Source organism: Trichomycterus rosablanca, chromosome 9 (genome assembly GCF_030014385.1).
Source record: "Trichomycterus rosablanca isolate fTriRos1 chromosome 9, fTriRos1.hap1, whole genome shotgun sequence".
In the NCBI taxonomy this organism is placed as follows: domain Eukaryota; kingdom Metazoa; phylum Chordata; class Actinopteri; order Siluriformes; family Trichomycteridae; genus Trichomycterus; species Trichomycterus rosablanca.
This window is the reverse complement of record NC_085996.1, coordinates 6,447,632-6,578,587: the sequence shown is the minus strand read 5'-3', so window position 1 is coordinate 6,578,587 and position 130,956 is coordinate 6,447,632. Positions and strand designations below refer to the sequence as shown.

At 39.5% G+C, this 130,956-nt stretch overlaps 7 protein-coding genes and 1 long non-coding RNA gene across 11 annotated transcripts; 5 read left to right on the top strand and 3 right to left on the bottom strand.

Moving 5' to 3' along the window:
• The first annotated feature begins 14,705 nt into the window (after positions 1-14,705).
• Positions 14,706-19,920, top strand: si:ch211-241j12.3 (uncharacterized protein LOC566552 homolog). The gene is made up of 8 exons (XM_063001905.1): positions 14,706-15,071; positions 15,585-15,707; positions 16,145-16,273; positions 16,368-16,560; positions 17,630-17,754; positions 17,880-18,070; positions 18,215-18,348; positions 19,293-19,920. Exons 1-8 carry the CDS (start codon positions 14,706-14,708, stop codon positions 19,523-19,525), a joined length of 1,494 nt encoding a protein of 497 aa, XP_062857975.1. The 3' UTR covers positions 19,526-19,920.
• Positions 19,921-22,648: 2,728 nt separating this feature from the next.
• Positions 22,649-37,150, top strand: akirin2 (akirin 2). Its single transcript, XM_063001037.1, has 5 exons — positions 22,649-23,114; positions 27,982-28,095; positions 28,350-28,499; positions 36,248-36,319; positions 36,423-37,150. The coding sequence occupies exons 1-5, from the start codon at positions 22,943-22,945 to the stop codon at positions 36,431-36,433; spliced, it is 519 nt and encodes a 172-aa protein (XP_062857107.1). The 5' UTR covers positions 22,649-22,942; the 3' UTR covers positions 36,434-37,150.
• Positions 37,151-38,347: 1,197 nt separating this feature from the next.
• Positions 38,348-48,316, top strand: rars2 (arginyl-tRNA synthetase 2, mitochondrial). Its single transcript, XM_063001036.1, has 20 exons — positions 38,348-38,500; positions 39,228-39,301; positions 39,655-39,757; positions 40,239-40,325; positions 40,511-40,608; positions 40,902-40,957; positions 41,286-41,369; positions 42,044-42,120; positions 42,666-42,824; positions 43,749-43,855; positions 43,948-44,043; positions 44,179-44,239; positions 44,378-44,454; positions 45,417-45,541; positions 45,688-45,755; positions 46,415-46,524; positions 46,777-46,872; positions 47,479-47,553; positions 47,974-48,037; positions 48,137-48,316. Exons 1-20 carry the CDS (start codon positions 38,465-38,467, stop codon positions 48,221-48,223), a joined length of 1,740 nt encoding a protein of 579 aa, XP_062857106.1. The 5' UTR covers positions 38,348-38,464; the 3' UTR covers positions 48,224-48,316.
• A 1,302-nt stretch (positions 48,317-49,618) lies between these two features.
• On the bottom strand, positions 49,619-55,268 carry slc35a1 (solute carrier family 35 member A1). Its single transcript, XM_063001035.1, has 8 exons — positions 55,186-55,268; positions 54,117-54,294; positions 53,794-53,953; positions 53,323-53,475; positions 52,509-52,575; positions 51,555-51,731; positions 51,314-51,448; positions 49,619-50,942 (listed from the first exon to the last, which is right to left on the bottom strand). Exons 1-8 carry the CDS (start codon positions 55,193-55,195, stop codon positions 50,809-50,811), a joined length of 1,014 nt encoding a protein of 337 aa, XP_062857105.1. The 5' UTR covers positions 55,196-55,268; the 3' UTR covers positions 49,619-50,808.
• A 6,685-nt stretch (positions 55,269-61,953) lies between these two features.
• On the top strand, positions 61,954-64,419 carry ccn6 (cellular communication network factor 6). Its single transcript, XM_063001904.1, has 5 exons — positions 61,954-61,965; positions 62,077-62,380; positions 62,534-62,764; positions 63,861-64,054; positions 64,138-64,419. The coding sequence occupies exons 1-5, from the start codon at positions 61,954-61,956 to the stop codon at positions 64,417-64,419; spliced, it is 1,023 nt and encodes a 340-aa protein (XP_062857974.1).
• Positions 64,420-65,560: 1,141 nt separating this feature from the next.
• On the bottom strand, positions 65,561-72,147 carry tube1 (tubulin, epsilon 1). 3 transcript variants are annotated; one of them, XM_063001032.1, is made up of 12 exons: positions 71,985-72,147; positions 71,586-71,659; positions 71,426-71,478; positions 71,268-71,325; positions 70,456-70,571; positions 69,637-69,758; positions 69,193-69,380; positions 68,941-69,113; positions 68,071-68,211; positions 67,062-67,202; positions 66,531-66,705; positions 65,561-65,837 (listed from the first exon to the last, which is right to left on the bottom strand). In XM_063001032.1, exons 1-12 carry the CDS (start codon positions 72,007-72,009, stop codon positions 65,679-65,681), a joined length of 1,425 nt encoding a protein of 474 aa, XP_062857102.1. In that variant the 5' UTR covers positions 72,010-72,147; the 3' UTR covers positions 65,561-65,678. The 3 variants fall into 3 exon arrangements, with proteins under 3 accessions (XP_062857102.1, XP_062857103.1, XP_062857104.1); XM_063001034.1 differs by lacking the exon at positions 66,531-66,705 and having other exon boundaries at positions 65,684-65,837; XM_063001033.1 differs by lacking the exons at positions 71,426-71,478; positions 71,586-71,659; positions 71,985-72,147 and having other exon boundaries at positions 71,264-71,319.
• A 2,214-nt stretch (positions 72,148-74,361) lies between these two features.
• Positions 74,362-102,614, bottom strand: lama4 (laminin, alpha 4). Of its 2 annotated transcripts, none has more exons than XM_063001751.1 (38): positions 102,494-102,614; positions 98,538-98,639; positions 97,709-97,836; positions 96,343-96,423; positions 96,022-96,236; positions 95,483-95,583; positions 94,788-94,968; positions 94,309-94,392; positions 93,684-93,835; positions 93,251-93,361; positions 93,055-93,166; positions 92,688-92,852; positions 92,106-92,299; positions 91,329-91,445; positions 91,079-91,227; positions 90,573-90,714; positions 90,385-90,478; positions 90,016-90,132; positions 88,911-89,087; positions 88,560-88,696; positions 88,142-88,306; positions 87,473-87,618; positions 86,985-87,147; positions 86,762-86,895; positions 86,359-86,536; positions 86,126-86,257; positions 85,820-85,962; positions 85,575-85,704; positions 84,653-84,790; positions 84,034-84,167; positions 83,724-83,882; positions 82,717-82,867; positions 82,459-82,589; positions 76,207-76,378; positions 75,985-76,116; positions 75,666-75,808; positions 75,412-75,541; positions 74,362-74,476 (listed from the first exon to the last, which is right to left on the bottom strand). In XM_063001751.1, the coding sequence occupies exons 1-37, from the start codon at positions 102,590-102,592 to the stop codon at positions 75,424-75,426; spliced, it is 5,127 nt and encodes a 1,708-aa protein (XP_062857821.1). In that variant the 5' UTR covers positions 102,593-102,614; the 3' UTR covers positions 74,362-74,476; positions 75,412-75,423. The 2 variants fall into 2 exon arrangements, with proteins under 2 accessions (XP_062857821.1, XP_062857822.1); XM_063001752.1 differs by having other exon boundaries at positions 82,459-82,571.
• On the top strand, positions 77,183-82,206 carry LOC134320388 (uncharacterized). The gene is made up of 2 exons (XR_010013693.1): positions 77,183-77,218; positions 81,499-82,206. It is a non-coding gene; the product is annotated as an uncharacterized LOC134320388 (long non-coding RNA).
• Positions 102,615-130,956: the final 28,342 nt, after the last annotated feature.

Below are 130,956 nucleotides of genomic sequence, written 5' to 3'. Positions count from 1 at the left end.
CCCCAGGTGGGGCGGTCCGGGTCCTTTCTGTGTGGAGTTTGCATGTTCTCCCCGTGTCTGCGTGGGTTTACTCCGGGTGCTCCGGTTTCCTCCCACAGTCCAAAGACGTGCAAGTGAGGTGAATTGGAGATACAAAATTGTCCATGACTGTGTTCGATATAAACTTGTGTAATGAGTAACTACCGTTCCTGTCATGAATGTAACCAAAGTGTAAAACATGACGTTAAAATCCTAATAAACAATCAAACAATATTATGATATCGCATTTAAATTATATATTCATAGTTTCTCACTCAATATTGCAAACAACAACCAATCAGAGACCGATATGCAAATGAGATGCTAATTAGATCACGCTTTTGCCATTAATGTGAAGGCCAGCCCCTTTCTCTTTAACTCCGCCCACTTTGGGGTAAAGTTATAAAAGCGGTCGTCTGTCTCCTCTACCCCAGGACTCTCACAGCTCTGATCCTCTCAGCACTGCCAATATGGCGGAACCACCGAGCATCACTTTACTTTATCCAACTTTACGTCCACAAAGTCCTCCAAATTAACCGGTCTTATATTGGGAATAACTCTAACCAACCGTTAAATCTGTGTACCGCCGATATTGAGCAGCTTAATTGCTAATGAACCGATGAGTCTCACGCCAACATGAGCAACAATACAGGTAACAAGTGCATGTGAAACTTCATCTCATACAGACTAAAGTTCTCTATAGTTACACACACATTCGCTTTGTGTTTATTTTTATATCATTATGTTTTTCCTATCAGCATATTCAGTACTTCATATGCAGATAATTCTTTGTTTATTATAATGTTTGGTTCATTGAACTCTTAATATGTCAAAGTGCACGAACTCACATGCTGGAATACAAAATAATAATAATAAAACATCATATTCTGTAATGATTTTTAAATTTTCAAGCTGCACTTCATGACTTGTAGGGTTTAAATGTGTCTGACACCTCTGGCAGGAATTATCCCTCTCAAGCAAACTGAATTATGGTTATTTTACATAAATTGTGCAGGAATGCATGAACTGAAACATACAGAGAAGCAAACAAAAGTGCAAGACAGTTTGTATTTAGAAGTTTGTATCATTTAATGCACAAATACTCTATGATACAAAGTAAAAAACTGTGAAAAACAGTTCATAAAACTTTCATAAGTTAAAGCTGCAGTACATAACTTTTTTAAATGTTTGGATTTGGAGACCTCTCTGGCAGGAACATGTTACTGCACGCAAATTTGCGAAGGACTATTTTTTGTTTTAAGTTCATTTGATGAAATGCATCAACTAATATGAGAATGCAGAATCGAATTGTATCACAATGTGCTGTTTATTTCTGCACTGAGTGTTTCATTAGATTCCATGTAAATGCTTTGTGTCTAGCTCAGTGGGTAGCACTGTCGCCTCACAGCAAGAAGGTCCTGGGTTCGATCCCCAGATGGGGTGGTCCGGGTCCTTTCTGTGTTGAGTTTGCGTGCTCTCCCCGTGTCTGCGTGAGTTTCCTCCGGGAGCTCCGGTTTCCCACAGTCCAAAGACGTGCAAGTGAGGTGAACTGGAGACACTAAATTGTCCAAGACTGTGTTTGACAATAAACTTGTGAACTGAAGAATCTGTGTCTTGAGTAACTACCATTTCTGTCATGAATGTAACCAAAGTGTGTAAAACACGATGTTAAAATCCTAATAAATAATAATAATTGTTCTCTTTCTTTCTTTCAGAGGTGAAGTTTTGTCCGTCTCTCCCCGCAGATCATGTGCTGAGCTCTGGAGCTGTCATTTTTCCCGGTAATTTTGCTGGGTTTTATTAACATAGTTCCAGTTCAATAAGCCAGAGTTTATTTCTGTATAATAATAAAGAACCAAAACCTGAACCACACTGTATAAGACATTCGGTCTGATTCTGAGACCTGTGGATTTAAATAATTGCATATTATAATTTCTTTTAGGGGTGTTCGATCAGCTCGGCTCTCCGCTGGTGATTTTTCCGGCTGAAACTCAGAATAAATTGGTTTCTGATGTTACTAAAGAGGAAGTAGCAGAGTTTATCTACTACAATCTTCGTCTGCACAAGTATGTACAATAGATAACTTTTTTACTTGCTATTCTATGCTTTATATTTTACTGCTTGTGTGCATGTTCTCCTGTCTGACCTGGAACAAGAGGTTGTTTTGTTTGATAAAATCCTTGCATGATTGTGACTTTTTTACATGAAACTAAAATCAACATGTCTTATAAATATTAATAAATGAAATATTTATAGACCATAAATAAATCTACAGTGTCTACACATCTCTCAGATCTGCTCTGGACCAAATGCATCTACTCTCAAACGCAACCCAAACACTTCCTTGCATTCTCATTGCAAACATGTCTAACACAAGGGCTTCAGCTTCTAGAGAAACTTGTTTGTTCGCATTTCTCCCTCGCCCCTTTTCAGTGTCAAATCCACATGATTGGTGTATAGATTTATTTTATGTATTTGTTGAGGAATCCGATCCCAAGCAAGTTGGTTATTTTGGTTTCATTGTGAAACTATTAGTAAAACGAGATGCATTTGTGTTTTAAATGTAATGTTTGACAGATCTGGAGGAGTGTGTCTGCATTTCTTTCTTTATGCTTTGTTGGCATTCTCAAAACAGAAAACTTAACTTAGAAAAACCTCTAAGTTAAGAAAGTAAAGGAATGTTTCTGAAGTTAAATGAAAGATTAGACAAATTAATGCTGTGTCTTTTAGAGCCAAGAGTTGTAAAATGTGAACCTTCTCTAAGTAGGACTGGTCCTCAAGGTGATTAATAACTGTTCACTGGCCGGACTAGGCAAACAGGAATTTTTTGCCTCTGTAGTAATGCTGGTCTGATGAGCGCTTTTACCCATGCGCCCATCCAGTCTGCTCCTCTAGTTATTTGGGCACTGAGAACTGTTGTATGGCCTCTTCAGAATGTGTGGATAACTAGTGGTATAATGATCATTTAGTGCTGGTGAGATGGTTCTTTTCCACCAGTGAAAACTAATCAGCCTTAACTGCGATCAACCGTGATCTTTGAATGAAGGCAAAACTAATCAAAACTAAATCATTAAAGCACCAATTGAGGAAGATTGTTTCATAATGGTTATATTTTTCCTCATTGTAAACGTTTCTGTGAGTCCTTGTTGCGCAACATTTTTGTTAGATGGTTGTGTGTGAGCCTCGTACCAGAAGGAAGTTTCTGATGAAGTAAATCTCAGGCCGTGGTATTACATGATCACAATACTTGTTTTTTTCCCCTCTCAGTAAAAGTCGAGCGGAGTGTTTGGTGTCGGTGGTTGCTGATCTAAGAGAAGCCTCAGCTGGAGTTACGAGGCGTGTAGTCGAGCTTCTCCTGCTGCTGGAGGTAAAGAAAGTGCAAAAACAGTTGAGGTCAAAGGTTTATGTACACTAAAACATTTACATCAACCGCTTTATCCCATTAAGGGTTGTGACAGTTCAGAATCCACCAGGAAACGGGGGTTTTGCCAGCCACCACTCGCCTTTAGACATAGCCAATCATGTCTATGTAGACGCGTGGCTGGCACCGCTGAGATTTTAACTCTGACCTTAGTGGTGGTGGGTTAATGTAATGGCCACTGCCCCACCCAAGTGCTTCAATGGTTTCTGCAACCATTTGAAACCAATGAAACCCTTTCCAGCACCACAACAAATCTACAAAACTGTAACCAAAAAAATCAAAAGAAGATAAACAGTAAAGTAATGGATCTACATCAGCCTAAAAAGCCAATTTTAAGGCTCTTGGACACTTGTGAACCACAGTGAGAGTCATTATATCCAAATGGGCAACACTTGGATAAAAGTTTCTTTACATCCAGAAAGTCGACCTGAAATAACATAACAGAACATCACTTTTTATGCTAAAATAGTTTGATTTGCATTTAAATGAAAGTATTGAATAAAAGTATTGTTTTTCAGCTCCATAAGAGGAGTGTGCACTCGTTCTACGTGGTTCAGCCAAAAAAACGAGATGTTCAGAAGCTGCTTCACAAGCTGTTAAGTCCATCCAAGCGCTCCTCACCCACACCATTTAAGGTAACATCTTGTCAGTGTTGGACTTGTATTATTATTTAAATAAATAAGTTTAAATTGGTTTAATCAGTGGTACAAAGCATTAAAACACCACCTGAATGTAAATGTGTGTGTGTGTTTCAGTGTGTTTTCCTGAAGGAAGTGTTTGAACTGTGTAACTATGTGGACCGTAGCCAGCTACCCACTGATCTGGGAGGATATTTCATCTACAGCCACGAGAACTGGGTCACGTTTGTCAAGGTAAACTCAACAGTTAACGTTTCAGGTTGTAGTTAAGTCCTGAGGTGTGGTGGTGTCACCATATCTTCATCTCTCCCTTGTGTATGGGAAATCAGGGGGAAAATCATGTGGAACCTTTCTTAGGACCATGTGATTTTTAAGTTTGTGTGTGTGTTTGTGTGAGGTGGTCAGATGATGGATCAGCTCGCCAAGTCTTAGTCAGTTCATGTCCTTGTTTTAAAGGAGCAGTTCACTTTTGAATACAGTGGGTGTCTGTATAAAAAGGGATAGGTTAATTGCACCTGTCACTTAGTCATTTTTTTAGCAGCTTCAGGTTTTAAGATCATCTGTACAAACAACTGTGTATGTATAAAGTACATGGAACAGTGGTCTCAGTGCCAAGGTGAGATAAACTTTATCTGTCACCTTATGCTGAGAGGAGATTTGTCTGGATGATCATCTGTAATCCAGGAACAACCAAAGAACAGGTTCATCATGAGTTAGAAGCAATTGGCATGTTAAAAGCAGTTGACCACTGTCCTCAGTCACACAAGCTTCACATTGCGATTCCTGGTGTTAATGGTTCTGGTCCTGTTGCAGTATAGTTTAATGGTGAAGGTCATTGCATTGTAGCAGACCTTGAATCATGACTTGATCACATGGTCCTGGTTCTACTGTAGTCACATTGCTGCTGGTCGTTCTGTATGATAATGAATCGGGATGAATGTGCGTCATCTGCACCTTTCATCTCCTCTTCACCCTCCAGGATAATAAATCTGATCAATGCAGCTTTGTGTTTGTGCCACACACCCACACACACACACTCACACACACTTGTAGAACATTGTGATCATCCTCATTACCAACTGAAAGGCTCTGTGCTGCTGTTCTTTCTCTTCTGCATAGTGTTCTGTACATCCACATTCACAGAACTCCACCAGGAATTCAACATGCTCTGCACCCTTTGATTCATTCACTTTAGGTATATCTAAGTCCCCTGTATGCTTTCTGTGGTAGGCCAAAGACTTATTTATCAGAGATGTATTAGCTTTTTCTGAAATTCATGAACTTGCTTTTTCACCCTTAACATGTATTGAACACCCTGCACTTTATGTATTCTTCCACCACTCCTGTTAAGACCTTAACCAGACAGTGGGAAGCACTTTTGTAGCTGTAAGGAGGAGATTCACCACCGGACTAATTGCCTGTAGAGCACCTGAACTTGAATCAATTTTTTAATTGAAGATAGTGTTAATGGATTAGATTTCAGTAGCACCTATAAACATATAATGATGTGACACATGGAATCTGGTTTTACTGCTGCATTGTTGCATTGATTCTAATCATGTTCAGAAATCACACATTAATGTAACTGCTATCAGTTTGGGGTGGGAAAACCGGAATCTGTGTGATGTTTTAATCATCTTGGCTGAAGAAAGTGCTAATAAGTGTGTGTGTGTATCTGTATGAATGTGGTGTTTGGGTGTGTGGGTCTTCGTGGGTTATGTGTTGTGTGTGTATGCATGGTGTGCATGTGTTTGGTTGTGTGTTTGGGGTGTTGGTGTGTGTGTGTGTGTAGGAGATGGACAGTTTTGTACAGGACTTTGTTGGGGTGGTGAGGAAATTACCGAAGTGTATCGGAGCTCTGCAGGATTTCTCCAAACTCTCTATTCCTGCTGATTATGAATCTCTGGCTGAATTCTGCTCATTCCATCAGCTCCGACTGCAGCAGTTACGCAGGTAACCAGCCTCCCCGACACACGTCCTCCCACTGCTCTTTACTTTTGATTGTTTATTCTGTGTGTGTGTCTTTGTGCATAACATTGTGTATGTGTGTGCAGAGAGCTAGGACTAGATGTGTTGTTGATAAGGTGTGAGAATATGCTGGAAAAGTTTCGTCATCCTGAAAAGGATCAGTGTTACCAGGCCATGGTGGGAACAGTTCTCTTCAACCACACTGCACTGGAGATGCTGCACAACTACAACAGGTACACACAGCTTATTTCCTGCCCACACACTATGTATTGAAATGCTAATTCTGTTTATTGTATCTAGTCCACACACTCTCTCTCTCTCTCTCACACACACACACAGACACAGACACACACACACACACACACAGACACACACACAGACACACACACAGACACACACACAGACACACACACAGACACACACACAGACACACACACAGACACACACACAGACACACACACAGAGCGGGAGGACCAGCTTTAGAGATGTGCATATCTGCTGGGTATTTGATGATAGTTTGACAGTAGAAGCTGTGATGAATCACATTGTGTGTGGTCATGTGATTAATGAGATTCATCTCTCTCTCTGTGTAGGATCAGGTCGGCCGTGGAGAAGGTAGAGCTGCTGTGGAGACAAGTTTTCTCCAGTGCTCATCACCAACTGAACATCCTCCAGCTACAGAGAGATGCACAACAGGTGACACCTGTGTTATATACTGGTTCACCTGCTGGTGGTGATATGGCTTTGTGCATTACACACCCGACACCCAACTAAAAACACGGGGGGAAAAACAGTGTATGTTTGAAAGATTCACTTTTTCACACTTGAATACAGATGTGTGTGTGTGTGTGTGCGTGTGTTTGTGTGTATGTAAGTGAGCATGTTGGTTAGTGATGTTGGGTGCAGTTCTAGGAAATGATCAGGTAGAAACTGTACATTTAGACGATTGAACTGGGTGGGTGGCTGACTTGGGGCAAATTGTTGCCGTCTGTAACCCATAGAAACATGCACAGGTGAGGAACAGAGAACATGCTCAATACTGTCTGGCACTATGTACAGATAGTTGTGTTTTTCTGCTCTTTATCTCTCCAATCTAGTCTTTTCCGATTACTTGTTGCATATTGCCATCCTTTGCCACTTGTACCAGACTGTCTGACACGTGCAGTAATAGCCGGCTGCTTCTTATTCACCGGTCAATTGGAAATGTTTATAAATAAATGCCTTTCCAAATATCTTCACATTCTTCTAAAACAAATGGCAGAACGAATGGGACAGTAAACTACAAAACGAACTGTACGAAATAGAGCCAAAAGTTGGACACTAGAATGGACAGTCCAGTAAACCAAACCATCCTTACAAGATGCCGAATCGGACATTCTATGTTAACGCACAAGCATCTCCTCACTAGGGAAGGTGCTCCAACCTGCCATCAATGTAAAGAAAGACTAAAAATCAAACACATACTCATAGACTGCAAAACACTACACTCAGAAAGACTGAGGTTTTTTAACGAAATCGAGATACGAGATGTGCTTAAATCTGCAGCACCAGGGAAAATAATGAATTTTTTAACGTATTTAAATATAAAACATCTTTTATAATTTGTTTTAAATGACACAAAATGAAGAAACAACTTGAGTACCGCCGTATAAATGACCCCAGTGTGTTGGCACGGCGTTAAAAACTAATCAATCATTTATAAATAAATTTTTTTTTTTTTTTTATATTTGTAGATGCCGTTTTTGTTGTTCTGTGTTTGATCTTGAAAATGCTGCAGGAATCAGAAGCTCTACGTTGTTAATCATTAAAAGAAAATGTTACAGTGAGGTGTGTTACTAACCGAGGAACTAAGATAACAAAGGTACCTGTTTAGAATTTTAGTGTTGTTACCAGTAGTTCTATACAGTTTCATAGCTACAGACCAAACACCACGGAGGTAAAACATGGAAAGAAGATAAAGGCTGTGTTTTAATTCTCCCATCCACTTTAGGATTGCACACTTTGCTTTTCAGCTTCTCCACCTTGTACATTGTTTCATCAGTGTTTTCCAGATTTTTTGTTATCAACACCTGTCTTGAAGCAATCCAGTATTACCACACATCATTACACATCTAATACAGTTACTGACATTTCTCCTTCTCACATCTGCTCTAGCAGTTTATCATATATTGAAAGTATAGATTGCAATGCTATTTATACTGGATAATTAAGTTGTGCGTGTGTATGTGTGTGTCAGGTGGTATATCAGATGGAAGATGTGTTACAGAAAATACAGTGGTACAGACCTGAAGCACTGAGAGACGGCAGCAGGACTGAAACACTAAGACATGAATTCAACACCTCCATTCAACCACACGCTATGGTAATGATCTGAAGAGCTGAAACGGTTCCACGAGAACATGCTTTTATGTGTGTTGGGATAGTGAAAATTAAAGAAACATCACCGGGTGATTAGAACAGCAATTATTTGCCATTAATTACAAAAACTCATTTACTAATAAGATGATTCAAATATAATCAGCACCACCTTTCTGGTATAGCAGTATTTAGTGTGGCTGTATTTTATATGGTAGTGTTTAGTATGGTATTCAGAATGGTATGGTGGTATTTAATATGAGTAATATGGCTGTTTTCACACAGCTAGAAAGAAGCAAAGTTTATAAACTATTATTTGCCATCACCATCCTACATTCGCATAAAATAAAATTTTTCTCTGTTCTGGGTTCTCCAACATCGAAGTCGGCTTCAATCAAAGCCTAATCAACATGTTCTGTAACATGGTGCTGTTGTTTCTGCTCCTTGTGATAGTTTGCTGTGTGTGTTTGTGTGTGTGTGCGCCTGTTAGATGTTGAGTCGTCGTGCTGAAGCTGTTTTACAGACCGTTTCGGAGACGGCAGCACTGCCGCACAGACCAGAGTGGATAAAAGATCTGGACGATTGGATAGAGAGGTTCAGATCAGCTGTGGAGTTTCAATACAGAAACATAAACAACGTCTGGAAGTTCCATCAGTGCTACCGTCTGGTAGGCTGACTTTATTCACTCACTCATTTATCACTTGATTACAACCTGCTGGCTCAAATATGGAAACCTGGTGGACTGATGCAAACTGCTGGATCAAAAATATCTAGACGGCTGTTCAGTGTCTCTTAATTGCTATCAACAGTTGTCTGGTTGGTTCTTTGACCTGCTGTACTTGGCAGAACTAAATTTGTTTCTTATGCAGGCTCTATATTTTTAGAGCCCACCCTTTTCCCCACTGGACTCTACCTTTCATTATACGCACATGTATTTATCATACTGATAATAGTATAAATTAGTATAACAGTAATTGCATTGCATATATCTTTTGTTTTTTATAATTTCCTTATTTTTTTATTTTATTCTACTGTACTTACGCTATTTACTGAAGCTGCTGTTACACTTGAATTTCCCCCATGTGGATCAATAAAAGTATCTTATCTTATCTGTGTGTATATATATATATATATATATATATATATATATATATATATATATATATATAAAGCTTAATTTCAGTAGGTACAGTGTTGTTGGGTTTGAGTGGCTCTTGTTTTCTCCTCTGAACATACTACTGATGAGAAACAAACTGCAGTTGAGCTTTAAGGTGCTGATTTTGGAGCAGGAGTTTTTAATCCCATGGTGACCCTCATTCATGACCTGTTTTTTGGTGTTTTTGGATTATATCTGAACGTCCAGACATTTCCCATCAGCAAAGGTTGGCAGTTTGGGGTTTCCGTCACTGGCATTTTAGCAAGAGACCACTGTTACATGTACTTCTGGATTTTTTTTTTTTTCTATTTACAGTAATGACTTTGTACCAGCAGATGTTCATCACTCACCTTTCCCTGTTCCTGCTCTATCGTGTGTATGTATACAGATCCAAAGCTGGTTCGATATGGCGGTGGGTGAGAGGTTCCTACAGGACCTGCTGTGGAGTTCCTGCTCTAACAGGCTTGACGAGAGCCATCTTTCGGATCAGCACGGTGATGTTCTCGCTGCTGTAGAAGAGTTCCTCACGGTTCATCGTCCTCCTGATACTGAGCAGCTAATGCAGTTAGCACACCTTTCTAACATCATATCCGATACACATCTGGAGAACGCAGGAAAGCAGCTCACACACAGGTATTTATATCAAATACCATGTCTGCTTTAACATAAATAGATGACTGCTGTGTGAAAAGGTATTTTACAGGAGTAAATACGGCACACTTCAAATTATTTAGAGGTTATCAAACACCTGTATCACGCTTTTGAAAAAATGCCACAGAATTTAATTGATATCTCACCTAGCTAAAACCTAACAGTAAAACTCCAGCAGCGCCGTAAAGTAGTTTAACAGCAAACATGTTAAAATATATCAGTCTTAAAAGGCCCACAAAGCCACTTCTACTAATTTGGACTCTACTGAACCATTATAAGAGCAATTCACTTTGATAAAGGAGTAGGGAAGGGCTCAGCCATCGTCCAGAAAGATCCCATAGAGATCCAGTGTGGGGAAGTCGGATGTCAGTGGTCATGACTCCACATTGCAAAAGAGATTTTGCGGAATGGTTTTCATGGAAGGTGGCATAGAGGAAACCACTGCACACAGAGGAACATCAGTGCTCATCTGGTATTTGGAGAAGTGCACGTGGTTGATCCTCAGACCTTTTCAGATTATGTTCAATAGATGGATCAATCAAAACATTTTTAATAATTTGAAGAACAACATTTAATCTTTACTTTTATCTTCTTGTAAGGTGTACCAGTTTACAGAGGTTGTTGGCGTCTCCAGGTTCTGCATCTTTCCGTGACCTTCAGCTGGCACTTCAGTGGCAGTATGAACATCTAAAAAGCAAAAATTCCAGCCTTCTGTTCCACACCGAGCAGAATCTGGTTACTGCAGACGTCCTGAGAAGTTCAGGCTCGTTTCCACACCGTGTGAACGAAAACAGTTTAACTAAACGAGCCGGTACGAAAAATCCTCCGTTACTCCAGTTAGAAAAACCTCCGTCCTTGAGCTCCTTCGATTCTGGATTTGATGGAGCGGCGAATGGAAATCCTGAAACAGGAAATGAAAAGCGGGGCAGACATGAATCCAGGTCGAGATCACCCCGCTTGCAGGCCAGCGAGGAGAACGTCTCTAGTGTATCAGAGGATTACGCGGATGGCAGATCTCCTAGAGCGAGTATTCGCATCATCCCAAACGTTAGCGCGGACTCTCTGAACCTGGAGATCACTGTGAAGCGCTCCGACACGCTGCCCAAAAACCCCTGGCTGAGTCTTCCTGTGGATGATCTGGAGAACTGCTACACTGTGATCATCTCTCCAAGCTCACCTGCCCAGCAGGGGGCGACACCGGGCTGCGACCGGCTCACACAGACCGACAGGCGCTCTGCTGAAACCAGTACCAGTGTGGGTGAATATCAGGATCAGTGTGCAGACTGGAGTCCCATCAGGAACGTTCTCTCGAGCACCATTACTGATGCAGGGGGTGGAGCTGAGCAGACAGAGGCCACGCCCACTCTGCTGTGGGACTCGTATGACCTGCGTGATTTAAACACGTCGTCAGACAGGTGAGTTTATCTAAAAAGCTTCCAGAACTCTCTGATACTAAACCCTGTGGTCTCAAATCTCTTCACCAGTGCTTTGATGTCAGTCTTGGTTTTTCTTTGCTAGCCTGGTGAGCTATTTTAAGGTCACATGTTCCGTATGATCTCTTCATGATATTCTCCTGATCTGGTGTGTCTCCTCATGCTCTGTTCTTCATGTTCTGGGTTTTAACCTCAACTGCAGGCCAACACACAATGCATCATGATGTAACATGGTTATTTTGAGGTGGCATGATTTTCTGATGGATCTCTTGCTACTCTGATGACTCTTTGTTTTATCTGATCAATGTTGCTGTGGACGATTTCCTGTGTTCAGTGTACTGGTTGGTGTAGAACGGTGTGAGTGGGATTTGAAGGAGGAACAAGAGCTCCGGGCTGTGGAGGAAACGCTCAGCCGAGCAGCAGGAATCCTACAGGTGAGACTAAACCAGTACCACCCCGAATCACTCCCATTACAGAGATTAGACTGAAAATGCTTATTGCTTTTCTCTTTTTATAGAAAATTTATACAGTCTCATGAAAAAGTTTGCACACCCCTTGATATGTTACATGTTTTGTTGGGGCGGCACGGTGGCTAAGTGGGTAGCACTGTCGCCTCACAGCAAGAGGGTCCTGGGTTCGATCCCCAGGTGGGGGCGGTCTGCGTCCTTTCTGTGATTTCGGAGATTGCATGTTCCGTGTGGGTTTCCTCCGGGTGCTCCGATTTCCTCCCACAGTCCAAAGACATGCAATGAGGTACATTAGAGATACTAAATTGTCCATGACTGTGTTTAATATAACCTTGTGAACTGATAAATCTTGTGTAATGAATCATGAATGTAACCAAAGTGTAAAACATGACACAAAAATCCTAATAAACAAACTACATGCAGGTGCTAAAACTGACAGAACAAATTAAACATTAGAATCATTTAGGGGTTTAGGACAATGGCAGGAGTTGTGATCTTTGGAACTGTGGCCTGTGATCCGTACAGGAGGAGGAGAGTGTTCTGGCTCAGGAGGAGATTTTGGACGTGCTGCTGAAATCGGATCATCCAGACAGGGTGTGGCCTTTATGGAACCATGGTCAACTAACCCAGGTGAATTTCTATCTTTCTTTATTTTTTTAAATGGGGGTTTTAATTAAATCACTTGTGAGGGCGAGACTAGATTTTGAAGCTGAGACACCTTCTTTAATTCCAAAATGTGAATTCATCTGTTTCTGAAAGTGATTTTGTACAGGTTAAGCTCTTTTGTCTGTTAAGGTAGCAGTGAGGAACCTCATGAATGAGAATTCGGTGGGACTGCTGGCTTTCATCCATACTAGACAGGAGCTACACATTATTCTATTAGCACCTGCTTATCTGAAGCCAAAACTTCAATTTCCAATACGTATCCTAACCAGGCTAATATACAGATTTGAACTATTTATTTATGCAAAAGGAGTTAAAATTGTCCAAATATCAGGTGCTCTGATGGTGCAGCAGGCTATTATGCTCGGGGCATGTGTGAGCAAAGGGAAGGTCGAATGGTATTTCTCCTCATTGCTGCTGCAATAGCAACTCCTGCTGTATGATTGAGGTATTGACACCAGCAGAAGAATATGGAGCATAGCTTTACTCTCTGAGAGCAGTGAATTCTCTCAAAGAACTGAAGCACGTACATCCGTATTCTTCAGCTGCTCTTTTCCAACCAGACAGCTGCTGCATCTCAACCAGACAGTAGGAGTCGCGGTTGCAACAGCAAGAAAGTTACACCGTCAACAGACATGACCAGACATCTGTGCATCTTCATTCAGCTCCGATTTTCTTTTCCAGATGTCGTACAGTGAGCTCTCTGAAGCAGGTGTGTTTGGGTTAGAGGATCTCGTTTCATCCCTCGATTTTACCTGCGACCGTGATAACACCGCATCACCTGGACTGATTTTGGAAAGTCCACCTTCCTCAGAACACCAAGTCCTTGTTGAACCTGGAACTGTAGGTCCCGACAGAATAGAGCTTCTAAAGGAACTAAACGATCTGCATGCTCTGGAGGAGAAGATCATTAAGGAGAACCTAAAGCTCCATGAAGTGCGTCATTGTGAATCTGAAGAGAAATCATCGTCCCAGGGCCTGAGTGAGGACAGGAAGAAGTTCCTTGTTGAATTGGAACGTGAGAAGCAGGAAGTGGAGGACATGGAAAGAAACTTCAGATTGGAGACAAAGAAGAGCAAGCAGAAGAATCCGAACAGAAATCCTAAAGTTGTGAAGTGCTCAGTCATGGGGAGAACATCAGCCTTAAGGAGGTTTGATGACGATGAAGCTCTTGTGATGAACTGCAGACGCTCAACACCACCACTTTTAGAAGAACCTTCCAACCAGGAATCTTCAAATTTAACAGATGGATCATTTAACAGTGAACATTCAAATTCGGAAGCTTTAGACATTGTGGAATCCACCAATAACACCATAAATGATAATTTATCAACTCAGGATCAGCAAATTGTGGAATGTATTGTATCACCATCATCCAAAGCTACTTCTGCAATAAAGAACGAGTATGGCCCTGATCTTAAGAAGAACAAAATGGACTGCAGTGTGTCTGCAGTGGTAGATCTTTCTGAAGATTTGACTTTTGCTATTGAAGAACCTACAAAGCCATCAGGGAACTCATCAGATCTTGAAATGAAACAGGAAGCTTGCGATGTACAAGAAGGTCCTTCAGAAAGCATGGACACAATTGATCATGTTCAGTCTGAGAATTCTGATGAAGCATCAGCACCAGCATTTGATCCTGGTGGTCCAAAACCACTTCCCAGACTTTCCAAAGTGTCTCAACAGATCACAGGCACACTCTCTGAAGAAACTGCACAAGAACCCCTAAGCGAAGAACCTCCTGAAGATTCAGTACATCCATTAGCTACCTTTACAGTCCTAAAACCAAAAGAACGTAAAACTCCACCATCTAGCAGATCAAACGAACAAAAACATCAAAATAATAACAATAACAACCTTCACAGTGAAGCTGTTGGTTCTGAAAGCATCTATGGAGCTGCAGATCAGATAAACCTTGATTTTACAAAACCAGACATGACGCTCGAGAGTCCCAGTTCTGCAAGTCTGTCACATCTGCTTCAAATGTCAAAGAACAAAGCGGCGGACTTGCAGGAGGAATCTGAGTTAGGTGGAGCAGTAGATCAACACCCAAAAACCAAGATGGACAATAAGAATCTGATCTGTAGAATTCAATCACATCAACTTACAACTGCAAATATCAAAGCTGAGGGCCTGTTAGAAAAAGATGTAAAGGCTGAACCCATTTGTGGACATGAAGATCAGATTCTGGAGCAGAAAATTGGGGCTGAGGTTCCTCCACTTCGTTACGATGACTGTGCCATGAGGATAAGTGCCTGCAGATCACCGGTCTATCAAGAGCTCCAGATCTGCACCAGAGAGGTTTGGTTCTTATGTATTATTAGTGAACCCATAAACATTTTAGACTGCATATAAGCACACAGATGTTTTGCAATATGGATTAAATGTCAAGTTGTAGAACATACTGAAGCTTTTAGAGATGGACTTAAATTGACCAGTCATTTTTGTGGAAGCTCTAGAATTATAACCTCAGTCCTGTGCTAAAGTTTGTACACCCCCTGTTCAAATTCTTCTGTAAAGAAGTGCATCTGTGGTGGAGCTTGGGTGGCACAACAGTCTAATGCGCTAGCCCCTACCACCGAGAGGCTCGGGCTTGATCAGGGGCTCTGCAGACACAGCTGGGCATGTCTGAGGAAAAGCTGAATGGTATGTCACCTCCTTGGAGGTGTGGTTGAGTTTTAGTAGGACTGGTGGAAGGATACAGATGTTGAGAATGAAATAAAGATTCAGATCTCTGATGTTATGCATTGATTAATTTTCTGACCTTTATTTGCTTTTTCCAGTCTGATTGTGCTGGTTTTTGTGTACCTGTAGATGAGTGATTTTCAGACGCCTCTGGTCTTGGATACTGGTTCTGGTTTGGTAAAGGCCGGATTTGCTAATCAGGATCTTCCCACCACAATCTTCCCCACGGCCATCGGCCTTCCCAAATACGAGGTATAATAAAGATCATTTATAGAAGCTGTGATGCCTCAAAACCATCAGCTTTAAATGAAATTTATACTCAATATGCTTACCATTACTTACTATTGTTTAAACAACGTTATGCAAAAATCAGGCCCAACATTATTGGGACGGGGTTAAAGCAATAAAAAGGTTAGGTGCCATGTTACGAGGATGAGGTAAAGTGGTATAAAGGTGAGGTGCCACGTTATGAGGATGAGTTAAAGCATTGTGAGGGTCAGGTTAAGTATGTAGGGTGAGATGCAGCGATAAGAGAAAGCATTTCAGCTCAAAAGAAGTTGTTCCTGACCCGTTTCTGGGATGTTCCGGTGAGGGTGAACGTTTTTGATGTTTCTGTAGATCTATTATGGGAGTGCAGTAAACCGATCTGTAGATGAGGTGATCACAATAATGTTGGTGTTTCTGTGCAGGAAGTGATGAGCAGTAGTTTGGATCGCAGTGTGTATATGGGACATGATGCTCAGCACATGAGAGGTGTGTTAACGCTTCATTGGCCCATGAAGAACGGAGCGGTGAGGAACTGGGAGCAGATGGAGATGGTGAGTCTTTTGTCTGAGCAGTATTTTGACCTGCTTATTCTGTGAGATCTTTATAATAGTGTGCTGTAACATTTGTGTGTGATTGTGTGTATAGATCTGGCAGCATGTGTTTGATCAGTTGCGAGTGTGTTCTGAAGATCACCCAGTTCTGCTAACGGAAGGAGTGATGAGTGTTAAAGAGAACCAACAACGTTCTGTCCAGATCATGTTTGAGTCCTTCAATGTTCCACTAACCTACACCGCTCTACAACCTGTACTAGCACTGTACACAACCGGCAGAACCACAGGTACACATACATACAAAAATGTACACACAGGAACATACACACAAATGTAGACAGTCTCAGAACCACATGTAATCTCTAACAGGATTCAATATCTAGAAAAATATGTAAGGGATTTTGGAGTTTTATTACAGCAATACCAAACTGATTGATCCTCATCCAAGATAATACAGAAACAATCCTCAAGTTCCTCAATAATAAAAGACTGAAAACATATTTAAAATACAAGACCAATAAAACTAGCATAAAACTCTAATTCCTGCCGTGAATATCTCAAATGTGAGAACATGCCATTACAAAAACAAACACAACTGATTTTCATAATCTGAGTTTGGTGTTATTCACCTCATTTTTTTTATATAGTATATATTTTTTTCTCGTATTTTCTTCCAATTTAGTGTATCCAATTTGTCTTCCACTGCTGGGGATCCCAGATATTTTGCAGTTGAGGAGGTTATATTGCTTCTCACACCTCCTCCGACCCACGTGCAGTCCTTAGCGGAACCCTTTTCCACCCATGCACTCTGCACAGGCGCCTCTATCACAGCGTTTGAGGACCCCACCCACATATTCCGGTCATTCCTCCCTGCAGGCACTGCCAATTATATCCGCTGGTGCCCAGCCGACCGGTGGCAAGACCAAGTTTCGAACCGAGGAGTTCAGAATCTCGGTACTGGTGTGCTAGCTGAATATCCCACTGCGCCACCTGGGCGCCGTCATTTACCTCATTCGGATGAGTGTTTTCCTCTGAAATTGTATTTTATCACATTGTAGAGTTCAGAGCAGTAAACAAGTAGTATCTTTTAATAAAACCACCACACATTTTTATAGAACCTCATTTATTTAAACAAAAAAATTTGATTCTTTTCCATTTTTTAAATGTCAGTCGAGTATATCAGTTCCCTCTCATTCTGTTTCCTGTTGTGAAGTCTTTCTGTCACTAAGCCCTTGTAGAAATTTTAGCCACTCATGGGTAGATTGTCCCATGTTTCCTCTATTTATAGATAATAGTTCCTACTGTGGTTCAGTAGCATCCTAATCAGCCAGTCTCTCTTTCTCCCTCACTGTGCAGGTGTGGTTTTTGACTCTGGTGATGGGGTGAGTCACAGTGTACCGGTGTATGATGGGTACAGTTTACCTCATGCTGTTCAGCGCTTTAACCTGGCAGGATCTGATGTTACCCTGCACCTTAAACAGGTACCCCGTCCTACCCCACTGAAAATGAAACTGCTGTACATGATCACATGACCTATCTAATACACACATCTGATTAGCCTCCAGTTCACTGTTGATTCACATTAAGCTTGCTTGACTGTTTGCAGCTGCTGCAGGAGCAGGGCGTGTGCATGAGGACGTCGGCCGAGATGGAGATCGTACGGGACGTTAAAGAAAGGTGCTGCGTTGTAGCTCTGGATTATGAGGCGGAGCTCAAGGGAGGGGGAGGAGCCAGCACACAGGTACACTACACTCTACCTGATGGACAGGTCGTCTCCCTGACAACTGAGAGATTCAGGTAAACTATCAGGTTATTGTGTACACATGTTGGACAAAATAATAGAATTTCTGATATTTTCATCAACTGTAACTACTGGTATTTTAGACTGATTAGTAGAAACTCATCTGCTCCTGCTGGACTGTTTCTCGATGTTTTTTGCAGGGCTCCTGAGATCCTGTTTAAACCAGAGCTGATTGGTCAAGATTTTTATGGGATGCATGAAAGCATTTTTAAGTCAGTTCTTCAGTCGGACATCGACCTGCGCAGAGATTTAGTGGGAAACATTGTTCTTTCTGGTACGTGACTATTATTAATGTTGTAATTTAGACATATAGGTGCTTTTAAAGATCTTCAGCCAGTCAGCAGAGGCCACAACTGCAGCAACGATGAGGAACCATTGACCTCCCCATGGCCAGTTGTGCCTGTTGTACACTTGGCAACTTGACCAGAGGTCAACAGTGGTGGTGGCCTTGCACGTTGTGCCACCTGAGCACCCCATGGTCACATTGGACTATTTTGAAAGTAAAATGTGCTGTGTAAATCACCACTGTTTACTCTCAAACAATTTTTACATTGTCCCAATTTTGATATACTCAATTCCCCTGTTGCCACCTCTCAGCCATGATGATTAACTTCTTGTAGACATGGCGTTAAACTCCCCAATCAACCAAGCATTCCCGAATAGAAAACTGAGGACTCACATATGAAGATAAATAAAACAAAAACGAAACAAGAAAGACTGACTTTGAAAAATAAATAAATAAATAATAAACTTCAATGATCCTGCCATGAATGTAACCAATGTGTTAACATGGTGTTAAACCATAAAATAAACAATAAACAAACAATTCCCCTGTTGCACAGTTAAATCAGCCAGTGGCAAATTCTTCTAAAGGGGGTTAACATGTACAGAGGTCCACACTCTCCATATTATTCCAGAGCTACACCCCAAAAATACACCCCCATCCAGCCTTCCCTTCCTAAAACGCCATCAGTAATGTCTATTGAACACTTGCCCAGGCTGGTGGCAAAGCCCATACCTGAATCCTATACTCTGGATTTGGCAAAGGTGAGCTGTTGTATCAGTGATTTATCTCTAGACTAGATTCATGTAAGAGCTGTTGATTTAACCTGTCAGCCAATCAGAAACCAGAGATCTGGTGCTCAGTGATGTAATATTAAACATTCTGTATTTTCTGAACTATTAAACTATTCCCTCCCTAAATGTGTTTGGTTGAAGGTGGTAACACGTTGCTGGCGGGACTTCCTGAACGTCTGCGCCGTGAGATCAGCCGATTGGCTCCTGCAGACTTGGGTCAGAGGGTGAAGGTTGTAAGCCATGATGATCGTGATTTCTCCGTGTGGCGAGGGGGTGCTGCACTCGCCAGCATGCCAGCTTTCTCCTCCGCCTGGATCAGCCGGGACGAGTATGAAGAGTTCGGACCCCAGATCGTCTTCAGGAAGTGTTTCTAAGCACATCAGGAGTGTTCATGATGGCCTCAGGTGTGCGTCTGGTCTGGATGCAGCGTTTTTGCAGCGAAACCTACACCTGCACATACTGCCTGTTAGAAAGTACATCTGAAGCTTTTAGATCTTGAATTGCTCCTAACTGGATTGCAGATGTGGCATTGTGGTCAGGTCCCTCAGGTTGCACCGTTTTAGAAAAGAAAAAAGAAAAAAAAGAAAAATAGGACCTCCAGGGTGCAGCCTTCCCCAGGTGCTATCTTTTAACTTGGGTTTCTTTCTGGTTGATGCCTGTTTGAATAAAATCCTCCTTGGTGCAGCACCATCAACAATGAGTTTGTGTGCCCTCTTGGTGAAGGTTGCTTTTCTTTATGCAAACTTTTGGAAAGAGAGTCTTTAAGGTTTAGGAGAAACATGAGGAGAAATACTAAGCACCGTTTATTAAGTGTCTCAGATAGGTGTTTATGCCCCAGATTGAATTCATGTATCTTCTAATGGTGGTCTCTAAAAGATTCGTGGAATTAAATGAAATGCTCTTGTCTGTTATAGATCTGACAGGTCATGTTTGGCTGAAAGCACTTAATAGTTTCTGCTTCTGTTTTTATTTACATTTTAGCAAAATTTCACATAATGGTGCCAAATTTTATAAATAATTATAATTATGGTAAATATGATGTGTATTTTATTGTGTAGATTGTCTGGACTGGTCTTTATGTTGGTCATGTCAGGTCTGTGTGAAACAGGATGAATTATGGTGTGGATGAGCTGTTCCATCAGTCAGTTTCTTTAATTTTTTTTTCTGACAATATAAACAGTTTGTTGAAGGATAAATATGTATTTATGTGTAAAGGTGCTAAGCGTTTGTATTTTTTATGTTGTGGTGCTCTGATTGTCAGCTTCAGGTGGTGAAGATGCAGATGTTGGATTAAAATGAGACTCCAGCTTTACCTGTAACCTGCAGTGTTGGGTGAAGTGTGGGCGAGCTAAGCTTGTAGGCGGACGAGCCCTGTGTATGTCGTCTCAGACGCTTTATTGATCGTTTTTGACTAGCGTAGCTTGTGTAGACGTGTGAGGGTTTGGTTTAGATTTTCTTGATTCACGTTGGAGTGTTATCTGTTTAATGCTCAGCTGGAACTTGATGGTAAGGCTGTTTGATTTGTTCGTACTTGTTTATGGGGCTCTATGCCAGGCCTTCGTCCAGATTTAATCCCATCAAAGTGGGTCAATCAGAACTTGGATTATTAAAAAAGCATTTTGCACTTATGATAAGATTAGTATCTACAGCATGCTAACTGGATCGGAATCGTGTGTGATACCAGTATGATCCATTCTACCTCCTGCACCCTCCAAAGGAGTCTGGTGGAACCCTGTCTAATTTGCTGTGATGTTTGCACTCTTTGTTTTTGGTGTTTTGATATTTTTATATGCATTTTCACTGTTTAGGTGCACTGGGTTCGAATGGATGTGATGTTAATATTACAGTAAGCTAAAAATTAGGGTTTTTTTTGGGGGGGGGGGGGATAAAGTGGAGGTCTCATTCTCCTGAAATCTTCATATTGGTCCTGAAGTCTTGCACCGCTGTGTCTGATGTTGCTACACTCACGTTTTAATAATAAATATTTTAATCTGTAATGTGTCGTGGTGTTTTTTTTCCTTTTTATTTTTATAGACACTTTGAACTGCATGACATCCCTCCTAGATATTGTTTCAGCCGCACCTATGAATAAATGATATGCTTCTAATTTTGTGGCAACCATTTTGGGAAGGTACTTTACTGTAGTGGCATTACTGTGCCCCTGTGCACATAGGGAGCTCCATAAATATCTGTTTGACTAGTTTGATATGTTGAAACTCCAGAGACCTGCACAGAGCCCTGACCTCAGCTGTACTGAATTCCTTTGGAAGGAATTGTAACACTCGTAGTGCCTAGGCTCTCAAATCACGGGCATGCTCCAAAATCTTGTAGAAAGACTTTCTAGAAGATTAAAGGCTGTTAAAGGTGGGGAGACGGTCAAGCAGTGTGAATTTCCATGGTTTGGAAAGGAATACCCAAAGAGTTCATGGTCAGATGTGTACATGTTTTTGGCCATAAAGCGTATTTAGTTCATTAAACCGAGAAAGGTAAAAAAGGTTACACTATAAATATATAATGAGTGCAGATGCATGTAAACTATGGCCGTTCTTCAGTCATCTGTAGCAAGGTTAGAAATTCTATGAACCACTTCACCTTGGATTTAAAATGGCCCTTCCTGACCGGATTATATTTTGGTCAGATCAGGTTTAATCAAGAGGTCCACAAGAGGTGCACAAAACAAATCTAATATGATGGCATTCTTTCATTCAGTTTAACAGTTTGTGTTTGTAGGGCAGTGGAACTCCGGTGTGAAGGTAATGCACCTCAACCAAAATTCATCAAAATGCCCCTGTTTCAAGCCCCACTACTGCCAAGTTGCCACTGCTGTTGCCCGGTTGGGCATCTACATACAGACATGATTGGCTATAATGGGGGTGGTAAAAATGAATGAGTTGTGAGTTATCTGATCTTTTTACTAACTGCTTTATCCTGGTCAGGATTGCAGTGGATTCTGCACTAGGCAAAAAAAAACAGCTGACAATCTATTATAGGCCCTAGGAATGTGTGAAACCCTGTAAATACAGATACAGGTTGTATTCATTATCTGCACCCAGGGTTTGTGTGTGGTACCACCAGGCCCCACTTTGACCCAGACCAGGATAAAATGCTTAGTGAAAATGAATTCGTGAATAAGATAAAGTTTTAACACAAGCAAAAACAACATTGAGCCTTTTAATTCAATGAATATAATGTGTAATAACATCATTGTCCATACCGCACCTAATAGAATTAATAAATGAAAGGAAATTAGTGTAAAGGAGAAACTGTTATGGGTTTTAGATTTTAATTTGTGAAGCGTTAGCGTTTTTTAAATATCATAAACAAACCAAAACAACCAATGAAGGCATTTAAACCCGAGCTGGGCGCAATGCTGCACGGGTAATGTAGTTTTTACACGCACGCTACACGAAGAACGAAAGCCGCGTTTAACTACATATCCCAGAGTGCATTGCTAGAGCTGGGCATGCGCTGATATTCACTAACCCGGTCTAGAGAAGAAGTGAGGAGAACCCAGGAGTCGTCGTGACGGTACGGAAAAACAATCCGTATTCATCTGATTTATTTAATCAGTTTAGAAGTCAATTGATGCAGATTAGGAGTGGTTATAAGGGTCTAGTCTGTTTCGGATCGAACATTGAGGAGAAAAATTGAAGAGAAAAGCGTAAAACTGACTTTATTGTTCGGCCGGTCTGTATAGAGGAAGAGAAGCGGCAGGGCGGAAGCTGATCTTTCATCTTTCTAATCGGTTTCGGTGGTTTTATTTGGAACTAAAGCGGTAAATTCGGTCCGTAATGGCGTGTGGAGCTACACTGAAGAGGAGTATGGATTTTGATCCTTTGATGAATCAAAATTCACCCAAAAGGAGGCGCTGCGCTCCCATCACCCCCTCAGCGTCCCCCCAGAAATACCTCCGCCTGGAGCCCTCACCATTCAGCCAGGTGAACCCCGCCCCCCTCAGTACAGGTGAGTTATACACCATTATAAGTACATATTTCACACAGGTAAACCCTTACCCCTCAGTACAGGTGAGGTATACACCATTATAAGTACATATTTCAGGCAGGTAAACCCTTACCTCTCAGTACAGGTGAGGTATACACCATTATAAGTACATATTTCAGGCAGGTAAACCCTTACCTCTCAGTACAGGTGAGGTATACACCATTATAAGTACACCTTTCACACAGGTAAACCCTTACCTCTCAGTACAGGTGAGGTATACACCATTATAAGTACATATTTCACACAGGTAAACCCTTACCCCTCAGTACAGGTGAGGTATACACCATTATAAGTACACCTTTCACACAGGTAAACCCTTACCTCTCAGTACAGGTGAGTTATACACCATTATAAGTACATATTTCACACAGGTAAACCCTTACCTCTCAGTACAGGTGAGTTATACACCATTATAAGTACATATTTCACACAGGTAAACCCTTACCTCTCAGTACAGGTGAGGTATACACCATTATAAGTACATATTTCACACAGGTAAACCCTTACCTCTCAGTACAGGTGAGGTATACACCATTATAAGTACATATTTCAGGCAGGTAAACCCTTACCTCTCAGTACAGGTGAGGTATACACCATTATAAGTACATATTTCACACAGGTAAACCCTTACCTCTCAGTACAGGTGAGTTATACACCATTATAAGTACATATTTCACACAGGTAAACCCTTACCTCTCAGTACAGGTGAGGTATACACCATTATAAGTACATATTTCAGGCAGGTAAACCCTTACCTCTCAGTACAGGTGAGGTATACACCATTATAAGTACATATTTCACACAGGTAAACCCTTACCTCTCAGTACAGGTGAGTTATACACCATTAAAAGTACATATTTCACACAGGTAAACCCTTACCTCTCAGTACAGGTGAGGTATACACCATTATAAGTACATATTTCACACAGGTAAACCCTTACCTCTCAGTACAGGTGAGGTATACACCATTATAAGTACATATTTCACACAGGTAAACCCTTACCTCTCAGTACAGGTGAGGTATACACCATTATAAGTACATATTTCACACAGGTAAACCCTTACCTCTCAGTACAGGTGAGTTATACACCATTATAAGTATATATTTCACACAGGTAAACCCTTACCCCTCAGTACTGGTGAGGTATACACCATTATAAGTATATATTTCACACAGGTAAACCCTTACCTCTCAGTACAGGTGAGTTATACACCATTATAAGTATATATTTCACACAGGTAAACCCTTACCTCTCAGTACAGGTGAGGTATACACCATTATAAGTATATATTTCACACAGGTAAACCCTTACCTCTCAGTACAGGTGAGTTATACACCATTATAAGTATATATTTCACACAGGTAAACCCTTACCTCTCAGTACAGGTGAGGTATACACCATTATAAGTATATATTTCACACAGGTAAACCCTTACCTCTCAGTACAGGTGAGTTATACACCATTATAAGTACATATTTCAGGCAGGTAAACCCTTACCTCTCAGTACAGGTGAGGTATACACCATTATAAGTACATATTTCACACAGGTAAACCCTTACCTCTCAGTACAGGTGAGTTATACACCATTATAAGTACATATTTCAGGCAGGTAAACCCTTACCTCTCAGTACAGGTGAGGTATACACCATTATAAGTACATATTTCACACAGGTAAACCCTTACCCCTCAGTACTGGTGAGGTATACACCATTATAAGTATATATTTCACACAGGTAAACCCTTACCTCTCAGTACAGGTGAGTTATACACCATTATAAGTATATATTTCACACAGGTAAACCCTTACCTCTCAGTACAGGTGAGTTATACACCATTATAAGTACATATTTCAGGCAGGTAAACCCTTACCTCTCAGTACAGGTGAGGTATACACCATTATAAGTACATATTTCACACAGGTAAACCCTTACCCCTCAGTACTGGTGAGGTATACACCATTATAAGTATATATATTCACACAGGTAAACCCTTACCTCTCAGTACAGGTGAGGTATACACCATTATAAGTACATATTTCACACAGGTAAACCCTTACCTCTCAGTACAGGTGAGTTATACACCATTATAAGTACACCTTTCACACAGGTAAACCCTTACCTCTCAGTACAGGTGAGTTATACACCATTATAAGTACATATTTCACACAGGTAAACCCTTACCTCTCAGTACAGGTGAGGTATACACCATTATAAGTACATATTTCACACAGGTAAACCCTTACCTCTCAGTACAGGTGAGGTATACACCATTATAAGTACATATTTCACACAGGTAAACCCTTACCTCTCAGTACAGGTGAGGTATACACCATTATAAGTACATCTTTCACACAGGTAAACCCTTACCTCTCAGTACAGGTGAGGTATACACCATTATAAGTACACCTTTCACACAGGTAAACCCTTACCTCTCAGTACAGGTGAGGTATACACCATTATAAGTACATATTTCACACAGGTAAACCCTTACCTCTCAGTACAGGTGAGTTATACACCATTATAAGTACACCTTTCACACAGGTAAACCCTTACCTCTCAGTACAGGTGAGGTATACACCATTATAAGTACATATTTCACACAGGTAAACCCTTACCTCTCAGTACAGGTGAGTTATACACCATTATAAGTACATATTTCACACAGGTAAACCCTTACCTCTCAGTACAGGTGAGGTATACACCATTATAAGTACATATTTCACACAGGTAAACCCTTACCTCTCAGTACAGGTGAGGTATACACCATTATAAGTACATATTTCACACAGGTAAACCCTTACCTCTCAGTACAGGTGAGGTATACACCATTATAAGTACATATTTCACACAGGTAAACCCTTACCTCTCAGTACAGGTGAGTTATACACCATTATAAGTACACCTTTCACACAGGTAAACCCTTACCTCTCAGTACAGGTGAGGTATACACCATTATAAGTACATATTTCACACAGGTAAACCCTTACCTCTCAGTACAGGTGAGGTATACACCATTATAAGTACATATTTCAGGCAGGTAAACCCTTACCTCTCAGTACAGGTGAGGTATACACCATTATAAGTACACCTTTCACACAGGTAAACCCTTACCTCTCAGTACAGGTGAGTTATACACCATTATAAGTACATATTTCACACAGGTAAACCCTTACCTCTCAGTACAGGTGAGGTATACACCATTATAAGTACATATTTCACACAGGTAAACCCTTACCTCTCAGTACAGGTGAGGTATACACCATTATAAGTACATATTTCACACAGGTAAACCCTTACCTCTCAGTACAGGTGAGGTATACACCATTATAAGTACATATTTCAGGCAGGTAAACCCTTACCTCTCAGTACAGGTGAGTTATACACCATTATAAGTACATATTTCACACAGGTAAACCCTTACCTCTCAGTACAGGTGAGGTATACACCATTATAAGTACATATTTCACACAGGTAAACCCTTACCTCTCAGTACAGGTGAGGTATACACCATTATAAGTATATATTTCACACAGGTAAACCCTTACCCCTCAGTACTGGTGAGGTATACACCATTATAAGTATATATTTCACACAGGTAAACCCTTACCTCTCAGTACAGGTGAGTTATACACCATTATAAGTATATATTTCACACAGGTAAACCCTTACCTCTCAGTACAGGTGAGGTATACACCATTATAAGTACATATTTCACACAGGTAAACCCTTACCCCTCAGTACTGGTGAGGTATACACCATTATAAGTATATATTTCACACAGGTAAACCCTTACCTCTCAGTACAGGTGAGTTATACACCATTATAAGTATATATTTCACACAGGTAAACCCTTACCTCTCAGTACAGGTGAGTTATACACCATTATAAGTATATATTTCAGGCAGGTAAACCCTTAACTCTCAGTACAGGTGAGGTATACACCATTATAAGTACATATTTCAGGCAGGTAAACCCTTACCTCTCAGTACAGGTGAGGTATACACCATTATAAGTATATATTTCACACAGGTAAACCCTTACCTCTCAGTACAGGTGAGGTATACACCATTATAAGTACATATTTCAGGCAGGTAAACCCTTACCTCTCAGTACAGGTGAGGTATACACCATTATAAGTATATATTTCACACAGGTAAACCCTTACCTCTCAGTACAGGTGAGGTATACACCATTATAAGTACATATTTCAGGCAGGTAAACCCTTACTTCTCAGTGCAGGTGAGTTATACACCATTATAAGTATATATTTCACACAGGTAAACCCTTACCTCTCAGTACAGGTGAGTTATACACCATTATAAGTAAACCTTTCAGGCAGGTAAACATACCCCCCTATTGTGGACTTAATGCCCCCATCCAGTGCACCCTCCCCCAATGCAGCCAGGTTCAGCATGATTAGTTAGACATAGTGAACCTCAGTAGAATCCATTAGATTGTTTGATGAATAAAATTTAAATTATACAATTTAAGATTTTACTAGGCAGCCCAGTTGCCAAACTTGGTGATCAGTAACTTGTGTAAATAAAATGGAGAGTAGATATAAGACTAAACCGTCCTACTAACATTCCTGTATTAACTGATTACAGTTTATCATCTGTGGAAACTCCATATAATTAGATATATTAGATTTATATTGACATATTTATTATGTTTAATATCTAAATGACTTTCAAATACAAACAAACTAAGACTGTCAGGTTCTGAAATGTGGAATTAATGGTACTTACTGTGATGTATCATCTACCTGATCATTAGCTCATTCCTCCAACTAAATCATTAACTGAATGTGATGTTCCATTTCCGCAGAGCAAATTGTGTACAACATAAAGCAGGAGTATAAACGCATGCAGAAGAGGAGACACCTGGAGAACAGCTTCACCGAATCATGTATTGACTCTCAACCCAGCACCTCCATCAGCGGTACGACTTCTACACCATCAATTTACAACTATTATTATTATTATCATCATAACTTCTATTGTTATTGTTTAGAACTGTAACTCATGGTTTCTGTTTACATTTTTATGCCCTATTGAAGATTAAACTTTAGGATTAATATTTTCCTCATTCTGCCAGTCAGCAGTGGGTTGTGTGCTCTGTGTGCTCTGGGTCTTTCATGCCCGAGCGTCTTGTGCTGATTTATGTCTAGCAGATGAAAATTTTGTGTTTTGCAGGAGTGTGTGTTGGCTCCTCGTCCCCCACTAAAAAAGATCAGCCGTTATTCACCCTCAAACAGGTGGGTTTGATCTGTGAACGTCTGCTGAAAGAACGAGAGGATAAAGTACGAGAGGAGTATGAAGAAATCCTCACCACCAAACTCGCAGGTAACCTTGATTTATCTGAGCTTCAGATCCTCCTGTTCCATCCACACTATAACATCAACCCATACCCACACCATCACATCCACACTATAACATCAACCCATACCCACACCATCACATCCACACTATAACATCAACCCATACCCACACCATCACATCCACACTATAACATCAACCCATACCCACACCATCACATCCACACTATAACATCAACCCATACCCACACCATCACATCCACACTATAACATCAACCCATACCCACACCATCACATCCACACTATAACATCAACCCATACCCACACCATCACATCTACACTATAACATCAACCCATACCCACACCATCACATCCACACTATAACATCAACCCATACCCACACCATCACATCCACACTATAACATCAACCCATACCCACACCATCACATCCACACTATAACATCAACCCATACCCACACCATCACATCCACACTATAACATCAACCCATACCCACACCATCACATCCACACTATAACATCAACCCATACCCACACCATCACATCCACACTATAACATCAACCCATACCCACACCATCACATCTACCCTATAACATCAACCCATACCCACACCATCACATCCACACTATAACATCAACCCATACCCACACCATCACATCCACGCTATAACATCAACCCATACCCACACCATCACATCCACGCTATAACATCAACCCATACCCACACCATCACATCCACGCTATAACATCAACCCATACCCACACCATCACATCCACACTATAACATCAACCCATACCCACACCATCTCATCCACGCTATAACATCAACCCATACCCACACCATCACATCTACCCTATAACATCAACCCATACCCACACCATCACATCCACGCTATAACATCAACCCATACCCACACCATCACATCCACGCTATAACATCAACCCATACCCACACCATCACATCCACACTATAACATCAACCCATACCCACACCATCACATCCACGCTATAACATCAACCCATACCCACACCATCACATCCACGCTATAACATCAACCCATACCCACACCATCACATCCACACTATAACATCAACCCATACCCACACCATCACATCCACACTATAACATCAACCCATACCCACACCATCTCATCCACGCTATAACATCAACCCATACCCACACCATCACATCTACCCTATAACATCAACCCATACCCACACCATCACATCCACGCTATAACATCAACCCATACCCACACCATCACATCCACGCTATAACATCAACCCATACCCACACCATCACATCCACGCTATAACATCAACCCATACCCACACCATCACATCCACACTATAACATCAACCCATACCCACACCATCACATCCACACTATAACATCAACCCATACCCACACCATCACATCCACACTATAACATCAACCCATACCCACACCATCACATCTACCCTATAACATCAACCCATACCCACACCATCACATCCACGCTATAACATCAACCCATACCCACACCATCACATCCACACTATAACATCAACCCATACCCACACCATCACATCCACGCTATAACATCAACCCATACCCACACCATCACATCCACACTATAACATCAACCCATACCCACACCATCTCATCCACGCTATAACATCAACCCATACCCACACCATCACATCCACACTATAACATCAACCCATACCCACACCATCACATCCACGCTATAACATCAACCCATACCCACACCATCACATCCACACTATAACATCAACCCATACCCACACCATCACATCCACACTATAACATCAACCCATACCCACACCATCACATCCACACTATAACATCAACCCATACCCACACCATCTCATCCACACTATAACATCAACCCATACCCACACCATCACATCTACCCTATAACATCAACCCATACCCACACCATCACATCCACACTATAACATCAACCCATACCCACACCATCACATCCACACTATAACATCAACCCATACCCACACCATCACATCCACACTATAACATCAACCCATACCCACACCATCACATCTACCCTATAACATCAACCCATACCCACACCATCACATCCACACTATAACATCAACCCATACCCACACCATCACATCTACCCTATAACATCAACCCATACCCACACCATCACATCCACACTATAACATCAACCCATACCCACACCATCACATCCACACTATAACATCAACCCATACCCACACCATCACATCCACACTATAACATCAACCCATACCCACACCATCACATCCACACTATAACATCAACCCATACCCACACCATCACATCCACACTATAACATCAACCCATACCCACACCATCACATCTACCCTATAACATCAACCCATACCCACACCATCACATCCACACTATAACATCAACCCATACCCACACCATCACATCTACCCTATAACATCAACCCATACCCACACCATCACATCCACACTATAACATCAACCCATACCCACACCATCACATCTACACTATAACATCAACCCATACCCACACCATCACATCCACACTATAACATCAACCCATACCCACACCATCACATCTACCCTATAACATCAACCCATACCCACACCATCACATCTACCCTATAACATCAACCCATACCCACACCATCACATCCACACTATAACATCAACCCATACCCACACCATCACATCCACACTATAACATCAACCCATACCCACACCATCACATCCACACTATAACATCAACCCATACCCACACCATCACATCCACACTATAACATCAACCCATACCCACACCATCACATCCACACTATAACATCAACCCATACCCACACCATCACATCCACACTATAACATCAACCCATACCCACACCATCACATCCACACTATAACATCAACCCATACCCACACCATCACATCCACACTATAACATCAACCCATACCCACACCATCACATCCACACTATAACATCAACCCATACCCACACCATCACATCTACACTATAACATCAACCCATACCCACACCATCACATCCACACTATAACATCAACCCATACCCACACCATCACATCCACACTATAACATCAACCCATACCCACACCATCACATCCACACTATAACATCAACCCATACCCACACCATCACATCCACACTATAACATCAACCCATACCCACACCATCACATCTACCCTATAACATCAACCCATACCCACACCATCACATCCACACTATAACATCAACCCATACCCACACCATCACATCCACGCTATAACATCAACCCATACCCACACCATCACATCCACGCTATAACATCAACCCATACCCACACCATCACATCCACACTATAACATCAACCCATACCCACACCATCTCATCCACGCTATAACATCAACCCATACCCACACCATCACATCTACCCTATAACATCAACCCATACCCACACCATCACATCCACGCTATAACATCAACCCATACCCACACCATCACATCCACGCTATAACATCAACCCATACCCACACCATCACATCCACACTATAACATCAACCCATACCCACACCATCACATCCACGCTATAACATCAACCCATACCCACACCATCACATCCACACTATAACATCAACCCATACCCACACCATCACATCCACACTATAACATCAACCCATACCCACACCATCACATCCACACTATAACATCAACCCATACCCACACCATCACATCTACCCTATAACATCAACCCATACCCACACCATCACATCCACACTATAACATCAACCCATACCCACACCATCACATCCACACTATAACATCAACCCATACCCACACCATCACATCCACACTATAACATCAACCCATACCCACACCATCACATCTACCCTATAACATCAACCCATACCCACACCATCACATCCACACTATAACATCAACCCATACCCACACCATCACATCCACGCTATAACATCAACCCATACCCACACCATCACATCCACGCTATAACATCAACCCATACCCACACCATCACATCCACACTATAACATCAACCCATACCCACACCATCTCATCCACGCTATAACATCAACCCATACCCACACCATCACATCTACCCTATAACATCAACCCATACCCACACCATCACATCCACGCTATAACATCAACCCATACCCACACCATCACATCCACGCTATAACATCAACCCATACCCACACCATCACATCCACGCTATAACATCAACCCATACCCACACCATCACATCCACGCTATAACATCAACCCATACCCACACCATCACATCCACACTATAACATCAACCCATACCCACACCATCACATCCACACTATAACATCAACCCATACCCACACCATCTCATCCACGCTATAACATCAACCCATACCCACACCATCACATCTACCCTATAACATCAACCCATACCCACACCATCACATCCACGCTATAACATCAACCCATACCCACACCATCACATCCACGCTATAACATCAACCCATACCCACACCATCACATCCACGCTATAACATCAACCCATACCCACACCATCACATCCACACTATAACATCAACCCATACCCACACCATCACATCCACACTATAACATCAACCCATACCCACACCATCACATCCACACTATAACATCAACCCATACCCACACCATCACATCTACCCTATAACATCAACCCATACCCACACCATCACATCCACACTATAACATCAACCCATACCCACACCATCACATCCACACTATAACATCAACCCATACCCACACCATCACATCCACGCTATAACATCAACCCATACCCACACCATCACATCCACACTATAACATCAACCCATACCCACACCATCTCATCCACGCTATAACATCAACCCATACCCACACCATCACATCTACCCTATAACATCAACCCATACCCACACCATCACATCCACGCTATAACATCAACCCATACCCACACCATCACATCCACACTATAACATCAACCCATACCCACACCATCACATCCACGCTATAACATCAACCCATACCCACACCATCACATCCACACTATAACATCAACCCATACCCACACCATCACATCCACACTATAACATCAACCCATACCCACACCATCACATCCACACTATAACATCAACCCATACCCACACCATCACATCTACCCTATAACATCAACCCATACCCACACCATCACATCCACACTATAACATCAACCCATACCCACACCATCACATCCACGCTATAACATCAACCCATACCCACACCATCACATCCACGCTATAACATCAACCCATACCCACACCATCACATCCACACTATAACATCAACCCATACCCACACCATCACATCTACCCTATAACATCAACCCATACCCACACCATCACATCCACACTATAACATCAACCCATACCCACACCATCACATCTACCCTATAACATCAACCCATACCCACACCATCACATCCACACTATAACATCAACCCATACCCACACCATCACATCCACACTATAACATCAACCCATACCCACACCATCACATCCACACTATAACATCAACCCATACCCACACCATCACATCCACACTATAACATCAACCCATACCCACACCATCACATCCACACTATAACATCAACCCATACCCACACCATCACATCTACCCTATAACATCAACCCATACCCACACCATCACATCCACACTATAACATCAACCCATACCCACACCATCACATCTACCCTATAACATCAACCCATACCCACACCATCACATCCACACTATAACATCAACCCATACCCACACCATCACATCTACACTATAACATCAACCCATACCCACACCATCACATCCACACTATAACATCAACCCATACCCACACCATCACATCTACCCTATAACATCAACCCATACCCACACCATCACATCTACCCTATAACATCAACCCATACCCACACCATCACATCCACACTATAACATCAACCCATACCCACACCATCACATCCACACTATAACATCAACCCATACCCACACCATCACATCTACACTATAACATCAACCCATACCCACACCATCACATCCACACTATAACATCAACCCATACCCACACCATCACATCTACCCTATAACATCAACCCATACCCACACCATCACATCTACCCTATAACATCAACCCATACCCACACCATCACATCCACACTATAACATCAACCCATACCCACACCATCACATCCACACTATAACATCAACCCATACCCACACCATCACATCCACACTATAACATCAACCCATACCCACACCATCACATCCACACTATAACATCAACCCATACCCACACCATCTCATCCACACTATAACATCAACCCATACCCACACCATCTCATCTACCCTATAACATCAACCCATACCCACACCATCACATCCACACTATAACATCAACCCATACCCACACCATCACATCCACACTATAACATCAACCCATACCCACACCATCACATCCACACTATAACATCAACCCATACCCACACCATCACATCCACACTATAACATCAACCCATACCCACACCATCACATCCACGCTATAACATCAACCCATACCCACACCATCTCATCTACCCTATAACATCAACCCATACCCACACCATCACATCCACACTATAACATCAACCCATACCCACACCATCACATCCACACTATAACATCAACCCATACCCACACCATCACATCCACACTATAACATCAACCCATACCCACACCATCACATCCACACTATAACATCAACCCATACCCACACCATCACATCCACACTATAACATCAACCCATACCCACACCATCACATCTACCCTATAACATCAACCCATACCCACACCATCACATCCACACTATAACATCAACCCATACCCACACCATCACATCCACACTATAACATCAACCCATACCCACACCATCACATCCACACTATAACATCAACCCATACCCACACCATCACATCCACACTATAACATCAACCCATACCCACACCATCACATCCACACTATAACATCAACCCATACCCACACCATCACATCCACACTATAACATCAACCCATACCCACACCATCTCATCCACACTATAACATCAACCCATACCCACACCATCTCATCTACCCTATAACATCAACCCATACCCACACCATCACATCCACACTATAACATCAACCCATACCCACACCATCACATCCACACTATAACATCAACCCATACCCACACCATCACATCCACACTATAACATCAACCCATACCCACACCATCACATCCACACTATAACATCAACCCATACCCACACCATCACATCCACGCTATAACATCAACCCATACCCACACCATCTCATCTACCCTATAACATCAACCCATACCCACACCATCACATCCACACTATAACATCAACCCATACCCACACCATCACATCCACACTATAACATCAACCCATACCCACACCATCACATCCACACTATAACATCAACCCATACCCACACCATCACATCCACACTATAACATCAACCCATACCCACACCATCACATCCACACTATAACATCAACCCATACCCACACCATCACATCTACCCTATAACATCAATTCACATCTGCTCCATTACATCCACACCATCACCACATCATTGAGGGCGTGTCTCAAATGACACCCTGTTCACTCTACATGATCTTTGTCCTCAGTTTCTCACTGTGCTTCCTGTTGTTCCTCTACAGAACAGTATGATACGTTTGTGAAGTTCACTCACGACCAGCTGATGCGCAGATTTGGGGAGCAACCAGCTAGCTGTAAGTTCCACCTTCCACTGACCCGACTTTTTGTGGGGGTTGTGTATGTTACGGTAACGCCGGTAGTTCACGTTACTAACACGACTCTTTGTTTCCCACGCAGACGTATCGTGAGTTTGAAAGTTGAACCGTTGCTGCCTGGCGGGGTTTGATCACTGGGACTGAGACATCCACGCGCCCATCTGATCAGCTCTGTCTGATCTGAGCTGATACTGTGGTGCACACCTCATCTCTACACCAAGTGTGCATCAGATTCTATCTTATACTACACCTCTCTACACCCCCCGAACCCCCTCAGTGCAGTATATAGGGGAAGTGCTTCCTGTTTGGACTCTTTATATCATTCACATGTTGCTGCTTTTATAACTTCACTGTTTAACCTTTTATTTTCTGTTGAATTTAGTTCTTTGATGTGCTTGTGGTGTGTGTGTGTGACTGTTTAAACGGCATTAGGATTATTCTCATTCACATGCGGCTGAACGGTTGAGTTTAAGCTAGTCTAGTTTGCTTTGTGTGAGGCAGCCATCAGATTTTAATCAGACTAACTAGTGATGGATCTGAATTCAGTGTAAAAGCATGTGTTTCAAATCAGGATTACTATCCAGATACCGATGTGTTATTCTCCAAGTGTGTACAGAGTGTAGCAAAACATTTATAATACTCTTTGCCTTGTAAAAAAGCATCATGTAAAATCACTGGTATATTTTTATTGATTTCTTTTTGTAATTGTTTTGATTTGTAATTTCTTTGCTCAGTTGCAATATAGATTTACAGTCGTTCTACTTTCACTTTATTAAACTTGTACAAATAAACAGTTTACATGACAAAAAATGTGTGTGCGCTTTAGGGATTATTCAGTTTTAGGGTATTTTTTTTCTTTTTCTTGGCTTTGTTCTAATTTAGATCTACTCAATAATCTGTGCAGTCTGGTGACCGCTCAGTTGTATGACACCCTCATTATAAAGAGGAGAGCTGCAGGTTAGTTCACACCATCTACAACAGGTGTGAAGCCATCTGTTTATTATTTACACCAGACCGTGATGGATTTTTACAGTGAGCTTTAGGATGTATTGAGAAACACTACAGTAGGAGTCAATCTTGCAACAGCAAGGAGAAGATACACCATCACTGCACCATCAGAGCGCCTGGGATTTACTAAATGATGTATTTAACAATACATCATTTAAATGATGCTAAATAAAAAATAATTTATTTTTTTGCTTACAATAGAACTTTAAACTGTAGTAGAACTTAAGGTGGTGGTATAGCAAGCAGTAGGTGAAGCTCAACTGATAACTAATAGATTAGAAGGCCTTTATTTGTCATATGTACATATACGGACGTACAGTACAATGAAATTCTTCCTTCACGTATCCTGGAGCAGAGAGGGTTAAGGGCCTTGCTCAAGGGCCCAACAGTGGCTGCATGCCAGAGCTGGGATTCAAACTTTTAACCTTTTAGTTGATAGGAAAGCTCTACCCACTAGGCTACGACTGTCCACATAATGTTAAATAAATGAGCCATATCAACTTCAGATTCATGTCCGCACTGTACTTACCCCTAATAAGCCAACAGATTATATTTATCAACACTAATGAAGTCTATTCCTTCATTTTGGCCTAACTACCACTTATTCTAAATTAAGGGTTCATTTTACTGAAGTTGCCAAACAATTGAGTTTCTGATTGTAGTGCACAGATTTGAACATCAGGTGGCGGTAACGTCAAATTAAAAACTTTATTTTCTTTGTCCCGATAAGATTGGTTTAATTTACTGCGTTAAATTTTTTTCTAAATTTGTGTTTGTTTGCGCGTTAGTGCACATCAGTACACACAGAACGCTAAAATTCCCACAGAAAAACATTGAAAATGAACTGGCTATTAAGAGGGGGTGTTACGATGAAAGTAAACACACGATAAATCGTGTCGTCGCGGTTTGATGGCGTCAGAGCATTGCGTCGTGTTTGTAACTAGCAGCGGTGAAGAACTGAGTTTAGTCCTAAATGACTTTCTTACAGAATAAATTGTAAACATAATATAATATAAATATAAATACAATATAATATAAATATAAAATAATAAAAAGAACATTTTAATGATGTTTTTGTGAAGTGTACAGTAGATAGATGTGAAGGTTAGCGTGTTGATGGCGTGCTTCATCAGGAGAGCTGTGTCCTCTCAGGTAATAAATATAATAATACAGAAGTATAATGAATATAATCAGCATTTTCCTCAGTTTTAATATTGAATATACTTAAACACATCAGCAAATCAGTTCAAACAACTTTCTAACAGTAAAATTCAAATTTTGTAATTAGTATAGAATACAAATCTGCTTTTAATAAACACTGTTCATAACAGAAGAATCGTTTACGTTTGTTTTTTTTAGATGGGGTTATTAAACTGTATGTATTATTCATATTTAGTTGTTATAAAAACACGTACCATTAGTATCTTGTTGTAAAGCTGTTGTTTACAATAGAAAATAATCCCCTCTGCAGCTTTGGGGTTCAGTTCCTCTCAGCAAACTGTCCTTTAATTACCCAGGTTTACGACAGTCCCTCTACAGACACACAGTTGGAATAGAAAATTGACCGGCCTACGTGAGCACCTGTAATTATACAAAGCTGTCATGATGCTTCCACCACCGTACTTCACTGTGTGTTTGGTGTTAGTGGAATCGTCTTTCTCCAAACATGAGCAGCTGATTTATTACCAGAGATTCTGTTTTTGTTTCATCTTAACTATTCTGATCGGTCCAAATGGTCCTATGCTAATTTTAGGCATGTTAACATCTCTGATTTTGTTTTAGCAGACATGGGCTGTAGGAATGGAGATGTATAAACACCACATAATAATCAAAGCAGCTCCCAAACTGCACATATTAAACTCTATATCTTGTTTCTCAGCTTTCAAGGATCTGTGGAGTAAAGGAAGAGGTTTTCATCCCCCACCTGTCTGCTGTACCTGTGTCTAAAAAACAGTAAGAATTATAATGACTTTTAAAGGTGTTTGGGGTAAAATTATGGTTGCAGTGGCCACACAGGCAGAACCTGTTTTTACTCATAATTATGGCATTGTAAGATGTTAACCCTTTACAAAGTGGTTTTGCCATGTTTACGTTTGTGAAGTGAAGGGTTCTTTGCGGGGGTGGGTAACATTATCAAACAAAGGAATGTAAAACGAGTCTGCCTAATAATGAACTTACTTTAAATGAACAGTTTCAAATTTGCTGTTCAATTGTGTCTCCAGATATGTTTACAACAAGACCAGTGCAATATTATACATCACACCTTTATTGCACCTTTAATGCCTATTGTACCTTTAATGTTTCAGGTTTGGTCCTGATCTGAGGATATCGCTGAGCTCTCTGATACAGAATGGAGTTCTACCAGCTGATCAGGATCTTCAATCTCAGACAGATCTGCTTATCAGACAGGTTTCAAATGATGATGCTTATAGTTCTTGATATTTGACAGACGTTCTTACAGCAGCTCTTCAGGATTAGAATAGTCTTACTAAACAACAGTCTTACTAAATAAAGTCCAGAAATATTGGAACAGGATCATGTTTCCCATTGTCTTCCATCATGTAGTAATGCTTTGTGAACTAAAAATGCCAACTATATTGCAGACTGGTCCATCTAGCACCTGCTGGCATTTTCTGATTACACAGTCATGCTGTTGTCATACCTGCAGAAGGTGGCTTTATGTGAAAATAAACATGGATGTTCATGTACTGGATGTTATGGATTGCTCCATGCAATGATATCATGTATTAGAAATGAGTTTGGCTAAAACACCTGAACTTAAAATTTAGGAGAGGTGTCTGCATACTTTTGGCTGTAGTGTATGCATTAATATTTGGACATTTGTACTTTTACAGATTGGATGATTGTTTCTCTCTTTGTTCTTCACTAGTTAAAAGGCAGCAGCACTGTGATTGAGGACGTGTCCTCTGGACGTGGCGTTATCAACTTTAGAATCAACAAGCTGCTGCTGGCTGAGGTAAGAAGGGTCACTCGGTTTGGGCATTCAATTGAGTTACACCCTGCAAGATACACTGTAGAATTGTGATCAGAAGAACCCTTGACCAGAATGAGGACTGGAACACAGTTATATAGCTTCAGGTTTTGGTTTAGGCTGATCTTTTAAAACCTGGATCGGTAAGGTTGATTTGATCTATTTTGTAGGAATTATTAGGAGACATCTGCAGAGAACCTGAGGGGTTTGGAGTGAAGAGTGAAATCCTCCAGAACCTTCCGAGAGGGAGAACCTTGGTGGAATACAGGTATATCATCACCCTCACCTCCATTGTATTGGGGTTTTAGTTTTAATCGCAGAAGATTTAAGGGCTGAAGAGAGCTGAGACTCTCAAGCACCCCGTCCAGCATGTGCGCAGTCACTTGGTTGTAAAAAGTCATTCTTTAAGTTACTGTTGTGTCCTGTTAGCTCGAAACAGTCGGGTCATTTACTGCGCGAATCTGCCACTCACTGGATGTTTTTGTTATTCGGATTCACATGATCAGATTTATCTTTAATGACAGAAAACTGAACATGTGATCTTTATTCTGTTTCCTGCAGCTCACCAAACATCGCAAAGAAGTTTCATGCTGGACATCTGAGATCCACCATCATCGGTCAGACTGCTGATCACATCTTCACCAATAATTCTCATTGACCAAACATATACAGTTCATGCAGAGAGAAACTGATGTAGGATTCACTAATGCAAATTAATTGTGGTGATGCAGGTGATGGTGGCCCACAATTATAGTTATGAATAATATACTAATGGAAGGACACCACATTTAAGGGCTTTTTTTTTTTTACTCACCAGTTATTTTTTAAATGTTTTCTTTAAGCCTCTCTCCTTTTTTATAATTTTATTAAATATAGTGTTTGTCTTGGTGGTCTCACTCTCTCGAACCCTCTGTCTCACTCTTCCACCCTCTCCCTGCTCTGTAGGTAATTTCATTGCTAATCTGAAGGCGGCGTTGGGAAATGAGGTGATACGTGTGAATTATTTAGGAGACTGGGGAATGCAGTTTGGTGAGTGTGTTTTCTCTATCCCAGTTAAAGATGAATTCTAGTTCCAGCTTCAGCTTCTTGTTTTAATTATTTCGGAAAAACTGGTGAATGTTGAAGCTCAGTATAACATTCACCTGATACAGTGTGAAGGCAACAGAGCCTCCACTAACTCAGTGTAGAACGTGAACATAAAGAATTGTGCTTTCTGATTGGCTGGTAGGCGTGTATTAATACTTTTTAACTGAACAGGTGTAAAGTAGATCCAGTTGTAAGATGAGTTGAAAGGTTGAGAACATTTAGTAGGAATGGATGGAAGCTTTGGATCAGAATCATATCAGTACAATTCTAGATTTAGATTTGATTTAATTATTTATTGTTTTTATTTCTAGAATAAAGGGGTAGAATTAAAAAGATGTGTCATTAAAGCACCACAATGTAAAAGCTAGTTGATGTATAGTTATTAAACCAGCGCTCTCGTACAACACCTGCTTTCTCTACATGGTGCTGATGTGTAATTATCTGTAAACAGAAATAAAAAGTATTTGTTTATTCAGCATGAACCACTCCCTCTTTAACATAGATCAACAATTATCACTATAGGTTCTCCCAGTGTAACCACCAGTGTCATCCTACTGAAACGTTTGTCTGATAGTTCCATTTGTAAATGGTAATATCTGGGCTGTTGTGTGTTTCAGGTTTACTGGGAGCAGCGTTTCAGCGTCTCGGTTCTCAGGAGAAGCTGAAGGAGAACCCACTGCAGCACTTATTCCAAGTGTGTGTATAATGTGAATGTGTTTTCAATCAGTCAGAGCTGAATGGTTGGTGTAAAGGTGGTGGACATGGTGGGTGTGGTGGAATATGCAGAAATCTTCAGTGAAAATAATGTCCTACAGGGAACAGTGATGCCATGGGCACCAATACCACCATCACCCCCAAGTGCAGGTTCTTTTGTATAATAAAGTCTTTACTGAACGCAGTGATGACAGTTTCTGAAACCATGTGGTGATAATCATCACAGAAACGTGCTGGTTTTTAATGCAGTGCCACCCTGGATAAAACGTCACTGCCATTTAGTCATTGTTCTCAGGCTTGTCATTTACACACTTTCTCAGCATTCTTTGAATCTTTTGATGATGATATGCACTGTAGACTGTGAAATATCTCAAGTCCTAGCAGTGACTTGATGAGGAACATGGTTGGTATACTCCATCCATCCTTGCTCATATGACTTGAGCATAAATGCATTCCTTGTGGAATTTCTTGAACATTTTAGAACGTTATTAGATTTAGTTCTCATTCTGACTTTGTGTTGAAAAGGTGTACGTGCAGGTGAGTCGGGAGGCGGAGCATGACGAAGGCGTTCGATTGGCTGCTGCAGAGTTCTTCAGGCGACTGGAGCACCACGATGAACAGGCTCTGTTACTATGGAAACAGTTTCGGGAGATCTCAGTTCAGGAGTACAAGAAGATCTATCAGGTAACACGATGCTAACCAGTGAATACTTGCTAATGAATTTGTGCATATTAATTAGCTTTAGTGTGTTAATATATGCTATATACAAAAGTATTTGGACACCTGATGTTGAGCTTGTGGAATGTCCCATTTTAAAATCCATTGTCATCAGCGGCTATAACAGCCTCCACTCATCTAGAAAGCATTCCACTCCAAGTTTATGGAGGATGACTGTGGAAATGTGTGCCCATACTGACATTGGATTAAAATTCCAATTAATCTTAAAGGAGTTCAATAGGGTTACAATCAGGGTTCTGTGTAGGCCACTAGACATGGACCTTGCAGTTCATGCTGGAAAAGAAATGGGCCTTCCCCAAACTTTATGATTATATTTTACAATATTTATTGTTATACACCTTTTTATTTGGCTCACATAATTAGAAGACGGCCTCTACATCTCAAGTTACATACTGCAGCTTTAAAATAAATGATGCCTAATGAGCTCCATAAAAGAACATTAGCACATCAAAGGTACCCAGTGTACATTTATGGCAACTGGGTGTCACTCTGACGCATGGTATGATGAACTGCGTCCTTGTCAGTTGTGTGTCATTAAGAGTACATAGTGGTGATGGACCATCACTCTATTATTTTGGCTTTTTGATCTAGAGTCACTTTTGTACCGTGAGGTGAATGAATGGGCGACAAAAGCAGAAAATCTGGTTCCAGTTTTGTCAGATGTGAAATCTGAGCTACAGTGGGCACAGGTTCACCCAAACATCTTCTTTGCTTTAAAGGATCTGGATTTCCGCTGCCGCATATAGACAGTAGGGTCAGAATTTGGCAAAAACAGCAGGAATTCATTATCCGGTTAAATGGGTAACACTGTTGCATTAATTAATACTCACTGATTAATTACATGTGTATATGTGTGTGTGTGTGTATCAGAGGTTAGGTGTTTCCTTTGACCATTACTCAGGTGAATCATTCCATCAGAACAAAGCTCAGCAGGTGCTGAATGAACTAAAAACACGAGGCCTTCTGAAGATCACTCAGTGAGTAGCACACACACACAATGACTTGATAATGGCTCGTGAGTAGTAGTGATGTATTGATGTTTGAATGATTGTGATTGGTTGATAAACAGGAAAGGAACAGGAGTGGTGGATCTGAGTACAGAAGGTGACATGTCGTCCTATTCATCTGTAGTGCGCAGTGATGGAACCTCACTTTACATCACCAGGTCTGTACTTTAGCCCAGTGCTTTTCAGCCTTTAAATAAACTCACTCCAAAGGGTTTATTTACTTATGTGCAGCAGGAGTGGTATTAATATGGGATGGCGAATGGCTGCTGTTATTCTTGTTTGTTTTATTTTAGAGACGTGGCTGCGGCGCTTGATCGTAAAGAGGAATTTGACTTTGATGAGATGATTTACGTGGTAAGATACACACACACCCACACACACACACTTTCTCACTTTAAATCCTGTGTGTTGTGTGTGTGTGTGTGTGTGTGTGTTAGGTTTTGTGTTGGTGTTTTCTGTGTGGGAGTAAAAGCCGTTGTGTTTCTGTATTAGACAGATAAGAGTCAGTGTCTGCACTTCCAGCAGCTCTTCCACATCCTCAGACTGATGGATCGCCAGTGGGCCGACAGGTAATAACAACAACAGAAATAATAATAACAATAATAAAAAATCAACAATACAGCAACAATAATAACAATAGTAATATCACAACAATAAAACTAAAAATAATAAAACAGTACAAATAAAAGTAACAACAATAACAACAAAAACAATAATAACAGTGATATCAAGAACAACAGTAATTACAACAACAATAAAAACAGTAATAATAACGATTACAATTATAACCACAATAAAAAGGGCAGGAGTAGCTTAGTGGTTAAAGTACTGGACTAGTAATCAGAAGGTTGCCAGTTCAAGCCCCACCACTGCCAGGTTGCAACTGTTGGGCTCTTGAGCAAGGCCCTTAACCCTCAATTGCTTAGGTTGCATACTGTCACAACTTTAAGTCGCTTTGAATAAAAAGCATCTGCTAAATGCCAAAAATGTAATGGAAGCTGGGCGGCTGCATGAACAACGATTGGCTGTTGTTCAGGGTTAGGGGTAAGAAAGTCAGATCATAGGTCCTCATAACTGGTGCGACTGCAGCCCCTGCTGGCTGACTGATGGCGCCTGCACAGGGCTGAAGAATGGTGCTGATGGGGGTGTGGCCCTCCGTACACAGTGCCCGTCGGTGTATGAACTCGACTCGTGCAGGTGAAAAATGCAGTCTGTACTGACTGTACAGGGGGCGGCGTATTTCAGTAGAGAGGCGTCCTCAGTCAGCGGTGAAGGGTCGAATCAGTATAGAGGACGCATTTAGGGTAATTGGACACGACTAGACTGGGGGATAAAAATTGGGGGGGAAAAGAGGAGAAAAAAATATAAATAAAAAAAAAATTTAATGGAAATTACACTTATCAATAATAATAATAACAGTAATTATAAAAAATAACCACTAACAAGAGTAATAATAACAATGGCAGTAATAATAACAATAACAGTGATAACAACAGTAATAATTGTATGTGCCTCTCTGTCTGTGTTTCAGGTGTATACATGTACCGTTTGGGTTAGTGAAGGGAATGAGTACACGCAGAGGTGAGGTGGTGTTTCTGGAGGATGTGATAGATGAAGCTCGCAACCGAATGATTCACAACATGAACCAGTCCAAAAGTAAGAGCATACACAAACGCACTTACACACACACACGATACTTCAAATGTGATTGTGCTTTACACCTAGTACACCATGTACCCCTCCAAACTACACACAACATTATCATTTATGGTTAAAAATAATAAATCTGTGTGTGTGTGCAGCCTCTAAAGAACTGAGTGATCAGGAGCTTACAGCAGAGCAGATAGGAATCAGCGCTCTCATCGTTCAGGTGAACTTCATCCTCTTCCTCACACACACACACACACACACACACACACACAAACACCCAGCCTTTCAGCTCCATCAGTGTAAATGGAAAAATCTATGATTTGTAAGTTTATCTTTACAAAATGCAATTAAGTTAATCAGTGAAGACATTGGAAACCTTTTTTTCTACTTTAAAGATAAAAGATAAATAAAGATTTAAGAGAATTAACAAATCAAGGATTCTTTTACGAAATAGCTTTTCTAGAAATACTTATTTAGCTTTGATTTGAATGTAATTATTATCTTTATTATTTGATTACCTGAGTTCCCGTCTAAATACGACACTGTGTTTGCTCAGTAACAAGTTCAGTGCTGATAAACTCTGTGTGTGTGTGTGTGGGATCTGTATGAGTGTGTGTAATCTGTACGTGTTTGTGTACAAAGTAGATTATGGAGATGAGTCAGATCCGGGTTTTGTGTTAGTTTTTTAAACTTATCCTGAAGGATTCAAACAACGACTGACAATCATCCTGATGTAATGTTTAATGTTTTGATGCTATTAAACTTTATGACAGTTTTTGTATATTGGTGTCATAGCCACGCCCTACAGTGTGACATTAAATCTACATCAGTTGGACGTTTGTACCACAGACTATTATTGTATGTGTGTGTGTGTTTCAGGACTTTAAAGGACGGTTGATATCTGATTATAAGTTTGACTGGGAGCGGGTGCTGCAGGCTCAGGGTGATACTGGTGTTTTCCTGCAGTATACACACGCACGTCTGCGCAGGTACATTCATTCATCACACTGTATTCATGCTAACCTGAGTGCTGAAGTCATATCACCCCAGTTGTGTAGCCTAACTAGCAACTATCTGGTGTACTAACATGCGCACAGTGCAGGAAGTTCAGATGTTTAAAGATTGTAACGCAACCTTGTCCTTGTGGCTGTTGTTTAAGTACATGAATGTGTTTTGATTTATGTTTATTTTACTAGCACACTAACTGTGTACATGTATTATGGGATGTTTGTTTTGTGCAGTTTGTTAAGGATGCATGGAGATGCAAATCAAACAGACTTTGATCCTTCACACCTACAAGAAGATCAAAGTATTTTAATTCTGCAGCACCTGCTCAGGTAACGTTCACCTGGTACCATTAGTTACTGCTTTACCGAATCACAACCCACCATCAGTAACAAATTAGCATAACTGTTTATACTACAGCATCATTAAATTGATTCTGATTGGTCAGGAGGTGGTTAATTATATGGACCATCAGAGATCTAATGTTAGCGGGACACTCGTGGCGTCATTACAAACAAAACAAAATTAAAAACACGAACAACATGCATGCAGCTAAGATACTGGTGATTTCGGCTGATTCTCTCTTCAAAAGATCCAAGTTTGAGCAGTGAATTCTTGTACTTTTTATAGTCAACATGGTGAAGTGGTGTATCTGTACATCCCTACAGTGATGAGTATTTTATTAATGATTTAGTTTAATAATCTCACAGGTTGAAAATAACAATGTAAAGGCTAGTTTGTACACCAGCGCTGCTCCCTGTTACAGTCCCAGCCATCAAAGGCACTCGTACCAGTAAAACTATTTCAGTATTGATCCGTTTCATTAAATGTATCAACGATGTTCGAAATCACAGTGTTGTTTAATAATGTATTTACTATTTGGTTCGGGTGTTTGAACCGACAGTGTTTCTGATCCTCACCTGGGTTCTTATTCTCAGGTACGATGAGGTTCTGCTCCAATCAGCACTTGAGCTACAGCCTCGCTACCTTGTCAACTTCCTTCTCACGCTCTGGTACGAAGCGATCACATCACATTTCATCTCAAAACCTCATTAGTATGAATTTAAACACAGCATATACAACATGTGCTGTGTAAACAATGTCCACCTGAAATAATGATCAATGTATACTGTATAGATTTAGATGGGGAATGATTTTACTTGTGTTATGGTAACCCTCAATCGATTGGATTAAATTAGTTTGAATAATTGTGTTTGTCACTTGGTCAAGTGGTTGCAAAATAAGTAATTGCAAAAAAGAATTTAACTGCAAGAATAATTTGGACATGAGGTTCTTTTACAGGTTCGTTTATGTAAACATTCTGGAATGGATTAGGGAACTGTACTGTACCAGATATACCAGTGATTAGGAATTATAATGTAATATAAATGATTATGAATGTATCTGATCTGGTTATTTCTTGTTGTTTTCAGTCACTTGGCATCGTCGGCACATAAAGCTCTGCAAGTGAAGGGAAGCTCTACACACGTGGCTCAGGTAATTATAGTATCATATGATATAATTATAGTAGAATAAACTCGTATGTGATGATTTTTATTCAGTTTTTGTTTCCCCGTTTTTTCTTTTGATTGACAGGCCAGGCTCTGCCTCTTCTCCTGCACATGCTCAGTGCTGGCTAATGGGATGAAGATTTTGGGTATTACACCAGTGGAGAGAATGTGAATGATTCTAGAGTTAATAAAAGTATTAAAATAATAAAGGTTTTAAATTTTTCATTTTGTGGATGATTAAAAGGAAAATGAAATGGTGTAAACATTTAGTAGTGTGATCGATTTTCAGTAAAGCAACGTGATCCATTCTAGCAACTGTAATCTATTTATCCATCCATTAATTGTTTATCCTTCACAGATAGCAGCTCCCATTGATAGTATTCAGGTCCCCACTGCATTTGATACTCACCGTTTGCCATGACTGCAGTTCTGCATCAAAGCTAACATCGTCAACTGACAAAGGAATAATCTACTCTTCAGATATCATGAAGCTAACCAAAACCAGTAAACACTCGACTACTCCAGAGGGCAGGGTTTAATAGTTCAGTCACTTTCATAACCAACAATTCAAGATAATCTGGATTCTTTTACTCCAAATATAAACCAACCCAGGTTTAGTTACCATGACGACCAATGTTTTGACATTCTTACGCAAAAAGAAAAGGTTTAAGTCCAACAACGCCTGCAATGTTTAAACAGAAAAGTACCTGATTACCAACTCTAATTCACTAAAATCCAAAACATGAGATGGGGTTCTGGTGGTTGGATATGGGTGCAGTGATGTCTAATCAGATCAGTTCCTTTCATTCCCTTAAAAACTAATATTACTTACATTTTAGCTTCACGTTTACTTAGATTTCATGGTTATGATTAGTAGAAATAACTGGCTGCATGAAATTACATTTGAGCTCCACTCGCGTTTATCAGAGCTACTTTATCAGACATGAACAGCTGCTTTCAGGTCTCACCAGGTCACAGCATCTACATCGGGTTCCAGTCAGGACTTGGACCAAGCTGCTCCAAAGGTTTCGTTCCATTTATTTTTTTAGCCATTTCAGATGTTGAACTTGCTTTTGTATTTTAGATCTTTATTCTGCTGCAAATCCAATGTACACATTAGCTTATGGACAGGTAATATTACATTTTCCTGTTTCCTCATAAGAGTGTAATTTATTGTTCCCTCAATACCAATTCATTTAGATAAATATTGAACTCGCATCAATAAGCTGTGAAGCAGGTGAGGATCTGAACACTGCTGTAGGGTTAAAGACTAACCAGTACTGTGTGTATTACTGTTAATACCACCAGTGTTTCACGGGCGGCACGGTGGCTAAGTGGGTAGCACTGTCGCCTCACAGCAAGGTCCTGGGTTCGATCCCCAGGTGGGGCGGTCCAGGTCTTTTCTGTGTGGAGTTTGCATGTTCTCCCCATGTCTGTGTGGGTTTACTCTGGGTGCTCCGGTTTCCTAAAAACTAAAAATGAACAAAGAAATTATATAAACTGTTTTTGTAATTATTAAAAGTTTAAAATATTTAAATCTAAATAAAAATGTGAACAAAATGTAACATTTATAATCAAATAATGTCCCATTTATTGTTGTCCAGGCTACAACAGAATGTGTAATAAAAATACACCGACATTTGTAATAGTTTTAAATACAATATTGTGGAGAATACTAAAATGAATACAGTCATAATAATTATTTCTACCCAAACTCCATTTCTAAGACACAATGTTATTAAGGGGTTTTCATTCAAGATTGTTGAAGAACATACAAATTAAGTTTTCACTACACTATACATACACTAAATATGCAAATAAATTTTGCATAAAATCTTGAATAGTAAATATGTAAATGAGTGAAGTTTAGCCGGTGAAGGTCCACAACGGTAACTTAGTTAACAATTTCGTCATAAGTTGTCAGTTACCAACTTGTAATCTGGAAATTCTTGTTTTGCATCTTCATAAGTAGAATTTAATGTTTTAATTTTGAGAACCAATTTAGAATTGGGAGATAGTTCTCACACTCACTCAACTGTCCAAGTCATTTTTGGCAGCTTTAAAATACATTTATACAGTCTCAATTCAGACATTTATAATAAATCAGTGTGTAATACTGCATTAAATCTCAGTTGCTACACTGATAGCACTTCAGCTACTTTGGATCAGAGATCAGCAAAGCAGATCTGTTGTGTTTTTAGTAGCCGACAAAATTTGTGGGCCAACACATTTAAAAAACCAGTTTGCCTGCTTTCTCCGGTCAATTTACTTCGCATTGTTAGTGACATGGTTTATTAAATTTCATTCAAATCAATGTATTCACGTCCAAAGAGACTAGTGAGACCAGGGCTTCATAACATGTAATAAATTAGGCTTCTTTAACAGTTTATATCAGAGTTGAAAGCAAAAATGATTATATGATAAAAAATAAACCTCGTGATAAATACTTTCATTTGTTTTGCCTTATGAGACAACGAGAACTTGGGATTTGTAAAATAGTTTAACAGAAGAGAACGTACAAAAACACAGAAATTACACACACAGACATGATAGAAATTAATGGTTAAGAATGATCTTGATTTCAGTTTTAACCCAGTCAGTCTCTCCTTGGCTCAGCCTCTTTTTTCTGATACACAGGCCAGGCGCCGGCTCTCATTTTCAGGATCAGTACTGTACAAAAATTATTTTAGCAGTTGAACAATGTGAACGCAAAAGAGAAAAGTGCAGATCTTTCTGTCATCTTCTACTAACAGTTCCTTAGATGTTGCTGAGCTCTTTGCTAGCTTTGTTAGCTTCTTTAGCTCTGGTTAGCATGCTGGTGTCCTGTTTGGGTAATCCGTACAGGTAAATGGAGACACACACCAGCAGAGCTCCGGAGGCAAACGTCAACGCTGCAGGGCAAAAAACAAGTTTTTTTTAAGGCTTAATTTAATCATATGTAATCTTACACTGAGGAGAAGTTTGGTCATGTGTAACCATCAGCAAAACTGTGTTTAATATTACTAGCTAAGAAGCATACCATATTTATAATATTGTAATATCCTGTTCACCCTTTTCTTTCAGACATAACAGAACAAAAGTGTTTATATACAGTAGCTGCAGTATGTAAAATCTGGAGATAAATACACATGTAATACATTTTCAGATTAAGCTGTGAATGCCACACATACTCAGATTTATAATCATGACAAAATATTTACTTTATAATTTCATGACGCTTTTTATTGTTTATCTTGTCGGAACAATCACACCAGATACTTACTGATCTGCAGACCGAACAGCGTCACTGAGGCGACAGTAGACAGAACGATGGCGGCTGCAGCTGAAAACCCTTTCATGATGTTATCAGTGTATTTCACCACCACTGACGTGTAAAGACCACCTACACTCGATAAAACTACACACAACACACACACACACAGTCGTTGGTCAAATTCAGCATTAAACAACTATAAACTATTAATATTGGCAATAAAATTACTGAATAAACTGCAATAACTCACAGATGACGAAGCAGACCCACGATGTGTAACCATAGAAGAAACCTTTCTCCATCACCTGCTGTCCATCAGTCATGTAAACACCAATCAGTGTGATAACAATCCCCGACAAGTACATCTGAATATTCCTCACCCACAGAGATGTCTCGGAACTCTTCAACACCTTCTCAAAGTACACCCCTGTAACACACAGCAGAACTTCATCACAACCTTTAATTAACCTTTATCATACAGGAGGGTGCAAACGTCTAAAACCACCAGGATCCTCTGTAGTGACGTGCAGGGAAATGTATCAAGAATACTGATATTTGATAAAGAAGACTGTTAATATCAGGACGTTGTAACCATTCACACATTTTATAAATCCATATATAACTTCATATCTAGCCCACAACAAGATTGTTTTTCATACAAAAATGTGCTGCTTAGCTTAGCACTGTAGAAAGTAATCCGTGTGGGCAGGAAAGCTACACTGAAGTCTAAACTATTACTAAGTGAGATGGGATAATAAAAGTAGTGATTGTTTGTTACATAACACCCATGCTGAATGAGGAGGGTCAGGGGTTAATACGTGCCTTCTGCGTGCCCACTGGTCACTTCTTTACACCGGACAACGGTGGATTCTTCCACAGAGCTATAAGATGTATGGAGGAACACACTAAACCCTCTGTATACTTCCACCACTCCTACTGATACCTCATCCAGACAGAAGAAGGCGGTGGTGAAGTAGGAAGAAAGAGATTCACCATCAAGCCAAACCAGTTGGGTCTGTAGAGTGCAGCTTTACAGGGAGCTACAGACCAAACACCACACAGGTACATCATCATGAAAGGAGGATAAAGTCTGTGTTTCAGTTCAATCCATCCTCCCATCCTCATCAGGGGTGTGTGGTTTCACATTCTCCACATTTGTACAAATCACTAACATCTTACAGTTTATAAAAATCTGAATTCTGACCTGCAAATCCAGAACAGAGAACCGCTATAGCGATAGCCATGAAGCCGACGACCGGGTTCTGCTCCATCTGAGGAAACATTCACACTTACAGTCAGTGTTTCAGATCAACTGTTCTTTACACCAATTCTGCTTACTTTAGAACTGATGGACACACGTTTAATTGTTTTTCCTATTTCAATTATTTTAATGATCTAAAACCATTTCACCACATAGAAAGCGTTCCCTGTAAAAACTAAGCTCAGCTCCTCCTGTCTGCAGGCTCAGGAACACTAATCTTTGTTGATTTGGGCGCTGCATCTAATAGTCTGACATGGCATAATTTTTCAAACCCCTCAGTCAGCGATTACTTCTGTCTGGTTTCTTAACCATGACCTATATACAGTGCTCATTCGAAGCAGCACACAGTGAAATGCAAAACAGCTGCAAGCTGATTGCATTTCAAGCTGATTTGTATTTAATTCTGACACAAATTCAGCCTTTTGTTTTTTTAAATGCAAATCCATGTGGACTGTTTTTCAGTAGAAAAATCAAGTGACGTGAAAACAATGTAACCTGGGTTTTGCTTTTCATTTCGTCATCTTCACTGCATGTCACCTGTATTGCATTTCACAATTATCCACTGTAGTGATTTTATTTTAATTTATCGCTTATTCCTCTTTATATTTGTTAGTCCATGAATTAGAAAAGTTCTGTACCAAAGCCAGAGGACATTTTGAGCTCCTACATACTTAATTATGCTTTATACTGACAGGATGGCAGCACAAAGCTTTTAAAAACTCTGAATCTGAATCTACTGGGAGTTGCTCATTCTCACCTGAACTTTGGTTAACTCAGCAGGTTTCCACTGAACGAGGATAACACCCATACACAGCATGAAGACAGAGAACCACTGCACTCGACTGAGAGAGCGGTTCAGCATCAGTACCGTACAGAGCGCCGTACACGGGATCTTTAGCTGGTAGGTTACCTACAAACATTAAGGAAACAGTAAAGCAACATTAGATGTACAATGCTAGCACTAGTTTGCAAACTGTGAAAGGAAACCAGAGCTCCTGGAGGAAATCCACACAGACACTAAGAAAACATGCAAACCCCACACAGAAAGGACCTGGACTGCTCCACCTAGTAATCTAACCCAGGACCTTCTGCTCTGCTGTGAGGTGACAGTGCTTACCATCACGTCCAACACCGTAACTAACCGAGTTACTGTTACATCCTACACTGTAACTAACAATCACTTTATACACCCTAATCATGTGTGTATGGTATGTGTTTGTGTGTGTACCTGATAGACGGCTGCATCCAGATTACTAAGGGCGATGAAGGCCATGTTGTTCTGAATGGCGTAAACTACAGATGGAACACTCAGCTTCAACAACTCTACAGGACTCCGAAATATGTGCTCCTCTACTGTAGCCATAAATCTGCTCACCCCTCCTGATTCACTGCAAAAGACGAGTGCATTGACTGATAGGAATGCAGCCTTTTTTCTTCAGGTGCCCTGAAGTTACAACCCAATACAATAGTTTAGCTCAGAGATTCTATACTGTTTTTTTAAGTGTGTGTGTGTGTGTGTGAGAAAGAGAGATAGAGATAGAGAGAGATTACCGAGTGAGCATTCCTATACTCAGGAACAGTTTGATGACCTCGGTGAGACAGACAGCCGTGGTGGAGAAGTAAAGTTCAGTCTGAACTGTCCGGGTGTACCGTAACACTATGGTGTACGTCGCTGCCACCAGAGTCATCACCGTCAAACAGTACAGTTTGAACCCCACACTCACCCCCTCTAAAACACACACACACACACACACACACACACACACACACACACACACACACACACACACACAACAACAACAACATACAGACACAATGAATTGTCTTTTTTTGTTTGTTTCAGCGATAATAAAAGTGGAATGTTTTGTTTTGTACTCTCACAACACATCATGTCTAGAATCACTACACATCCAAACACTCTCAAATCCTGTATTTCTACCCCCCTCCCCCCTTCCCGCCGGTAGCTCTGTAAACATACACACCCATTGTTAAATTAATATAATTACCATGCAGAGATGGCTGCCAAAACCAGCAAGTTCCCGCATCTCGCATTACACAAGATTCATCAGTTCACAAGGTTATAGCAATCACAGTCCTGGACAATTTAGTATCTTCAATTCACCTCACTTGCATGTCTTTGGACTGTGGGAGGAAACCGGAGCTCCTGGATAAAAGCACCTGCTAAATGCTGTAAATGTAAATAGAAGAAAGATTCTGATATTCGACATAAACATGTCAGTTTTTTGTTGCTTTTTGATGGGATGGTCTGTCTTACCAACAGAGGATCATCTAGAAAAACTTTACTGTATTTATCTTTACATGAAAACATACAATTAATGAATTTAAACTAGAGTATAGTAAATAATTCATATTTAATCAGTTTAATTTACATTTATTTATTTATTTAACTTAACTCATATAAACAAAAACTACATCATAATACAATCAGTGAAACTGCAACCAAACACATTAATTATTAATAAATGTAAATTTCTGTATTATATTGTCATTTTAGTTTAATTATAACAATAAATGTAAATTTGATTAAATGTAAATCTAAGCAACAGAAAAAAATAACAATGTTAATAATTAAATTAATATAAATGTTATTAACACTCACCGTTCCCCATGATTCACTTATATGCACTAATAAAGCTTCACACTGTAATATAATACTGTAATATAATAATTAATGATTATTTATTCTTATTAAAGCCTCAGTGATCATGTCTGATACTCTCCAGTGTCTGAACCGCACTGTGAATCTCACTAAATCATCCACTTCCGCATTAGAAATAAAAGTCATTAGAATAAAAGTCCGCCCTATTTCTTTGACGTGCACAATTTGTCATGTAGCTACAGAGTTCTGTTCCAGACAGATATAATCCTCAGATCATATAACTCATCAGGTGTCTATATATTATGCACCACACCTCATCAAGCTATAAATATAATAATAATGACATGATTCTCAGTTTAGCATGAAGCTTGAATCATAACTAAAGTTTACACGAATTCCAGAGAACCGGATTAACCAGATAATCTGATCACACACTTCATAATTCATGAAAATCCGGTTTCTTTTTTGTTTAGGAGAAGCTGAATAATTGTGATTCTGTCACCACAGCAGCCCAGTTAATACAGTAAAACCAGACCACACCTGTTAGAATATACAGTAAGAAAACCAGAACCAAACAAACCAGTTTTTCTATATGTACACACACACACACACACACACACACACACACATATATATATATATATACACACACACACACACACACATGTATACACACACATACACACACACACACACACACACACACACATATATATATATATATATACACACACACACACACACACACACACACATATATATATATATATATATAATTATTATTTAATTTACTTGCAGCACACCTGTCCACTTTAAACTTACACATATTGCAAAAAAATGTTTGTTTAGAAAATTTATTTGAAGTAAAGCTTTCAGTCACTGTTTTAAAGTGTATAAATGTCTTAAGGTTTAATATTTAGAACTTGCTGAATAAATGAATCAAAATAAATGATGGCCTTAACGAGTTTGTTTGTTTATTGGGATTTTAACGTCATGTTTTACACTTTGTTTACATTCATGACAGGAACGGTAGTTACTCATTACACAAGATTCTTCAGTTCACAAGGTTATATCGATCACCTCACTTGCATGTCTTTGAACTGTGGGGGGAAACCGGAGCTCCCAGAGGAAACCCACGTAGACACAGGGAGAACATGCAAACTCCACACAGAAAGGACCCGGACCACCCCACCTTGGGATCGAACCCAGGACCTTCTTGCTGTGAGGTGACAGTGCTACCCATTGAGCCACCATGCCACCTCCACCTTAACGAGTAGCAATCATGGTGAAGCTGAAGGACCTTCATAAAATTTTCAGGAACAAAATAATGAATCAACACTTGAAAAGAAAAAGCTACAAAGCGCCAGCAAACACTTCCAACATCATCGTCACTGCAACTTCTTCCATCATCCACAAGTGTTGCCCAGTGTAGTGTAAAGCCAGTCTGACAGATGACTGAATTTTGAGGATACCAGGACAACACTCCCTGTCTCAATGTAAAGTGCCAATTGTGTTGTAATGTAATTATTTTATTGTGCCAGTAATGGTTTCACTGTTTTTGATGGTTTGGGTCTTTTAGCTCCAGTGATGGGCATTTTACTGTCTCAGATTCAGATTTACATAATACAGTGACAATACCAGTCAGGTATAAAGATAAAATGACCAAGCACTCAGACTAACAGTCCAATAAACTATCAGTAACTGAAAAATCCTGCACCAGATCTGAATTTAATCTCCAGATTTAAAAGCCACTGTTCTATATAACTGTGTACACTGTAGTTATGTGATACTTAAAACACACTAGCTCACCACCATGCAGACCTGATTTAGAGTCATAGTGGTGCTACTGGCCTGGATCAGTGGTCTTGTCTAAGTGAGGAAAGGTCAGATGGTAAATCACCTCCTTGCTGCTACATCAGTTCCTCCCACTGTCTGGTTAAGGTTTCAGTAGGACTGGTGGAGGAATACAGCTGGTATAATGTGTCACTCCATACATGTTAAGGTGGGTAGTATTGAAGGGTTGAAATGTGTAACATGAATAAGTATTTGGGCATCATTAATACTGATCTCTGCACCTACAATACAGATATACAGATTAATACATCTTCTGCAGGTGTTGCGACAGCATTGGTACATATTTAAAGAGTGCAGGTGCTAGACTGATCTACTTGCTGTACTGACCTCTCTCCTATTGAAAACGTGTGGTTCACTATGAAGTACAAAATAGGAAAACAAAGCTCCTACATACAGTTGCTTAACTGAAGACTTCTTTAAAATATCAGTTTTGGATCAATTGGTTCAGTGCACAAACAATTATAAGTGTTGGTACATGCAGCTGGTAGAGTGGGTGCCACTGAGCAAACTGGGTCATGGGGACCTGTTCCTTACATTTACACTTATGCCATTAACCAGACTGTTTTAGCAAGCAATTAAGGATAAAGGGACCTTCTCAAGGGCCCAACAACGTCACTTTAAAAAAAAAAAGTTTTTATTTTATTTGCACATACAGTCAGGTTCACAAGTACAGTTATCTTTGGACATATAGGCTAATCATTACCAATATACATGACACAGCAAAAAAACCAAAACCAAACTACTAAATAATAGAATGGATGAATAAGATTAGTAGATTAAGACATAGGTAGGGCATAGGTAAGAGATAGGACATCAACAGTTGCCATATCTGCCAGAATCTATGTGTTTTTTGATGCAAGTTATATGTCAGTTGCTCCAGTGGAAGCACTGTTGTAACTTGATGGAACTTGAGGAGTTGACCATAACAGTAAAATACATTTCTTAGCAAGAGATACTAAAATGAAAAATAAATGTCTTGTTTTACAGTCAAGCACAGAGTCTGTATCATAGTTCAACAGAAAAAGAGCAGGACAAAAGGTTAACTGGACCTTCAATATTTTCTCAAGTTCACGGTGCCTCAAGTTCACCCCCTTCCAAAAAGACTGTATCTTGTCACATGACCAAAAACCAACAATGTCACTTTGATGCTGTTGGGGTCAAGTTAAATACTGAATTAATTATGTCATTGAAATTCAGTCACTGAATGTGAGGATTTTCAAACGTTCTCATTGAGTCCAAATAAATGAATGGACAGACGTATGGACAGGTAGTAGATGGGTTATTTATGGCCGTCTATGGCAGTCTATGTAGTACCACTATGCTGAAGGAGGTGTGTTCATAGAGTAGACAGAAGAGTGCTTTGTACCCTGTCTCACTCCCTCTCTTGATCACTCTGTAGTGTTAGTGCTGTACATGACGGAGGTGTTGAACAGTGTGTGTAGGACGAAGCGTGTGGGACGGAGTGTATGATGGTGTTGCTGCTGTATTGCTGTTTGCTGCTCTCCATAACCCAGGTAAGATGTCTCTCCATTTCTCCATCCTCATATCTCAGCTGGTTTTAGTTTAACCAATCCTAAGCGCTTTGGTGAGGTCAAAAGTTTACGTACATTTGTTGTTGGCTGTGACTGAATGACTGGCACACAAACCAAACCTTTATCTAAATGAATTTAGGTTCCATCATAAGTTCATTTAGGGTTTTCTGAAAACATGGCAACCCTCTGTAAAACATGGTAAGACCTTTGTCATTGAACTGTGTCTGGCTCGGTATAATTGGTCCAAATCTGTCCCATTTATATGACCACAGAGAAGCCACAAGTCATCACTAATGATACATTAGGAGGCCATGCTACATAGTTGACTGGCACTTTCATATTTTCAGAGAAAAACACAACAGCAGCATCCAGATTAGTTCTAGTCATTTTGAGACAGGATGAGTCAAGATTCACAACCTTGCAAAATCCATGAACAAAAAATCCTGCAGTTTAAGAATCACATTTATCAATAAGTAATTGCAAGTATTTCAAGTTATTTACCATTAACAGTGCATAATGTCATTAAAATAATCAAAACTTCCTATTCCAAAATAATGGGCATTAAAACTGGCCTCCCAATACCCAAACATTTTTGTGACTTTAACAGCCTTCACTGATCTGTAAAGCCTTTTCATGATATTTTGGGCTGTATTTGTGGAATTGTGTAACCATTTAGTCTAAAGAACATTTGTTATGTTAAGGCACTGATGTTGGACAAAGAGGCCTGGTTCACAATTAACATTCCTATTCATCCCAAAGGTGTGCACTGGGCTCTGTGTTCCTTCACATCAAACATCCCAATCCATGTCTGTGTGGACCTCACTGTGTGCACAAGGGCTCAGGCATGCTGAGCCATCCACAAACTGTTGCCACAAAGTATATTTTTATAATATAATTTTAATTTATATGTTTGATAGGAACTCAATAACTAGGAGAAGTGTCCACATGCTTTTGGCCACATGGTGTAAACAGTCTAATTAATTTTTGGAACATTCCAGCAATTAACTGAGAAAAATCCTGCACTTGTACTTCATAACGAATCCAATAAGTGTGTGTGTGTGTGTGTGTGTGTGTGTGGGTGTGGGTGCGGGTGTGGGTGTGTTCTATATAAGTCGCTACACATACTGAGTTTTTTTTAATCTCGCTCTGCAAAAATCTAACAGAGGAGCTTTGAATGTTTTGCCGTGACCCTCACGACCCTGCGAGTGCTGCAGACGTTATTACACACACAAACACTCAGAGACAGACACACACACATCAACTAAAGCCTAAATGCTAATGTTGCTAATGCTCATTATATTTATACAATAGCCAGATGCTAATTAACAATCATCTGCGTTCAGAAATAACGTTGCCAGTTTGGCAGAACTCAGGATTTGATCTTCTGACTGGTTGTCCAGAGCTTTAACCTGCAGATACACCTCCGCCCTTCTCATTTATATATAATGTAGCTAGTATAATTGAGCATAATTTCATTTGCTTTTATTTCCATTTATGGCATTCAGCAGGTTTGAAGTGACGGTTAAGGGGACCAAGTAGTGGCAACTTTGCAGAGGTCATCCAGTACCATTATCACCGAGCCACCACTGTTTTTGTCCTCCCAATTTAGTCATATCAAATTACCCGATCACATTTTGCTTTCTACGGGTGCTAACCTCCACTCCTGACTGAGGAGGGCTGTGACTAACCCACGCCACCTCTGACACATGCGCAGTAGCCAGCTGTTTCTTTTCACCTGCATATGGAGATCTGTATTGAGCACAGAGAGTCACACACCAATTTTAATTATTCTCTGTCTCTGTGCAGGCACCACCGAAAAGCCAGCAGTAATGTTTTATTAATACATTTGCTTTTCTAAATAAAATTAATAGCAAGAATGTTGGGAGTGTACATCATCTGGAGCCTACAGTGTACGTCAGTTCATCATCTCCAGACAAACAGCTGCAAAAGAACCTTGAAGTTTTTAGCATTTTTCTGCACTAATAAAATAATGTTTAATCCCATATTACATACACACTATAATATACAGTATGACTGTGATTCATTAGTTTGCTAGTTAGTAAAGATTGCTGTCAATGCAACACTCTGACATTTACATGATGGTGTTGTTTCATATGAAGGGATTAAACCAACTGAAGTTTCCCTTAGCTGATATGATGTGATTATTGCATAAGGAATACAAGGGCACTGCATACAGACCCTGTTAAATAAAATCCATCTTAAGCCTCAACCCTTTACATATATACTGTGCCCCACCCCTCTATACTCATTAAACAATGAGCCCAAGTTCATACCACCATATTTCTTACACTCTCATCAGACAGATGGGATTGTGATTACTGAGATCTGTACTGACTTTGTATGATAAATATTGGAATTTAAATCTAATATAATTATAAATCTGATTATTAGCATGTCTTTCCAGCAGTGCATCATGGGCTTTTACGTTTGAGTTCTGAACATCCTAAAGGATCAAGTGTGTTTTAACTCAATAAAACTGGAATTTAAAACACAAACATAAATCTAAGCAGAATCCAAAAGAAAGTGATTTTTTTTATGTTTAACAGAGAGAAGCTTTATACCCACCTGCACCTCCAACACAGAGCACCTCTGTACACCATCACCACAAGGGTTGGACGGGGTGTGTTTACTTTTCCAACAGACGCTGGATGAAGGAGTTGCTTATGTACAGATTCCTTTATTATATCAACACACCCACATTAACACACTACTCTACTACAGAAATACACTAAACGTGGTGAAGCAGGGTTTAGCTACAATGCTGCTTTTAAATGGAACAAGTGGCTCAAGTGGAACAAGTTGACAGAACATTAGAAAAACCTCGACTTTAAATACTTTTAAATTCAGACTAAAACATTCCTGTTTGAACAGACTTACAGCTCAGTTTAAAACACGGCTAACTTTTTATTCTGTAATGGCACCTCCCTTAAATAATTTTTGTTTGATTTATTCTCTTATAAATCTATTGTTTTAATCATGTTTTAAACATGTTTTTATTTCATATTCCCCTTTCATCTCTGTTTTAATCATGTTTTTTTTATTTTATATTCTTTTTCATCTTTTACACTTTTGTATTTGTGAATTTGTGAAGCTCTTTAAATAAATGTGTAACTGGTAGAAATATAAATAAACCCGTCTTGCCTTATTATAACAACATGCTCTGTTTACACAGGAGGATTTTATGTCTCATACCTGGAATGGATTTTGATACTCACCTAAATTCACATTTTATTGAAATGTATCAGGACAAAAGTTGGCGATGATAAATTGGTTAGCTAGCAGTTTTAATTCTAACGTTGCTAATCAGGTTATGTGATATTACTCTGATATTACTCAGTCTCTTCTGAATGGTCTGGACTTCATGGAATATTTTGTAAGTGCTGTTTAGAATTTTGTACTGATCCTTTAGGGCAAAATTAGCCAACCAATCATGGAAGCTAACAGCAGTTTATAATATTAGCACATATTATTTTTTGTGCAGCAGGTGAGCAGCGTGCAGGTAAAGAAGGCCCAGAGTGGGAAGGTGCAGGTTGGAAATGCTCAGGTGGTGGTACGTGGTGGTGGAGGCTCTGAGAAACAGCAGTTCTGTACCTGGCCGTGTAAATGTGGGCCAAGGCCGCAGTGTGCACCTGGAGTGAGCGCCGTACTGGACGGATGTGGCTGCTGTAAGAGCTGTGCTCGCCAGATCGGAGAATCCTGCAATGAGCGTGATGTGTGTGACCCTCACAAAGGCATGTACTGTGACTACTCCCGGGATAAACCACGCTACCAGATGGGAGTGTGTGCATGTGAGTTATTTATTTTTGTTCATATTATAGTGAACTGTTATTATTAGTCATACTTTACAACAATACTTTTACTGTTTGAGTGCCAATCATAAAGACTAGATCATTTACACCATGTGTATGTGCATGAGCGATGTGTTCCCTGTTTCTGTACAGATATGGTAGCGATTGGCTGTGATCTGAATGGAATTCATTATGAGAACGGTGAGGTGTTTCAACACAATCCTCTGTATAAGTGCACCTGTATTGGTGGAGCCATTGGGTGCACACCGGTGTTCATCCAAAAACCAGCAGCCATGTTGGCACCAGCAGGATTACAGAGCAACATCGCTCCTGCTGGAATAAGAGCCAAAACCCAGCAGGATACTGCCCAGAGGAGCAAGTCAGGTGAGAAAAATTAGCTCAATTAATTTAGTCAAATGGGATGCTGTGAGCTACTGTTCTACTGAATAAAAAAAAAACATCAGTCAAATGGAAATGGATTGAAATGGACCCCCTCTGCTGTAGTAAATAGTATTTAGCAATAATTCTAAGTTTGTGTGAGTGTAATGTAATGGTAATGAGTCGATGTGTGTGAGTGTGATGTGACATTGGTGAATGATGATTGGATGTGAGTGTAATGTGATGGTAATGAATGAATGATGATTCAATGTGTGTGAGTGTAGTGTGACAGTAATGAATGAATTATGATTCGATGTGTGTGAGTGTAGTGTGACAGTAATGAATGAATTATGATTCGATGTGTGTGAGTGTAGTGTGACAGTAATGAATGAATTATGATTCGATGTGTGTGAGTGTAGTGTGACAGTAATGAATGAATTATGATTCGATGTGTGAGTGTAGTGTGACAGTAATGAATGAATGATGATTCGATGTGTGAGTGTAGTGTGACAGTAATGAATGAATTATGATTCGATGTGTGTGAGTGTAGTGTGACAGTAATGAATGAATGATGATTCAATGTGTGTCAGTGTAGTGTGACAGTAATGAATGAATGATGATTCGATGTGTGAGTGTAGTGTGACAGTAATGAATGAATGATGATTCGATGTGTGTGAGTGTAGTGTGACAGTAATGAATGAATGATGATTCAATGTGTGTCAGTGTAGTGTGACAGTAATGAATGAATGATGATTCAATGTGTGTCAGTGTAGTGTGACAGTAATGAATGAATGATGATTCGATGTGTGAGTGTAGTGTGACAGTAATGAATGAATGATGATTCGATGTGTGTGAGTGTAGTGTGACAGTAATGAATGAATGATGATTCAATGTGTGTCAGTGTAGTGTGACAGTAATGAATGAATTATGATTCGATGTGTGTGAGTGTAGTGTGACAGTAATGAATGAATTATGATTCGATGTGTGAGTGTAGTGTGACAGTAATGAATGAATTATGATTCGATGTGTGAGTGTAGTGTGACAGTAATGAATGAATGATGATAAGATGTGTGTGAGTGTAATGTGAGGGTAACGTGGGAAGCTTACAGGGATCCTCCCTTAGTGTGGAAGAAGAGTTGCCTGGTGCAGACGACACCCTGGTCCCCTTGCTCACGCTCTTGTGGTTTTGGGATCTCCGTCCGAATCTCCAACGATAACGGCAAGTGTAAGATGAGGAAAGAGCGCCGACTGTGCCTACTCCGCCCCTGTAACAAGAAAACCCTGAAAAGCCTGAAGGTACAGCTGAATGATTACATTGTTAATATAAATGTGGTTTGGGACACACCCACAATAAACTATTATATAATAATTGTTTACAGATGCCTGCAGGAAAGTCATGCAGGCCGAAGTTTCAGGCTCGAACGGCGGAGAAGTTTAAGCTGTCAGGCTGTACGAGCAGTAAGAAGTACAAACCGAATTACTGTGGAGTCTGCACTGATAAACGCTGCTGCGTCCCAAATAAGTCCAAAGTGGTGAAAGTGGAGTTCAAGTGTACAGGTGGAACAAGTGTCCAGTGGAAGATGCAGTGGATCACTTCCTGTGTGTGTCAGAAGAAGTGCAACGACCCAGGGGACATGTTCTCCCAACTGCATTTACTGTAACACACACTCTTGTATGTACACTCTTGTACCAATACATTCGTCAAGAAAAGGAAACTTGCATTGTTATTAAAATACAACTTTAATTTATAAATCATTTAACGTAAAAAATTGATAATGAAAATATGGATGAGAGGGGGAATATGTCAGTATAGCGTGTTCCACCCCAAGTGCGGATGACGGGTGAAATGAAGAACATGATGGCTTCACATGTGTCGGAGGGTGCGCATGCTAGTCTTCCTGGTCCTTCTTGACAGGTTGTTCGTGAAGCTGAGTTCTCAAAAAAATGGAGGGAACTGAATATATATATATATATATATATATATATATATATATATATATATATATTATGGCAAGCCAAACAGGAAATATATAGCAAACACTGATATATATGGAATGAAACTACATATATATGGAATGAAAACCGATATATATAAAATGAAACTGATATATATATATATATATATATATATATTGAATAAAAACAGATATATATGGAATAGAACAGGGAGCAACAGGTTACATCAAGCAGATGGATTTACTGGTAAATCCCCCAAAGAAATACCCATTCATCCCATTTTTCCAATAACCGACACACTCTAGATTTTCTATGTAAAGACATCTTGATTTATTGGACAGCTGCGTTTTTTTTTTACTTAAATTCACTTTACTTTTACGTGTGTCTCAGGTAAGACTGAGTGAAGACTTGGGTCGACTTACTGCCTGCAATCAGCAGCAGCCAATTAACGGTGGCACTGAGAACTACAGTCTGTATTTCAGATTTCAGTACTAAACGTACCATCTCTCTTTAAGTGAAAGTCTGTAAATCAATCACATGGGATGTTTGTGACTGGTTTGTGAACCGGTTCTGGCACCGGGCTCGTATGAATGATATCTCTGGCTTATCTGTATTAATCCTACATTGTTCTCTGCTGATAATATCATTCTTCTGTTTGGAATTGTTATCTTACAAATGATCTCGTTTACATTTTTAGATCTGATTAGTAGCTGATTATCATGATTCAGAGTGATGGACTGTAATAAAACACTCACGTTTCTGTCCAAGCATCAGAATCTGAGAGAATTATATGTAATAACCATAAAAATACACATATATAACATAAACATCAGTGTTACAAATCCACATTGTTTTGCTGTTTTATTGAAATCGTCTCTTTATTTTTTACTACAGATTTATAAATAAATAAATAAATACATTTAATGATGAGTAAAAAAAACACATTTCCGGTTCCAGTTTCCAGCTAGGTGGCGATATTGATGCGAGGTGCATCATGGGTAAGAGCTGAACTGGTAGAGTTGAGTGTGTTGTACTGCTCTATCAGATCAGACAGAGAATTCAGAGCTTCACTGAACCCAGATGTCTCCATTCCATCCACACCAACATAGTGATGCAGGTGAGCCTACACACACACACACACACACACACACACACACACACACACACACACACACACACACACACACACACACACACACACACACAGAGACAGACAGACAGACAGACAGACAGACAGACAGACACAATGTATGAACACCGAGAGCATTCAAATATACAGAATACAGAAGTTTACAGGATTAATAATCAGACTGGTCACCAAAATGAACAGTTTATTGACTTATTTTTCTTGTATCATCTCAATTACAGATATACTCAATTCCCCTGACCAGACTGGTGACCATTGCCTGCTGCATTACACCCACGCTGGCTGAGGAGCACCGTAGGTTAACACAAGCCTCCTGCGACACATGTGAAACCCTTGGCTGCATATTTACACCGACCATTAGTGGTTTCTTACAAACAGCCTTATCACATACAGAGACTTACACTACACTCTCTGTATTCCTCCACCGCTCAATACAGTGCTTTAACCAGTCAGTAGTAACCTTCCCAGCCGGCCTTCCCTCTTTCTGCCACTGCCAATCGTGTTTGTTAAGCATTGCGCCAGGCATCAAAACCTGAGTGTGATCAGTTATAATCTCCAGGTTTACCTGCATTCACTACATTTTTTAGAAAGGTCGTATAAGGGGTCTAACAGGACTTACATTCACGACTGATGCTTGACTGAAATTTCCTGTAAGGTGTGTGTCGATACCTTTTTTCGGTAGAGTTTGAGGAAGCGATCTCGGAGCTCAGTGAAGGATGCAGTTACACAAGTGTTGTTAGCTAAAGCTAGCAGAGAGTGGGTGTGTCCCACCGGAGGAACTGCACACACCCCCGTCTTCCATCCCTCCTGATTCCACCCAACAAAGGACAGAGACGGTCTCAGTCTGAAAAAGTGTAATGAAGCAGATTAAGACCTGAAGACCTGCTTCTTTTGGTCTGTTAAACCTCTAGTGAGTGATGGATGACGTTCGGGGGCATGAGGATAATCAGCTTTAATGTTCTGTACCCAAATTTAGACCTAATGCATCTTTAATATTCAATGACTTGAATTCCCTCTAACAAAACCAACATACTATCAGTACACTATATGGCCAAAAGTATAAGAACTCTTGACCATAAACTTGTAGCTCATCCCATTCCAAAACCATGGGAGTCTATAATGATTAATTAGGTGAAACAGTTGACCCCTCTCTTACTTGAATGTCAGTCAGAGGTCAATTAGAAGAGAATTGAGGCGAACCTTTCAATGTTTCGCCGCAGATCAGACACCTGAACGTTCCCCCTCACCATCAGAGCACATGCTAGGTACATCGAGTGTCGGGGGTCCGCATTCATCAGCTGGTGGTCCTTACTGAACGCATCACTGAACATCTGATCCAACCTGAGTGAACACACATGTAGATGGAACACATAAAGATCATGCTACACATCTAACCAAGGCTGCTTCTCACTGCATGCAGTAGGAGCAATGGCAAAACATTAATATGAACATGAATATCAAAACATTTGGCTAGATGAACAACTCAAGGAGGGAACGATAGTGTGCCAAGCATCTTCCATTTCAAAATGGTTGATGCCAATGTCGTCCTGGGAACATTATTATGTCATTATTAGACATTATTTTCTTCTCGCGCTGATCAATGAATTGCAACAATGTGATGGTGAAGACCTACAGACAGTTCTTTGGACTTCATAGTTTGGGTTTTTGTTGTGATAGAGGCTCATATAGCCTCAGGTGTGCCTTTCCAAACTACTATGTCCCATCAGTAGAGACTGCAGCAGGTGGATTCAGTTTAGTTTAGTGGGCAAACTAGGCCCACCGGCCACATAGGCTGTTTAATTCGGCCTAGTATTTACAAAATTGTCCTAAAGACCGCATCCATGTCGCCCTTTTCTTTAACAGCCTGTTTTTCAGTTGATTCCATTAGATGGCGCATTTCAAACACTACCGACCTTTGCTATCGTCTCTACTTTATACTTAATCATTTATATTAGTTTATTCCCTATCTGCTTCTGGCCTGGCCTGTATGTCAAATTTTAAAACCCAGTGTGTCCCTTGAGCCAAAAAGTTTGCCCACCCCTGTTCCAGACACATTTCAAGGATTAATAAAGCGCACAAGATGCACCTGAGCACAATTTGGTGCCACATGAAAGTGTGTGGATACTTCTGTGTATCCACTGTATGTGTCATATTCTAAAGTAATGTATCTTTAAAATCAGCTTCTATTCCTTACAGTATGTGTTTATACCTGCGTGTAGGAACGTTAACATCAGCGAGGGTGTATAGAGGGGTGAGGCTGGACACCAGGTAGTGTAACCTTGGAAACGGGACCAGGTTCATGGCAATCTCATTCAGATCCACGTTGAGGGATCCTTCAAAACGAGAAGAGCTGCAGAGACAGAGGAGATCAATTCTGAAAGTTCAGATACCTGCTGCACCACAAACATCATGGACCAGGAGGAGGAGGAGATGAACAAATGCACTGCTCTTATAATGTTCTCAGAAGTTCTCCAAATGTTTTCACACGTCCCTTAGTTTATAAAAGAACATTATCAGATTAGTAGATCAGTTAATAATTAATAGATCAACAGGAAAGCTTTTGAGATCCATGAACCACCACAAAATAGGTCTGCCATAAATAAATAGCTGCTGGAACATGGGTGTCACTGTCCAGAGTCAAGCAAGCTTTCTATTATTACACGCTTAGAAGTTGTCATGTAAAGAAAGAAACCTGCACCTGTTTTGTCCATGTGACCAGCATCAAACTTTTACAGCATGAGATTCTGTCTTGGGAGGGAGGCTTTAAGCTTATGGAGACATAAAGCTTGCTTGACTATGAACAGTTTTGCATGAATATGGATATGACCACAACATTCCACAAGCTTTTGAAGTGCATCTGCAGGAACTCAGATAGTTGCTCATTTAGTCTAAGGAGCATTTGTAAGACCAATCACTGTTGATATGGGGCCTGGCTTACAAGCAGCGTTCTAATTATTTCCGAAGGTGTTAAATGGGGTTAAGGTTGGGGTTCTGCGCAGGCCTCTGAAGTTTCCTCACACTCCACAAGTACAAGGGGTGTCCACATACTTTTGGCCCATTAGTGTGCATGAAAGTGTACCTGGTGATGCTGAGCAGCAGATTAGCCACAATGTTGTTCATTGCATCGAAGGGTTTCTCAGTCTTTGAAACTCCTCCCTTCCCAGAAATAATGGTACAGTCCTTCTTTATGGCAGCACCTGATCTGCTGGTGTTGCTCATTAACTGGATCTTACTAACGATGTCCATCAGTGACTAGAAGATAATTGACGACATGATGAACATCATACAGGTGACCAGAAATCACAGCGTTGGTCTGTACACACATACACACCTGGTTCTCAACGGGCAGGACACACTGAGCATGCTCAGTAAGCTCCCTCATAGCCAGAACACTGTTATATGGGGAGGTGATGACATCATCTTCGGCCGACGGATACACCGCCGTTACGATTCGGCACACCTCCGGAAACTCGTCCTCCAGAAGCTTCAATACAGATGTGCCTAATCCTGATCCGGTTCCTACACACATGAACATGGAGAAACATCAAAGGAGAATTTATACAAAGAGCACATAATCCTCTCCTCACACTGCATCTGCACATCCTCACATCTGGATCTAGAACCACAAACCTCCAGCAGTGAACAGCCACAACACATACATAGAGAATTCTCCCCCTTATTTACACTAAGAACAATTCCTACATCCACACTGAGGATTCCCAAGGTGCAACACTCCCTAGAACCCGTGTGTATGTGTGTGTGTGTATAAACTCACCACCTCCCATAGAGTGAATGAGGAAGAAACACTGCAGACAGTCACATTGTTCCGCTGCTCTCCGAATCTGGTCCACAATCTGATCTCGATACACTGAACCGTAGGTGTGATGACCAACAGCCCTGATACAAATACAAACACACACGTGTGGTTATTTGATGTTGGTTATTAGATTTAGTGACTGTAATTAACATCACAATAAATGAAACAGGAATTAATGATTAATATTTAATGTTAAAGCTGACAGTTTTTAGTATATATACTTTAGATTAAACGGCATCAACACATTCCAGAAATATTGGGACAGGATCCCACAGGGACAGGTTTCCCCACTGTGTTTCATCACATTCCCTGGAACAACACTTGACGATAATGTGTACTCTGAATGTGACAACCAATCCAATTTTGATTTCTCTCTTCTGCTGAACAACAGTACATTGCTTCTGTTCATTTTTTTTAAAAAAGCACCAGATGCCTTCAAAAGGACACGAGTCTGTACTGCAGGCAAGTCAGTCTAGCACCCAATAGCACTTTCTGATAGAATATGAATCATTTCTTTCAATGTTTAAATAACATTGTGTAAAATACTAATTATTTTAGTAACTGTCCCAATTTTGGATGTACAGGAGACTTTGCTACACTCTCCGTATTCCTCCACCACTCGTGCTGGCTTCTGCAGGTTATACTGCCTCCATCTGGCCTTCCCTCCCTCAGGCAAGCATATAAATAAGTAAGTAATCGGTAGTAGAACCAGGAGAACCTTCAACTAAGTTTTAGTTCTGTACTGAGTACCCAGGACAAAGGAACTGTGTTCATTACCAGTTGTTTCCAGAACCATACGAGTTACTGATGAGCTGAGTGGAACTGAAGAGCTGCTGCAGGGGGCCGCACAGGACCTGAGAGAGAACGCCCTCCTCCATATCTATCAGCACTGCCTACAGACAGACACAGGAATGTTACTTTCTTTCATTCCCTTACTCACACTTAAAGAGTATTTAGAGCTGCCAACGTACCTCCTGCATGGGAGGAATTCCATACATACAGTAACTAACGGTAAGAACTGAACACAAGGTGTGCAGGGTTCCCAGTACCCATGAAGCTGTGAAACACCCACTTAACCAGCAGGGCCACTGTGCTGGTCAGGGTCACAGTGGATATTTTGTAGCTTTTGTTCTGCAAGCATGTTTTGTGAGCATGTCAAATCAAATTAGTATCAGATCCAGATCAGTATTAGATCAGATCCAGATCAGTATTAGATCGGAACACTATCAAATCAGTTTGTTTCTTAATTCATTTATTAGGATTTTAACGTCATGTTTTACACTTTGGTTACATTCTTGACAGAAACGGTAGTTATTTGTTACACAAGATTCATCAGTTCAAGTTTAATGTCCAACACAGTCATGGACGACTTTGTAGCTCCAATTCACCTCACTCGCACGTCTTTGTGCTGTGGGAGGAAACCAGACCTCCCGGATGCATGGAGTCCATTTCAACTTCACACAGAAAGGACCCGGGCCGCCCAACCTGGGGATCGAACCCAGGACCTTCTTACTGTGAGGCGACAGTGCTACCCACCGAGCCACCGTGCCATCCGACAAATCAGTTTGAGATCCAGAATACTCACTCACTCTGGCTTTCAGTGCTGAAATTCTGCTTCCTGGGGGCCCACCTACATCATTACCACTCCTGCACACACACATGAATTCCATAATGAAGTTCAATGATACAAAATGTTGAACTTTTAATGAAATGGTAGAAAAACAGTTTGCTAAAGAGAAGCTGGTACCTTGGGTCGACGTTCCTGAAGAAGCTGCTCAGTGCTTCATCGTAGATTCCTCTCTGAGAAGCATAACAATGATCTTCAGGTGTGATCAGAGTTTTGTGTGTGTGTGTGTGTGTGTGTGTGTGTGTGTGTGTGTGTGTGTGTATGTGTGTGTGTGTGTTACCTTGTTTATGTGCGCATGCTCTCTGAGTGCCAGATCCCAGAACCTGCAGCCCACCTGATTACCACACTGACCAACTAAGAGCAGCAGAACATTAATAATAAAGTGCAGTAGTAACAGCTGTAATATAAATATACTGTAATTATTATTATTATTATTCATTATTTCCGGTGTACCACAATGTTACCATGGTAACCAAACCAAACACACATTTCACCGAAACAGAAATGTTAAATTAAATCTATAATAATAGCAGATAATTATCATTATTATTATTATTACAACATGAATAATGTAAGTAAAACTCAAAACCAAAACATTCTATTAAACTTAATAGTGTTTAACCATGCCCATCTCACTAATTCCTACAGAGCTGTTAGCATGCTGCTAACCTCTACTCACCTTGTATAAGAACAGACTGAGTCATTGTGAGAGCAGAAGGATTAATAATCCCATATATTCACTTTTATACTTTAATACAACCAGTTATTATCATTAAAATATTGTTTTATAATAGTTCTACAGTAACTTTTACCCGCCGCTACATTTCAATTCAGATCCTGACGCATCGGTGACGCGTCAGAAACAACAAGGTCACGTGATCTAAAGTAAAAGCACAAACACACATCAATAATACACACACAAACCTTAAACCTTCCAGTGGTCATCAAAGTAAAAACAGCAACTCAATTTGGACTCTCCCCTACAAATATGTTCCTAAAAACAAAATAAAAGAGCTACTTGATAAAATTTTACACAAATGCGGCCCTGTTAATGCAATTTTGAGTAGATTTTATGATGCGAGTGATAGATAGATAGATAGATAGATAGATAGACAGACAGACAGACAGACAGACAGACAGACAGACAGATAGACAGATAGATAGATAGATAGATAGATAGATAGATAGATAGATAGACAGACAGACAGACAGACAGACAGACATATAGATAGATAGATAGATAGATAGACAGACAGACAGATAGAAATGTAAATAGATAGATAGATAGATAGATCGACAGACAGACAGACAGACAGACAGACAGACAGATAGATAGATAGATAGATAGATAGATAGATAGATAGATAGATAGATAGATAGATAGATAGATAGATAGATTTTTTTGACTGTGTATTTTCCTATTCTTTCTGGGTTGATCTCTTCTTAGACTTAAAAGATGTGGTAAGGAAATTCCTTTCAAATGTCAATATGTTTTATTTATTTTGAATGACCCTTTATTTAATCCCGAATAACACTGTAATTAACCTGATCATAATATTGGCTAAATTTTATATACATAAAATGAAATTTGCCAGAAAAACACCTTCATACATGAGCTTTGTTAGTACGGATCTATAGATACATTGGTGAATTTCCGACAGAAGCAGAATAAGTGCTGTAGATCTATTACATTGTTAAAGCTTTTCAGTTTTATCTGAATCACAAATTGTATTATTTTTTTTGTTGCCTTTTGTTTTTTTCCTTTTCTTTATTTTCTCTAGCTGTTTTCTCTCATGTTCTATGTTTGCTTGTTATTTGCATTTAATAAAAAAATACACAAACTTTATATTATTATTATCATTATTATTGGATTTATTGGAAGTATTATACTTTTTTATTATAATTATAATAATATAATTTCATTTCTAATTCTCTGTTTTAACGACCTCGTTTAAATGATGACATTTTATTAGTGTTTGATTAACATAAACATAAAATTACATATAAAATTAACTATTTGAACATCTTGAGCTTTGCTATCATAAAATAAAGCTAGTAACTGTAGCGTGAAGTTTTTTTGTAATATCAGCGTTACACAGTGTGTCTCCTCCTAGTGGTTGGTGTAAGTACAGTCACCGTCAGTATCAGGCCGACTGTGATTCTCATCCAGATGTTGCAGTTCCACATCATCCAGTCTGATGATGCAGGAAGATTTTCTACAGAAAACGATATGAAACTTTATAAAACTGTTCAGTTGTATTTGCCAATTTCATCCAAATCTAATATAAGTTATCTAACCAGTAATTTATTTATTCATTCATTTCATAATTCCTTCACTCGGTTATTGATGATTGTTTTATTCATTCATTCATTCATTCATTGTTGCCTCACAGCAAAAAGGCCCTGGTTCGATTCCCAGGTGGAGCGGTCTGGGTCCTTTTTGTATGTGCGCTCTCCCCATCTTCCTGTTTACTTTGCATACTCTGCTCATCTCTGTTTCTGTTTGGATTTTCTCCAGGATCTTAGATTTCCTTTCACAATCCATAACATGTAAGTGAGGTAACCATGACCTGTTTGACACTGAACTTGAACTGATGAACCATGGGTAACCTGTAACTGCCTGTGCTGTCATGAATGAAATCAAACTCTAAAACATGATGTTGAAATCCTAATAAACCAACTAATTTATTTATTCATTCACATATTCATTTCTTTATGCATTCCTTTATTGATTCATATATTTATCCAATCATTTCTTTATTGAATAATGTACTTTTTCATACATTTATTTGTTATTTCATCAGTTATTTATTGATACATTCATTCATTCATTCCCTTTATTAATAAATGTATTTATTCTTTTAACACAGCTTTATGAAAAGTTTTATTTACGAAAGAACACGTGAAAGAACAAGAGTCAAAATAAATGAGAGAAAGAGAAAATGCAGTGCCCCCAGATTTATTCTGTATCATGAATAATATTATTGGCACACGTCTAACGTACAATGGCCACATGAGGGTACAGTCATATAATATATTCTGTGGAGCATCCTAAGCTGCAGGGCAGGTTCCAACGTTGAGTGAAATCAAGCAGGAGTTTGTTAAGGAGGACGTTCCTCACACAGCCGGTGAAGCTCTTCATCTTCTGCATGTTCACCGGGACCAGAGAATCTGCACCAAATAAACAAAACGTTAATGTTTTTACCTAAATCACTCCACTCCAGTTACCTCCTGTGGGTGGACTCATGAGTAGGGTTGCCGGATTATAGTCGTGTCAAAACGTGTAGTGTTGACCTGGATGCAAGCAAGTAAACTGTAATGTTACTGTAATGTAGGAGTCTCTCGCCATCCTCAAAAGATAATAAAGACCCACCTATTTACTAAGCACCTAATGCCAAGTTCACACTACATGACTTTACAAGTGTTCAGGTCGCTGTACAGTTCACACTACACGACTGGTCTTTTGAGTCGGTGTGGCTTTCACACTACACGACTGATCGGCTATAGTGGGTTTCACACTACACCATCTATCACCAACTGGAATCGCAGGTGAGCTTCTCTGGTCTCCCAAACTATGTTTTGTCATAAAAACAAATGCGAGAAGTGACGAGGGGTTTAATGATACCACGTCCAAAAATGCAATCACAGTTTGTGCAGCGAGGAGAAAAAATACATGATAAATTTGGCTTAGATTGTTCTATAGTGAGTTGGAGGTTAATAAATATTTTTGCAATGCAATGTTGGTGTTTTGTAGAGAACGATCAGGTTAGAAATATAGTAAAACTTGTGTGTGTGCTGATGTATTCTGATATAAACTATATTAAGCCCCCGTCCCACTTTTTTACAACTTCTCCCCTGCATTTCCTCTCACCCCGTATCTTGCATTCTCATTGGCTGTTCAACATAGCATTCATTGCCAGTCGGGAAATCTGTATTTTTAGACAGCTGTCTACTTAATCTAGAGAAAGTAAACGTTTACTGAGAAAGCTTTTCTATAAGCTGCTCTGGAAAAGAGCGCCTGCTCGATGCAGAATATGTAAATGTACATGTAACGATAAACATTACTCTGTAGTGCTGTTAAGACTGTTGAAATAAATTTTACATACAAAAGCTTCCTCCTAGCAGCCACTACTGATGCCAATGGTTCCTGGTTCCTCCAGCAGATTAAAGTCCTTCTTCTGGAACTGGAACCCTTTCACACAGCCCTTCAGTCCAACCAGAGACATGAAAACAGGTCTAGAGGAACAAACACACATGAACTAGCTGGCACAAATCTCACTGCTGCAAATATTGTTTATTCTTGTTAACACATTACAGTGGCACAGTGTTGTAACTGGGGTGTGTGTGTAATTGTGTGTACCGTGAATGCAGCAGGACTGATGGTGCCCCCCCGATGTAAATATCACTAAATGGTAGCGTTTTCCTCTCGTTCTCTATGGATTTGATGGACTTTCTGTCCACCAGCAGGATCACCTTCTTTGAATGGTGGTAGATTACTGATACCTACCAAACACACACACACACACACACACACACACACACACACACACACACACACACACACACACACAATGGATGTTATGCAGTGCTTATTAATCCATTCTGTTACAGAACGGTTTACTGGTGAGACTGGTGTACTGGTGCAAGTGTACAGGAACAAATGAAACAAAACGATTTACCTCATGGTATCTGGCATCACTGATCTGCACTTTGGTGGCGCTGCTGTCCATGATGACCGGACCAGTAGCAAATCCGAAATCATAAGCCAGTCTCAGGAAACCGTTTCTCAACTCCAGTATAAAGAAATTATCCTACACAAACAAACAAACACAGACACATTGTAAGAAGACGAGGTCTTTGTCAGTTTTATTAAAGGATTTGTGGCCTCTGTGTTTGTTTACCTGGTTAACCATGAGGAAGAGAACTCCATCTTTAGCGACTGTTCGCACTTCTATGTCAAATCTGGTGACTTGGCCCATCCTGGCACGCCGCTCAACGTTTTTCACCAGCGCGTACCCAGAACCATCAAACAGGTAACTTGTGGAGCGGCCCTGAGTAAATGTCAGATTATGTCTGCATCCAAGAGAAAACAATGACATCACTGTCACTGAAGTCACATGCTAACCTTTAGTAACACAGATAACATGTTAGCAATCAGGAGTATTTACAGATGAACATAATTTTTTTCATATTTAACCTGAATAACCGGTAACACTGGAAATATGTAAAAATACGCTGACACCAATCCATTAGTGGCCAACAGTCACACCTATGAGTAGTTTAAAGCAACCAATACACCTTCTGCGTGTCTTTGTGGTGCAGGAGGTGGATTGGCTGTCTTATGTGTCTGCTAACCCACGCAGACACAAAAAGAACATGCCAAACTCTGGATACAGTAATCATAGGTTGAACCCTAGTCATCAGGACCCAATCTGATACACTGTTTCTGTGTGTGTGTGTGTGTGTGTGTGTTGGTATGTATGACTTATGGGGACAATATTCCTGAATACATACCAGCATTATGGGGACTCTGGGTTTATAAGGACACTTTTGGTGTCCCTGTAAATCCTGCATGTTTAATCCTGTTTTTTTTAAGCCTATAATGATTTTCACTTTATAAAAGTAGACTGGATCTGTAGGTAGTTCAGAGACACAACTACTACAGTAGTTAGATATTATAAATGATAAACGGTTCCATGGTTACTGGTTTATTTAAGAACGGTCCCGGTAAACCTCAGACCGGTTTTGTGTAAGCGCTTGTGTATCGACAAAATCGTGAGTTAGAGCGTCAGCTGGATACACACTCCCGCCAAAATATACACAACTGCCGCGCGCCCGGAGGAGCCGACACACATACAGCGGAGCTCCAGAGGAGTTTCTCAGGAGGTGAATCTCCTCATATTCCTTCACCTGGTATGTATTTTATCTTCAATATATCCTCTAAAAACACCTATTTGTAAAAATAATACACATTAATTAGTTTGAAATGTGGTGATTTGCGTTTCTTAAAAGTACATGAAGCAGAGCGCTGATTAACAGAACAGAAACACAGGCGGACACTGTGCCATTTCAGATCTCTTCCCTACACACTCGCTCCATATGCCCCTATAGTGCACTTAACATTCTTAAAGGGCCAGACACTATATGTGTAATTCACATTACATGGCAGGTGAGACGTTAGAAAACAACTTTCTTTCTTAGAATAGCCCCTTTTTAAGGAAAAATACATACATATTACATACATTATATATATAATTTTATATATTATCTTATTACTGTGTGGAGTTTGCATGTTCTCCCCGTGTCCGCTTGGATTTCCTCCCACAGTCCAAAGACATGCAAATGAGGGGAATTAGAGACAATATACATATATATATAAATATTGTGAACTGTACTATATATAACTTTTGAACTGATGAATCTTGTGTAATGAGTAACTACTGTTTCTGTCATGAATGTAACCCAAGTGTAAAACATGACATTAAAATCCTATTAAACAAGTAGTAAATAACAGTACAAAACCTTTCTCTTTAAATTATATTTGGCCAGTTGATTTCAAAAGGGTTCTTAAAAGGATTTAGGAATTAAGATAAAGATGGTTAGCTTTTTATGCAAAAGTCAAGTAACTAACAACAGAATGAGGTAAGAGTAGTATTGTCAGAATATCTGCTTGAGGAAATGTCACCTAATTTTAATTTTATTTATTTTTTGCTGACCTCTTTCAGGTCGTAGCATATTTGCAAAAGTAAATATCGAGAAAGGAAGTTTTATTTTACAGTACAAAGGACGGCTAATCACAGGAAAAGATGCTAACTCTTTTGGGGAACAAGATTTCAAACACAATAGAGAAATTGTTTGGTGAGCACTCAGATTTTTTTCAATGTAGGTTTATAAAAGTTCTGTTTCTTGCTTTCACAGAAAGTGTGAAGGTTAGATCATTTGTAGTTTTAAGGTTGGAAAAATTAATTGATTAAATTTTTTTTTTTAACTACTACTAATTCTTTTGTTTTCAACAGCATTGATGCCACTGATGATGATGGATCCTTCAAGAAACGTAACAATTCAAGACCATCTTGAATCAGACATCCCGATAAATAAATATTTCACTCATTGCAGTCTATTCATAATTAGATCAGCTCAACATTGTGGCAGTTATGAGGGATGTGTGTTTGTATACCTGACTTGAGACTGCTTTATAAGAACACAGTTTGGTTTGTGAGGACTTGGTACAAAAGTCAGCACAGTTTCCTGAAGCACAGAAACAGTGATCATTACAGTACTTGTAACACTTTGAGGAGTGATTTAGATGTCATTTCATATTTGTATTCATTATGTTTAAATTGTGCTCTGTACGATCTATGTACAGTCAGTAGGCTAAGTAGTTTGTGTATGAGTAGACGTGACACATGGCTGGTTTGTGAGGACATGATTGGGTTTGTAAGGACTGAACACGACTTTGTTTATAGTGTATTTGTAGATCAAGTTAGTGACCATTAACGTTTTGCATGGTTTCATTAAGGATTACTTCCTACTGGTTTGTAAGAGCAGGGATTGGTTTATAAGGGGTTAATGGGGAACCTGAAGAGGTATAATTACATTTTGTCAGTATTTAAGAACTGGGTATAAATCAGTTGTGGTGTGCTCTACAAATAGACAAACATCCATTTCAAGAACATGGAGGATTTGATTTTAAATTCCATATTTCACTCAGACAGAGCAAATACATAATTATATGCCTTGGTTTATCAATAAATACTGACTGTAGGTTTAAATAATGCATGTTAGGGTTAATGTAAATTTAACTCTTTTACGTATTCAACAAATATGTTTTGTTGTTTATCTCTGTAGATGCCATTAGAAAAGCCTCTTGTAACATTGTTCTCTGAAAAGCTCTTTAATCCGCATTTACATGTAACTCTTAGTGCAACAGAGACATCTAGCAGCTCACCTAATGAGCTAAAAGTTATTTAACTTAATAATAATTGTGTTGTGTAGTTGTCTGAATCAGCCAAGTAGTTTGTGTATGAGTGAACGTGACTGATGGCTGGTTTGTGAGGACATGATTGGGTTTGTAAGAGCTGGATGTGGGATTGAGTGTATTTGTAGATAGTCGGTGATCGTTACTTGGTTTTATTTAGGATTACTTCTAGCTGATATTTCTGCAACAGTCATGTTGGTGTACTCTACAACAATTGTGTTATCTCCTTTTTCTCACTAGATAAACGATGACCTTGTGTTTGCTTCAAGTAACGTAACAATTCAAGACCATCTTGAATCAGACATCCTGGTAAATAAATATTTCACCCATTGCAGTCTATTCATAATTAGATCAGCTCAACATTGTGTGTGGTCCTATTCTGTACTTGACTTGGGCAGTTATGAGGGATATGTGTTTGTATACCTGACTTAAGACTGCTTTATAAGTAGTTTGTGTATGAGTACACATGACAAATGGCTGGTTTGTGAGAACATGACATGAGTCACGTCCACTCATACACAACTACTTGGCTGATTCAGACAACTACAGAAAATAGTTATGTTGTGGTAACCCTTATAAACCAATCCCTGCTCTTATAGACCAGTAGGAAGTAATCCTTAATGAAACCATGCAAAACGTTAATGGTCACTAACTTTATCTACAAATACACTATAAACAAAGTCGTGTTCAGTCCTTACAAACCCAATCATGTCCTCACAAACCAGCCATGTGTCACGTCTACTCATACACAAACTACTTAGCCTACTGACTGTACATAGATCGTACAGAGCACAATTTAAACATAATGAATACAAATATGAAATGACATCTAAATCACTCCTCAAAGTGTTACAAGTACTGTAATGATCACTGTTTCTGTGCTTCAGGAAACTGTGCTGACTTTTGTACCAAGTCCTCACAAACCAAACTGTGTTCTTATAAAGCAGTCTCAAGTCAGGTATACAAACACACATCCCTCATAACTGCCACAATGTTGAGCTGATCTAATTATGAATAGACTGCAATGAGTGAAATATTTATTTATCGGGGTGTCTGATTCAAGATGGTCTTGAATTGTTGCGTTACTTGAAGCAAACGCAGGGTCATTGTTTATCTAGTTAGAAGGAGATAACACAATTGTTGTAGAGTACACCAACATGACTGTTGCAGAAATATCAATTAGAAGTAACGATCACTAACTTTATCTACAAATACACTCTGAAGCTCAGCATTGTGTATAATTGTGTTGTGTAGTTGTCTGAATCAGCCAAGTAGTTTGTGTATGAGTGAACGTGACTGATGGCTGGTTTGTGAGGACATGATTGGGTTTGTAAGAGCTGGATGTGGGATTGTTCAGAGTGTATTTGTAGATAGTCAGTGATCGTTACTTGGTTTTATTTAGGATTACTTCTAATTTATATTTTTTTACAACAGTGTCGATGTTCTGTGTACATTTTATTTTGTACTTTTTTGCTCTTCATAAATAAGGGGATGGATCAAATGATTATTGCATTTGCTTCTCAAAGTGTCTTGTGTCATGACCATCTGGAGTTAGACATCCCAGTAAATAAATATTAGATTTTTTAAAATCTGTTCCTAATTAGATAGGTTGAGCGTTGTGTCGTATTCTGTGCTCGACCAAGGCATTTGTGTGTTTTTGTATACCTGACTTAAAGCTGCTTCATAAGGTTTGCTGATTTTGTATTTCAGGATACTGTGTTGACTTTTGTACTAATACAGTGATCATTACAGTACTTGTAACACCTACAATATAGATACATACATCCACATGATTTATCACCATTATTTGTTATCCACATGCCACTTTATTATGCATGATTTATATTTGATTTTTCATAGACCTAGCAGGTTTTTTTTAGGGGTTCTTAATTGGAGACTGTAAAAGGTATAAGGGCATGTTCATCAGCACTTAAGAACAACTGAAAACATTAGTTTTGGTGATTTTGAAAGTGGATTTTACTGTTTCTCTAGTGTGATTGGCGAATTTTTAACCTGATGACCAGGATGTTATTTGCCATATTTTTGAACTTGTCTACACAGTAGCTAACAGTTTATTTTAGTTATGGAATAACTAAAGCTATAGAATAATGTTATTTGGTTCAAGTATTGAACCAGCTTTTAATACAAGAAATGGGTGTTACAGGTGTCTGTGGATTCTATATTCTGTTTGACTTTTTGGCTTTTTCATTGGTAGATGGTGTACCTGATACTACAGTGACAACAAGGAAAGTAGTTCGGAGGCCATGGACAACAAAGGAGGTCCTTGCTGTAATGAGGCATTTCAAATATCGGTCGTTTTCAAACCACAAAGGGTCGTTTGGCTTCAAAATTGGAGTGCGAGAAATGCAAGAAAGCAGAATTTCCCATTTTAGAAGGGCAAATTTTTTTGTTTAAAAAGTGTCTTAGATACTGTTTTTAAGATAGTTGTTGCTGTTGAAAACTACTTCCAATAGTCTCCTCACAAAAATCCCTTTTGATGGTTTTGAGTTCCATATCAAAGGGTGTGAATACTTATGTACCTATTATGTTTAAATGTTTACATTTTTAAAAGATTTACAAAAATGTCTGAAAACATGTTTTCTCTTTGTCATTATGGGTTATTTCGTGTAGATTTTTTAAAAAGAAAACTAAACTCAAATCGGATTTCGAATATGTCTGTAACGTAACAAAATGTGGGAAAAGTGAAGGGGTGTGAATACTTTCTGATGGCACTGTATATTTATATATTGATGACAGATTGGCAAAAACAAAGCTGTCTTTAAAATATTGGTTACATTAGATTGAAAAGACAGGCAGATTATGTGTCCTTTTATGCCTTTGATTGTCCTCTTAAGACAGTATCTGCTCATGTTTGTGTTTGTGTATGTGGTGTGTGCTGATAAACCATGCGTGTCCTTTTAAACACTCTTCAGGTCATGTCTCTCTAAGGCTGTAAAATGTCAGGTATATGATATTTCCATGATTTTAAAATAAAAAGGTGATTCTAATTTGGATGTATCTTTAGCAGGTTTAAATACATTTTTGGGAGTTACTTGCACATTGATAGCATATGTGGAAAGTGGTGTCCCCATAAAGTAGGTACTGAGTCAGGTGTCCTCATATACCATAATTACCAGTATGTGTGTGTGTGCATGTGTGTGTGTGTGAGACTCACTTCTCTTTGATGATCTCAGCAGAGCTATCATAGTGAGCATGCCTCACAGCACGTGGGTGGGATGAGAAGTAAGAGGGGGTGGTCTTTGTCCCCTGAGGTGCTGGACCGTCATCCTGCAACCCATTCATTTTCTGTAACAAGTCATGTGACCAAAAATGAAAAAAATGAACCAAGTTCCCAAAACATAATTTATAGATAATTCAGTTGGTTACTCAACATAAGATATAGTGTGTGTGTGTGTGTGTGTGTGTGTGTTACCTGGTGTAAAGCTGCAGGGGCATGGCGGGCGGAGCGTGTATGAGTGGTTTGGACACTAGTGGTTGGTCTTTCTAATGGACATTCCTGCAGAGATACCTGAACTTTATCAGAGTAATGCTGGAAATCCTCAGCCTCGATATCCCGGTCCTGTCTACACACACACACACACACACACACACACACACACACACACACACATACTAACAATTTTATAATGGTGACTTTCAGCATTACGATGCACCATGGCACAGAGCACAAGTAGTAATCAAACTGGTTCCATCAGCATGACAAGGAGTTCCTTTTACTTCAATGGCCTTCCTAGTTACCAGATCTGAATCCAGTAAAGAACCTCTGGGATGTGGTAGAACAGGAGACATGTAGCATGCAAGTGCAGGGACCAATCTGCAGCAATTATAAAATACAAAGGCAAGGTAAAACGTGGCAGCTGTTGAATGTAATTCAGCAGTGAGCCACCCTAAATGTCTCTTTCTGCATTGCCATTTTTGGTTGGCAGTGGGGGCACTGGGAGGTACAGATGACTTATGTATCAGTTTCTCTTGATTGACAATTACCTTTGCCTCACAAGTGTTAATTTGCTTCAGGTGGTTTCTCTCTTTTACACTTGCCAGCTCCTTTGTTGGCACATTTGCATCTCTCTGAAGCCGTGATACTGGGCCACTTTTCTGCTGGCGTGTGATGCTGGCTTTCTTTAGCTTTCTGGGACATTGAACTGGTGTTGTGCTCTGCCCCGGAAGAGCAGATTGTCCCTGAGGCGGCGTAATATCCCTTTTCTGGAAAGGAATCTGTCTGTCAATCCACATTATGTGCAGGGCGCGCCAGTAAATGGGGTCAGGGTGCCAATCGTGCATTGCCAGTCCTTTCTGAAAGTACGCCTTCGCCTTGAGCTTCAGTAGCGAGGCACCGCTCAGTCTTAATGTGGAACCAAGAACTTTTTCTGCTGAATTTGATTTATTTTAGTATAAATAAAGGAAAGTTTTAGCAAGTACCTGCTGATGTAGGCGTTACTGATACAACCAGTGAAGTTAGAGATGCTAGTGCTTAAGGATCCTCCAAAATAAAACTGTTTCACTCCATCAGTCTGAGATACTGATGAGTCTGAGTTCTTCTTCTCCTGTTTGTCTTTATCATCAATCACCAGCTGATAACTACAAACAGTCACAACACAGATAAGAATAGAAGTCAGTGTCTGTGGTCTGTGCTCCAGTCCCACCTTTAACATTTCCTCTTTGTTAAAGGTGCATGTGGTAAAATTTTGGCAGCAATTTTTGGCATTATGTGCGATTGTCTGCTTCTTACTTCTGCTTGGTGACAGAGGCAACCAGGAAGTGAGGTCGCCCATCGTGGTAGTTGCTTCTTTGTGATTTTACTTTTGTCCCTTTGGAGTGAAGAACCACAGCTCCATTCTCCAGTGAGAGAGAGAACTCATCATTCTGATAAACACACAGAAATACAGATGGTGTTTCAGATGAATTTACTCATAGATACAGTATTGTGTAGTGTGTACAGAGTAGTGTGTACAGAGTATTGTGTAGTGTGTACAGAGTAGTGTGTACAGAGTATTGTGTAGTGTGTACAGAGTATTGTGTAGTGTGTAGTGTGTACAGAGTATTGTGTAGTGTGTACAGAGTATTGTGTAGTGTGTATAGAGTATTGTGTAGTGTGTACAGAGTATTGTGTAGTGTGTATAGAGTATTGTGTAGTGTGTACAGAGTAGTGTGTACAGAGTATTGTGTAGTGTGTACAGAGTATTGTGTAGTGTGTATAGAGTATTGTGTGTTGTGTACAGAGTAGTGTGTACAGAGTATTGTGTAGTGTGTACAGAGTATTGTGTAGTGTGTACAGAGTATTGTGTAGTGTGTATAGAGTATTGTGTAGTGTGTACAGAGTAGTGTGTAGTACTGCATTATTTACACACCCCGTCTTGATGGTAAAACAGAAGCCCAAACGGCTGCAGGGTTTTGAAGTTCATTCCTCCTTCAAATGAACTAAATGGAGAAATCTTTGCTGTAGAGCCCAGATATCCATTACCTGCAAAATATGCTTTCCGAGACATCTAGCACACACACACACACACACACACACACACAAATACACACAAATTTATATAAATATAAGAAACCAGGCTTTTTTGCTGAGTAATATTCTGATAATAAAATGCCTTCGTGTCCTAATGTTTATTTCATTTGATAATTTGCCTTGATAGTACAATTCTAAGTAAATTCCTACCTAAAACTACTTCAATTACAATTTGATATGTAGGATTTATATTTTATTTATGAATGTGAGTAATTTAATAATTCAAGCACATTGTTACACAAAACTGTAAAATTACATTTTTCGTTTAAATGAAAGCACAAGTTTTGTGTTTTAGGGGAAAAAAAACCTTTAGAAACGGTGGAACTGGCCTTAGACCCCCCAAATAAGCTATGATACAGCGTTGATAACTCCATTTTATTATTGTTTTATGTATGAACATCCCTGCTGCTCTCAGAGCAAACCTTACTGGGTGTAAGTGAGTAAACTGTAATATTACTGTAATGCTGGAGTCTCTCGCCATCCTCAAAAGACAATAAAAACCCACCTATTTACTAAGCACCTAACTTGAGACTAATATGCACTTATTAAAGTTCTACGCTTTTAAAACACTTGTACCTTGTACTTGTACCTTTGCTCTAACAGTGTTTCAGCAAATGTGAATTTTTCGACTGCTGTCGAGTAAGGAAAAGCTCTTCTGTAAGTCGCTCTGGAAAAGAGCGCCTGCTCGATGCAGAAAATGTAACTGCACATATAACAATAAACATTATAGCTGTCAGACTGTTGGAATGCATTTTACATACAAAAGCTTCCTCCAGGCAGCCGCTACTGATGCCAATGGTTCCTGGTTCCTCCAGCAGATTAAAGTCCTTCTTCTGGAACTGGAACCCTTTCACACAGCCCTTCAGTCCAACCAGAGACATGAACTCAGGTCTAAAGGAACAAACACACATGAACTAGCTGGCACAAATCTCGCTGCTGCAAATATTGTTTATTCTTGTTTAACACATCACAGTGGCACAGTGGTGTAACTGGAAGGTGTGTGTACCGTGAATGCAGCAGGACTGATGGTGCCCCCCCGATGTAAATATCACTAAATGGTAGCGTTTTCTTCTCGCTCTCTATGGATTTGATGGACTTTCTGTCCACCAGCAGGATCACCTTCTTTGAATGGTGGTAGATTACTGATACCTACCAAACACACACACACACACAAGGAGTGGATGTCATGCAGTGCTCATTAATCCATTCTGTTGCAGTACAATAAAATCTACACCATAAGTGAGAACTGTTTACTGGTGAGACTGGTGTACTGGTGCAAGTGTACAGGAACAAATGAAACAAAACGATTTACCTCATGGTATCTGGCATCACTGATCTGCACTTTGGTGGCGCTGCTGTCCATGATGACCGGACCAGTAGCAAATCCAAAATCATAAGCCAGTTTCAGGAAACCGTTTTTCAACTCCAGTATAAAGAAATTATCCTACACAAACAAACAAACACAGACAGAAGAAGACGAGGTCTTTGTCAGTTTTATTAAAGGATTTTTGGCCTCTGTGTTTGTTTACCTTTGTTTTCCTTTACCTGTGTTTGGTTAACCATGAGGAAGAGAACTCCATCTTTAGCGACTGTTCGCACTTCTATGTCAAATCTGGTGACTTGGCCCATCCTGGCACGCCGCTCAACGTTTTTCACCAGCGCGTACCCAGAACCATCAAACAGGTAACTTGTGGAGCGGCCCTGAGTAAATGCCAGCTTGTACCTGCATCCAAGAGAAACAATATCACTGAAGTGACACGCTAACCTTTAGTAACATAGATAACATGTTAGCATAATGTAAATATTTAACCTGAATAAATATGAACATTATTGCACATGACATGTGTACAACCACACAATTCTGCAACTTGATATTCTGTAACATGATGTTACTACAAGAAATACTACATCAATATATAAATATCTAACAAAGTATTAACTACTGTACCTGGGACAGGGGTTGGACGCCACCACGTTCATGTCATGTAGTTTTTTGAAGTTGTACAGACTGATAACATCATTGTTAATGGTGGCAAGTTCAACACATCCAACAAACTGAGCTAAACTCAAAGCAGGAGGAAGCTACACACATAAACACACACACATTATTCATGTTAATTACACAGTTGATAAAAACTGTATTAATAATATTATTAATAATAATAATGCACCTTGACACCGGGTGGAGCTCCTCCGACGATGAACACAGTGTCTTTAGGACTGAGATGAAGAAGTGAGTCGGTTCCTTCCGATTCTCCCTTATTTATGAACTTCTGCTCCGCTACCGACCCCTGGCTGGGTATCGTTAGATACACCTTACCGTGTCGACCCAGCCTGGTACACCCACAAAAATACATAGTTATAACAAATATAATCAGATAATATTGTTTAATACAGTTTGTGTGTTTCCTAATCATCCCATATGACACAGAGTGGTTTAGGGTTGGGCGGTATGACAGTGTAAACAGTCTGATGGTAGAAATGTCCTAACTGTTAAATATTTGGTTTCTCTGTACTGAGCTAGTGGTCAATAAAGAGAGCAGATCACTGTCCCAAAATGCAGACAGATCTAACAACATGGATACAGCTCATTGCTCTTACTTTCAAATGCTGCATTAAGTATGTGTGTTAGTGTATATATGTGTATGCGTGTGTGTACCTCTCTACTTTAACATGGTTGAAGACAGGAGGCCAGGAGCTGACAGGTTTGGTGCTGAGAGGAATCTCCACATCATCTCCTCCCAATTTGTATATAAACACCAGGTTATCATTCTTTATAGCCAGGCCCATGTAGTCCTTACTTCCCTGTGTGCACAAAATTCATCCAGTAAATATCTCAGAATGGTTCAGAACTTTCCTAATGAGGATTCTGGTGCTCACATAGAAGTGTAGTGGAGGGCAGTGGTGACCCACAGTTAAGGTATTAGACTAGTAATCAGAAGACTGCTGGTTCAAGCCCCACCACCGCCAAGTTGCAACTGTTGGGCCCCTGAGCAAGGCACTTAACCCTCAATAGCTCAGACTGTGTCAACTCATAATTGTAAGTCGCTTTGGATAAAAGCGTGTGCTTAATGCCGCAAATGTAAATGTGTAGGTTCAAATCCCACTTCTGACATTGGGCAGTGGTAGCTTAGTGATTGAGGTAGTAAACTGTTGATCAGAGGGTCCTTGGTTCAAGCCACTCCACTGTTGGGCCCCTGAGCAAAGACCGTATCCCTCAATTGCTTGCATTGTATTTGATCACAATTGTAATGTTGCTTTGAATAAAAGCATCAGCTAAATGCCATCAATGTAAATTTATCTCCTGTACTGTAGATGGTGCACTCACACTCTTGTCTCCAAGGTACAGAAGGAATCGATCTTCAATGGGATCACTATCGGGATCCACTCGTATGTACAGACTGATGGACGTCACCGCCTTTAGCTCCTCTACTTTAGCAGGGGGACGGAGCTCCACTGATGCTTGTCCATTAAACTTCATCGATACCTGCACCTACAATTACACAACACAACTTCACACACACACAATACAATGTACACACACAATACAAAGCCAAAACATTATGACCTCCCACCTCATATGCTGTAAATGCAGCTTTGACCTGCCAAGATATGACCCTTTCTTTGGGATTGCAGTATGAATTTAAGCCCGATTGACTGGTGTATGTGCAAATCTCAGCTCTGATTGTTTGTTTAGTGTGATTTTTAATTTGGTCAGTTCTATGTTCTGAGTGGCTGATAAGTACCTTGCTGGCAACACTGCGAGCCTGAGCAATGAGTTCTCTGATCCTCATGATGCTGGTGGAGACGTTGGAAGGTTTCTTCTCTTCTACATCACGCAATTTGTTCAGTAACTGAGGAACGATCTCAGATAAGTTCCTCACTAACACACAAACACACACAGTTAGAAAGTGTGTACACACTAACATACATGGGACAACACAATGACAAAAATCTTGGGTCAAGCCAAAATCTGTATCAGTCATATTCATGTGTGTGATGTCATTAGTTCTTTAAATTCATTTCCAGGGCTGCTTTTATAGCATTAGTACGTTGTGTTAGAGTGTGTGTGAAGTATGTCTGTACAATGTGTCCACCTGTATTACGAGCAGAGTTTACAGCCTGTTCATATGCAGCCTTGGAGTACTGATTGTTCCTCATGTTATTGCTCCACTCCTGCACTTGCTCATTAATCGGAGTCACCACCCCTAAAACCTCAGCCGAGCGATTTAGAGCGCCTTCTGCCGCCTCCTGGGTAAACTGCAATTTTGGGGCTAAACAACACACACACACACACATGGAGAGAGAGAGCGAGAGGGAGAAAAAAATGAGCGTATATGGATCAAATAGTCTCAGTTTCTCCATTCTGTGCTATATAGTGTGTCACAGTACTCTTTGCCACTAGGGGGCGCATAGCAACTTCATGATAGCTAAACAGATTAAACGGTCAACTGAATATAAAGCAACACAGCATCCAATGGGATTGTAGTTTTTCATTGCAAAAGTAAGTGAACACCTGACCCTGAGCCTCCAAAAAGAGCATTTTTGAGGTCAATCACCACTCATGTGTATGCCTGGCTCACAATCAACGTTCCACTCATGCACTCACTTTCTTCACCGCTTATCCAATAAGGGTTGCGAGTGGGGCTGCCGGAGCCTATCCCAGCTTTTCAATGGGCGCAAGGCACACAGTAACACCCTGGATGGGGCGCCAGTCCATCGCAGGGCAGACACACATACACACACACACACACACATACACACACACACCCATTCAACTACAGGGCAATTCAGTGTCTCCAATTAACCTGACTGCATGTTTTTGGTCTGTGGGAGGAAACCGGAGCTCCCGGAGGAAACCCACGCAGACACGGGGAGAACATGCAAACTAAACCTTCTTGCTGTGAGGCAACAGTGCTATCCACCGGCCACCGCGTCCATTATCGTTCCAGTTCATCCCAAGTGTATTCAGTAAGGTTAAGATCAGGGCCCTGTGCAAAGCCACCAGTTTCACCACATCAAAACAACAAAGGCATCAAGTTGTAGTTGTGGCTATTGTATAATAATGGCTAGTGTTTATATTTATATATAACATTTATTTGACCTGCAGTGGAACAATAGTAAGTTCTTTTTGATAATATTAATAATAATAACAATAATAATAATAGAAGTTGTGTGTAATTGGGAGTGTAGGTTTTTCACCTCTCTGTATTCTGTTGATGTAATCAACAATCTCCTCTAGTTTTCTACGCTTTGCTGCCATCATTTCTTTGGTCTCTTCAATGTAGTTCTGGACATCAATGACGCTGGATTCCACCTCTGTCATTAGGACACATTACACTTTCTGTTAATCATGCACAGTCTGTGTATTCAACTCTACAAACATCACACAGTCTGATCTCTGTACTGTAAAATACACTGTAACTGTGTTGTTAAAATGTTGTGTTACTGTTCTTACTCAAACTATGTATGGTTCCATTTTAAACACCAGTTAATTAGCTTACAGGCGACACCAGACTGTGAGTATTATATGAGTAAAGTGCAAGTACATTGTGAGTATAGTTTGAGTACCTTGTAGGTCAGTGCTGCTTGTTAGAGACTCAGTGAACATGTGATCACTCTGACTTTTGAGGAAGTTCAGCTGAGACATTAATCCACCCACTGCCTGTAAAATTAAACAAAAGCATCCAAAATATGTCATTATTTATAAAGAACATTTGTTTTCTCTCTATAATATTTTATAATTTATATTCACTCACATCCTGTGTCCTGGTGGACACGTTTAGCATCAACGAGCTGGTGTTGTCAGCCTCATCCACGTATTTAACAATATTATTATAAACGTTAGAAGCTTCCAGAGCTTTATGCACAAATCCATTCACATCACCGCCCTTCAGATTCCTAAAAACATCAACACAACTCATAACAATCTACACAACTCACACAAACATTTAGAGAACTTTAATAAGCATATATACAACTCAGACATCAACACACCTCACATAAACACTTATACAACACACACAAACACCTACACAACTCAAAAACATCAACACAACTCATACAAATATCTACACAACTCACATAAACACTTAGGTTAGGTGCAGTAAGTTATTGTAATTGAATCTTAAAAATAATTGGTTGTATTCAGATTTTGTTATTGTATTTGGAGGTTAGGTGCACTTCAGAGTTTAGACATATTTGGTGTAGTTGGTAATTGTATTTGCAGTTTTTCAGGTGTCCATATTTAGGCTCTTTGACTCACTGTTGTAGTTCCTCAGCGTGTCTCTTTAGTTCTTCAGCGTGCTCAGTAGTTCTCTGTACTAAATCTCCATCAGCCTGAGAAAGCTGATCAATCTTCTCCTGTACGGATACTGTAGCTCCATCCAAAGCAGCATGGTACCCACTTATATTCTACACACACACAAATGTATGTACTCACACACACACACATTGATGATTTGAATATATATAAATATGTTTAATTTGTACTGCTTACTGAACAGACTGCCTACCTTAACCATGATGCCCAGCTCTGCCACGCCCATGTTTGCCTCAGCTATCATGTCACTGGCTTCTGTCATAGTTTGATTGACAGCATCGGAATTTTCCATCAGTCGCTGCTGCTCAGACTGACACACACACACATCCACACACACACATCCACACACACACATGCACACACATAAGCATGTTATTAGATTCATTTTAATCAATTAAAGAGTGAATGTGAAACATGAACAAACAGCACCAAGTGAAACAGTGGGCAGTGGCTCACATAAGTTGGAGCTCACATAGGAACAGATGACAGTAATGACAGAGTCATTACTAAATACTGCACCCCGAAAAAGCCACAGAACTGAATATGCACCTCTATGACCCAGTTTTAGAAACAGCTGTATACGGTGGAGCCTCACAACTTACCACTGCACCACCATTCACAACCATTTTGAAAGAAGCATTAAACCCAGACCCCTGAGTGAAAGAATATCAAACAGGTGGATGGATTTATATCTGGAGAAAGCACAACACTTTGCTATATCTGCTAAGTGTGATGAGGAATTCATAACTGCACAAGCAAAGTCAGCTGGAAATAATCAGATCTAGAGCATTGGCAACAAATATTTGGCAATTTTACTAGGACCATGTGCACCCTATGGGGCAAATCCTCTTTTTCAATGACATTCCTGTATTCCAGGATTATAAAATGTTTAAAAGGTTTGATGTATTTTGAGAAGGCTGAATTTATGTGTGTGTGTCTTTGTGTGTGTAGTGTTATTGTGTATGTGTACCCGTCTGCGCTGGATTCGGAGCTGGTTCTGTGAGTGTGTGTTGTGCGTTTGTTGAAGTACATCATCGGCTCTTTTAAGGTGCATCTGAGCATGAGTTAGCTTTGTGCTAAACTGCTCCATCAATTTTTTGATAGCAGGAACTCGTCCTTCCATCGATGAAATGCTCTTCTCCATCTGACGCACGCGCTGTAGAACTACACACACACACACACACACACAAACATTAATGTACAGACAGGAGAGCATTGCTATCATGGACCAAACTTATCATACATGTTGTACATAAATCTCAAGTCTGTGCCCCTTTGGAACATGACTGCAGAGATTCACTTTCATGCAGCCTACTGATCATTACTGAGGCGAGACGATTAAAGCAACATGTTAAACTATCCACAGACTGTTACCACATGGTAAAATGGTTCCCTAATGTGTTAGCTGATGCACAAACTGTTACCACATTGTTAAATATGATGTAGCATAGAGATTCATTTTCACTTGAACTAACAGACCCAAACCATTAAAACTTAAACAGCACCACACCAGACAGGATGAAAACTGAGGTATTACAGATGCGGTACGTACGTTGGGTGGCGTTGGCATTCTCCTGGGTGGAGAGGGGGTGTTTGGGTGAGATGTTCAGGTTTCTCATGGTGCTGATCATGAGCTCGGCCTCCTCCAGCTTTTGCTTCTGAATTTCAGGATCCACTTCCACCTTGTCACTGTACAACTCCCAATCAGTAATCATATCTGCACACGCACACACACACACACACACACACACACACACACACACACACACACACACACACACACACACACACACAGTGAGAGAGAAAGAGGAACACAATAAGATGAGTGTATATGAATCAAATCACCATTCTGTGCTATATCTCAGCTATATGTGTTATTGTACTGTATAACAAATACAGTAAGAAAAAAGTATAATTACCTTCAATCAGCAAATTAAGCAAGGTCATATTAGCTGCTAGCATCTCTGCCAATGTGAGGCTGCTCAGAGTGTCGTCGTCCACCTGATTCCTTATCAAGAGCGCATCCTCCTTCTACAGACGCACACACCTTTAACTTAAAGATACTATCCAGTGCAACATAAACTATACTGAATAATATAATACAGTGTGCTGGACCTTCTCAGAGAGTCGTTCAGTGTCGGTGTGTAGATGTGTTATCTCCTCCTCCAGTTCTCCCGTCTGTTTCCTCATCACATCCGATTTATTCTTCCATCCAACAAACTGAGTCTGATACACACAGTCAACACAACAATTAACACTGGGCACACACATGAACACACTCATTATTACTGAGAAGACATGCTGAGGAGCATGCAGCAGGTAGTGTAGATGCTGCAAAGGAACTCTGGTTCCTCCTGTCCATGTTAGATGTTCCAGTTGCTCTGGACTCCTCCATAATAACCCCATAAATAAAGAATAAAGATTAATAAAGAAATGTCTAGAACTGTGCATGCTTCATTGCTGTGTGTAAAAGAGGAGGTTTTTAAGGGTGTGAAGTAGTTGTGTAATTAAGTATTTTGTTTGTGTGTGTGTGTGTGTGTGTACTAACCCGCAGTGAGTGTACAGTATAGTTGTAGTATTTGAGACGATCGTGAGCTGCAGCTCCAGTGGAAATGTTCAGTACACTGTTCCTCAGCTGATCCACTGTAGTGTTAGACTTACGAATATCACCAATCAGGTGCCAGATACACTCATCACAATCTGATACATACACACACACAAACACACACACACACACATAAGACACACACACATGATGCTGTTGATGATGGAAATATTAATATATTTTTATATCATATATAAATCCTGAATATTGATTGGCTGACAGGTGTGTGGGAAAATGTAAAGAAGATACTGTGTAGATCTAAATGAGAGTCATTTATATTCGTGAACAGTACAAATCAGAACAGATCAGATTTGAACAAAACAGAACAGAAAACAACAGAAGTAATCAGGATTGAACAGAGGAGCAATAAAATGATAGAGAAGCAGAATTTTGGAAAAGTAAAACAATGAAAATTGTGGAAAAGAATTTCAGACTTTCAGACAATAAAAGACTTTAATATATGGTACATATATTATTTAGGTATAAAATAAAAAGCTGTGATGTGTGTGTTTGTCTGTGTGTGTGTGTGTGTGTGTGTGTGTGTGTGTGTGCGGGAAGGGTCACTCACCAATGCTGCACTCGCTGACCTGAGACATCTCCGGTAAACACTCACCAGTCTGAACATCACAATTACCTTCAGCACAATCACACTCTGAAACACACACACACACACACACACACACACACTTTTATTTAATGCAATTATGACCAAATACAATACCAGCAATTCCTGGCAGTGCCCCCCAGTCCTTATAAATAATGGGTAATTTAAAATTCCATTCGTCAGGTTTATCAGGTAAATATTTTATAATAAAATGAGATTTTTGTTAAGAGGTGATTATTAATATCTTAAACACAATTTATAAATAAAAATATTTCTACAAACATTGATTTTTTTAAATAAATCTTATGAAAGTACCACTCATTATATTTGATTTTTTTAGGAGTCAATGAATAAAAGTTTAATTCTGCATAATGTAAAAAAGTAAATAAAACTGAATTAAACTACATGAATAGAATAAAACTGTCAGACTGGTGAGCACTCACTCTTGCAGCCAGACGATGAGTAGTCCCAGTACCCGGGTAAACAGCGATCACAGTAGCGCCCTCCGGCCCCCGGGCGGCACTCACATGCTTGTGTCAGAGCCTTACAGGAGGGGTACAGAGCAGCAGCGGCACATTCACACCGTCTACATCCCATACAGCTACTGAACCCTGAGTAACCCTCCTACACACACACAAACACACACAAACTACATTTACCTGTGAATGTATTTCATGCCAGTTTTTACTTTATTCTGCTGGTTCAAAAATATATGGACACCAACTTACAAGATGAATATGGTGGTGTAGAAAGTTCTATAATGTCATTTCACTTTGGGGCATGACCTCCTGATTTTTCACTACTGATTAAACATACTATAGCTGTTGCATTCTCTGTGCAAGAAAGAAGCTGCTGTCCCTGCTTTTTTGAACATGTAATCAGAAGCCACCTTTCAACTTTTGCAGGGGCATAAAAACCCATAGTCATGCAAAGTTGTGTTGTCTGTGGATAGTAAACCTTGTGCATGCATGTGCACATGTGTATATGTGCGTGTGTGTGTGTTTGTGTAAGCGCATGTGTGCAATCATGTGTGTGTGCATGTGTGTGCCTAAGTGTGCACATGAATGCGCATGTGTGTGCATCAGTGAGTGTGTGTACGTAGGTGTGAGCGTGCATGTGTGTGTGAGTTGTATCTTACCTCACACTGATCACACAGATGTCCTGTAACTCCGGGTTTACAGTGACACACTCCTGTCTTGTCATCACACGATGCTGTACCACATTTATTACACTCACACTCTGTATAACACACACACACACACACACACACAGAACTGTATAAATACTGACTGACAGCTGTACAAGACTGTCTGAATCCATTAATATGCCAGACAGGGTCCCAAATCCCACCCTGCACACCACATTCTGCTCTGTATAACAGGTGCAACAGGTTACTATTTGAACGACACACAGCTAAAGTCAAAAGTTTACACAAAAGGTGGGGGTACAAAAGTCTGCTTACGATGTAAATATTTCCCCCAATAAACATTTTGTTTAGTTAAAAATGTTTTCTGTTCCAAGCATTCAGTCACAGAAAAAAAAGCATTGCAGAAATCACTGAAATCCCACAAGTGCCATGGAATACATGTTCCCTACAAGGGTATGTAAACGTTTGACCTGTACCGTCCGAATTATATGGTGAAAAGTATGTGTGTGAGTGTGTGTGAGTGTGCTTACTGCGGCAGTTCTTGGCGCTGATGGCATCACCATAGTAACCAGGTGCACACCTCTCACAGTTGTCCCCGGCTGTGTCACCGTAGCAGTGTAGGCACCGGCCAGTCACGTTGTGGCACTCTTTAATGATCAGATTGGGGTCAGAGTTTCCGTTACAGTCGCATTTCTTGCACGAGTCGCCGGCACGCATGGGGTTGCCAAAGTAACCAGGAGCGCACCTGAGAAAGCGTCAATCATCAGACACACAGCCAATGACATCGATTCCTGTCTGTATTCATGGTGTAATAATGAGGACAGATGAATCAGTGTGAATGTGATTCTGACCTCTCACAGTAGTGTCCGGCATAGCCGTCCTGACACACACAGCGCAGTGAAGCACCTCTCACGTCACACACAGCCGCAAAGCTGCACACACGCACAGATACACACATCAGATACACACACACAGATACACACATCAGATACACACACAGGTTATTGAGAAAAAGGTTTTAGAAACACCTTTAATTTCATTTTATAAACATCTGAGGGAATTGTAATGTACTGGGATTAGGAGTGATGATCAATACTCAAAATACACAATATGACTAAAAGTATGTGGACACCTGACACAATTGACCATTTCTTAGGGAAGAAAGGTCAGATAGGGATACTTGTTGCTGCAACAGTGATTCCTACTGATCAGATTCCTCTGATCAAGAACGGGGAGAGTAGCGGGGTCCACTGTATGTGCTTCGATTTTCTGTAAGAATGTGCCCATGATCAGTGTAAAGATGCAATCGGTAGTCTTATCAGAGGAGGCCTGTGCTAGCCTTTTACCTACACTTTTATCAATAGCGCTTTTGAAACATCTTTAACAACATTTAATCATTTTCCCCTCTCACTGAGTTGTAAAAACTCTTTTTATGTGTTTATTTAAATTTTAGGCTTTTTAATTCAGGTTTATATGTAAATATGCTCAATAGTGGCAGACTTGGAGAGTATGTAGACTCAGAATTAACCAGCATTATCCTTAAACAACCTGAGTGGCTTCAGATCAGTTTATTTACTTATTTAAATCATTTTCAGCCTTCAGTGCACTGGAGTCACTTCAAATCTGAAACTTCTCAGGTTTCTTTTCTTTTCTTCACTGTCTTCAGGATCTGTGTAAAGCTGCTTTGAGACAGAAATGAACTGTAGAATGGTTTGTACAAAATCCACTGACCTTTGATTTAGAATATGAAATATTATGATGAAGTGAATTCTAATTAATAATACATTTATAGGAAAGACTGTAAAATGGATTCAAGGACTTGTTCATGATTGTTCTTGTTCTTCATTAATAATAACAAGCTAAACTGAGATTAATTTACTTTATTACAGTACATGAAGTTCTATTTAATTTTTATAAAGCTGTAATTATCCACACCCACCACATGCATGTTTAAATAACCCTGTAATATAACCTACAATAATAACTTTCAAAAGAAAAATCCTGCTGGATCATTTAGCATATTGCCCTCTCTCGAAAAGCCTAAACCTACAGTGATGACTGATTAAATCAAAAGAAAGTCTGTGATTGGTTGTAGTTTTGGGGTATCATCAGGTTGTAAATGCTGAGCTTCAAATCCAAACCTGATGGTGACATGAACCACCTCAGATGTATAAAGGATTGTGGGTGATGATGTGAGGCTTGTGACTGGAGGCTTACTTGTTGGTTTCAGAGGCGATGGGGCATGCACATGGGCGGCACTCGTGTCGTCCGTCTGGAAATTCCTGAAGAACAAATCCATCTTTACATCGCTCGCAGAAATCTCCTGTACTGTGATCCTGACAGTCCTGGTACACACACACACACACACACACACACACACACACATACAGTTTTCTCATAAACAGAACACTGATGTGTTTATCTGACGTGTGTATGACGTGAGTTCATACAGAGTTCAATTGAAACAGCTGTATACAGTAAACAGGTCAAGAAACTTTGGCACCAGTGTGTCCAGGTATGGTGTCTATGTAGTTCAGTAAGCTTTACACTATGCTACTACACATGTAAACATGAGTTATAGTACATAAAGCATGTATGCACACTGTGTAGATGTTGCATGGTTTAAACTGGTCATATCATATGCGGCGATGGGGGGGGGGGGGGGGGGGGAGAAGCAAATGTCACAACGTGTGCTGCAATCTCAAGTGCTGGTTTGGTCCTGCTAAAATGCCAGATTGAGCTCCAACTTTTGTTTTTGGCTGAGCTCCACCAACAACTAGTGCCAGAAGCAGAAAGGGGAACAGGTGGAAGGAAACATGAGGACATTTGTGATTACATGGGACAATGTAACATTCCACCACAAACTGGTTTGGAGCCCATCCAAGAATGGTGTTCCTACCCCCTTTTAGAAAAGGTACCCTAAGTTTCAGTAAATGCTTGTTAACAATTGTAAAAATCATAATATTACTCACTGTGATCAGACGTCAGAAATCTACTGTATATAAAACCCTAAAGCATATAGGAAGTGATATCATAAAATACTCACTATGCAGATGCCTGTGATGTCCTCGCATGTGTCGGTGTGGCCTTTGCAATTACACTTAAGGCAGATGTCCTGTTCACTCAGAAAGAACCCACGAGCACACACCTGTACAACAACACAACAGTATCATTACATACTGGTTTGTAGTTCTGTGTATGTTCTGTTGATGGACACTCGTACATATTTAATCTCCGGTCTATCTGTGTTTGTTAGGGTTATTTTCTCGTAAGGTTTTACTGATCAGCCGTAACATTAAAATTACCTCCTTGTTTCTACACTCACTGTCTATTTTATTAGCTCCACTTACCATATAGAAGCACTTTGTAGTTCTACAATTACTGACTGTAGTCCATCTGTTTCTCTGCATACATTTTTAACCTGCTTTCACCCTGTTCTTCAATGGTCAGGACCACCACAGAGCAGGTATTATTTAGGTGGTGGATCATTCTCAGTACTGCAGTGACACTGACATGGTGGTGGTGTGTTAGTGTGTGTTGTGCTGGTATGAGTGGATCAGACACAGCAGCGCTGCTGGAGTTTTTAAACACCTCACTGTCACTGCTGGACTGAGAATAGTCCACAAACCAAAAACATCCAGCCAACAGCGCTGAAGGTCTAGAAGATGACCAACTCAAACAGCAGCAATAGATGAGCGATCGTCTCTGACTTTACATCTACAAGGTGAAACCAACTAGGTAGGAGTGTCTAATAGATTGGACAGTGAGTGGACACGGTATTTAAAAACTCCAGCAGCGCTGCTGTGTCTGATCCACTCATACCAGCACAACACACACTAACACACCACCACCATGTCAGTGTCACTGCAGTGCTGGGGGTCCTGACCATTGAAGAACAGGGTGAAAGGAGGTTGAAAAAGTATGTAGAGAAATATATGGACTACAGTCAGTAATTGTAGAACTACACTGTGCTCCTATATGGTAAGTGGAGCTGATAAAATGGACAGTGAGTGTAGAAACAAGGAGGTGGTTTTAATGTTATGGCTGATGAGTGAATTTGATACAGTTATATTGTATATTAATTATATTTTATTTATATTTTATACTATTTATATTCTATGTTAATTTTGTTATTTAATGTTCCACCCTAGACATGCAGAACAATAATCTACTGTTCCACTGTCTGGGAACCTCTGTCTCACTGATTCAAACCAGCAATTGTACTGTACACACACACACGCACACACACACACACACACACACACACACACACACACACACACACACACACACACACACACACACACAGCTGTTGCAGCTGGACTTCCTGTCTCATGAATTACACATGGTGCAGCTTAATCTTTGTTTCTTATAAGCATTAATAGTTTAGAACAGTTGGTGATGGACACATACCAACAGAAAACAAAGAGAGTGAGAGAGAGAGAGAGAGAGAGAGAGAGAGAGAGAGAGACAGTTTTGTAACAGATGTGCTATTAAAGCACTTTGAACTGAGTGTGAGAGAGAAATCAGTAACTACACCCAATTCAAGTGTTTTTATCTGGGTTCTTTGGAAGCATTGATGAGATTTTCAAACACCGGACAGTGACGCACCACAGACAAAAACTAAACCTAAAACTAAAGCAGCTCCTCTGACCATAACGTACAGCACTAATCACAGTTTACAACAGTGTAACACACAATCAACTATCCATAAAACTAAGCACAGAACCTCAGAGTGAGAGCCAGATCACACATATGAGCTCGCAGCACTGCTAACCTTAATCAATGCATGTGGTGCTCAGGTGGTGCTATGATCTACTGACCAGCATGGGTCACCTGCATGTGGCACAAGTTGACAAAACAGTGGAGACTGGGCCTAATTTATTTTATTTTTGCTTTCACTACTTAAAAACATGCATGTAAAGTTCTCTTTGATAAAATATTACATTAAAAATGTTTTATGTGTGTGTATGTGAGTGTGTGCTGGTGTGTGTTCTTGTGTGTGTGTGTTGTATAGTAAGAGTCTACCAGCTGGATTCTGTACATGAGGGATTTCCAGAGCAAAGGATCGTGGGAAACTGGAGTATCTCAGACTGGGGTATCAGGAAAGCAGCTGCTACCAGGAAGTGTGTGTAAGTGTGTGTGTATGTGTGCAATTGTGTGCATGTGTGTCTCTGTGTGTGTGTTTGTGTGCATGTGTGTCTCTCTGTGTGTGTTTGTGTGTATCTGTGTGTCTCTCTTTGTGTGTGTATATGTGTGTCTGTGAGTGCCTGTGTGTGTGAGTATGTCTGTGTACAAGTTTGTGTGTGTGTGTGCATGTTTGTGTGTGAGAATGTGTGAGTGTATGTGTGCATCCATGTCTCTGTGTGTGTGTATCTATGTGCATGGTTGTGTGTGAGTGTCTGTGTGAGTATATCTGTGTACAAGTGTGTATGTGTGTGCATGTTTGTGTGTGAGAGTGTGTATGAGTGTATGTGTGTATCTGTGTACAAGTTTGTGTGTATGTATGTGTGTCTGTGAGTGTATAAGTGTGTGTGTGTGTGTGTGTGTGAATGTTTCTGTGTGTGTATGTGCAGTTTTGTGTGTATGTACAGTATGTATGTGTGTCTGTGAGTGTATACATGTATGTATCTGTGTATATGTTTGTGTGTGTGTGTCTGGGAGTATATACGTGTGTATGCACATTTCTGTGTGTATGTATGTATGTGTGTGTGTAAGCGTATATGTGTCTGTGTGTATGTGCATGTCTGTGTGTATGTATGTATGTATGTACTGTATGTGTGTTTGTGAGTGCAAATGTGCATGTCTGTGTGTGTATGTATCTCAAGTTTGTGTATGTTTGTGTGTGTGTGAGTGTATCTGTGTGTGTATATGTGCATGTCTGTGTGTGTATATGTGCATATTTGTGTGGGTGTGTGTATATGTAAGGCAGAGGTTGTCAGAGTGCACATGGGAATTGAGTATATCTAATTTGGGACCAGGCCAAAAAGAATGACATCAGGTTTGGGATTTGGGTCGATCTCAGCTTCAATTTCAAGCTGAACTGTGAGCTAGTGACCAACCCCCCCCCACAATACACCAACATGACTACTGTTAGGTCAGAGGAAAAAACAAGCCGCTAATGTCAGGTCCACGTCCTGTCTGTATGAGTCCAGTTCCACAGAGTGTTTACATTAGCATGGTGAGGAAGTTCAGCTGTGAGCTCCCTGATTCATCAACATGCTGAAAAAGTTTCCACATTTTTCTGCAAAGAGGCGGCCAAATAAAATAAACAAAGAAACAACATTGCAAAAAGTTTTAAGACACCAAACACACACTGTCAGAAATCAGAAAACCCATTTAAACCAGCAAGCTTGGCTGCTTCACCAGTCTCCACTCTTCTGAGAAGCTTTGCTAGACGAGACATGGCTAGAGAGTTCATGATGGATAATCATGATCAGACCTAGCTGAATAAGACATCAGCATTCTAATCCTCATTCTAAGTGTTGGGTGGGGTTAAGGTCAAAAATTTGTGCAGCACAATCCAGTTCTTCCACCCAAAAACATCTTGTCATTGAGCTATTTTAGTAAAATACTTTTATTTTTTGGCTGAATGGGCTCAAATTCCCACAGATACACTGAAAATCTTGTTAAAGTCTTTTCAGAAGGGTGAAGGCTATTTTACTTTTAAAGAGGACTTCATATTAATGTCTATGGTTTTTTAAATTAGTGTCCTACACACTTTTGGTTAGACGTCCACAAACTTTTGGCTTGTCAGTGAAAAGAAACATGCGCCGAGAGCTCTACACAGGAAAAATCTGGTCAATTCAAAGGTAAAAATTTACAAACAGGTCATTTTATCTTCTACACTGCAGAAAACAGCACAAATCATGATACTAAATAAGTTTTTCCTCAGTAAACGTTTACTTTAGCTTCCGACATACCAACACTAGACAAGATATTGCATCCCCACACCCAGACCCCTGGCCCAAACACACAAGTACACACACAGGCCAGACTTACGGTGTAGACGGGTTCCTGTTCAGCATGCAGCAATGAGAACGTGGAGAGAACCACGGCGAGGAGAACCAGAGTGGCCATGTCTCCCCTTCTTTCCACCATTTCTTCTGTCTCTTTATTTCTGCCTCTCTCTGGTCTGGCGTGGTTCTGTCTCTACACTCGTTCGCTCCCACCCTTCCTCACTCTCTCACTCTGACCGCCCAGCCCCGTTCTGTAAAACAAACTGTCTCCGCTTACTCCCTCACACACACACACACACACACACACACACACACACACACACACACACACACACACACACACACACACACACACACACACACACACACACATACACATACACACACACACACACACACACACACACACACACTGTATATGGTGTTAGATATTTGAGCACTGTGTCAGTCCAGATATGAATGAAGCTTTTTGTTACACTGAGCTTCTCAGCATGTCATGATGAGGCTTTGGTTTAAGCTGCTTGGCTTAATTTGGTTCTTTAGCTCAGTGTAAACGAGGCAGCTCGGAAACATCACTCGCAGAATTTGTCATCTCAGTTCTATTTTAAAATGAGATGCAGGATGACCGAAAAGCAACAGAAACAACAGTAAACAATCTACAATAATCTGCAAATATCTCAAGTTCAGGGATGCTAACACGTCTAAAATGAGCACATGAGCAGTCAGACCAACCAGAACAACGTTCAGATGAAACTAAGCAGAATTTTTAAATGTGATGTGTGTAAATGTGAAGTGGACATTCCAGCTGGAACCTAATAAAATGATAAAAATGAAACTGGTTCAGTACTGGTTTTTCACTATGTATAATCCACCTCCTGATACTATGAATTATTTAAATTTATAGTGGCTCCTGCCGCACCACTGGACAGACAGAAGAGCGCCCACTTTAGGGGGCACTGGTGTTGGGTACTATATGGCTTGGGATGCTTTTGCTTTACTTACATGTAGGAATGTGGCAAGATATCTACAGTATATGTCATATGAGACAAAGAACAGCCGCCGGTTTACTGTAGGATTAACACACACACACACACACACACACACACGCACACACACACACACACACACACACACACACACACCAAGCAGCAAGACCCCACTGTTACGACTAGCGCTTCTGTTATGGTCCATAAATAGAAATGTTATTGGTGTGTGGTTGTGTTACAGCACCTGAAACAACAAGGGACAGACAAGACAGAAACACACACACACACACACACACAGGCTGATGTGTTAATGGTCTAAAGGGTTAATGAGTGAATTTTTCCTGTGTGAAAGAGTAACATTGTGTGTGTGTGTGTGTGTGTGTGTGTGTGTGTATGTTTGTGAATGTGTGTTTGTGGATATGTGGAAAGAGCCTGTACAGATGTTTAGATTATGTGTTCCAGATGTGATGCTTAATCACACTCACACACGCACACACACAGTGTACAATAATGGGACTGCAGGCTTTTTGGCCTCTGCTGAGAATTCTGGGAAATCAGACACTCCACTTCCAGACGCTAATGAAAGCCAGATGTGCAGCGAAAGAGCAAAAACTGTTGCTGCTTTTATTATACATCTGGATCAAATAAACACACAACATACACAAATGCACACAGACACACAACTATGTGTTCATACACACAAACACATATACAGTCGTGTAAGTGTGTGTATGTATGTGTGTAGCGAGTGTGTAATAAATTAAGAATTCTAAGAATTGGAGCAATGGAAAAAAAACGCCCCCACACACTCTCAGATGCCAACTGTGGGGTCAGAGATCACTGTTTCAGAGTTACACACTCACACACACTTTCTCTCATACACAAGTACACAAACACATCCATACACACACATCTACACACAATACATACAGACTTGCACACACAATCAACCGAGTCTGTAAAACACCCAGCCAGGCCATTGGCACCACTGTGTGAGTGTGTGCACGAGAGAATGTGTGTGTGTGTGTGTGTGTGTGATCATGCTATTTATGAGCTACACTCTGAAAAGTGGTTGTTAGCTGAATGAATGAGCACATTGAGCAGAGACAGAGAAACAGGGAGCAAAAGTTCATTGCCGTGTCGTTTCTCAAATACTCAACATTTTTATGTTCATGGTGGTGTTTGTAAAACTGTGGGTTATCTGCACTTCATTTCAGTATGCAATAACATTCCCCAGACACTATATGCCATTAGAGAAGGTGACTGGACCTGTGAGACTGGGTCACTATTGATTGAGACATTTGGTGTGATTAAACTTTTCTGGTCTTGAAGTGGGTTTTGGAAAAACATGCCTACATGCTTTTGATTCTGCACACTACATGCTATATACTGCATACTATATTCTGCATGCTACATTCTGCACACTACATACAGCACACTACATTCTGCACACTACATGCTATATACTGCATACTACATACAGCACACTACATTCTGCACACTACATGCTATATACTACATACTGCATACTATATTCAGCATGCTATATACTACATACTACATGCTATATACTACATACTGCATACTATATTCTGCATGCTATTTACTAAATTTTTTAAATGTTTTTAAATGTTTTAAATGTTACTTTAACATACTTTTAACTACAGATAATGTTAATCCAGGACAATGTTAATCCCTCTGTCTTTGTGATATATTGGATGAAGGAGATTGAGTATAACAGTATAAGAGTTGTAGCATGTAATTGAAGTATTGAAGTTATGAATAAAAATCCGTTTTTATTATGTAATAAAGGGTAAAAGTGACAGTATGAGGTGTAGTATGTAATGTGGGTTACACTTGATAAAATAAAATTTGTTTTGAAGCAATTTGATGAATATTTTAAAAGCTATTAAAGTTATTCATATGATAAATACTTTAAATATTGTTGAAAATAAAAATCTGTTTTTTATTATGTAATGAAGGGTAAAAGTGTCAGTATAAGAGTTGTAGTATGTAATGTGGTATGTAAAAACACAATACAACTTGTTTTGGAGCAATTTGATGAATATTTTAAAAGCTATTGAAGATATTGATATGCAGAATACTTTAAATGCTATTTTTTATTTTCTTACAGTCTCTTGGTACAACTCTCTTGGCTTCAATATGGCATTGAACTCTATAAATGTTTTTTTAAATAGTAGCAGCAACTGAAAAAAGATCTTTAAAAAGAAAAGAAATACTTTTATGGTCACAACATTGATTGAGCCTAAGCAGGAGTTAAAGGGACAGAGTATCGTTATTTTCAAAGATAATGTTATTTTTAAAGATAATCTGTTGTTTGGGTGCTCAGTATATTGCAAGAGATAAATAAACTTTTGTGATCTCAGTATTAATTTTTATGGTGCACAAAATATTTATTGCTGAAAAACATGACTTACCTTCACCTGCACTAATGCACTGCCTCAGACAGATGTTTTCTCTCTTTAACTTCTTTATTTTATGCAGCAGTACACCGATTTTGCAAAGTAGCTCAGGTGAACACACCCAATAACATTTGATAACAGTCAGGGCTTTAAGCATACAGAGGTGGGCGAGTGGGCACAAAGGTGGATGAATGAATAGATATTGTCAGCACCAGAACTGAAAAAAAGCGAGTTGAACAACAATATATTTTTACACAAATATATTTTCAACACAATATATTTTAATAAAAAAGTCAGCTAGCACTTACTTCAATTGATTTAGGATATGGGCTACAAAAACATTGATGTTCTGTGAATCTGGTTGTGGAGCAGTGTACTAAATGTCAAACTTGTTGCCACTCTTATAAACTTGAATATGGGCGACCCATCCTTTTGTGCTGATGTGAATGAAGGCAAATACACTGAGACTCTCTCTACCTCAGCAGCCCTCCTTCACATGTGGCCATTTTCCTGGAATAATTTTATAATTTTAATTTCATATTTTAAACCTGTAGTTAACAGAATGCTACAATAACTAAACACGATGGCACAGATGCAGGGTTTTACCTGGGTTGTTGGTGGGCTTAGGTGGTTTAAAGCACACATATAACCTATTATTTGAAAGAAAATTTTGGACCTCCAGTATTTTAAGTGTAACATGCAGGTTAACGTCCACATTTAATTCATGTGTACAGATATGTGTATAGATATGTCATCAAAGGTGAATTGTCTCGTAAGAGATGTTAAAAGCATTTACAAACTTCTCTATGTTTATTTCTAAGTAATATTGTCTGTAAACCTAAAATCATTAAAAGTAATAAGTTTATTATAGTGCAGTTCAGCACAATAACAGCATTATAAACTAAGCAATTGCAAGAGTCTTAACAAGCATTACTGAGTATTTAAAATGCACAGTGAGAAGGCTAATGTTAACGTTTAGCTAACATCCCAAGTTACTCATTTGAAAACATTTCATGCTGATACCTGGGTTGTTTTCGACTTTCTACAACGACCATTTATTTGTAATAACATTTCAGAGATAATATAGTTTTTCATGTTTATTATTATTATAAACTGTTTAAGTTTAGCAGGGCGCCGCTTGACAAGCGTCTTTTTTTCATTTCTCACTGTAAGTTGACGACAACAGTTTAGCCGACGATGAGATCTTGTCAGATTCTTTTCACCTTCAATAAGCACTGACTCAATAACACATGTGGCAGGAATTTCATCTTAAAAGAAGTACACAAGCACGTACTTTGGCAGACTCATGTTTCAGAGTAAAATTTGAAAACATTTCACAGTGACAGATGATCAGTGTGATGATCTAAGGCACACCTTCAGTTCGTGCCTGCGACCAAATCACAGCCGTGATAACACACGACCTCAAGTGTTCTATTGCTTAAATGACACATCAGAATTGCTTGATAGTAACTGAGTGACATCTACAGATGGTGTACTATCATTACGAAATGGAATTATTGTGTGGAAACTAGAGAATTCTTTTTTTTTAATAATCTAGAGTGAAATAATTAGAAATGTGACAATATAAAGGCCTTTATTTAGAAATAAAACATCAGAATTGCTTGATATTAACTGAGTGTCAACTACAGATGGTGTACTATCATTATGAAGTGGAATTATTGTGTGGAAACTAGAGAAATTCTATTTTATAACAATCTAGGGTGAAATTAATAGAAATGTGATAATATAAAAGCCTTAATTTAAAATTGACAAATCAGAATTGCTTGATAGTAACTGAGTGACATCTGCAGATGGTGTACTATCATTATGAAGTGGAATTATTCTGTGGAAACTAGAGAATTCTTTTTAATAACAGTCTAGATTGAAAATAATACAAATAATACAATATTAAAGGCTTTAATTTAGAAATGACACATCAGAATTGCTTGATATTAGCTGAGTGTCATCTACAGATGGTGTACTATTATTGTGAAGTGGAATTATTCTATGGAAACTAGAGAATTCCTTTTTATAACAATCTAGAATGAAATAAATAGAAATGTTGCAATATAAAGGCCTTAATTTAGAAATGACAAATCAGAATTGCTTGATATTAACTAAGTGACATCTACAGATGGCGTACTATCATTAGAAAGTGGAATTATTGTGTGGAAATTAGAGAATTTCTATTTTTATAACAATCTAGGGTGAAATTAATAGAAATGTGATAATATAAAGGCCTTAATTTAAAAATGACACATCAGAATTGCTTGATATTAACTGAGTGACATCTACAGATGGTGTACTATCATTATGAAGTGGAATTATTCTGTGGAAACTAGAGAATTCCTTTTTATTACAATCTAGAGTGAAATTAATAGAAATGTGACAATATAAAGGCTTTTATTTAAAAATGTCACATCAGAATTGCTTGATATTAACTAAGTGACATCTACAGATGGTGTACTATCATTATAAAGTGGAATTATTGTGTGGAAACTAGAGAATTCTTTTTTTATAACAATCTAGAGTGAAATTAATAGAAATGTGATAATATACAGGCCTTAATTAAAAATGTCACATCAGAATTGCTTGATATTAACTGAGTGACATCTACAGATGGTGTACTATTATTATAAAGTGGAATTATTGTGTGGAAACTAGAAAATTCTTTTTAATAACAGTCTAGATTGAAATTAATGGAAATTTAACAATATAAAAGGCCTTTATTTAGAAATGACACATCAGACTTGCTTGACATTAACTAAGTGTAAACTACAGATGGTGTACTATCATTATGAAGTGGAATTGTCCTGTGGAAACTAAAGAATTCCTTTTTATAACAATCTATAGTTAAACTAATAGAAATGTGATAATATAAAAGGCTTTAATTTTGAAATTACACATCAGAATTGCTTGATATTCACTGAATGACATCTACAGATGGTGTACTATCAATATGTAGTGGAATTATTGTGTGGAAACAAGATACAATTTTTTTTATTACAGTCTAGAGTGAAAATAATACAAATATTACAATATAAAAGGCTTTTATTCAGAAATGACACATCAGCATTGCTTGATATTAACTGAGTAAAATCTACAGATGGTGTACTATCATTATAAAGTGGAATTATTGTGTGGAAACTAGAGAATTTCTATTTTTATAACAATCTAGAGTTAAACTAATAGAAATGTGATAATATAAAAGCCTTAATTTAGAAATGATACATCAGAATTGCTTGATATTAACTGAGTGACATCTACAGATGGTGTACTATCATTATGAAGTGGAATTGTTTTGTGGAAACTAGAGAATTCTTTTTAATAACAGTCTAGAGTGAAAATAATACAAATAATACAATATAAAGGCCTTAATTTAGAAATGACACTTCAAAATTGCTTGATATTAACTGAGTGAAATCTACAGATGGTGTACTATCATTATGAAGTGGAATTATTGTGTGGAAACTAGAGAATTCCTTTTTATTACGATCTGGAGTTAAATTAAAAGAAATGTGACAATATAAAGGCCTTTATTTAAAAATGACACATCAGAATTGCTTGATATTAACTGAGTGACATCTACAGATGGTGTACTATCATTATGAAGTGGAATTGTTTTGTGGAAACTAGAGAAATCCTTGTTTTAATAATCTAGAGTGAAATTATTAGAAATGTGACAATATAAAAGCCTTAATTTAAAAATGACACATCAGAATTGCTTGATATTAACTGAGTGACATCTACAGATGGTGTACTATCATTATGAAGTGGAATTGTTTTGTGGAAACTGGAGAATTCTTTTTAATAACAGTCTAGAATGAAAATATTACAAATAATACAATATAAAAGGCTTTAATTTAGAAATGACACTTCAGAATTGCTTGATATTCACAGAGTGACATCTACAGATGGTGTTCTATCACCATGAAGTGGAATTATTGTGTGGAAACTAGAGATTTCCTTTTTATAACAATCTAGAGTAAAATTAATAGAAATGTGATAATATAAAGGCCTTAATTTAGAAATGACACATCAGAATTGCTTGATAGTAACTGAGTGACATCTACAGATGGTGTACTATCATTATGAAGTGGAATTATTGTGTGGAAACTAGATAATTCTTTTTAATAACAGTCAAGAGTTAAAATAATGGAAATTTAACAATATAAAGGCCTTTATTTAGAAATAAAACTTCAGAATTGCTTGATATTCACTGAGTGACATCTACAGATGGTGTACTATCATTTTGATGTGGAATTATTCTGTGGAAACTAGAGAATCCTTTTTAATAACAGTCTAGATTGAAAATAATACAAATAATACAATATAAAAGACCTTAATTTAGAAATGACACATCAGAATTGCTTGATATTCACTGAGTGACATCTACAGATGGTGTACTATCATTATGAAGTGGAATTGTTGTGTGGAAACTAGAGAATTCCTTTTAATAACAGTCTATATTGAAAATATTGGAAATTTGACAATATAAAAGGCCTTTATTTAGAAATGACACATCAGAATCTCTGTTAGGTTATTACCAACTCTTTTTTCATTTTTGACTGATATATGTATATATTTTTTAAATTGATAAATGTATATATTTTTTAACTGATACATTTATATATTTTAACTGATATATTTATATATTTTCATTGATATATTTCTGTATTTTTAACTGATATATTTATATATTTTAACTGATACATTTATATATATTTTAAGTGATATATTTATAACTGATGAAGTCACGTTCAGGTTGTCAGTGACTTTCTTTTATCAGTTTTACCAGACGCTATTACCGTAATGTTTAGTATACGCACATCCTCAGAAACAACGTGGGGGCTGATTTGACTGAGCATTTCGAAGTGGAGGCTGGCTTGACCGCAGTGAATATTCCTGATGTTGTACAGGAGGAACCGGCACGATCTTGTCCTGTTGGCTACGTAAGGAGAGAAGGTCAGCTGGTTATCCAGGACAACACCAAGGCTTCTTACCTTATCAGATGGTCTGATCTGGGAGTCATCAAGAGAGATGACTAGGTCCTGGGTTGGAGATTGATCTCCGGGAATGAGCAACATCTCTGTCTTGCTGGGATTAAGTTTTAGATAAGGGGTCCTCAAACTTTTTAACCAAAGGGCCAGATTACTGTTCTTCAGTGTTTCGGGGGGCCGGACCGCGGGTGAAATAGTAAACACACCCAAAAAAGCTATTTACTATGTATACTGGATGTATTGTCTGTGCTTTGTATAATTGTAGTTCATAATGATAATGCAGAAATTTTATTTATTTTAATAATTTCCATTATCCTACCTCATACAGTGTTTCCTTAAAAAATCAGTGTGAACTGTGAGCCTGCTTTTGCCTGACGAGAGTAAGCATCAGGTTCCATATTTGTTACTGCCAGTCATAATAGCTAATAAATGTTGATCAGTGAGTCTGGATCTGGTTGGAGATTTAAGGTGTTTCAACTTCGAAAAAGTCTGCACACAGAAGTAGATGCTCCCGAAAACGGTAGTTACTTTGAGTGCATGTTTTATTGAGATCAGGGAGCAATGGAAAGAGAAGCATAAAAATTAAACAATGTGCTTGAGTTTTGATTTTGGATGCATAAATGTGTTGATCTCCGGGAGCAGGTCGTTAAAACATTTCAAAACTCGCCCCGACTCAGCCAGCGGATCTCAGTAAAGCACATCTTCAGCTCAGACAAGAATTCCTGAAACTGCCTGTAGTTAAGAGCATTAGCTTTAATGAAATTAACACAGGACACGAGGATTTTCATAACGAAATCCCACTTAACTGCTTTGCAACACAGTTCATCTCTCTATTGATGCGCCAATCACTCCCCTCATGCTTGGAGCGCCACCTGTTGGATCGCTGCAGTATAATCTACTGAGACTCCGGGTGGCCAATTTTTGTTTCCTCTGTTATTTTCCCCCCCGTTATAATACTGTAGATAATACGAAGATGAACAGGGGCCAGATGCTGTGGTTAAAGGGGCCGGTCAAATTAAAGCATCGGGCCGTAGTTTGATGACCCCTGGTTTAGATGATGAGCCGACATCCATTGTGAGAACTTTTCCTAATATGCGTCTAAAGAATATCATACACATGCTTCTTTAAAATTTTGTTTAAAAAACAAAAACGTTAAAACAACGTTCATATATTGTTACACATTAAACAGAATATTTATCAAGGTCACGTAACGTTTATAGAACGTTCTATTAACGTTATTGTGAGAACGTTTGCTCATAACATTAGGAGAACTATCACGTAACATTAGTGAAAGTTGTGGGAACGTTCCCTGTTAGCTGGGGCTATATACTACATACTACAGTATATTCTGCATGCTACAACATATGTATATGTATCTACAATAACCATTCACCAGTATACACCAACTTAAAAATGGAAACGAGTATGTTGAATTGTGGAGTATTTCAGTTTAGAAATATGACGGCTTGTCCTGGCTAGTCGTTGTATGCCTTGTATTATTGCCCCACTAACCACCTAACAGTAAATAAAGTATCTTAATCACAACGTAGATATTTGCAAATATGTTTAAATGGAAGAGCTGTGTCTTTAAGTGGCATAGTAAAAACTCACAGTGAAGAGATGTGTTCGGGTTTTACACCAAATAAACCCAAACAAGCTGAAACCCCAAAACTGGATGCTTTCCTCAGCAGCAGTTCCTGTCCAAGCTCTATAGAGGGCAATGCTGCCCAACTTTTATACACTGTGACAGAGACTCATTCATTTATTCATTCATTCATCCACACTGTATATCAGGACCGAAGAGGATCCAGAGCCTGTAAATCAATTACAGTCACAATTACTACACCATCACCCAATTGCATAATTTGAATTAATTATGTTTACCCAAGCTGCATGAACTTAGATCATTTACATTTTTGGCATTTAGCAGAAGCTTTTATCCAAAGCGACTTACAGCTGTGACAGTATACAATCTGAGCAATTAAGGGTTAAGGGCCTTGCTCAGTGGCCCAACAGTGGCAACCTGGCAGTGGTGGGGCTTGAACCGGCAACTTTCTGATAACTAATCCAGTACCTTAACCAACAGGCTTCAGCTTCCCTACAGATTAGGTAACGGTGATCAGCGCTACGGTGGCTCGGTGGGTAGCACTGTCGCCTCACAGCAAGAAGGTCCTGGGCGGGGTGGTCAGGGTCCTTTCTGTGCAGTGTTTGCATGTTCTCCCAGTGTCTGCGTAGGTTTCCTCCGGGAGCTCCGGTTTCCTCCCACAATCCAAAAACATGCAGTCAGGTTAATTGGAGACACTGAATTGCCCTATAGGTGAGTGTGTGTGTGTGTGTATGTGTGTCTGCCTGGCGTCCCGTCCAGGGTGTTACTGTGTGCCTTGCACCCATGGAAAAGCTGGGATAGGCTCCAGCAACACCCCGTAACCCTAATTGGATAAGCGGATAATAAAATGAATGAATGGTAAGCACTACTTCATTGGTACTTTTTATAAATGTAATAATCTTGATTTTTTTGTTCTTCGTAAACATTACTTAAGTTTTAGCTTCAATAATAGCTTCACCTCCTAAAACTAAAGGAACAGAGCTAATAGTGTGGAGATAACGGTGAGGAGAACTTTATTTATTCCAGATCTTTCTATCTGGAATATTTCAGAATTACCGGTTTAACAGATTCGTGCAACATCAGCTGTAGCAGAGTCGATCATGCACGTCCACACCGCCAGAGAGAAAGAGCTTTTTTTAACTCAGTGGGTTAACATGACAGCAACCTGAAGAAGTGACAATGCCAAAACCTAACCCTAAACCATCACAAGATTGAAATTAGTGCAGTTTGTTTGTTATATTAGGATTTTAACAACAGGAACGGTAGTTACTCATTACACAAGATTCATCAGTTCACAAGGTTATATCGAACACGGTTATGGACAATTTAGTGTCTCCAATTCACCTCACTTGCATGTTTTTGGACTGTGGGAGGAAACCGGAGCTCCCAGAGAAAACGCGGACATTGGGAGAACATGCAAACTCCACACAGAAAGGACCCGGACCGCCCCACCTGGGGATCGAACCCAGGACCTTCTTGCTGTGAGGCGACAGTGCTACCCACTTAGCCACCGTGCCGCCCAAATTAGTGCAGTAAATGAAAGTTTCCAAACAAACCAGAAGTGTGAGGAGATGGGAAACAGGCAATCAAAACATTAGTGGCTTATCAGAGATAAAAACTCAAACAAACCAAATCTGGAACTGATGAATAAAAAAAATAGATATTTTATTCATGCTTTTTAAAAAATGCTTCTATTCAGCCTTCTCCACCCACCCCCTGGGTATATCCAATTCCTCGATGCATTTTGGCACCCCCTTCCATCTGAATGAAACTCACAGGTATTAGCATGTTAGAGGAATCAAGCAGTACTCGATTGTACATTATTGTAATGGGTAATTTTTACACTAAAAGTTAAACACTCCTCTTTCCTTAATATATGAGTAAGAAGCTCAATTTCGTTGCAAGGATAGAAATCATCTAGCCAACCCTTGGCAATACCACGAAACCGCTTATCCTGCACAATCACTTCAGTTCCTTCAGGAAATTCAATTTTCTAGTTTATCCTCCAGTTACACACACAATTTACAGCAGTCTGTGTGTGTAAAGCAGGAAGTTCCTGTTCTGCATTCCTACAGCGATATTTTCACAGCTGCAGGAAGGACACAGACACACACAGACACACACAGACGTGGCTACACTCACGGCAAGCTTCACATTGAATCACCCAGATCTTTTAACAGCAGACACACACAGTAACCGCTCTTTATGCAGACCCTGCAAAACGCGCCTTTCATGCAGTGTGTATGTGCATGTCTGAGAGATAGTGTGTGTGTGTGTGCCCACATCAAGGAGTGGGGTGTGGTTCCAGGTGGCCACACACAGACAGCGAGCAAAGGGAAACATGTCCAGCTTAAAGTGTGTGTGTGTGTGTGTGTGTCTGTCTGTCAATTCATACACTTACACAATAGACATAATAGATGTTTTCATAACGCCACAATGTTTTTATCCTTTTCAATACATCAAACCCTAAGGAGGTAAAAAGTATGTAAACATTCCTTCTACCTTATGGATTCATGAATGTATGTCTGCTAGAGCCGCTATGCATAGATATTGTCATTTAGGAGCAACAACAGCTCAGCAGTGAACCCACACAGAAGGGACAGCATGTAGAATAAAAATCATCAGTCATGTGCTATAGCAGCACTTCCCAACCTTTTTTGCACCACGGACCGGTTTCATATAAAATATAATTCCACGGACCGGCGGGGTGGAGGGACTTAAAATAAAATAACTATACTGCTCACAAATGAGCTTTTATCGCTGCAACGAGACGCTGCTTCCACCTGGGGGTGATATGAGACGATACACACCCATGTGTTGGAAAGCAGTGTTTTCATTGCTGATGCAGCGATCTCTAATTATTTATTCCTTCTGTGTGGCCCGGTAATAAATGACCCACGGACCGGTACCGGTCCGCGGCCCGGTGGTTGGGGACCTCTGTGGTATAGGACATACTACCAAATTCCAAACTGCCTCCTTATGCAACACTGGCACAATAGTTAACTAATACCTGACACAGAAGCTGGATTAATGCTTTAATATCGCTGGTGCATCTTTATTCATTATGATTAGCATTTAGTTAGAGCTTGGAATGAACTGTTAACTAGAGTCTACATTAAATCTACATACTGATGCTGAACTGGTTCTGCTCAGCATCATTTCTGTTCATCATTGCTACCTTTACAATGTTTTAATTGTTTTGTAGCCAATAAAGTATAAAGATGTGTTGATGTGAAGCACAGTGATCAGTATTAAATTTTAATGGGACATTAGAACATTTAACCATCGACAAATGACAGTCTGTTATCATGCTTTTTAAAAATGCTTTAATTCAGCCCTCTCCACCCACCCCCTGGGTATACCCAATTCCTCTATGCATTTTGGCACCCCCTGCCATCTGAATGAAGGAATCAAGCGGTACTCGACATTATTACGGTGATTTATTTAATGAGACTAGAACATTTAACCATATACGAATTGAAAAGAAAATAGATTGAAAAATCAACTGAGAGTGAAAATCTTCACCCCTGGTCGCACAAACACTGTTCACCAGTAATCAATCAAGTGTGAGTCGGACGAGTCTAAAATCACAGTAGGTGATGCCAAGTGGTGTAAATCGGTGCAGTAGACTCAGCGGTGATCAATCACAATAATTTTATAGTCTAAAGGATAAATCTGGGTTTGTACCAACTGTGGTGGTTTCTGTTTTTTAAAACAACTTATCTGTGCATAGAGCCTGACCTCAACCTATCCAGCATCTCAGGAGTGAATTAGAATGCTGACCGTGAGCCAGGCTTTATCAGCAAAGTCTGACATCAATCCTATTACGGTTCCCGTAGCTTCCCAAAGTTATTAAAGAGCTCCAGGTCTTTTTCACTGAAGCCTGTTGGTTTGGATTGTGTTTGGCTGTTCTGTGTCCACATACTTTGGCCTTAAAGTTCAGGGAGACAGATGAAAGTCGAATGAGACAAAGTAAAGCCTCACATTCTTCGTCTCGACTGGTTGGTGGTGTTTATTTTTAATTTCCTGTGTGGAAAAATAAATTGGCATCACTTGGATACGGTGTCCATAGAAACTGATCAGCGGGTGGGAAAACACACACACACACACACACACACAAACACACACACACACACACATGCACACACGAAGCTTCTTCAACCTTATAGTACGCTGTGCTTAGACGGATGAGCAACAAAACCAAGGGTGTCCAGTTATTAACTATGTAGAAGCACAACATGTAGACAAGCGACAATTAAAATAAGTTTTTTTTTTATTTTGTGTGCATTAGACTTGACAGATTCGAGACGTGATACTTAAGGCCTAGTCTGGTGTTCAACACACATAACTGGCCAAGTCTAAGGCCGACCGGCCCCCCGTTGCTGCAACACCATCTCAATAATGTCTGTTAAGGTGCTAGGGTGTCGGCATGAGCGGTGGAAGAATACAGAGGGAGTAGCATCAGCCGTACGTGCTGAGAAAAATGTAAGAATCTACTACTGTTCCAAAAGTCCAAATCATCAGAAGTCACACCAAATATATTATGACATGAGGTAACAATGAGTAGAGTTTAATATAAACACTACGTGCAGTCTAATTAATAAAATGGTCTGCTCAACCATTTGGTTTCTGCCAGGGCAGGACAACCGGACTATGTGGGTGGGGTCTTCAAACACTGTGTAAGGACCCTGATTAGCAGATAGAGAGGCGCCTGTGCAGAGTGCATAAGTGAAAAAGGGTTCCGCTAAGGTCTGCACGCGGGTCGTCAGAGGTGTGAGCAGCAATATACCCACCTCGACTGCAATCAGGGATCCACCAGCAGCGGAAGATAAATTGACTACGCTAAAATTGGGAGAAAATAGGAGAAAATGCATAAATAAAATAGAAAAAAAAAATTGGTAGATGGTTTAAAGAAAACAGCCTTTGTCAACTCGAAGCTAGCAGCTAAAAATTATACATGATAGTTTCATCATTTTTGTGATCATCTCAACAGTTTGGTAAAGACTCAATAAAAAAATACTGTGAGAACTATTAAAAAATATTAATTGTCTGTTGTTGGTGTAGTCCCAAAAAACTCAGAAATGCAAAGAAATAATTTGTTAAACATTATTTTCTTGGTGAGACCAGTAACGGGTTAAACTTCTGTAAATTAAATGTAATCCTTTATTGAAGCAGACTTTTATGCACTAAAACTACACTATTTGCACATGTATGAGGGAAAGCAGTGCAATCTAAAGGGTTTTAAGGATTAACATTTTGCTGCAAGATGCACCCTGATTTTGCTGAGTACTGAATGCTTATTTTATCTAACTATCTAACAGCACGTGTGTGTGTGTGTGTGTGTGAAACCCTGTTGCTACAAAAGTGGCGCAGAGAAAAGAATAGAAATGCTAATGAATCTGTCTCACTCTCACTACCCCTTTATCTTTTAAAGTTAGATGCCTCCTTTGGTCATGTTGTCATGGACACTATTCTAGAAGTGTGTGTGTGGGTGTATGTGTGTGTGTGTGTGCGTGTGTGTGTGCGTGTCTAACGCTGTAGAATGTGAAAGTCACATCTGAAAAGTCAATCTGAATCTTACTGAATCTGAAGTGTAAGTGTAAGTAAACCCTGAATATAAACTCTTTATATGAATCTGAATTGTAACAATAATTTTCAAACCAAAACAAGAGATATGATTCTGACTACTGAATCTGAATCTTGCAAATAAGCCTACACCAATCAGCCAAAACATTAAAACCACCTCCTTGTTTCTACACTCACGGTCCATTTTATCAGCTCCACTTACCATATAGAAGCACTTTGTAGTTCTACAATTACTGACTGTAGTCCATCTGTTTCTCTACATACCTTTTTAACCTGCTTTCACCCTGTTCTTCAATGGTCAGGACCCCACAGGACCACCACAGAGCAGGTATTATTTACTGTAGGTGGTGGATCATTCTTAGCACTGCAGTGACACTGACATGGTCGTGGTGTGTTAGTGTGTGTTGTGCTGGTATGAGTGGATCAGACACCGTGTCCACTCACTGTCCACTCTATTAGACACTCCTACCTAGTTGGTCCACCTTGTAGATGTAAAGTCAGAGACGATCGCTCATCTATTGCTGCTGTTTGAGTCGGTCATCTTCTAGACCTTCATCAGTGGTCACAGGATGCTGCCCACGGGGCGCTGTTGGCTGGATATATTTTTGGTTGGTGGACTGTTCTCAGTCCAGCTGTGACAGTGAGGTGTTTAAAAACTCCAGCAGCGCTGCTGTGTCTGATCCACTCATACCAGCACAACACACACTAACAAACCACCACCATGTCAGTGTCACTGCAGTGCTGAGAATGATCCACCACCTATATAATACCTGCTCTGTGGGGGTCCTGACCATTGAAGAACAGGGTGAAAGCAGGTTAAAAAAGTATGCAGAGAAACAGATGGACTACAGTCAGTAATTGTAGAACTACAAAGTGCTTCTATATGGTAAGTGGAGCTGATAAAATGGACAGTGAGTGTAGAAACAAGGAGGTGGTCATAATGTTATGCCTGATCGGTGTAAATCATGAAAATGAATCAGGATTCTAAAACTGAATTGTTACTTTCATAACAACTCCTGAATCTTGAAAAAAGGTACTGGACTAGTAACTAGAAGGTTGCTGGTTCAAGCCCCACCACTGCCAGATAGCTGCTGTTGGGCCCTTAAGCAAGGCCCTTAACCCTCAACTGCTCAGACTGTATACTGTCACTGTACTGTAAGTTGCTTTGCATTAAAGCATCTGCTAAATGCTGAAATGCATGTTTTAGAAGAGGGAAAATAAAGACTGAAGCCTGGACTAATGTAGTTGTAGATTCATGTATGCAACCACATTTAATTCTGAATCATAAATAGTCTGACTAGGCGCCAAAGATCTTCGCACAGGAACTTCCATTAAATGTTCATAAAGAACTGTCCAGCAGTCTGATCAAAGAGCCTTCAGTCAATTCATTACAATGAACACACTCACAGACATGAAGAATAAAGCGCTGATTGTGAGCTGATTTATAAGTGAAACATTTTAAATCTCTCTAGTTTCCCCAGCCAGAAACACACAGCCTTTATTCTTTCCGTGCTAGCATGCTCATTCGCTGATTCATTAGCTAGCCACAATAGCACAGGTTAAGTTACGTTCACATGCCTGGATCTGATTGTGTTCAGTCTCACCACCACTTAGGAAGCATTTCACACATGTGTAGGATCATATCAAATAAACAATGTGGAAAACACTGACACAATCACAGATATCAGAATTAAATAAAAAATATGTATGGCATGTAGATCTGTGCTGTGGCGTCCTATAATCTATTCTATGTTTTGGACATTTAAAGGGAATGAAGTAGCTGTTCTTTAGTTTAATTTAAATTCTGATACAGTTATTTATGTGGTTCAGATTTGTCTTACAATATACAGGAAGTTGTAGCCTAGCAGTTAAGGTACTGGACTAGTAATCGAAAGGTCGCTGGTTCAAGTTCCACCACTGCCAGGTTGCTACTGTTGGGCCCTTAAGCAAGGCCCTTAACCCTCAATTGCTTAGACGGTATACTGTCACAGTACTGTATGTCGCTTTGAATAAAGGTAAGAGAGTGTGTGTGTGTGTGCGCCCTGAGATGTATTGGCCACCTGTTTGGGTTGTTTCCTACCCTGTGGGACAGTTAGCGGTTAAGGTACTGGACTAGTAATCCAAAGGTCGCTGGTTCAAGCCCCACCACTGGCAGGTTGCCACTGTTGGGCCCTTAAGCAAGGCTCTTAACCCTCAATTGCTTAGACAGTACACTGTCACAGTACTTTAAGTCGCTTTGGATAAAAGCATCTACTATATGAAGAAGGTGTAAATGTAAAATGCCCTTAAGTAATAGAGTGTATATGTGTGCCCTGTGATGGACTGCCAACCCCTGTTTGGGGTGTTTCCTACGCTGTGGGACAGTTGTGGCCTAGAGGTGAAGGTACTGGACTAGTAATCCAAAAGTTGCTGGTTTAAGCCCCACCACTGCCAGGTTGCCACTGTTGGGCCCTTAAGCAAGGACCTTAACCCTCAATTGCTTAGACCATATACTGTCACTGTACTGTAAGATTTCCCCACTGTGGGACTAATAAAGGATTATCTTATCTTATCTTAAGTCGCTTTGGATAAAAGCGTACGCTAAATGCTGAAAATGTAAATGTAAATATACATTATTTGGGTCACTTTTACCTGCAGTGTGAAGAGAACCTCTGAGACACGGTGTACGTGGGTGTGTGTGTGTGTGGTTTGTGTGTGGGTGTTCATGTTCAGACAGGTTTTATATGCAAAATATTATTCACAAAGTGACATACATTTTAACAGGATTCTTAGCAGTAAGCAAAGTGTAGTGTACCGGCTTAACCTGATTTTGTCCTCCAAGTTAATTTCCGAATGTTAAAGTGTATTTATGATACTTAATTCAGGTGGGCATTCAGGTGGTGTAACATCCTAGCCATTGGGAGGTTCACTTGTCAGTGCGCTCTCAGTGCCGGTCCCAAGCCAAAGTAAAATAGGGAGGTTGGATCAGAAATGACATCCAGCGTAAAAACTGAGGAGGATCAGGTATACAGACCAGAGCAATCTGCTGTGGTGATGCTTAAAAACAGTAGTTGTAGCCTAGTGGTTAAATGACTGGACTAGTAAGCAGAAGGTCATTGGTTCAAATTCCTACTACTGGCAGGTTGCCACTGTTGAGCCCTTGAGCAAGGCCCTTAACCCTAAATTGCTTAGACTGTATACTGTAAGTTGCTTTGGATGAAAGCATCTGCTAAATGGCACAAATGTAAATGAGAGTAAGTTAAAAAAAAAAACTAATAATGATGCTTGTAAATTTTTCACATTTCAAACTACAGATACATTTTTAATTAGCCACAATGGTGGACCATTTCCACCAAAGAATCTCCCTTAGTCTGACCACAACAGTTTCACAAAGCAACAAAGAACCGCAGGTTTCTGTTGTGAACAGAGAGAGTCTTTTATGTTGAAACGAATCTTTTTTCAACTGTTAGATGTGTATTAGTTTTAAAGAATGTGCTGACACACACAGCATGTTCACAACAGGAACCCGAGGATCCCCCCGAACCCCCACCACCCCAAAAAACAGCTGTTCCCATTTAGCATTAAAACTACCCCACATTCCTCTCTGTTCCTCTTTATGTGTGATTTTTCTCTCTGATGTTCAGCTTCTCACTTCCTCACTTCCTCGCTACATTTCACTGAATCTGTGATGTTTTTCTAACCTCCATCTTCAAGGCTGTGTTACATTTAAAAGTCATCATCTGCAATGAATCTCATTTGTACCCTCAGACCTTCACCATCAGATGCAGTTTGCTCAACTGGGAAAAGAGAACAACTCAGATAAATACAGGGAGAAAACAGAGAGTGACCAAAGGTCAGGTTTGAACCAGTTAAACAGAACCAAGAGAAACGTTCAGTCTCCAGTGGTGTACTATTTCTTCTCTCTGTGAGTGAGTTGGATAAGTTAAAAGTTTGTAAGCTGCTGTTTGTTTAATCATGTTGGACCTAAATTTGGATATACTTATTTCCTGTGTTCTTTGGCAACCCTTACCAAAGTACTTACTGGCTGAGAAGGGCCAAAGACAAGTACATGCCTCCTCCTCCACATTTCCTCCACATCTTCCTGTATTCTTCCGCTCCTCCTGACGTTGCCTCAACCACACAGTAGGAGCCACTGTTGCAGCTCAAGGCAGCAAAACCTCTTCCAGCCTTTGCTTCCTGCAGGCACAACCTGCTGTGTATGTGGAGTTCCCAGTCAGGCTGTGACACTGCCAAGACTAAAACTCGAGAGTAGAGCCTTTGGTAGATGTTTTGGTAGACTGCTGTGCCACCAGCTGTGCCACCCGCTGTGTCATTCTCTTACTGGTGGATTTTAGATCAAATTTATAGCAACACTGCAAGTCTCGATTTCTGATTACTGACTCTGGCTGAGTACAGTCTCACTGATTTTATTTAAAGACAAAGATTTATTATTCCAGATCTGGAACAACGGATCACTGGTGAGATTCCTGCAGGAATCAGTTGGGGGGGAAAGTTGGAAACAAAGAAATTCACTTCAGTAATCTTCTTGTACACAAAAACAAATGCATAAAAAGATTGTAATGTTTGATATAAAACACATGGCGGGGTGTCATAATCTTCCAAAATGACTTCTAGCTTATTTTATTTTCGTAGAAGATTTTGGAAGCGCAGTTTTGGATTTGGCCCAGGAGTGTACATACAGAGAATACATTACTGCTCACAGCTGCGCTGTTTTTACAATAAGGCCATTGAGTGCGTGTAACAGACCAAAACGCGCACACACACACACACACACACACACAGAAGTCAATACAGTGTTGCTCTGTAGATTTGGAATGAGGAAGTACAGAATGCCGAATCAGTATTTCCTCATTTCTGAGCACTAATCACATCAACACAACACAATACAGATGTTATTAATTAACTCTAAGCTTATAACTTACAATATCAATCAATGCGACATATTTTTAACAATTAATAATTGACATAAAAGCAAAGCTGAGACTGTTAATGTGTACAATGTACACCAAGCTGCTAAATTAGATTATTAAATAAACCACTGTTGATTTTTTCTTTGTGAAAGCTACACTAGCTCTGATCATGTGATTCATTTGTAATTACCATAACAGTGATAAATGTGATTGTGCTTCTTCACTGCCACATGTGATACTTTACACTACGTTTCTCATTTGATTTGATAACGCTGAAATCCTTGTTGACTACATTAAGCAATGCGTTTCAGATATTAAAGGGCTGTTGTGTGACTGAGTGAACGAGATCCTGTGAAAGATTTTGATTTGAAGATGCTCCCACCACTACAAAGACCTGGATTTGACTGGATTCGAGGCCATCAGAACCTTCAATATAAAGAACCAGGTTTGAGTGCCAACAACCTGATCACTGGAAAATGTTCACTGACTTAACTTGAGAGAAGGCCTACTGTCAGGTTGAGGTTTCAATAAATGGTGGAGGAATACAGAAGGTAAAGTGTGTTCCTTCGAACAAGCTAAAAACTCCTCTGCAAGAGTCTGCCACTTGCTTATTAAAATAAAGAGGTCTGTCTAGTTAATGCACTACCAATGGTTTAGTTACACAGTATGTAGCACATAAGAATGAGGTTTAGGACACATCCAGGAAATTCCCCATAAACAATGTCCACCTTTTATAATCACTGACGTAAACTCTCATTGGTAAAAACAAAGCTGTAAAAATAAATGGGATATTTTGTAGGATAGAAAGTCTGACTGTATTGTAGCATCAAATGTTAATATTATAGTCTTTGCAGGTCCCTGGATGGTCTAGAGTCCTTTGGACTCGTCCTACCATCTCCCAATCTCAAACCCAGTACAGCGCACTTGGCTTACAGCAATCTGAATAATTCATATACACACAATCATGTAAGGATCAATGGAATCAGTACTGACAAACAAAGGATTCTGGGTATGTATTTTACACATCAATAGTAATAAAAACCTTTTCTATAAGGTGTTTTCCATATCTTAATTTACAGTAACTCACTGACTAGACAAGATGGTACCTTCCAATTTTCAATACCAGTGTAGCTTGTTTGTTAAGGTAATTTGTTAGCTTATTTAATTAATTAACTAAATCATGTAAAGGATACTAAATATTAATAAACAAAATAATTAATGTTTCCTTCATATAAATATAAAAAATTAACACTGCATTGACTTTAGAACTAGATAAACTTTATTTCAAACCAGTCAGATCCTCCTAATTTTAATATAATTAATGCAAACAAAAATACATTTTAAATAAAAATATAAAAATTTAAAATATACATTTATGTTTGGGAGAAAATACAAATAAATAATATCCGATTAATTAGCTTTCTTACCTCAGTTTATTCACTACAAACCTGGCTGTGTCCTAAATTGCACCCTCTGTACTAGGAAGTGACTGAAAATAGTACGAGCGCACCTCAAAAACCAGACAAGTAGTGCACACTATTTAGTGTAGACTGTATTGGTTTGGCATGAAGTCTCAGCAAGTGCACCAACTAAAGCTAGACGTTTTCTCAGCACTGTTATAGTACAGCCATCACAAACCTGATCAACACTGGTAATGACTAAAATGTATTATTATTATATAACTGATTTTATTTTTATATAGATAAACTTTTTATGTTTATAAACAAAATTAATCTATAATCACTCAGATTCTTCTAAATAGGATGTTTAAATAGGATATATACTAAAGCTGATTTTAACATCTTTATAACCCTTGATAACCCCCCTGAATAGGGAATGAGAGTGTATGTGTGTATATTTGTGTGAGCATATGTGTGTTTATGTAAAAACGTGTGTTTATTTGTGTGTGTGAGCATATGTCTGTTTGTGAAAATGTGTGTGTGTGTGTGTGTGTGTGTGTTTTAAAGGTACAAATGGTTCCACCTTGAATGATTTACTATGTAAAGAACCCTTAAAGAACCATTTATATAACAGTGAAGTTTTCTCAAGTATCTTCATCTACCAAAATTTCAGTTCCTATGTTTTTGATGTTTCCAATTTTATCAAGGTTTGCATGTGTTCGTTAGTCTGCATATGTTCCCTTGATCACAAGTCTTCTGTAGTTTGTCAGTATTTCTTAATTTCCTGGTAAACACTATCAGTGTTAATGCATAGTCCAAGCTGTAAAATGTGGTGAAGGAGGATAACAATAAAACTATGCTTATAGGTCAGTGGGTTCCTCATTATTATCCCAGGCTGGAGTTCAATATTGGTATGATTTATGTCAATCCAATCTCTGGTTTCTTAGAACTCAGTAGTGAGTGCTTTTATGTGACATCAACCTTGAATCCACAAATGAAAAAATAATGAAAACAAATAAACAGTAAATGAGTGTGTAAGTGAATGACTGATGCTTTACAGACGACTGACACACTGCCAGGATGTGTTCCCATCTTAAGCCCAGGGTTTCATGGCTGGTTACACTGCAGATCAACTTTGATTCAGTCCAGAAGAAAGCATTTCCTGCAGATGAATGAATGAATGGTTTAATGAATGAATGAATGGTTTAATGAATGAATGAATAAATGAGGTCTTATTACATTGTTCTTAAACATTCTCACAGTGTAACCTGATCTTTAGCAGTACAGTTGTTCCTCAGGCTCCTACCACACCTCTAACCGCATTCAATTTAAGACCACATACAGGAGTGGCACCTCCTATTCACCCCCTATTCACCCCTTAGGAGGGCGGGAGGAACCACCAGATTGTTACGGAGTTTGAAAGGGGAATAGAAATGTGAATAGAGAAAACAGAAAAGACCTAGTGTTTTTGTGTTGTTTTACCCACAATGCATCAGGCTCTGCATTCAGTCAGAAATATAAAAGTTATTTGAAGTGAGTGAGTGGGCAGGGGTAGGCAAGAGTGGGCAGGAGAGGACATGTTTACCCACTCACATTACAACCTGCACCACTATGTGAGTGAATGTGAAATGACACCAACACACTTTGGCACACAAAATATTTCTGTAGAACTGATTAGAGTTCTGAACAATAAAGTGTCTGATTATTTCCTGTTAGATTACTTGTCTGCACCATCTTCAAAATGTATTGCACAGAATACCAGTATTATGGTGAAGAAACATCCGTACAATACAGCATGTGTTCACATGTACATTCAATGGGCATTTTATTAGGAACACATGTACTCATGTAATCTGCTCATCTGTGTAATTATCAGACAGTCATGTCACAGCAGTATTGGATGCTTTTACCTTGGAATGAAATAGATTTCAGCAGTGCCAGCAGCTGAAAAGGCTCCTGACATTGTTAGAAATTGTGTATGAATTTGTGTTCTGCCACAAATTCCATGATGTCGTTGATACATATCTTAAAGAACAATGACTTTTTAACAGAAATCCTGAATTAAAACATTTTACCACTTCTTGTTATTTAAAGAGTCTTGTATTAAGGTCTTAAATTATTCTGATAGTTTTGTAGGTTTTACTCCTGTCTTGACGATGATCGTCCCTGCATGATGTGGCTTTGGACCTTCCAGATCTTTTTTCTGTAATTAAAAAACACATCGTACTTTATATAAATGCAATTCACTAAAGCAACATTGTTGTAGTATTGGTGGCACATTGATTTGTTAATTTACCCCCTAATGGTTTATTACGAGCATCAACAGCTTAATATTTTTCTGTTTTTGCACAGGACCGTAGATCTTTCCGCAATGTGAAACGATGCCAGTCAGATATCACTTAAAAACTAAAAAAATCTAAAGATCAAAGCAGATCATAACTGAAAAGATGAAAGTAATATTATTAGTCAGTTTAGTGTGAATCATACCTGACAGAGTAACGACTCAGAGTCATTTGCATGGGGAGGGGATGCTTTACATACAAACTGCTCCAAATTAACCTCAGTAAAGCTCACTGATATTAAAGATCAGCATGGTGCCACACAGCTGCAGCGTCCTAGGTTCGATCAATATGAGTTCTACGTACCATAGACAAAAAGGCCATCCAGACTGTTAGCAGTGAAAGGTGCAAAGGCCAACATCTGTCATGGTATGAGGGTGCATCAGTGTCCACAGCAAAGGTGACTTGCACATGCTTAAAGCTACCATTGACACAGAGGTGCATATTGGGATTTAAGACGTCTTTTATATACTAATAAACCATCAACTGTACACAGACATGCCCGAATAAGAGAGAGATGTGGATGGAGGGAAAGAATTAGGAAAGAAAGAGAGAGGAAGAAGAAGAATAAAGAGAGATGTACAGACTGTTGCCTCTACCACCCTCCAAATCTGCTTTATTATGGTCATATATTTCTGAAATGTTGCAGCTTTGTAGTCACACTTACAGTTTACGTTGTACTTTAACATGATGTTTCATTCACTCATTACCATGTTTGTACCATTACATGTAACATAAAAATAAATCCCACATAAAATCCTACAAACCCAAACTGCTGAGAATCCAAGTTTAGAAAGAGACAAAAAATAAAACCCGAGCTTAAATTCATTATGCTTGTAGGTTATCCTGCTAATTTCTGGGCTTTTTCTTCTGATTTATTGCAGCTTATTTAATGATTTTGGTGTTGTTGGTGTTGGGACTTCACAGTGAGTGAACACTATTTTGCATTTTCTGATGAGAAGCTTGTCTTTATTTTTGTTATATGTAATAGAACAGCAGGCTTGTTAATGTCGTTTAACATGATTTGCAATGCAAAACTAACCTGAGATGTAGAGAGGTCAGAGTCAGGCTAACATAAACAAAACTGGATTTAATAACCCTAAACTTTACTATAGTGGTTAAGCAGGACTAGGACCATGAGAGATCAGGACTAACATAGAGACATTGAAAACATTTTAACATACCTACCAGCCATACCCACGCTGGGGCAAAGGCACAGTCGGACAAAATGTGTAGTCCTCTTTGAACTACAGTTCAAAGCATTCCCTGCGGCTCATCACACATTACTCGCTACACCTGCGGGGACACTTTACAGACGTATCTGTGACACAGGTCTGGGATGAGTCCTTATTTGTTTGTTAGTCTGCTTGTTTTGTCTGCCTCAATGTCTGGCCAACTACTTGCTTGTCTTCTCCCACTAGCTCCCACTAGCATGAATGTATTTGACATTAAAGACTTGAACTGATGAATCTTGTGTAACCACTAAATACCTGTCCTGTCATGAATGTAACCAAAGTGTTGAACATTACGTTACAATCCTAATAAATAAATAAATAGCATCTTGTGAGGTAGCTCCGCAGGCAACCTTCCGGTTCTTGAATTTTGTCCATGGGTGGCATTGCAGCTTTTCATGTTCCTGTTGCTTTTGGTTTGCTAGGCTTCCATGTCTGGCTCTATGGTAAACATTCGGTTGTGGTGAGCCGGTGGATTGAGTAGCTGGTGGGGTGGTACACAAATGTTCTGTCTGTCCCAGTGTCAGATGCAGGGTTTATGTGTCTCTGTCAAAAAGCACTCACCACCCTGCGGCAAAAAAAGAAATAGACAGAGAGAGAGAGAATATCATGTAGTGTATCTTGGAGTGTTGTTTTGATTGTGTGTACTGGTGTATTTTGGTATATACTGATGAGCTGTTATATGTTGGTGTGTATTTGGTGTATTTTGGTATATACTGATGAGCTGTTATACGTTGGTGTGTATTTGGTGTATTTTGGTATATACTGATGAGCTGTTATATGTTGGTGTGTATTTGGTGTATTTTGGTATATACTGATGAGCTGTTATATGTTGGTGTGTATTTGGTGTATTTTGGTATATACTGATGAGCTGTTATATGTTGGTGTGTATTTTGGTGCATTTGCTCTTAGAGGAAGTGAAAGGTGATGATGTGCAGATATGAAATGCCACCATCGCAGTTCTGCTAACACAGTAAACACTACAAACACAAATAACAGAAGTGAAGGCGAGCTCAACCACTTCCTGTCCAACGCAGTATGTTTACACATAATATGAGTCAGTTTTAAACTATTACTCTGCTGAACCTAATTTAAACTTCATCTTTTGGCATTTTAGCTTCTATGCTTTAACTCTGATACCACACTATCAGACTTAGCTTACTTAGACTGTCCCATTGTGTACAAAATAACTGTTAAATAAATTACACTTTATAGCTAAAGATATGTGGACACCTGATCATGAGCTTGTTTAACATCTTATTCTAAAACCATGGTAATTAATATGGAGCCCCCCACCCACTTTGTGGCTATTAGAACCTCAACTTCTCCATGTTTTGGACTTGTGTGCATTTGTGTGGTCAAACACTGATGTTGGACAAGACGGTCTTGCTCACAACTGATGTCCCAATGCATCCCAAAGGTGCTTAATGAGGTTGATGTGAGAGATCTGTACAGGCCACTGGAGTTCCCCATACCAAAATACATCATGTATTTATAAATGTTACCTAGTGCACAGGGGAACAGTCATGCTGAAACAGAAAAACCCCTATTTATATGAGCACCAAGAAGTCACCAGTCATGCCACAAAGTGAAATTACATTATAACACTTTAAATGCCACCAGGTTAATCTGCTGTTTGTGTATTTTGACCCAGCAGAATTTCAGAAAACCCACAATAAAGTTTTAATTTTCAATTTCCAGTTGAAGTTTTACACTGACAAATTACTTTGTGTTTTAATCAATCATGTAAACTATTAACATTAACTCTATTTGATTAATTTTTTTGAATTTTTTGAATCTTTTACTGGAGTGCATTTCCAACTTGTCAGGGGTGATAATTGTGGAGTATAGCAAAACAACCTCATCCAAAGTAGAATGTTTCTAAATACCATCACAACATCATATAACCTGAGTACAGATCTACAACATCTACACCTGAGTGCAGATCTACAACATCTACACCTGAGTGCAGATCTACAACATCTACACCTAAGTACAGACCTACAACATCTACACGTGAGTACAGATCCACAACATTTACACCTGAGTACAGATCTACCACATCTACACGTGAGTACAGATCTACAACATCTATACCTGAGTACAGATCTACATCATCTACACCTGAGTACAGATCTACATAATCTACACCTGAGTACAGATCTACATCATCTACACCTGAGTACAGATCTACAACATCTACACCTGAGTACAGATCTACAACATCTACACCTGAGTACAGATCTACAACATCTGCACCTGAGTACAGATCTACAACATCTGCACCTGAGTACAGATCTACAACATCTGCACCTGAGTACAGATCTACAACATCTACACCTGAGTACAGATCTACAACATCTACACCTGAGTACAGATCTACAACATCTGCACCTGAGTACAGATCTACATCATCTACACCTGAGTACAGATCTACAACATCTACACCTGAGTACAGATCTACAACATCTGCACCTGAGTACAGATCTACAACATCTGCACCTGAGTACAGATCTACAACATCTGCACCTGAGTACAGATCTACAACATCTACACCTGAGTACAGATCCACCATATCTACACCTGAGTACAGATCTACAACATCTACACCTGGGTACAGATCCACCACACCTACATCTAAGCACATCTTGAATTTTAAATCAGAGTTCATGGAAAGTGGGCAGAAAGTCCCACTCACATTCAAGTTCCTCAGAATTTCAGTATAAATCTTCAGTAAATCTTGTTTTAGAAGGAGGAACCTGATCCATCTGTCTGTGTAAACACAAATGAACTCTTCAGCTTCTGCTAAATCTGCTTCTCAGTTTCTATATGAATCCATAATTTCAACCACAATCTATCTTCCTTACCTCCACTTCCTGTTTCTGACAGACCCACAAAAATCCCAGCAGTGTCTCAAACTGTAGTAAAAAGGTAACACTTACTAAATTAAAAAATGATTAATAGCATAAATGAAATAAACAAAATGCTCTGATAATTAACGTCAATATGTGAGAAGTCAAAAAA

Coding starts and splice junctions, on each gene's coding strand:
- si:ch211-241j12.3 (XM_063001905.1), top strand. CDS start 14,706: ATGACGCTCGAGAGTCCCAGTTCTGCAAGTCTGTCACATCTGCTTCAA. Junction 15,072..15,584: donor TCCAGATCTGCACCAGAGAG/GTTTGGTTCTTA, acceptor GTGTACCTGTAG/ATGAGTGATTTTCAGACGCC. Junction 18,349..19,292: donor GGGAAACATTGTTCTTTCTG/GTACGTGACTAT, acceptor GTTTGGTTGAAG/GTGGTAACACGTTGCTGGCG.
- rars2 (XM_063001036.1), top strand. CDS start 38,465: ATGGCGTGCTTCATCAGGAGAGCTGTGTCCTCTCAG. Junction 41,370..42,043: donor AGACTGGGGAATGCAGTTTG/GTGAGTGTGTTT, acceptor TGTGTGTTTCAG/GTTTACTGGGAGCAGCGTTT. Junction 46,873..47,478: donor ATTCTGCAGCACCTGCTCAG/GTAACGTTCACC, acceptor TCTTATTCTCAG/GTACGATGAGGTTCTGCTCC.
- ccn6 (XM_063001904.1), top strand. Junction 62,381..62,533: donor CCAGATGGGAGTGTGTGCAT/GTGAGTTATTTA, acceptor GTTTCTGTACAG/ATATGGTAGCGATTGGCTGT. Junction 62,765..63,860: donor TGCCCAGAGGAGCAAGTCAG/GTGAGAAAAATT, acceptor TAACGTGGGAAG/CTTACAGGGATCCTCCCTTA.
- akirin2 (XM_063001037.1), top strand. CDS start 22,943: ATGGCGTGTGGAGCTACACTGAAGAGGAGTATGGATTTTGATCCTTTG. Junction 23,115..27,981: donor CCCCGCCCCCCTCAGTACAG/GTGAGTTATACA, acceptor CCATTTCCGCAG/AGCAAATTGTGTACAACATA. Junction 28,500..36,247: donor CCTCACCACCAAACTCGCAG/GTAACCTTGATT, acceptor GTTCCTCTACAG/AACAGTATGATACGTTTGTG.
- slc35a1 (XM_063001035.1), bottom strand. Junction 51,732..52,508: donor TCTCTGTTCTGGATTTGCAG/GTCAGAATTCAG, acceptor TGTGTGTTACAG/GGGTGTACTTTGAGAAGGTG. Junction 51,449..51,554: donor GTGGGTCTGCTTCGTCATCT/GTGAGTTATTGC, acceptor TGTTGTGTGTAG/TTTTATCGAGTGTAGGTGGT.
- lama4 (XM_063001751.1), bottom strand. CDS start 102,592: ATGGTGGAAAGAAGGGGAGACATGGCCACTCTGGTTCTCCTCGCCGTG. Junction 83,883..84,033: donor GCCTCTGTCACCAAGCAGAA/GTAAGAAGCAGA, acceptor GACTGTTTGTAG/TTATCAGCTGGTGATTGATG. Junction 76,117..76,206: donor TCTTCCTCATGGTTAACCAG/GTAAACAAACAC, acceptor TTGTTTGTGTAG/GATAATTTCTTTATACTGGA.
- tube1 (XM_063001032.1), bottom strand. CDS start 72,009: ATGACTCAGTCTGTTCTTATACAAG. Junction 70,572..71,267: donor TTTCAGCACTGAAAGCCAGA/GTGAGTGAGTAT, acceptor GTCTGTCTGTAG/GCAGTGCTGATAGATATGGA. Junction 68,212..68,940: donor CTGCTGCTCAGCATCACCAG/GTACACTTTCAT, acceptor CTGTCTCTGCAG/CTCTTCTCGTTTTGAAGGAT.